The sequence below is a fragment of the Hemicordylus capensis genome, chromosome 2 (assembly GCF_027244095.1).
Source record: "Hemicordylus capensis ecotype Gifberg chromosome 2, rHemCap1.1.pri, whole genome shotgun sequence".
In the NCBI taxonomy this organism is placed as follows: domain Eukaryota; kingdom Metazoa; phylum Chordata; class Lepidosauria; order Squamata; family Cordylidae; genus Hemicordylus; species Hemicordylus capensis.
Genome location: NC_069658.1, coordinates 392,548,810 through 392,651,612, shown reverse-complemented (window position 1 = coordinate 392,651,612; position 102,803 = coordinate 392,548,810). Strand labels below are relative to the sequence as shown.

General features: G+C 44.2%; 2 protein-coding genes and 1 non-coding gene across 17 annotated transcripts; 1 reads left to right on the top strand and 2 right to left on the bottom strand.

The window, feature by feature from the left end:
- The first annotated feature begins 4,835 nt into the window (after window positions 1-4,835).
- CDK3 (cyclin dependent kinase 3) lies at window positions 4,836-28,043 on the top strand. Of its 6 annotated transcripts, none has more exons than XM_053301689.1 (8): window positions 4,836-4,989; window positions 10,258-10,406; window positions 15,004-15,081; window positions 16,656-16,776; window positions 18,163-18,333; window positions 21,207-21,308; window positions 24,377-24,580; window positions 26,866-28,043. In XM_053301689.1, exons 1-8 carry the CDS (start codon window positions 4,960-4,962, stop codon window positions 26,986-26,988), a joined length of 978 nt encoding a protein of 325 aa, XP_053157664.1. In that variant the 5' UTR covers window positions 4,836-4,959; the 3' UTR covers window positions 26,989-28,043. The 6 variants fall into 6 exon arrangements, with proteins under 6 accessions (XP_053157664.1, XP_053157670.1, XP_053157665.1 ...); XM_053301690.1 differs by having other exon boundaries at window positions 4,873-4,989; window positions 10,246-10,406; XM_053301691.1 differs by having other exon boundaries at window positions 4,875-4,989; window positions 10,262-10,406.
- TRNAR-UCG (transfer RNA arginine (anticodon UCG)) lies at window positions 20,579-20,651 on the bottom strand. The gene has a single exon. It is a non-coding gene; the product is annotated as a tRNA-Arg (tRNA).
- Window positions 28,044-28,509: 466 nt separating the features above from the next.
- EVPL (envoplakin) lies at window positions 28,510-101,549 on the bottom strand. 10 transcript variants are annotated; one of them, XM_053299353.1, is made up of 24 exons: window positions 101,382-101,519; window positions 100,559-100,641; window positions 95,963-96,041; window positions 63,409-63,511; window positions 61,654-61,808; window positions 60,974-61,097; window positions 58,852-58,977; window positions 55,793-55,831; window positions 54,298-54,459; window positions 49,067-49,174; window positions 46,011-46,106; window positions 44,371-44,496; window positions 42,816-42,962; window positions 41,318-41,472; window positions 38,474-38,571; window positions 37,992-38,173; window positions 37,135-37,313; window positions 36,789-36,927; window positions 35,699-35,892; window positions 34,952-35,102; window positions 34,473-34,556; window positions 34,268-34,378; window positions 33,429-33,521; window positions 28,510-32,321 (listed from the first exon to the last, which is right to left on the bottom strand). In XM_053299353.1, the coding sequence occupies exons 2-24, from the start codon at window positions 100,584-100,586 to the stop codon at window positions 28,875-28,877; spliced, it is 6,126 nt and encodes a 2,041-aa protein (XP_053155328.1). In that variant the 5' UTR covers window positions 100,587-100,641; window positions 101,382-101,519; the 3' UTR covers window positions 28,510-28,874. The 10 variants fall into 10 exon arrangements, with proteins under 10 accessions (XP_053155328.1, XP_053155326.1, XP_053155327.1 ...); XM_053299351.1 differs by lacking the exon at window positions 95,963-96,041 and adding an exon at window positions 89,490-89,661; XM_053299352.1 differs by lacking the exon at window positions 95,963-96,041 and having other exon boundaries at window positions 101,382-101,549.
- Between the last annotated feature and the right edge of the window lie 1,254 nt (window positions 101,550-102,803).

Genomic DNA, 102,803 nt, shown 5'->3' with positions numbered 1-102,803 from the left:
CTGGAAAAAACCTAGTCTTGGATTCACGTAAATACAGTATTAGTGCAAGAGCCCACTTGCACGAGTGCCAGCATCATTTTAGATGCCTGCAACAGCATGGGTAGTGCAGAACTGCATGGCATGTTGGCCTATATTTTGAAATGGGAAGCACTTTTTCATCTGTTAAGAGTCCATAAATTATTTATTATTTATTTGTTCAATTTCTATACCGCCGTTCCAAAAATGGCTCGGGGCGGTTTACACAGAGAAATAATAAATAAATAAGATGGATCCCTGTCCCCAAAGGACTCACAATCTAAAAAGAAACATAAGATAGACACCAGCAGCAGTAACTGGAGGTACTGTGCTGGGGTGGATAGGGTCAGTGACTCTCCCTCTGCTAAATAGAATCACCACATTAAAAGGTGCCTCTTTGCCAGATTAGCAGGGGTCAACTCGCTTTAAATATTTTGTGGATTTTAAAAATTATGATAAAACATTAACAGTGTAATTCAGACTTAAAATGCCCTTTGCGCTTCCTTTTTGTTTGTGAGAGAACCACAAAGCAGTCTTGATGTTCTTTCCTTGCCCTTTGTTCAGACATTCAGTGCTTCAGTCTTCTACCTGTGAGGTGGTCTGGGTACCTTTCTCCAGTTCCAGATGGCATGACAACTATGTTTGGAAAGGTTGACTAGTAGTATGCCAAGATTTTCTAGTCTTGATTTGGGCGTCTCCTCTTGTGGTGCATGGCATCATCCAAAGATGTTGGTACAATACTTTACGCATCATAAGCACTGTAGAAAGTGGGCAAGAGCAAATAGGTTCTAGGCAGGCATGGGCATCCACAGGACCTTTTTTGGTGGGATGGGGACAAAGCCAGCAATCCAATACCCTCCTTCTCTGGGATTATGCCCCATTGAATTCAATGGGAACTGGCTTAATTGGTGGGGCAGCTGCCCCCTTTTGCCCCCATCCGGATGCCCATGAAGGCAGGTTTTCCTCCCGCACTCGGGCATTAACTCAAATTAGTTTTAAGGGTACATAATCAAAACTACTTAGCATGGATTAGTTTTCCTTGGGCAGTGTACAATAGCTTTTCAGAAGCTTGGAGATAGTCTATAAAGGACACTGTCATTGTTCATTATACAGTACATCTCATGTTCTCTGGAACTCTTCACACTGGTTCTGCTCTTCAAACTGTGTACTATAGCAAAGAAAACTAGCCCCTAGAAATGTGAACAGTCCTACTGAAATAAAAGTGTACATTTCAGTATGGCTCTCAGAGGACACCTTTTGGATTGTATGCAATAGTTTCCAGTCCTCCAGGACTGGCCTGGACTCTTAATCTTCATGTGACTATTGAAAGCAATCCTGGAGATTTTAATCACTTGATACTATGAAAAGTTGGGGGCGGGGGGAATTGCTTCAGTCAGAGTCCTACTTCCCAGAGAAGTTCTGTAACTGTTGTAAAGGTGTTTGTAATTACTACCTTTCGTATGCAAAAGGATGCATGCTTATCCACATAAGCAGTTAAGCAGCTTTTAAAACAGAAAAAAATGGCACACAGCCCAGCATTTCAAGAACATTTTATGATTTTTAACTGGATAGCAGTCCATGTTCTCTGTCTCCAGCACTACAGTGAACCTCGTGGCTTGCACCACAGAAATAATAATTTATAATCATAATCACAGCCTTAACCCACAAAAGTAAGGTAGAGGAACCAGTGGTAAAAGGGTGAAACACCTTCTCCCCTGGTTTTAAATGCATGTTTATGTGTGGAATGATATGTCTAATCTGCATTCAGAATTATTAGTACAAAATTGAGGTGGTAGTTTCTCAGGAGTCCAAGTATGTGATTGTTTTATGGAACATACATGGGAGATCATATCAAACATGCACTTTAAGACACCATTTGTAACAACATGAGGTATACTGACCAAAATCCCTGTGGAAGTGTCTGACCTTATTGAATGTGTGTACCTAAGTTTAGAGACCAGGTATAGAATGGGACTTCTCTTGATGTACCGATCACCCCGCTGCCCAATGGAGTCTCTAATGGAGCTGATGGACTTGGTCTCGGGTTTGGCGTTATAGTCTCCCAGGCTTGTGGTGCTGGGGTTCTTCAATCTCCACTTTGTCCAATTTGTCTGGGGTGCCTCAGGAGTTCATAGTGGCCATGACAACTATGGGCCTATCCCAAGTGCACTCTCTTTCACTCTGATCAGGGTGGTGTTCCGTGGGTGGGGACTCCTGTGATTTCCTCATTGTCATGGACGGACCACCATCTGGTTAAGGTTGGACTCACAGTCACACCCCACCTTCACAGGGATGAGGGGCCCATTAGAATGTCCGCCCAAGAAGGTTATTGGATCTAATAGGGTTCCAAGAAGCCTTGGAAGGATTTAGTGTTGCCTCTGCCAGTGATCCTGTTGATGCCCTGGTGGAGAACTGGAAAAGCAAGCTCACCAGGGCAGTAGGCATGATCGCACCTAAGCGTCCTCTCCAACCTGCTTCAAAATTGGCCCCTTAGTATATGGAAGAACTACGGGGGCTGAAGTGGCAAGGTAGATGACTGGAGCGCAAGTGGAGGAAGACTCGACTTGAATCTTACAGATTACAACATAGAGAACATTTGAAGATCTATGCTCTGGCAATACAGGCAGCAAAGAAGCGATTCTTTTCGACCTGTATTGTGTCCGCAAGTTCGCGTCCAGCAGAGTTGTCCAGGGTTGTGAGAGGGCTAGTGAGTGCCCCTCCTCCCTTGAATCAGAATTTGGAACCATCTATTACCTGCTGTGATGTATTTAATGATTTTTGTGTGGATAAAATCTCTCGTATTTGGCCCAACTTGGATTTAGACACCACAATTACTGCAGTGTCTGAATCAGAGGTGTCCAGAGACTTCTCTTATGTGGTTAGGCTGAATCATTTTCAATTTGTGACTCGTGAGGATGTGGACAAGCTGCTTGGAAGGATGCAGCCCACCACCTGTTCTCTTGACCCTTGCCCGATGTGGCTAATACTATCCGGCAGGGAGGTTGTTGTAGAAGGCCTGGTAGAGATCATAAATGCTTCTCTGAGGGAGGGCAGGATGCCACCTTGTCTTAAGGAGGCAATTATTAGACCACTTCTGAAGAGTTAAGCAATTATAGGCCTGTTTCCAACCTTCCATGGCTGGGCAAGGTAATTGAGAGGGTGGTGGCTTCCCAACTCCGGGCAGTCTTGGATGAAACTGATTATCTAGACCCGTTTCAGACCGGCTTTCGGGTGGGCTATGGGGTGGAGACTGCCTTGGTTGGCCTGATGGATGATCTCCAATTGGGAATTGACAGAGGAAGTGTGACTCTGTTGGTCCTTTTGGACCTCTCGGCGGCTTTCAATACTATTGACCATAGTATCCTTCTGGAGTGTCTGAGGGGATTGGGGGTGGGAGGCACTACTTTGCAGTGGTTCCACTCTTACTTCTTGGGCAGATTCCAGATGGTGTCCCCCGGAGACTGTTGTCCTTCAAAAACTGAACATCGGTATGATGTCCCTCAGGGCTCTGTATTGACTCCTATGTTGTTTAACATCTACAAGAAAACGCTGGGAGAGATCATCAGGAGATTTGGTGCAGGGTGTTATCAGTATGCTGATGACACCCAGATCTATATCTCTATGTCAACATCATCAGAAGAAGGCATAACCTCCCTACATGCCTGCCTGGAGGCAGTGATGGGCTGGATGAGAGGTAACAAGCTGAGGCTGAATCCAGATAAGAAGGAGGTACTTACTGTACGGGGTCAGAACTCGGGAGATGATTTTGATCTGTCTGTTCTGGATGGGGTCACACCTCCCCAGAAGGAACAGGTACACAGTCTGAGGGTGCTTCTGGACACAAAACTCTCCCTGGTGTCCCAGGTTGAGGCAGTGGCCAGAAGTGCCTTCTATCAGCTTCAGCTGATACTCCAGCTGTGTCCGTTACTTGAGATTAATGACCTCCGAACAGTAGTACATCTGCTGGACACCTCCAGACTTGACTACTGCAGTGTGCTCTATGTGGGGCTGCCTTTGTACATAGTCCGGAAACCGCAGTTAGCCCAGAATGCGGCAGCCAAGTTGGTCTCTGGGTCTTCTCGGAGAGACCATATCACTCTTATCTTAAAAGATCTACACTGGCTGCTGATACATTTCCAGGCAAAGTACAAGGTTTTGGTTACAACCTATAAAGCCCTAAACAGCTTGGGCCCTGGGTATTTAATAGAACGTCTTTTTCACTTTGAACCACACCGCCCATTGAGATAATCTGGAGAGGTTCATCTGCAGTTGCCACTGGCTCATCTGGTGGCTACTCAGGGAGAGGCCTTCTCCATTGCTCCCTCAAGGCTCTGGAACACACTTCCTGCTGAAATAAGAGCCTCCCCATCTCTTACAACTTTTGAAAGGGCAGTTAGGATGCATTTGTTCACCCAGGCTTTTAATTAGATACTGTTTTAATTGTGTTTTAATTGTGTTTTAATAGTTTGAACTTTTTAAATTTTAATTGTTGAAATGATTTGATCTTTTTATTGGTTGTTTTTATTGTCCAGAGAACTTGCGTTTTGAGCGGTATAAAATATAATAAATAAATAAATAAATAAATAAATAAATATTCTCTATTTACTTCTGGATTAGTTGATAACACTATCATCAAAATTAGAAACATACCAGGACATTACATTATAAATACCTTTCTGAACAAAAGTTTGTATCTGCCTCCTAAAAGAATTTAAGGTCAGCAAGCTGTCTTAGAAAAGGGGTTTTACAACTGGATATTCAGAGAAAATGAGAAGTCAAAGAGAAAGCTGAAAATATAAATTTGGGTTGGTGTTTCTTTAATTTTTATTACCATATATGGTAACAATGTACATCTTAATGTGTACCTCTAGTGGTGGAAAAGCTAGGTTATGTGAGGTGATTTTTGGCCTCTTAGGAATGCTGTAGTTCATCAAGGAGGAGGATATGGAGGCAAATGGAAAACTGGATCAACAGGTGAGAGGTCTTCTGAGAAGCTGAGAGTTTAATTCTGCGTTCATAAGACTAGTTCAGTAACTGGTGGAATGTGGGTGACTCGGTGGCTAAAGTACTGAACTTCAGTGGTTGAGGTCTGGGCCTAAGGCCTTCTCAAATCTGGGGCCAGTAAGTCTTTCCCCTTTAAGAATTCCACATCTCCGAGGTTCTTATTCAGAATGTTCCCAGCTCTATTTTATTAATATAATTGCAGATATATTTAATTGCATGTGTGTGTGTTGATATATGTATATATGGTCTCCAGGAATCAGCACCAATCTTCAGATGACTTGCAAAACATTTTGGGGCAGGCAAAAAATCCTCCTGGAATAGTTTTAGTCAGAGCTGGCAACTGTGTATGGGAGGCAGCCATACTATTTCCTTAATGAAAAGTAACTTACATGCAGTCAAAGCATGATGTATGAAGCAGTCTGTAAATATTGGTTGTGTGGACGTGTAAAATAAAAATTTATAGTTAGTTTTGCCAGATTTATGGTTTGAAAAATGAAGATCATGATGCACTTGCCTGTTTGAAAACCTCCACCCCAACTGCCTTTCCTGTTATAAATTTTCTTATACCATGTACAGTAAAGGTATCTGGCAATTCTAATTTGAGGCTGTAGAGGAGTGCTTTTAAATTAATATCTCAAAAATTCTTTGCAACATTTCAAGGAAATATCAAAAACTCTAGATTTCCCACCCAAATTTGCACACTATATTTGAGGGGGATTGGAGCGCTGCAGCTGGCATGGCCTTTGAGGCCACCATGCAGTTGACATGCCTTTTGAGGAGACACACAATGTACACACAGCCCACTCCTTCCTTGCAAGTAAGTTTGCCAAGCCTCCACGAATGCCCTGAGGTCTCCATGATTCAGCACCAATCTTGATATGACTGTTGCATGCACTCTAATGCAGGCATAGACAACTTGGCTCGCCAGCCGGTTGTTGAACGACATTTCCCATCATCCTCAGCCACATAAATTGTGCCAGGGTGATGGGAGTTGTAGTTCAACAATAGCTGGAGAGCCAAGGTTGCCTACCTCTGTTCTGATAGCTTGATGTAACAAATACTGAGGGGGGAAATCTCCAGGTATAGCTTCAATAAGCTTGCTTGCAACCTTGCTTGCAAGACCAAAAGGGCCCCATTAAGATGAATTCAAATGTGTAAGTATACAACACTGTATTCAAATGATCAGAGCGATCAGATCACATTACTGGTGTTTTGTTGAATTATTAGAGAAAATGTATTTGATGAGAAGAATTTAAAATCTTTTACATTCAAGTTTATTTGGGAGAGGTGAGAGTTCACCTCTTTGCGTGAAGGTTCTTTGCTTCAAGTTTGTTGTGAATGATTCTGTTTTCTTAACATAATTTTTATCATGGGGCTCATTCTCACGAGCAAAATCAGGATAGGAGGAGTGTCCAGGCAAGCTTCAAGCCCTGTGTGCACTCCATGCATCGGCAAACACAGGTAGGAGAAGGGGGCGAACACTGAGGTAAGAGAAGTGATGGTTTGCTAGCCCCAATCTGAGAGGGCGGTGGTGGCCAACCGACCTTGTGTAGCCAGCCCTGTAGCGAGGGTGGAAAAGAATGCCCCGTGCCGTACTACCCAGTTTAGGGCTAGGAGGTCATTACTTACCCCTCTTCCTAGTGTGATGTTTGCCAGCACACAACTCTTTCCTATGAACGCACACAGGGCTTGAAGCTTGGCAGAACACTCCTACTCTGATTTTGTTTATGAATGAGAACCAGACCATGGATTCGGAATACCACTCCAGTGTTAGGTCATATCCTCAAGATCACTTAGGGCTACTAAGGGCTGTATGTGCAGCAGGGTGTACGGTGAGGGCTGTATGTTGCAAAGCATACTCAGTAAGCAAGAAGTACTTTCCAAATCCATGCACCTGTGACAGAACAAACTCTCCATTAACCACTCATTTGTGGCAAAATATATGTCTTATTTTTGATAGTGATATTAAACTTCATGTCAAGAAAAAAATGAACATCTGAAGTGGCATTGGTTAAGGCACAGCAAAAGGCTGAATGTTTTTACCAATCATTGTGTGTCTATTTGGTGAAGGAAGAGAGGCTCCATCAACCCCTATTTTTAACTCCACCACATACAGAAATGATAACCCCTGCTAACTTGACAAAGAGGCACCTTTTTACATGGTGATTCTCTTTACTGAGCAGGGGGAGAGTAACTGGCCCTATCCACCCCCAGCACAGTATGTCAAGTGACTGCTGCTGGTGTCTATCTGATGTTTCTTTTTAGATTGTGAGCCCTTTGGGGACAGGGAGCCATCTTATTTATTCGTTATTTCTCTGTGTAAGCCAGTTTTGTGTGAGCCAGTTTTGGAAGGGCGGTATAGAAATGAAATAAATAAATAAATAAAACAAGTGTCCAAGTGGCCCCTCTGTTCATCAGTGGCCAACATCCTGACTAATGCTGGGCTTTTTGAAGAATGTGGCACTTGTGGAAGGATGTTGTGCAGGCAGGTTCCGCTATGTTCTAGACTAGTGTTATGCTTATGCCAACATGTTTGTGCCTGCGCAACAGGTGTGCAACCTATGGCATGCCTCGTATATTTGTAAAGGGAGCTTTTGCACAATAGTGCAGTCCCCCAAATTCCCATGATTTAGCACTACTCTATGATCTTCTTGAACTCTGTTCATTGCACAAGGGTATCGTTAGGATGTCAGCCAGTGTATTTATCTGAATGCTGGGAGCCTTCTCTGTAGTTGCCCCAGGGCTGTGGAATGCACTTCCTGCTGAGATTTTTGCTGCTCCATCCCTGTTGGCTTGTATGAAACAAGCTGTTTTTAGTTAGTTGGCATGTTTTTATGGGTATTTTAATTTGATCTTTTATGGTTTAACTGTTAAATTACAACTTACAACCTTTAAAAAGGCAGTCAAGATGCATTTGTTCACCCAGGCTTTTAATTAGACATTGTTTTAATTGTGTTTTAATTGTGTTTTAATAGTTTTAACTTTTTAAATTTTAATTGTTGAAATGTGTTAATCATTTTATTGGTTGTTTTTATTGTCTTGTAAACCACCCAGAGAATTTACATTTTGGACGGTATAAAAATGTGATAGATAGATAGATAGATAGATAGATAGATTCTTGGTTTGTTTTACCCTGTAAACCACCTAGAGACTTCAGTAGAGAGTAGTATACAAATTTGTTAAATAAATAAATAAATAAATCGTTGATATTCGATCAGTGAGCCACCTAATGGCACAGTGGGGAAATAATTTGCCTAGCAAGCAAGAGGTTGCCAGTTCGAATCCCTGCTGGTACGTTCCCCAGACTATGGGAAACAGCTATATCAGGCAGCAGCGATATAGGAAGATGCTGAAAGGAATAATCTCATACTGTGTGGAAGGAGGCAATGGTAAACCCCTGCTTTATTCTACCAAAGACAATCACAGGGCTATGTGGTCGCCAGGAGTCGATACCGACTCAACGGCGCAACTTTACCTTTATTAAATCAGTGCTTAATTTGCAAAATGTGAGGAAAATGATACAGCAAGTCTCAGAGCCAGTGTAGTGTGGCTAGGGTTGAGCTGCAAGGAATCCATGACTGAGTCTTTGCTTGTCCTTGAGGCACACTCGGAGGTCCTGAAAAAGTCACAGCCTTTCCGCCTCACCTACCTCACAGGGTTGTTGTGAGGCTAAAATGCTGCTCTGAGTTCCTTGGAGGAAGGATGGCAGGCCAATAAAGTAGAGGCCAAAATAAGTGGTGGCTAGGAGTGATGGGGGATGGAGTTCAACAACTCCTGGAGGGCCAGGTTTGGCCACCCTTGCCCTAGGATTACCTAGGAGTCTTTAGGAATCAGCATTAGTCTTCAAGTGACGTTTGAAAGCAATCCTGCAAATTTTAATGGCTTCATATTGTGAAAAATATTTGGGGGAATCCTCCAATAATAGTTTCAATCAGTTGGCAACGCTAGGTGGCCCAGTAGGAAAGAGTTTGCCTAAATAAGTTCTTAAATAAGTAAGTTATTAAGTTAAGTACATTGTTAAGTAAGCGTTTCAGTCATGTCTGTGCAAACCCAGGAAGAAAGGTTATTACTTTCTAAGCAAGGTTGATCTGATTTAAATCATGATTTAAATCACTTCACTGGAGGACTCAATTTTAATGATTTAGATCATGATAAAGTACTACTTATATTTAATCATCATTTTCTATTAAAAGTACATTCATAATATAACATAACATAACATAATATATAACTTAATATAACCTTAATACATATTTAGAGATGTAGCTTTCATTTTTAGAAGCTAGGTACACACTATAATGGGTATACACTTCTCATAATGCTGTTTCATAAGGCAACCAGGCCTTGCATTTTGTTGTTGCACTGTTTGCCTTTTGCACGTATGCACTTCTTACCCACAGGTACAAGAACTTCATTAAAATATTCCCAAATGGGATCATATCGTATCAGATCCTATCATATCAGATCCTTGATATCATGACAGGGATCTGCTGTCATGATAGGTGTTTGGCCTGCTGTCATGATAGTTGTTTCCCTTCTACAACAGAGGATACACTCCAGAAAGTTTTTCTCAGGACTTTATGAATATGAATATGTTCTATTCACTTTTGGTTTCACTTTCTATTCCCCTCCCCTCCCCATCCTGTGCATTTATATCCAGACTCTTCCTCCTCCTTCCTCAGAGACCTACCCCATCTCCCCAAATCCTCTAGTCATTCATTGAGTTTCTTTGTCTTTGCACCTTTGAGAAGTGAATCAAGGGCTTGACTGTGTGGGTGTGCTGCATGTACACCACCTGCAGAGTAGGACTGATCAGGTCTGTTATCTCTCATCCCCATATTTATTTATTTATTATTTATTTTATTTCACATATTTTTATACTGCCCAAAACTTTTGTCTCTGGGTGTTTTACACCAAAGCAAAATAAATGACAACAGAAAAAATTAAAACAGTTCAAATAAACGATAGCAAAAAAGTTAAAACATTACAATTTAAACATTCATATACCGCTGTTAACATGTTCATAGAATATAATTAGAAGTTATGATTAATATCCATGATGTTATCTTTTGCCTAGGTTCTTTATGAAATTTTTTAAAATCTGATTTACATTTTAAAAATACGATTTAAAAAAAATTATAAAGGGAGTGGGAATGGGAAAAATGCTAGAATGCAGTGTTGTAGTATACAAAGATGGCAAAGCAGAATTATTTATAATATTTTGAGGAAATGTTATAGCAAGAAGTCAGACAGCAAAGAATGGACACTTTCCAGGACGTATTCCAGAAGGTGGAGAAGATTGGGGAAGGTACTTACGGAGTAGTATATAAGGCCAGGAACAAGCAAACAGGCCAGTTAGTTGCTCTGAAGAAGATCCGTCTGGATTCGTAAGTACTGTATCTGACCTCTGTATGTCTAGTTTACAATTTTTTCTCTCTGAATCTGGTACTCTTGAGATGTATGGAACAGATCTGAAGCGGCATATGTGCATTGAATTAAGAAATCTCCTTTTCTTGTATGTAGCATGTTTGGGGTGGGAAGCATTCAGAATTGCCTGTAGCTTCTTTATGAAAATATGGATTTTATTTTTTATTTTTTTACCATGCTGGAGAATCATGAGTAGAGTTTGTTCTCATAAAGTTGAGATGAAACTGGATCCTTGCAGTTCCGAAAGTTGGAACTCGATCCTAGCAGAGTCCAGTTCCAAATGTAAAAGGGTCTTTCATTGTAGAATTTCAAGCATGTTAGGAATGGGGACTAATGGTTGATTACAGAACAGCATTTCCACCATAAGGTGACTTGGATATTTATTTATTATATATATATGTATATTGTGCTGACTTCTGTGGAACTCAGGCTGGTGTGCTTAGGGTTCCTGTGTGGTCTCCCATCTGAACACTGCCAGATGCAAACCTGCTGAGCTTCAGCCTGGCTCCTGAGTCATGTACCTTCAGACTCTGTCTTGGGAGTTCCCAAGTTCATAATAGTAGGGTGTATTGTGAGTCCACTGGAAGAAAAAATTACTGGTCTGCTCCCTGGGTGGATGCATTCATTAATGATAATTGCTAACAAGTCTATACAAAGCTTTTTACCTCCCAAAGTGGTTTTTACTATCGGAAAATTGCCTGAGGCAGTGATCAAGAATGGCCAATAACCTGAACGTAATAAAATGTTATAAAGCTCTGAAACTGCCCCCGTTAAACTCCAAATCTTCCAGCTCTACACTCTTGCTCAGTCTTCCAGAACCCTTAATTACCCCATACCAGCTTCTCACATCCCAAAATGCCCCACCAGCTACTTTTACTATCCTGCACTCATATTCAAGAGTTCATAGCAACCATGACGACTGTGGGTCTATCCCAATTGGTCTCTGGACTGACACATGATGCTGGTCACACGCTCGATTTAGTCTTTTGCTCTGATCAGGGTGGTGCTCCATGTGTGGGGACTCCTGTCATCTCCCCTTTGTCATGGATGGATCACCATCTGGTTAAGGTAGTACTTACTGCCTTGGTCCACCTCTGTAGGGGTGAAGGACCTCTTAGGTTGGTCTGCCCGTGGAGGTTATTGGATCCAATAGGATTCCAAGAAGCCTTGGAAGGGTTTAGGATTGGCTCTGCTAGTGATTCTGTTGACGCTCTGGTGCAAACATGGGATAATGAGCTCTAGAACAGTAGACACAATCACTCCTAAGCGTCCTCTCCGACCTGCTTTAAAGACAGCCCCGTGGTATTTGGATGGGTTACGGGAGCTGAAGCGGCGAGGTAGACGATTAGAGCGCAAGTGGAGGAAGACTTGGCGCAAGTCTGATCGGGTACAACACAGAGCACATTTGAAGATCTATGCTCTGGCAGTGCGGGTGGCAAAGAAGCAGTTCTTTTCTGTCCACATTGCTTCCACAAACTCACGTCCAGCTGAGTTGTCTAGGGTTGTGAGGGGGCTAGTATGTACTCCCTCCCCCTTAAGTTTAAACTTGGAACCTTTGATTACTCGCTGTGACATATTTAACGACTTCTTTGCGGATAAAATTTCTTGTATTCGGGCCGAGCTGGATTCCACGGTTATTGCCGAGTCTACTGTGGAGGTGTCCAGCAACACCTCTTATGGGAATAGATTGGATCATTTCCAGTGACTCCTGAGGAAGTGGACAAACTGCTTCAGACTCTGCGTCCATCTGTTCTCTTGACCCTTGCCCAACTTGGCTTATTTCACCTGACAGTCATATTGTCACAGAGGGTCTGGTAAATACCATAAATGCTTCTCTGAGGGAGAGCAGGATGCCTCTTTGTCTTAAGGAGGCTATTAGACCACTTTTGAAGAAATCTGCACTGGCTCCTGTGGAATTAGCTAATTACATACCGTTTCTAACCTTCCATAGTTGAGCAAGGTGATTTTATTCATTCATTCATTCATTCATTCATTCAATTTTTATAACGCCCTTCCAGAAAGGCTCAGGGCAGTTTACATTAAAACAAAACTAGGGATGGGCCCGGACTGGTCCTAGGTGGTTTGGTTCGGGGTTGGGGGGTAGCTTTAAGAGCGGCGGGAGGGTTTACTTACCCCTCCCGCCGCTTTCCCGCTCTGGCGCCGCAAAGTTATGAGTAATTGGGGCGGCAGGATACCTCCCTGCCGCCCCTTCCCCGATCTTGTTCTAAAAAACCTCCCAGTAGTCCTTTGCGCGTGCGCACATCAGAGACGTGAAGCGCGCGCACGATGTGCGTGCTCACAGCGGACTACTGAGAGTTTTTTGAGAGCAAGATCGGGGAAGGGGCGGCAGGGAGGTATCCTGCCGCCCCATTTACTCGTAACTTTACGGCGCCAGAGCAGGAAAGCGGCGGGAGGGGTAAGTAAACCCTCCCACCACTCTTAAAGCTACCCCCCACCCCAGTGATGGACCGCAGTGTGGCGGTTCCGTGCACACCCCTAAACAAAACCATTAAACCATTAAAACAAAACCATTAAAATCAGTCACCAATTAAAATAGAAATTATAAAACAGTGTAAACAACAATAATTAACAATTAAAACAGTGTAAACAACAATTAAAACAATCAGAACAATTTAAAAACCCTGAAAACCAGGTTGGAACATTAAAACCCATTACAACAAAATTAAAAGCTTGGGTGAGCAGGTGTGTCTTTAAAGACTTCTTAAAAGCTGTCAGAGATGGGGAGGCTCTTATTTCACTAGGGAGCACATTCCAAAGCCTCGGGGCAGCAGTGGAGAAGGCCCGTCCCCGAGTAGCCACCAGATGAGTCGGTGGTAACTGCAGATGGACCTCTCCTAATGATCTCAATTGAGCAGGTGGTGGCCTCTCAGCCCCAGGCAGTTTTGGATGATGCAGATTATCTAGATCCATTTCAAACTGGCTTTCATGTGGGCGATGGGGTTGAGACTGCCTTGGTTGGCCTGATGGATGATCTCCAACTGGCTATCAACAAAGGGAGTGTGACTCTGCTGATCCTTTTGGATCTCTTTGCTGTTTTCAGTACCATCGACCATGGTATCCTTCTGGACCGCCTGAGAGAGGAGGGATTGGGTGGCACTGTTTTATAGTGGTTCCTTTCCTACCTTTCTGGTAGATTCCAGATGGTGTCACTTGGTGACTGTTGCTCTGCAAAGCGAGAACTGAAGTACGGAGTTCCACAAGGCTCCATATTGTCTCCAGTGCTCTTTAACATCTACATGAAATCACTGGGAGAGATCATCAGGAGGTTTGGTGCAGGGTGTTATCAAAATGCTGATGACACCCAGATTTACTTCTCCATGTCGACCTCATCAGGAAATGGCATATCTTCCCGAAATGCCTGCTTGGAGGTGGTAATGGGTTGGATAAGGGATAACAAACTGAAGTTGAATCCAAATAAGATGGAGGTACTGACTGTGGGGGGTCGGGAACTGAGAGATGGTTTAGATTTGCCTGTTCTGGATAAGGTTACACTCCCCCTGAAAGATCAGATATGTAGCTTGGGAGTGCTCCTGGACCCAAAGTTCTCCCTAGTTTCTCAGGTTGAGGTGGTGGCCAGGAGCGCTTTTTATGAGCTTCGGCTGATACGTCAGCTACGTCCATTTCTAGAGGTGAATGACCTTAAAACAGTGGTACAGATGCTGGTAACCTCCAGACTTGACTACTGTAATGTGTTCTATATGGGGCTGCCTTTGTATGTAGTCTGGAAACTATAATTGGTACAGAATGCAGCAGCCAGATTGGTCTCTGGGACAACACGAAGTGACCATATAATTCCAGTTTTGAAAGAACTGCACTGGGTTGCTGACATGTTTCCGGGTGAAATACAAAGTGCTGGTTATTACCTATAAAGCCCTTAACGGCTTGGGTCCAGGCTATTTAAGAGAGCGCCTCCTTTGTCATGAACACTCCTGCCTTTTACCATCTTCTGGAGAGGTCCGGTTGCAGTTGCCACCAGCTTGTCTGGTAGCGACTCAGGACTGGGCTTTCTCTATGGTTGACCTTGGGCTTTGGAATATGCTCCCTGCTTAAATAAGAGCAGCTCCTTTTCTGTTTGTTTTCAAGAACACCCTGAAGACCTTTCTATTCTTGCAAGCTTTTAATTAGAATTTTAATAATTTGTTTTATATTGCTTTTATCATGTTTTATGCATTTTAACCTGTGATTTTTAATGTTGGGATTTGTACACTGTCTAGAGATTTACATATCAGGTGGTATAAAAATATGATAAACAAATAAATAAAATATTCCATTGCTGCAAGATCCTTGCATAGCTCTCAGCCCATCCAGCTGTTGGTTTGATTGGATGAAGAACATAATTTCATATCTTCATTTGAGAAAGAGACAAGGTGGGGAGTGGCAATCGTTGAAAGTTTCTCTTGTGTTTCTGCAATTTCTGTTTTTGTGTTTCCTTACGTACTGAGATCTATTGAAGATCCCACAGAAAAGTTATGTACCTAGTAAAGCAGTCCTTAGGAAGAGTAGGATTGCTTGATGCCAGAACCTCTTTCCCTGCAGGGAGACAGAAGGTGTTCCCAGCACAGCAATTCGAGAAATCTCTCTTCTGAAAGAACTGAAACATGCAAACATAGTAAGGTAAGAAAAGCTTCAGGACTTTGCTAGTTGGGTTGGACCCTAGTTGTATAAAATGAGGAATCTTGTATATAGAAAATGTTAGCATTGCATAGACTGACGCATAGATGAAGGCTGTTTCTAGATTATATGGTTTTGGAACACATGTGCATTGGTCACCGAAGCAGCAATCCTTATTTCCAAGTAAGCGTGTTTAAGTTTGGGCTGCAGAGCTGCAATCCTCAAACTTGCATTCTCTAGACTGAGTGATCTCCCTGAAGTCTGAAAGTACACCAGAGTTAATGGTCTGAGCATTGCAAACTGTGCAATTTCATACCTAGAACTACCAACCACACTAGTCCTATCTGTACAATCACCAGAGTAAATACCAGCTGTTTTTTTTCCTGTGATATCCTGGATGCAGCTTTTACTCATGTTCTTTTCCAGCTAGGCCAGAGTTTGTGGGGTGCCAGGAAAGATATGGTAAGAACCAACCTAGAGCAGAAGGCAGCCAGCAGCACACAGTAGGGCATGGCTGGAAAGAGCTGAAAATGCTGGGCTTAAACATGATACCAAACATGGTTTTGTTTTTTAAAAACCCTTTACCAGTGCAGGGTTCCATACCCTTGGTCTCAAGTCTAATGGGTGCAAATTTCCTTGAAAGTACATACTTTTGATTTCTTTCTAATTGTTTTTTTGTTCCTTGCTTGAGCTGCTATTCTTCGCAGAGATGTCCACGACTATACAAAGAGCAGCACAGGATAGAATGAAGGACAAATCAAAACAAAACAGACTGCAATTGCAAGGCGGGAGGGGAGGCCTTTGAGTTTTGGTACAGACAGAGATACTGCAGATTATGTACGACTTACTTAGCATTATGATCAGCTTGGCCAATGCTCTTCATTATTTTTCAGAGAGGAGCCACTTTGGCAAAAACATTTCAGCATAAGAGCCATTTCTCACTGTTCTGACCTCTGCAAGTGCTCTGCTTTCCCCAGCACTGGGCAGGGAGGTTGCTTGAAGAGAAACAGAGCCCAGCGCCAAGCCCCAGTGCCGCCTTGGAAGGCTTACACGGAGCACTGGGAAGTGTAGCCTTTCCCGGTGCTTTCTCCATAGAGCGCGATGGAGAAAGTGCTGAGAAGGATTAAACTTCTCAGTGTGCCCTGTGCACCTTCCAGGATGCTGCTGGGGCTTGAGAGGGCTCCATTTCCCTTAAGGGAGCACCCCCCCCAACACACACACACCAGTGCCAGGGAAACTGTAGCACTGTGCAGTGGGTGTGGCTGCCTCTGCATCGTGCCAGGGCAGCTGTGCAGAGTATTTGCCTTGGACTGGAGCTTTCACAGGCCTAATAAACAGTCAGGGAGCTGCACTTTGGGTTGATGGGAGTCGCCACTGGCTCCTGGGCCTTGCAGTGAAGAACACAAAGCTGGGCTAAGGAGAAGCCAGGTGGTTCCCATTGGAGTGTGCAGTTATGTAAACGAGGCCTTTAACTCAAGTGGTTACATTCAGTTGGGATGAGTGCCTTTGTGTCATAGGGACAAGATTAGTTCTTCCACACCTAAACTTCCAGTCACTGAGTGTAATTTTTATTGCAGGCTCCTTGACGTGGTGCACAGTCAGAAGAAGCTCTATCTGGTCTTTGAATATCTATACCAGGACCTTAAAAAGTACATGGATTCATCCCGTACTGGGGAGCTGCCTTTAAGTTTAGTCAAGGTACAAAGTTGAACAGACACAAGCGTTATTCAGAAATTAATCTGTACACGCATACAGAGAGAGATAAATTTTATTACGATCATAGATCAGACAGGCGCATACAGAGGTCTTTTTAGATGTTCAGTTTGTGTGTGAAGGATTGTCCATGTGTTCACTTTCAAAATGAACCTGGGTACAGGCTCCCTCAAACGCAAGGTACAGATGGGAAGTGCACTGCTGTGAGTGTGCTGGACATAACGGGGATAACTATATATGCCTACAGATCTGTTCATGCGTGCACTGTGTACAGGTTGTACATGCATTGAATGTAATATGTGAATATTTGTATATGCATACAGATCTGCATGAAGTACACCTTAAACAGATTGTACGTACTTTGAACATAACTTGTGGATAGGGCTACACACATGTCCACAACCAAAAAAATATCCATTTGTGCATCTTTTTTCATCTGCTGAGAAGAGTACTGCAAAGCCATTAACATAGTGATCCTCTACTTTCTTCCATTAGGGCCTATTAACTGCAAGCAAACATGGTCAACTAAATCTCAATGTCCTCCCCTCACCACAGAGAACATCTGCTTTAGTAGGGGGGGAGGCAATTTGTAGTAGGTTGGGGGTTGCCACCCTACTTGTTGCTTCTCCCTGCCAAATCACACCACCCCACAAGCCATTTCACCACAACTCAAGTTCCAAACACATTTCCAACCCCATAAAGGGGAATGGGGGGCAATATGGAGTGGAGAAATGGTCGGTGGGGAATGGGTTAACATCCCTCTCCCATGCTGCTTCTCCTCTGCTCCAAGGAATCCCCACCTGAAATCCTTCCTTTTGGGGAGAAAAGAAAAGAGCACCCACCATGATTTTGTTGCATGTTGATGTCATGTTTAATTAGGCCCTAAGTGTCTCACCATTTTGTTTTTGCTTCAGAACCTACGTATTAGTTGGACAAACATTCAGTGTAAAATGGGTCAAAAGACCTGAGAAGGGAAAACCAAACAATTGTAGTCCTAGAAGATAAGGGCTTTAGACTGTTTTCCAGCCTGCGGTGCTCCAGTGCCTTTTAAAAGCTGCATGACCAGCCAAATTCTAGACGTTGGCAGAAACAGGCAAACTTAGCCTGCTGAAAGTCTCCCAGCTCTGTAGTTGTTAAAGACATAGGAGCACTGCCAGAAACAGCTGGCCATCCTAATTATATCATCTAGCAAGGAATGTGGAAAGCTTCTGTCTGGTTGTGTCCCTAATCTCAAAAAGGTAACAAATGTTGTATGGAACCCATTTACTTTGCAAGTAAGCAGAATTTGAGATGCATCTTCTTAAGCTGTGGAGAATTGCATGGTAGCCAGCCATGCTTCATGTTTCTTCTCTTCAACCTTTTTCTTCCTAGAGCTACCTTTACCAGCTGCTACAAGGTGTGAGCTTCTGTCATTCCCACAGAGTTATCCACAGAGACTTGAAGCCTCAGAATTTGCTCATAAATGAAATGGGAGCCATCAAACTAGCTGATTTTGGCCTTGCTAGAGCTTTTGGTGTTCCACTGCGCACTTACACTCATGAGGTAGTGTTTCTCTTTCGGTTCTATAGGTGAGCAGGTCAGCCCTTGGATAGCTTCTATACAGTGGAGAAACCCCAGCTGATGGAATTTTCCTGACTATGCAACTGTTAAAGGTGTGAGAGTTCTCCTCAGAGTGTAGAAATGGCAGTTCTCTTTGTTGAGGGGGAAGAAAAGAAACCATGGAAAGAATCATGATATCCAGCCTTTAGCAGATATAGTGGGGTTGGCATTAGGATTGCCAGGTTTTACGCTAGAGACTGTGCCTATGTCTTTAAAAACAACACAGAGTCATGTAGAACCTTCAGGACTTAGCGGCCGATATTCCCATTAACCATGTGGTTGCACACTAGGAAGAAATATCCCTGAAGTAAACTATTTCCTTTGTTCCACAAAGCTGATCGTGTGTGTGTGTGTGTGATTGTTGCTGATCTCTCCTTTGTTCAGTAGTGCCCTGTGTCACCCACAAATATGCACATGAGAGCTGCGTGACCCTCAGGAACATCTTTATGGGTGATGCAGGGCACTTCAAGGAGAAGGAAAAATCAGAGGGGACCCCCCCCGCCCCCCCCAACCTTGTATGATCTGCTCTGTGAAGCATAGGAAATAGTCCTCTATGGGGACACTTCTTCCCAGCATGCAGCCACATGGTTAGTGGGAATGCCAGCCAATAAATTGATTCTGTCATGAGCTTACTACATCAGAAGTTATTTGTTGTATTTATATAATATATCTATATAGTGCCTTTTAAAATAAAAAATTAACTAGGGCCTTTTGCACACAGCAAGCTTTACTGCGGGTTTACAGGGAGAATTTACTGCGAACTCAAAGTTGTCCCCCAAAATTGACACGAATAGTGGATTTTTTTTTACCCCAGATATAAATCGGGTTACACTCTAATGCACAGTGAAAAACCCAAATTGTGTGTGAACTGCTCCCCGATAACTTGCTTTGGGGTAAATCTGGCTGATATGTGAATGTACCCCCTCCATTCCGGAGGAGATGTGAGTTAAAGGGCTTTAAAAGCCTCGTGTGAAAAACTTCTAGGTGGTGTAGAAGCAAATAAAACAAGAACAAAAAATATAAAAGAAATATATAAAAATGAGGGCTAGCAGCAGAATAAAATCATAACACCAGCATAAAACCATCAACATCGTCACATTTATCAGTACAAGACTTGGCAAAATAAAAACACAGCTTATTTGAATGTAGCCTATATGAGTGCCTGACATCTCCCCAGGGAGTGAGTTCTGGAATTGGGGCACCACGACTGAAAAGACCCTGCCTCTGGGACTCACCAAGGGAATATGATGTGTCAGAGAGAAGGGCTTGTGAGGCAAATCTTAATGCCCATTTGAGGATACCATGGACAGCCATGAAAACAAACAAAAGGATCGTAGAACAAATCAATCCAGAATTTTCCTTCGAGGCACAAATGACCAGGCTCAAACTATCATACTTTGGACACATTATGCGAAGACGCAGCTCCCTTGAGAAGTCCATAAAGCTGGGAAAAGTTGAAGGAAAGAGAAGAGGGCAACCAGCAGCAAGGTGGATGGACTCGATTATGACAGCAAGGAATGTACCACTGAGAGACCTTAAAGGCCAAGTTGAAGACTGATCATCCTGCAGAGAATCTATCTATGTTTTCGCTAAGAGTCAACACCAACTTGATGGCACTTAATCAATCAAATAACCTGCAGTTTAAACTGGGGCCAGAAATGAATTGGCAACCAGTACAACTGGTACCAAGTAAGTGCAGTATGCACAGACTACATTTCACCCACCAATATTTTGGTCGCTGTGTTTTGCGTTACTTGAAGTTTCCAAGCCATCCAAATGTACAGTAATCTAACTCAGATGGGACCAGTGTGTGGGTAACTGCAGCTATCCACAGAAATAGGCTCTTGCCTATTAAATATCATGCCACAATAAACTTGTTAGGAACATAGGAAACTGCCATATACTGAGTCAGACCATTGGTCTATCTAGCTCAATATTGTCTTCACAGACTTCACAGACCTTCTCCAAGGTTGCAGGCAGGAATCTCTCTCAGCCCTATCTTGGAGAAGCCAGGGAGGGAACTTGAAACCTTCTGCTCTTCCCAGAGTGGCTTCATCCCCTGAGGGGAATATCTTGCAGTGCTCACACATCAAGTCTCCCATGCATATGCAACCAGGGCAGACCCTGCTTAGCTATGGGGACAAGTCATGCTTGCTACCACAAGACCAGCTCTCCTCTCCATACATATCGACCACGAAGGGACTCGAACCCTCAATCTTCTGATCCGAAGTCAGACGCCTTATCCATTAGGCCACGCGATCACTTGTTAGTCTTGAAGGAATGTTTGTATCATAACAGACTAACATGGTTACATTCCTGGAATTTATATTTTTAAATGCTCCAAGGCAGCAAGAGAAGCAGCCATCTTGCCTCTGACCCATTCCTCCATCAGGGTCTTTTGCCTACCCTCCTCTCCTGTGTGATGTAACAAGTCCGACTGTAGTCTTGTCCCACAGCACTCTCATGTGAGAGTGAATGAAGGGACAGGTGGAAGACAGCAATGACATCCACCTAGCCTGCTTTGGATTATCTGTACATTAGAGGCAGAACCTGGGATAAAAATGGGAACTAATGCCAGGATGGCTGTGGAATGGAACAGGCAGCAACACCCTCCTTTTGCAATGGCGATAAGATGCTGTGCTGGATTCCATTGGATCCTATTGAAATGAGAAATATTGCTTGCTATTGGCTGGATAGGCTTACATAGGGCTTTGTACCTTGAAACTTATAGATGCCTACATTCCTTAACTGAGGACTGGCACTGCAGATATAACAAACGTAAACTGGACTTCAGTTTTTACTGTGATTTCTTTCAGGTTGTAACCTTATGGTATCGAGCTCCTGAAATCTTGCTGGGTTGTAAATACTACTCAACAGCGGTGGATATCTGGAGCATTGGCTGCATATTTGCAGAAATGGTAACATTCTTTTTTCTTTTCTTCTTTTCCAGAAATCAGAGACACATTTTTAAGCACAATAAATTGTGTTTTTCCCCCTCTCATGACAAACTTGCCTGTGTTTTATCTGTGTTTTTATAGCCCTCTCTCCCCTGCCATGTACCACTTCTAGACTTAAAATGCCTTCTGTAGACAAAATCTGTCTGATCTCTGATTTTGTCAATTTTGACAATTTTGTGACCTGACCCCTGTTCTGGAAGTCAGTATTTAGTTCCCAAACCATTTGATTTGGACATTCAGTTCAGTATTTGCCTTTTGGAAAGAGAACGGTTTGATGCCTTATGTCTTTCAGATGACACAAAAATTTACTAATGTTGAATTGACATGCACTTTTGTATTGCAAATGTGCAATGATCATCTCCCCCTGAAATTGGTAGTATTTACCAATCAAGTGCACCCACCCCCGCTGCAATTCCCCTGTATTTTGTCCTGAAATCAAGGTATGCATTCAAAATACCATGTTAAGACTTCACCATTACATTTTGAAATTTCAAGACACTTCACCTCCGAAGTCTTGTTATTCCTTTGGCAAAGGCGGTTCAACTTTTTATGAGGACAGAAGTGTGTTGCGGAGACCCTTCACTCTACTGTGGTCTTCAGGTTCTCTGATTAGGTACCTGTTTGCTGATTGCAGGCAGAACAAAAAATGTATATTACATGGTGATGCTCATGTGACTTTCTCGGATTCTGTATGCGTGTTCTAGAGAGAGAGGCTATTGTCACGAGCAACCAAGTGCAGACTTAGGCAGCCAAGCAAATGCGCCTTTAACCCGGCTGCCAGGAATGGGTGTGCAGCTCGCGCTGACACAGAAACGGGTGCCTAGAGCACCGTTCCCACTGTGGGATACTTGGAGGATGGGATGAGTCCCGTCCTCTGTTGATCTGTGCTGTTCCCAGCAGCACGGGTCGTGGGGTCACACGACTTGCACACCACAGGGACCAAGAGCGATTGTCTGGGCGAAGGAGAGTTGAACTCTGCCTGCCCACATGGTCATGTGAAGAGCCCCAGACTGTTTTTCAGGGACTAAGATCAGAAGGGGCTGTGGTGGCTAGGCTAGATTTATTCACACTTGTATTGTCCTGCTTAGTATGGCTTCTGTTTAGCTTAGTTCATTTCTCTTAATTCCCTGAATATCTGGCTGAACTCTGGCGTTTCATGGAGATGGCTCTTTTCCTTTGCTTTCAGCCTCTCCTACATGGGGTTCCTTTTGGCTTGTCACTGATTAGGTCATCCTTTAAAAGCATGTTGATATGAGAAAGAGGTGCAGTGTGGCAGCAGCCACTAGAGGCTGCTGCTATATGAGGAAAGGGCAGTAAAGCCTGAGACAGAACTCATGCTTGTAATTAAAGTGGGTCTCTATCCTAATACTCCTGTCAAAATGGAAATATACAAAGATGATACATTTAGACTTCTCCTTCAGCCTCTTGGCCCCGTACTTAAAAGCCAGGCCCACTGATTCCCTAAAGGTGTTCAACCAATAATCTTAAGAAACTTCATACTGGCACATTTCCAGGTTAACGTGAGTGAATTCTGGGGGTGGAAAAAAGAAAGGGGCATGCCGAAGTGGGGGGAGGGGAAGCAGCCAGATGCTCACAACCTTCCTTCGTTTCTGCTTGCTGCTGTGTGTCGGTCTAAGGGCTGTGTTTGTGCAACTTCTTAGGAGGCCTCCAGCAGGCCTCTTAAGAACAGCCCTGCTGGGCCAGGCCTATGTTCCTATAAATAGATGGAAGTATTCCACACACACCCCACTTTCATGACTACACCTCTCTGAGCTCTTGGTAGAATAAAAATAGCCAAAGTTTTATTTCAGCTTTATTTCACAGCATTAACATAGAGTATATCTTTATTAGATATCATGTTATTTATTATAATCTTAAACCTCAGTTGAACTAAAACTTCAACCATGTCTTGTTATAATCACATATTAGTTACAAACCCACCAGATAGTGGAAATGCAATCCACAAAGTGCTAAATGTTGTTTTCTTAGTGCTTCCATGATATGTTAATTTATTCATTTGTAAATTTAGCTATAGATCTGTATAAATCAATTAACATGGAGTTGCTGCTCTCTTTTCCTCTCTGTTTCCCTTCAGGGAACTCCAGCTTAAACTCCTTCAGGATTTAACATCCTAAGGGGGAAAAACTGAACCCTCACAATTCTGTTACATAAGGTGGTTGTGCCATTAAGGAATACATATGGCTGCAATAATGCGATGAAGCATAGACTGCTACAGAAATCTAATGTTTCAAAAGAAAGAGGAATAAGGGGACATGTTACTCTGTCTATTTAAGGGCACATCCACACTACAAACATTTATTCACATTTTCATCTTGCCCTTTTCTCTAAGGAGTTCAGAGCCATGTAAATGTTTCCCACCCCTATTGTCCTCACAACAAGCCTTTGGAGGTAGGTTAGGCTGAGAAATAGATTGGCTCAAGGTAACTGCTGTGGCTTCTCCCAAAGAATCCTGGGAATAGTTGTTTGATAAGGATGCCGAACATTCTGTTAGAGATCCCTAGCTCTCCTCACACCATTGTGGTTCACGGGGGTAGGGAGTTATTGTCAAGCTAGTTTGAATCTGAGATGTGGATATTCTCTTAGTAGTCAGGGTATCCCCTTCCCCTTAGGTATTCTGTGCCTCTGTCTGTGCAGAGGGCTCCCTTGCTAGCTGTGGGAGGCAGGCCTTGCCCAGGGATTTATGTTTGTAGGCACCTGCTGGATCACTTTGCACAAACGTTGGGCAGTGGGGGTTATAGCCCAAGCTCCACTATTCATGACACTTTCTGCACTGTTTCAGGCTTGAATAGGACATGATGGTTTGTGATCTACATTATGCATTTCTGGGGATCTAGGTTCATGGGCAGTGAATTTGTCCTTCCCTCCATCAGGTGGTTCAGCAGTTAAATGGACACTCTCAGTGCTCCTCTCTGAGAATTTATTGGGGTAAAGATTAATATGATCCAGAAAGTGAAGTATAGTAATGAAAAGACAACCAGATACATGAATAATCCCTTTTCTCATTCTAGGTGACCAGAAAAGCCTTGTTTCCTGGAGACTCCGAAATTGACCAGCTCTTCCGGATTTTCCGCACTCTTGGAACACCTACTGAATCAGTGTGGCCTGGAGTGACTCAGCTTCCTGACTATAAAGGGAATTTCCCAAAATGGCCAAGGAAAGAGATGAAAGTGGTAATCCCAAACTTGGGCCGAGATGGACGAGACTTATTGGCGGTGAGTGAAGGGATGGTATGGTTTTTTGTTTTTTAAAAAAATTTATTCTAGTGGCAGGAATGTCCCAAACATTCAGTTACAGCTGCCAAACCAAACAGATTCATCTTCACTCCTCCAAGTGTGTTTGTGATTCATGCCGTATTTGATTATGTAAGACATCTCATTACCATTTGCATTTGCATGCAAAGCCTATAGTTAGCTAAATCAGGCTATGCTACCAATGGCAAAGTAATGGTTTTCCTATGGAGCTGCATTCTGTGCAATGCACAGTCCATGCAGCCGCCCCCTTCTTCTCAGGTAGGGATGCCATGACATCTGGAATTTCGGGCAGGTGGTCCCACCCCCCGGCTTCTGAAATCACCCATATTTTGCCCTGATTTCAAATGTGTCGTTGGGTTTGCCCGGATTTTACTGGCGGAGCAGAAAGTGGCCTGAGAAATCTCTGCCTAGCTGCTTCTGTGTGGCTTTCAGTACAGTAATCCCGAGGAATGTTGCCTTTTTTATTTTATTTTTTTAAATTTATTTTACATTTTATATCCCGCTCTTCCTCCAAGGAGCCCAGAGCAGTGTACTACAGACTTAGGTTTCTCCTCACAACAACCCTGTGAAGTAGGTTAGGCTGTGAGAGAAGTGACTGGCCCATAGACTGGCCCAGCTAGTTTCATGGCTGAATGGGGATTTGAACTCAGGTCTCCCCGGCTCTAGTCCAGCACTCTAACCACTATACCACGCTGGATCCTTATCAGGCAGATGTGGATAGATCACTGCCTACTTTTGAAGATGTGTATTGCCATGTTTAAGGACTGGCTTCTTTAAGGATTTTATGCATGCCTGCTTAGAAGCAAGCACTGTTTTCAGTCAGCTCTCTTCTCATATAAATGTGTATACAGAATTGCAAGCACTGTTGATTTTAATCAGATCTTCTTTCAAATAAGTGTGTAAAGAATTGCAGCCTTCATTAAAAACCTGTGCATTTTTTTGTTCTATTGCTGCTTTTAATATGTCAAGGAGAATAGTCAGGCAAGGATATTTTCCCCAACTATTGTTGGTAGATATCCAGAGCAAATACAAGTCAACTGAAAAATGCATTTGCTAATTTGCATAGTATGCAAATTATATGCAAGCCAATTTAAATATGCGAATTAGGGTACCCAGATTTGGAGAGCCAGAATATGGCAACCCTATTCTCAGGCAGCCTCTGAGCTTCCTGAAAAGTTTTTGCTGAAGCTCAAGAGATCCTCATCGCTACCGTGCACTGTGGCCTGGAGTACTGCTGGGGGAGGAGAGGAAGCCAGATGGAAACACCGGCTCTGCTAGTGGAGCTCCATCAAGTTTCTGGGTTCTCTTTCCTTCTCTTGCTGCTGTCTGCACTGCCGCTCATGGTATTGCCAAGCGGCCCTCAACTCTCTGCAGGGGTTTCCCAGGAGGCTGCTCAGGGAGAAGGCAGTGGTTATGCAGATCCTTCATTCTGCAAAAACATTGCTCTTTATGTCAGTCAAAATATTTTAAATAACCAAATACTGATTTTGCAAGCTGCCCCAAACCGTACTGTACTGGAAGGGCAGGGTATAAATGTTAAGTAAATAATGTCAAGGTTTCAGAGTAGTAGCTTGCTTAGACTGTTACTGAAATCTGGTATACCTGGGGCTATCAGGTTGCCCATTGAAATCAGTGGGAATTGTTTCCAAGTAAACATACATAGAATCGTGGAATAAGAATTCAAGCCTTTAATGAGAACTGGGAACAGCATCTGATGATGATTACATATGATACTGGAAGGCTTGAGTTCTTAACACATGATTCTATGAAGGTTTACTCAGAAATATACTCACTCACATGAAATTCCCAGACCAAACCACAAAACACAGAAACATGCCATTTTCACAGGTAGGTTCTAGAGATCTTGCCCAGACTAGCAAAATAATTCTAGAATCCTAGGGAAAAGTCATTAATGTCCTGGAAAATGCAGAAAAATTCTTCCATTTGAAAAGCAGACGTTTGGGTTAGAACAAGCATTGGCAGTTTTCTCTGGTACTTTTCAACACAAATTCCAGACTTCGTGGTACAGGAGGCATGCTTACAAACTGCAAGCTGTTTTACTAGTATATGTATGTTTATATTCTCTCTTATAATCATACTGTTTGTCACTCTGTGAGGGTTGTTGTTGTTTCAGTATCTCCTTGAATAACACTCAGTTTTCAATACAGGTGAGTTGCCATGAATGGCTGGGGTTTAACTACAGATCAAATTTGCACAGTTCTCATTTGTCTCTCTTTTAATTTCAGCATTTGCTACTGTATGATCCCAACAGGCGCATCTCGGCCAAAGCTGCTTTGACTCACCAGTATTTCTGGCAGGCGCCACGAGATACCAGAGAACAATGTGTGGTCGAGAGGTATGGGCCATGAGTGAAGGAAATGTTGGGTTGTGCTTCGCTGAGAAAAATCTAGCTGGATTGATCCCTTCCAATAACTGAGCAAGGGGGTAGCTTGCACTTGAAATGGCTACCAAACAACCTATTCATTCTGGTTTAGAGGCTGTCAGCCTTTTGCTGAGATTGGTATTATGTTTGTTTAGAGTGTTCTGAATGGTACTGTTCCTTATGTGCTTATTGCATGTCCTTTTCGTGAGGCAAACAAGTTTGGTGTTTGCAGCTGTGACTCTCCATCTTAGGATTGCTATCTATTTGAACAGATGGAACAGGGCAAAAGTATAGTTGGGCTGTTCTCCAGCAAGCATGCATTATTCAGTCTTGGCTGCAAAACTACAGAGTTGTGAATTTACATTGCAGAGCCCTTGGTGTCAGTTATACAGACACCGCCTGCAAAGGACAGAGTGCACAGGGGTACTGTATTTGTAGGTATCACCATGATTTTTGATTCTCATTTTTAAAATGGTAACTTCTTGCTGGCAGTCACAGCACCATTGACAACTAACCATTGCTCAACAGGAAACTATTGGGGAACCAGACATTATGAAAGCACCCAGAATGATACACAATGCATTTGTGCTTCTGTGTCTGCCATTATTATGCCTCATATGCTACATTAAGTTCCTTATATCAGGAAACCTTTTCCCTCCAAATAGGACAAGCAGAACTTGGGCTAAATGACCCAAACTCTATTATCCATTGAGGGTGAGGCTTCTTACTATTAGATTAGTCATTGGGCTTTTAAAGCATATTAGTGTTTTAATTTCTAGTTAAATAAGAATATGAAAGCTTCTGATCCAGAAGCCAAATAAGCTACATAATGCAGGTATTCAAAGGATGATACATACTTGACAAATCCCACTTACTGCTCTTGGCCTATGCCTCTGTTTAAGTTGTAGATTTACTTTAAATAATGCCCACTGGTGTTTGTTATAAGTTTTTTGTTAAAAACTTACTTGGTTAAAGTTACAGTGTTCTTGTAGCATTTTCTGTCTGCACTATATACAATAAACATGTGCTGTTTCAATAAGACTTGATTCTAAAGTTTCCTTATTGGCAAGGGCAGCTGTGGTGGAACAATCTCCTTGTACACCATGCTAATTTTCTTTATATTGAATGCATGGTGTACAGCAAGGACTCTGAAATCCCAGGGCATCTAGCTGTCAGGTTCAAAGCAAGGTTCTAGCCCTTACAGTTACAGAGAGGTGTGAAAATGAGGTTGTGGTGTTTCTTTCAGAGAGTTCTTGCTGGTCTTCTAGTACAGTTTTCCTTATTTTCTACTACTTTGGACTGACCATTAGACTTTGTTCATGAGCCTTTTTTGATCACAAGTCTTCATGGCACCTGTGGAACTGTTGCTTTGTTAGATCTCTGCAGTCTTATAGCATACATCCTTCGGTTCCCTGCTTTAGCTCAGCACCTTCATTCTACCCTGTCATGCTCTCATGAATGAAGAGAAACGCTCCCATTTTTAAAGACAACAAATGGAGTCTTTGAACATATTTTCATGTTTTTTATTGCATGCATAGCAATGATCTAGTTCAACGCACCTTGACACACATCCCTTCAGACTTGACAAGGACACAGAGTAAAAGCGTATTTGTTCAGTTTAAAAATCTCCTTTATTGCCCTACAGTCTACACCTGCACTAAGACCCTTCTCCCTTCAGCAGCACCATCTTTCCTTTGAAACAGATTACTACCTTGGTATAAGGAAGTAAGACTAGCTGTCTAGAATAGCACATAGACACTCATACGTGCCAGGCACCCTGTACACCTAGGGACAGTATCTGAGCTCTACTGAGGATTTAAAGCACCTGAAGCTATGGGAGGGCGGGGAGGATTGAAGACAATGGTGCTTGCCTCAGTGCCTGAACCGGGGTATGGTGGGTGAACGGTTTGCTGACTGGTATGACTGGTACCCATCAGAGCTGGCTTGGAGGAGGAGGAGCCCACTGAGAGGATCTTTCCTACAGCGAGCCATGGCCTCTTTGTAATGAATTTTCTCTTTGGTGATAGGGTCAACAAGATCTTGTTCATAGCTGGATTCATCTTCCAGCATCATAGCTAAATCACTGCTAAGCATGCCTGTCTGGGTAGCTTCTGACACAGGAATACGACCAGTTTTCTTGGGATCTATTAACCCTCCAGTCAGGTGTTGGACCTGTAGATAGGGAAAGGCATTGTCCTTGGTCATCCACCCTTTCTGGACTGCCTCTCCTACAGACAGCCTTCTCTTGGTAACAGGATCTTCAATCCCTGTGAACGCTTTCTGGGCATTCAGCAGCCTCTGCATGTAGGTGTTTTCAACCAGTCCTCTATCGATGGCTTTGTGGACAGAGTATCGATCTCGCGACAGAAGATCAACAATGCCTCCAGTAGCAGCCTGGGCTTCTAGAAGCTTCTGAGCTGTCAATGGGTCTACCAGCTTCTTGCCAAGAGCAGATTTGATATTGTATTTGTTGTCAGTTGTGGTGTCATACACACCAGCAATAGGAAAAGTATCGTCACAGAAGGCCATCTGTGGACCAGGAGGAAAGAAGCTCTGCTTTTGTTGGAACATAGGAGATGTAGCTGGAGATCTGGAGATGATTGAACCAATAGACAAGGATGACGTCTGCTTAATTTCTCCTGCTACCAGAAGAGCAAATTCAGAGATGGGGATCTTGCCTTCCTTGTAGAGCTGGTATTCTTCCTTTGTAATCCTCCTAAACCGCAGGGCATCATCTATGGAGTATTGCTTCCCACTCTTCTTGTCAAGGAGGACAGAAACTTCCCCTTTGGGTCCCAAGGTTGTGACTTCCTCCCAATCACACTCTAGTTCTTGCAGCTGGATATACTGGTTCCTGTCTATCATGCCTCTCCTGTAGGCCTCATAGGGTGACACATCCCTGCCAGTCTCTGGATCCAGAATGGAGATCTTTGTGGAGAGATTCGTCTCTCTCATCTGAGTTTCGTGATTTAGTTCTTCCTTGTTGACTCTGGATTGAAGTTCCCGGATATGCCTTTCCTTTTCATAAATCTGGTCTTTCTCTGTAAGTATGTCTGATTCAAGGCGAGAAAGCTCTTGACCAAGCTGCATTTTCTTTTGCCTGTCATTCTCTGTCCTTTGGCTCAGGAGCTTGGTCTGTTCCCTAAGGAAGATGATTTTCTGTTGTTTTTGCCTTTCCAGTTCCCTTAACTCATCCTCAAGATTGGCTTTTTCTTGCATTGTCACATTCTGAGTTTTCTGGAGGTCAACCTCTTCTCTGGACCAAGTCCTCTTCATGCCTTCTGCTCTCTCAATCTTTTCCTTCAGACGCCTAATATCTTCTTCTGCATTCTGCCGTGCAGTTCGCTCCCGGCTTAGCAGATCCCAGAGACGTGCTCGCTCATTTTCTAGTACTCTATCCTTTTCTACTCTGATTACCTCCTTGTAGATTGTCTTTTCCTGGGACTTGGTTTTTTGCAGAACGTCAATCTGGGATTGAAGGTTCTTGCACTCCCTCTGCACATTCAGCACTTGAGCCTTCTCATTATCCAGGTCCACCCGCAGGTTGGTGCTAGACTGCTCAAGAACTGGATCTCTCTCTAACTTGACCACTTCCTCCATTATTATTTTCTCTTGAACTGGGGCAGGGCTTTCCTCAATTTCCTTTATCCTCAAGGTGATCTGCCGCATTTCCTTTTCCAAAGCAAGCCTTTTGTTTCTGTCTTCTTGGAAGTTAAGCAACTTCTCTTTCTCTTCTACTACTGCCCGAAGCTGCTGGACTTCACGTTCGAGGCGCCGACGGTTGTTCACTTCATCATCCATGCTCTTACTCAGCCTGCTGTGCTCATCTCTGAGCTTTGGATCTTTCTGGGTAAGAACTACTTCTTGGACCACCACTTTTTCCTCAGGCTTTCTCCTCTCCAGAAGCATGTACTTATTTTGCAGATCATAGATAGCATCTTCAGCTGCTCTCCTCTTTTGTGATGCATTGCGTACTTCTTGGCGGAGGCGTTCAGCTTCTTTCTCTAAAAGAGGGTCATTCTCATATCGGACTACTTCCTTGTTAACCAGCTTGGTTTCGACCTTAGATCTTTCCCTCTTCCACCCATCCCGTTCTCCCTGAAGCCTGATCAGCTGTTCTTGGGACCTGCCATTGGTATTCACAAGATCATTCAACTGTTGTTTCAACCGGTCTATTTCTCTCAGAATCTCGGGGCTCTTTTCCATCTTCACCACCTCTTGGATGACTTCTTTAAACTCCACAGTGGGTGCTTGAGACTTGAGAACATTGAGCTCCATCAAGGCTGTTTCCACTTCCTGGTCAATTCTTGTCCTTTTTCTTGAAGCTTCTTGGAGCTCTCTCTTCAAACGTGCAATCTCCTCTTCTGTTTCTGGGTCAAGCCGGAATATCTCACTAACTCTTTCTTTAATCTCCACTTTAGGCTTTTGCTTCTCCACAACACCATATTTACTCTGCAGCTCTGTCAGTTCACTTGCTAGTGCCAAGTTTTTGTTCCTCTCCTCATCAGTAAGAGTCTGAAGTTTGGAAGCCTCCTTTAGAAGCTCTGGGTCTTGCTCCACTTGCTTTACTTCCTTCACAATGACTTTAGGTTCAGCTGTTTTAATCAGCTTTTCAAGCTCTTCAATTTTGATTTTCAGTTTCACTATTGTATTCACCACAGATTTCCTCTTGAAACTGTCATCATCAATTTGCATCTGCAATGTCCTGACTGCTTTTAGCATCTCTGGGTCCTTCTCTAGCTTGACCACCTCTTTGACCACCACTTTCTCTCGGATATTTGGCTGCATCTGCTCCAGCAAATGCAGCTCTTTCCTCAGCTGTTCAAGTTCAGAGGAGGAACTTGAATTATCCCGGAGATGCCTGATCTCTTCTTTCAGTCTAGCTGCTTGGGCATCTAAGCTTGAGTCTTTTTCTATCTTCGTAACCTCTTTAGTAAGCAACTGAGGTTTCACAACTTTCTTATCTTTCTCAATTTGGAGGACCTTATTGCTCATCATCTCAATTTCTGTCTGCAAGGCCTTTCTCTTCCTATGTTCTTCCTCAGTTTGTTGAGATATTTTAGACAGTTCAGTCTCCAGGGATGGATTTCTGTAGTACTTCACCACTTCTTTCTCCTCCACTCTTTCAATAGGCCGCTGGGTCTTTAACATCAGAAGTTTGCTTCTCTGTTCTTCCAGTTCTTGCTCAGCCCTCGTCTTCCGGCTTCTTTCCTCTTCCAGCTGAGATTTCAGGGCTTCTGATTCTCTCAGTGATTTGGCTGTGTTTTCAGACTGCTGAACCTGTTCATGTGTCACCTGCACTGCCTCATTTACTTCCTTCTGTAGAAAGCAAAAGCAAAAATGTTCATATGAAAATGACCTAGTTTTGTATTGCTGGCTGTTTAGATATGCAGTCACATTGTAGTTATCTAGTGAACCAGTTTAGCATAATGATTAAAATAATTTTGAGCTAGGACGTTCTCAGTTCAAATGTCCACAAGCCACTGTTTTAGCCTCCTGTTTGTAAAACAGGGATGACAGTACTGGGATAACAATTCAATACTACCTGACATGGCTGTTGTCAGTATTACTGAGATAATGTTCATGAAGTGCTCTGAATTCTTAAATACTATTTACATATCATCATAATTCCAAATGGCTTTGTGGGGTGGCATCCAACATATTTGGCTGGAGAACTAATTCCATAGTGTTATACCAATACAGGAAGGAGTGTGGTTAAGGCGATGGGTTTGTATATCAGGGCTCTGAAAAACTGCAAATTGGTGGTTGGGAGGTATGGGATGCTACTTTAGCTGCCACAGCACAAGTAGCCCAGCTTTGCAACTTATAAAAAACTAGATGCAGAACTGTGGGTTCTTCCCACTCTGGAAAGAGCTTTCAGAAGATGCCAGATGCTGCCTGTGGAACCTGACAGCAAAGACAGAAGCAGTTGAATGGAAGAAGAGATAATGGAGCAGAAGCAAATCAGCATTATCAACATGACAGAGAGTATAGAGAATATGGATCTAGGAGTAAATGAGTAACAGAAGATATAATTGAGGCAATTTGTTGCAAGGAGATAGGGATAGCATCTTCCACCTTCTTCTCTAGATGTTTTAGTATCCAACCACCACCACCACCACGCAAGCTTAAAGGCAAACTTAAAGTGGAACAAGGTAATTAATTATGGATATTATGGTAGGTCCACACAAAGGAGAATTCCAGGCATTCCTCCAGCCTGCTTTGGTAGATAATGGCTTCTATCTTTCTAAAAGCAATTTCCCAAGCCATTAGTGTGGTAATATGATAGTATTTCAAAGATTTTTGTGGCATATTTTGATGGGAGAGAAACCAAACCACCTTTCCCACCATCCTTCAGACTGGAATCAGAAGTTACCTGGAATCTATGGCTATTTATATATTTATTACATTGCATTCCACATATACCTTGTCCATAACTTTCTTGGCAAATTCCAGCCGGCTAAGCTGCTCTTTGTTCTCAGCAGCTGTCTCTGTGTAGAGCTTTGTCACATTATTTTCCTAAAGAGGATTGGCAAGAACATTATTTCAATATCACGGCACTTCTTTCTACCATTTCCCCTAAACTTGGGTTACCAAAATCTGTTAGACTACAGTATTGAACAAACAATTCTTTGTGGGCACAAGGGGAACACAGTTTGGTCTAAATCAGGAATGGAGACATCATCAGTGTGAGAATTATTGCTTGCTTTTAGCTAGCTAAGCATGTTTTGTCAGTCTTATTGCCTGTCCTCCTCCTTGCACTCAATCCAGTGCTCTTTGGGCCTCTGCTCAGGACATAACTATGGTGAAGGCGATACACACAAGTGTTAGAAAAATCCAGGCATAGAGGGTTTTGCACTACAGAAAAAGGTTGAACTAGATAACCACTAACTACTTCTTGCACAGCTCTTCACAGTGGTTAGCTCCCAGACAATAGCTTCTTGGAAACCTTGCCTGTTAATATCAGGTGTGAATGCATCCCTCTCCATGTGGCCAGTTCTCAGTCTCCCTCTGTGCATCTTATAGGGGTGGGGGGGAATCTTCCTGATTAGGAGGGCTTGCATCAGGATTATCTCATTTTATATTTGACTGCCTGAAGTTCTGTTGGATTTTGGTGTTTTATTGTATTTTAAAACTATTTTGAACAACATATTGCTTTAACATTTTGTAAGTTGCTTAAGAGCCTAAATTTGCTGAGTAGGTGATGTGGTGGACCTTTTATATAAGGAAATAATCAATCCAGACCCTGGGTCTTAAGTTCTTACCTGAGCCTGGATGCTCTCCTGAAGTGGGGTAACCCGGAGGCGTTTGGCAGATGAAGCAGTTAAAGAAGGGTCCAGAGAAGACCGATATTTTCCTGCCTGAAGTTCATAATCCTGTTTTTAAAATAATAATAATAATAACAGAGTCAAAGGAGGTGCTCATTCATCAGTTGGAAGCAAAAGTTGTGTAGAAACTCCACAAACATACATTGAGAACAGACTGCACATTCTGGGACAAGCTGATTACGGAATTCTTGTCAGATTCTTTGCTCTGGATTTCATCAGCCAGCCTCTGCAGGAAAAACAGAAACAAGCAGCTAGGGCAAAATCCAGGACTATTTATATTAATATTATATTACTTATAAAGTACCAACAGTATGCCTGATGCTTTACAAACATTATAACAAGTCCCTGCCCCAAAGGGGTTTCAATTTAGGTGTCACTCAGCAGTGGCTGTTTCACACATACATAGCATCACTTGACATTGCAGTCATTGAGTGAAGAACATGCATGTGTGAGCTCACTCTAGTAATTACTCTTCTAGGACTCCGATGTGTGTTTAATGTCCTGCATGACCCCAGGTTTTTTCTTTGCATATACTTGTCAATTCATTCCAATAAGTCCTGCATAGAAGCATGGCAACAGCCTTTATTCCTGTTCCTTGTCTGAAAAGGTTGTAATGCTCACCTTCTGGGCCTGGAGCTTATAGTTGATCTGACTTGGCCCATCTGTGGTCTTGACTTGGTACCTGGGCAGATTGTTGAGCCAGAACATCAGGTTCTCATTGGAATTCTGGAACTGTTGGTAGGTGAGGCTGGTGTTCCGGAGTGTCTTCTCCCTGCACAGAGAGTGGAGATCAAGGTTAAAGAAAGGAGGATTGCTTTCATGCTTTGGATGAGTTTTGCAAGAGACCTTACAGGGAATATCCCCCCAGTGGAAATCAGAAAAGTTAATGAAGCTCATATATGGAGAGGCTTTTTGTCCTTTACCGTAGTCCATTAGCAACACATGTTCTTTCACGGGCCACAGTATTACTGGGATTTTAAAGATGAGGAAGTTGGTATAAACTCTAAAGTTATCTCCCTCTTCTTCTTTCTGAACTGCATGTTCAGTTGGGTGTAGTGTGGTATTTCCAGAATTTTTCCCGTCTGCATAGTACAGCAAAATGACTGGCTAGGCAAAAAGGAATCCATTTTTTCCTTCTGTAGTCCCACCGTTCAGCAAGCCTTCTTGTTATATGAGGCAGCTCTGTTGCCCTTAAAAGCCCTGAACTACTTAGCAATGTCAAGCAAGCTCAGGTTATGCCGGCTGCTACAGGGAGTGACTGTGTAACTGATGGCCTCCACTCCTCTCTGTTGACAGGGCAAGACTTTGTTTATGGAAGATGGGTAAGAGAGAGAGAGAAAGAGAGTGTGTGTGTGTTGTACTTCTCACCGGTGATCCAGTTGATCAGCTACAGCATGATATCGGTCATTAAGGAGCTGGACCTCCTTCTTCTGCCTAGGCAGATCTGGGCAGTACTCTTGGAAGTTGTTCTGCACAGCACTGCAGCTGTGCTCTGCATCCTTGAGGCTACGGTTTAATTTCAGCAAGTTGTCCTCCTGTTTAACTAAATCTCGCTTCAGTTTCTACAAAGAGAAAAGACAGCTCAAAACTGCAATTTTATTTAAACCAGGGGGCGAGAGGGAAATAAATTGCCAGCATAATTGCAGTATTTTCCTGGATCATTTGGCCCTATAATTTCAAATGTGCCCCCTGGGACATGTACTAGCAGTATTGTTTGGAGCATTCCACCATTCTTGCCTCATTGTGTACTCGGTATATGAGTGAGGCAAAAGTCATAGATACAAGTTTTGCCATAATGACTACCAGCTAGATGATGTGTGTTTTTGTCAAAGATAATGTTCATGTTTTAACCTACTTCCAGCTATGTGCCCCATCAGTCACTGCTCTTGCCTGCCCCGACCACTTCAGCTCCATTTGACCTGACCCCATGGTCACAGCTCATGCCTATTGTGTTCTCCTACAACTCCAGCTTGTCCACAAGGCATCCAGCCACTCTGTGTTCATACTTGACAGCTGATGTTAACTCCAATTCCTTTGTTAGAACCTGGATCTCTGATATCTTAAATCTACTCATGCCTGAAGATAGTCACATTTGGCCTTTGAAAGGAGAAGAGTAATGGGACTGGAATGCAGAGTGATGCACGTAAGTTATTTTAGGCAGACAAACCAGGTAGATGAAGGCTGGAATACACTTTAAAGGGGATATCTATACAGAAACATAATTTCTCTGGTCCAAGACCATCAATGAGAGGACTAATCAATGAAGAGCTGCAGCTTTATTATTATTTTTAATTAGCTTGCAAAGGAGTTGTGGATTTGATATTTCCAGGAATAAATGAGAAAGCCTTCTTGCTGATCAACTTTCTCATGTATCCTGTTGGTATAAATTTATGAGGTTAAATACACCAGCTCCATCTCTCCCTATGTTTATGTTATCCTGAATTCAGAGGTGTCTCACCTGAAGTTCATTGGCACGGTTCTGCAGTGCATTGGGTGAGGCTGGGATAGTACCATCATGAGATAATTTGGCCTCAAAGGTGCTGATGATCTTGTCCATGTTTTCGATCTGATTCTCTAGATTGAGGCCTGCCTTGGCTCTGTAGAGGGGGAAACATTGTAAAACCAAAGGGCAACCTTTCACTTCAAGACTGTTTCCCCTCAATTCTACACAAAAGCAAGAAGCAGTTCCCTGTATCACACTCAAAACACTCAACGTTTCTTGGAAACATTTAGGAGGATGCTTCCACCTCCAACCATCAACATGGCTCTATTCTTTGCTAATCAATATTGCCAATGCCACTTACTTATCATCATAAAGCCTGGAGAGCACCTTCACATCATTGTATTTGTTCTTGATGTTGTTGAGAGTCACGGGGAGCTGAGAGGCAGAAGTGCCAGCAGGCTTCTTGGAAAGATAGGCTTCACACTCCTTCTGAGCAGCTTCTTTCTCTGCTCCTATGGCTTGGAATCTCCTTGTTGTTCCCTGGGTGGGGGGAAGCAATCCTAAACTTTGAAACCCTGAACAATGACAGACATCTACTGAAAGATCACAACTGTTCTCAGATGGGGACACATGTCTCCACAGCAAACAGTGGATTTGAAACCAGTTAAATGGGTGTGGCCACAGCATATTGGCTTGTGTGATTTAATGATGTGTACAGCATTTTTAACTTGCCCAGCTCAATAGGGTTATGTCCCCATTCCCATCTAGAGGCAGTTATTTTATGAGGGATGAACTGAATCTCTAGTCCAAACACCCACATGGATGTGGCCAAATGATGTAATTATTTATCTTCACATTAGAGAAAAGCAGTCAGAAGTCAAAAAAGCAAGAAAGACTCAATTCTACAAAATACTGTAGAGTAGAGGAGCGGGGGTTTAGGAATGTAATTTTAATCAAGTAGCTTCTAGTGTTAGAAGACAACTTTTCCTCCTCTAACAGAAACGTCAGTGGATTCATCCCAGTTAGTCTTACAATATAGAAACATATCAAGAGGTCCCTATCAAAGCAACACAACCATAGGGTCCTTTTCAGGAGCAGAAAACACTCTTTTCCCTTATGGAGGTGTTCATTCTCACAGAGCAGAAACAGCTGAGCTTTGGCCAATGTATGAGAGCAAACTATCATGGACAAATGAGCAATCAGAATCTCAGCACTTGCCTCTTGGTCTCTGATCCGACGAGTAAGGTCCTCTGTAGGGTCACTGTAATTTAGTGGTGACCTCATGCGGGTAAAAATTTCCTTCTTGACCTGGCCCAACTCATCATCAATTGTGTCCAGCTTATGGAGCAACTGGTCAGCTTGGGGGTCAGCCTCAGATATGGTGTCGCTTCTGACTGGAGCTGGAATGGCAACTAATGTTGACTAAAGCAAACGGAGCTTTCAGATTGCATACAGAGATTCACAACTGGCACCCACCTAAACTTCCCTCCACTCATCTGTCATATCTACTCTAAAAGTTAATCCTTTCCTAGAATGTCTGCTACAAACCTCTGTTCCTGAGGGATGCCTGCATAGGCAGTACAACGAACAGACCCGCAAACCTGAACCGCCTTGGGAATATGGCAGAGTGCCTTAACCAACCTGTCATTCTACATCCGCATGTAATTTCCAGACAGAAAACAGCTAGGATGCTGACATACCTTGATGGCTGGATTTAACTGGCTCCTTGTGGCTGCTTCTCAGCGTGTTCTGGACCGTAGCTCTCTTCTGCTTCACTGTGCTCAGCTCACCTTCCAACCTAAGGATTACAGGAGAAAGTCAGCATTGCGCACAGCACAGGACTTCCCTGCAGCATGTGTGGTCTACACAACATGGGCTTAGAAAGACTAAAGTTGTCTTGTGGGCTATTCATATAAGCACGTTTTAAAATTCCAGATTAAACCATACTCACAGTTTTTTCTCTAGCAAAAATTAGCGATTTATCATTCCTACTTTGCTGTGTTTATCCTGCCTTTTGTCCATGATTAAATTCAAGGTGGCATATATAGGGAATCAAGACTTGTTTAGCGTCTGCAAGTTTCCTGCATCATGTGCCTTCAGGCCATGGCTGGAATTGCTTATACCTTAAGTATATCGCTCATTAAGTACTACAAAGCCCCAATCCATACGTTTTGGGCAGTACAAGAACACTGCTCCAGGAACATATCTGTAGGAACCAATATTTGTGACTGCTAGCTGGCATGATAAGTAACCATATCAATTGCTTGACCTGGAAAACTGATTCCTAGAGACATTATCTGAGTGGTGAGGTAGAAACAGCCACAGAAGCAGCTCTCTGCTGCAGGTAACGTATGAATTGACCTTTAACCACCTTTTGGTCATAGAGTCAGTGTGGTTAATGCAGGAAAACAAAGTACATTTAATCCACTCTAATGCATATCTATGATGGTGTATATAAAATCATATATGTTAATCATTGCATATGTTAATCGTTTATTCTGAATGAATGACATTAATTCGGCTCTGGATTAGTTAACTGAGAATATTTTCTGAATCATGTGATTAGAATTAAAATTTCCACTATTTAAATTCTCTTTGGAAGAGCAGGGGGAAAGTCTTTTTATGACAGTTTAACCACCCTGGCTATGTAAACAAGAGAGTTTGCAAACAAGGGTGGGATATATAAGGGTGATTAATGTGTTACAGTGTTCCTATTCTTCATTATTTGGGGTAGCCAGTGATCCCTGGAGTTCCTCGGGGCCAAACTGCTTGGTTAAGATCAGTTCAAGAAGATATCTATCTCCTCTGAGCAAATTTTATTCAACAATCTGATTGTATCAGCATCACCCTCTTGTAATCTTACATGTTTGCCTGTAAAGCAATTTAGTCAATTCACTGGGCTGAATAGGGTTTGTGAAGCAATTTATGCATGCTTCTTGGTGCTTTATAGTGTTACATCTACCTTATGGCTGAGATCCTGTATTTATATTTCCTCTGCAGAAATTATCCAGATGTCTCCTCACTAAGGCCATTTTTGCCTGCATGTGGATTCTTAGAGCAATATATCAGAATGCTGTGGGCCAGACACCTGGATACTAAGAATTAGCTGGAGATAGTTACAGTATATATTGTGTCAGACCCATTGACATACAGTATGTGGTTGCTTGAAGAGTAGGAAATAGAAAGCATGATTTAAAACAGAAACTGGTGCCATTGTACATGCCATCAATTGTGCCATTGTACATGATGCCATCAACTGACAGGGTGCTGCAGAGGTATAAAATGTGGCGAAGGCCCATGGATTGTCCTCAATTTGCAACTTGTAAGGAGCTTTAAGGAGATAAGCTAATTAAAATTCCTGTTTCAGAGTATATGCTAGGCAACAAGCCACATGCATAGTGTTTTTTGTTTTTTTTAAGCATGGATCCAGAGAGGGAGGGAATACTGGTCATGCAGATAAGCCCTCCCTTAAGTATATCTCCAACAGCATAACTCATTATTATTCTTATATGAAGCACTGAGTTATTTTATTTTACTTATTTAACTAACATATTTTTATACTGACCCAAACTTGTGTTTCATTGAGTTGCCCGAAGGCTGGTTCACAGTGGTGGCTGGCAATAATAATAATATGTACAGGCTATGGATACATATCCTTGATCATCAAGGCTCCTACATGTTGGTTGATCAGGTGAAAACTTTATGATTGTCAAACTAATCTCAGATTACCAGTCTCAGCTTCATGTAGGTTTGGCACGGTGCCAATCTGAGATGCTTGGTAATGCCTGAGTTCACATAACACGCTCCACAGGAGCATGCACACCTTGGGAATCTCAGGTTCCTCCCTCCCCCTCTCTCATAGACTACCTCATACAAATGTCTCAGGGTGGTTTACATAATAAAACCAAACATTAAAACAGTTAACAGCAACTAGTTAAACAAAAACAACCAGCACCATAAAAAACAACTTACAGCTGATTGAAGGCTTGATGGAACAAAGGAGTACTCTTTTAAAACCTGCTAGAGATGGGGACGTGCTTACAGCAACAGGGAGTTCATTGCAAAGCCTCGGGGCAGCTATAGAAAAGGCCCGGCCCTGAATTGCCACCATATGAGCTGGGAGCAGCTGCCGGTGTACCAAATCTTAATAAGTGGTGGGGGTCCTGAAGCAGAAGGCGCTCTCTTAAATACCCTGGGCCCAAGCCGCTTAGGGCTTTATAAGTAATCACTCACACTTTGTGTTCTGCCTGGAAACATATGGGCAGCCAAATGTGAGATGGGCAGCCAAAATGTGTCTATACCCAATATAGACACATTTTCCAATAACCATGTTGCTATCCCTGTTTTACGAAGAAGGAACTGATCTGGAGTGACTGTGCTTCAGCCTCACAAGTCTTCCTATAAAGCCCATAACGATCAGTATAACATTACCTCCAAAGATTAGGCAGAACATGTATTTGCACCTATTTGTGTCCTAAAAAAACAAACAAACAAACAAACAAACAAAGCAGGGGGTGGGTGGGAGCCAACCACGCTGTACTTGCCTGTTAACTCTGTCTATGGCTTCTAGATCTGGAGGTGGGATAGAGAAACAAGCAGCAGGAGCTGCCTTAGTCTCCCTGCTGGTGTTCTGCACCACCCAGTTCTCCTGGTTGCTGTTGTCTTTCAAAGTGTACTTCTCACCTCTCTCAAGCTGCACCTGAAAGAAAGGAATCGGGGAAAGGTTTCCGTTTTAAGTGGATTTAAAATATGGGCAGTGTTTGCCAATAAAAGACCAACTCGCAATATTTTTGGATATCACTGCCCTTCACTGTTCAAATTCGGAGGTGTCCTGAGCTTATTTTGACTACACTTAGATCTTCTATGTCGCTGGGGTTATAACTGACTGCTGAGGAATATAAAAATACGTCCAACCTTCCCTCTTAAGCTATGCCACCATGTTTTCACCTAAAATAAAGAGGTAAATCATTGTATAATATTTCAAACTGTTCCCCCACCCTTGTACTGTTGTTTTTTTTTTAATTTAAGGTTTAATGAAAGTGAATGGAGAGGAAATAAAATGCCCATGTCTAAATGACTCATGGTGAAAACTCATCTAACACTACAATAGTTACTTTATAGTAATGCAGAAGGGAAGGTTAGCAATGCTACTGAATTTGAGTGGGCTGCACAGGGGAGGATTTGAAATATGAAGTATCTTCAACAGAGTGCCACCTTCCACTCCTGCTATGTCCACCTTGGATAATAATTTGAGCTGGAAAAGAACTCCATGGCCTTGTCCCACCACCTCTTCCCTGCTTACCTAGCCTTGTCTGCAGCAACTACAGCAGTGGGCAGGGAGGCCTGGAGGCTTTAAAAAAAAGCCTCCATCTCTATCTTCTCTTATTGGCAGCTGGAAAGTGAGCATCCCAGATATTAGGGACCCCTGGGAGATTTCATTTTCTCCATCTAGAAAATTATATCTCCTGGGGTCCCTGGTCCCTGAGATGTTAACATTTTAGTTACTTGGGTGAGGACAGAAGACCCCTCAGCCTCCAGATCTTCATTGCCACCATCATTGATTTATGTGCTACCAGCTAGGCTAGGCTAGTGAAGGAGACAGTTTTCTGAGGCTCAAGTGCAGGACATTTGGAAATCTCGCTGCACTCCTAATTATGTCAATGGAATGATTATGGGCCATCTGCATTATGTTTTTGAGGAGAGCGGTTATATGTGAAGCTCTTATCCACTCAGGGGAATCCACATAGCCACATTTTTTTTAAAAAGCTGATGCCACAATAGAAGAGCCAGATGCCATATAAATAATGTTTCAGGTCAAATCACACAGCTCCCATCTAGACCAAATGGCAGATGTAAGACTTTTTCAAATATGGCTCAAGGTACCACCCAGCCACTTTCCCTTCTGCTTGCTGTGATTTAACAGCAGTAGCAGCAAGGTGATGTAAGCAGACTTTCAGAAACCACTGTGAGATACACATTAGAAAAGGATGAACACTTCCACCAGATCAGCTTCCATAGCATATGACAATAGCATTTCCTCACATCACCCAAATCCCAGTCACAGATGGTATCCACAGTAATTGGCTGGGAGGTGTGGACTCTGCGTAGTTTCAAAGGACTGATCTCCTTGCTCCTCCTTTTCAGCTCAGCAATGTTCTTCTCAGCTTTTTTCACAGTCTTCTCATCATTCTAGATGGGGATGGGAAGCAGAGGATGAGAGCAGGTATATATCTGGGGCACACAGTATAGCCTAGGGCAGGCCTGCACAACTTGTTGCCTACTGGGCTGAACACAGCCCACCAATCATCTGTTGTGGCCTGCCAAGCCCTTGACTACCATCTTGTTTCCAGGCAGAAAGCAAAAATGGGGCTTATCGGACTTCGTAGGCCTGGCCTAAAGCCAGGAGACCCTCATTTGGAGAATTTTCATCGGATGGCTTTTGCCCTGTTTACATTAGTGGGTGAAGGCAGGTCAAAGCTGCACTCGTTGACCCCACTCCCAAGCTTCATGATAATACCCTAATCATCTGGATGTGTGTAGGTATGATCAAGACCACTAGGCATGATCTCATGTCCCTTTCCACTTGTTCACTGAGCACATGATGGTCATTTGAAAAGGGCTTTTGTGTGCCATCCGTTCTGAACTTCTATGGGACCTTCTGTGAGAGAATTCAGTCACAAGGCACAGGACAGGATGCCGTTTTATCCAGCTACTCATCTTTCCTCCTTTTAAGCAGTTTAGGAAGCTGCCATATACTGAGGCGAGTCTCATGATCAGTGTGACCCACCTTAAAAGGGTTTGTGGGGAGAGCAGACGATCCTCAGACAGCCCTGGGCGGGCGGATCAGCCGCCCACACGACTGCCGGCTCCGTCACGGAACCTGGGGGGCTGCAGGGATCGGGGGCTGCACAGCCCCCGGGAGTTCCAGGATGCTCCGTGTGAGTGTGCGGGGCATCCTGGAGAGACCCCCAGGGCCGGGAGGCTTGTTTCAGCCTCCCCAGCAGGGGTCTTCTCGTATGTTGCTGCAGCGCAGAGCGGCAGCACGGCAATAGACAATCAAATAGATGGGGTTCGTGGAGCGCTCGTTCCACTAACCTTGTCTAAGGGGAGGGGGAATTAGGAGGGTTTGCTGCCGGGAGCTGCACAGCTCCCGTGGCAGCAGATGATCGGGCAAAAGCAGGCTAGGCTCCCTTAGCCCGCTTTTGCCCGATCGTGAGGATCTCCTCACTGAGTCAGACCATTAGCCCATTTAGCTCAGCATTATCTACACTGAGTCTCCAGGATTTCAGACAGGGGTTATCTCCCGCCCTACCCGAAGATGCCTGGGATCAAACCTGGCACCTTCTGCATGCAAAGCAGACATTCTTCCACTGAACTACAGCCCTTTCTCTTAATGCTTGCTTGCCTTTACCCAAGTGAATGGTATGAATCAAGTCTTTTGTTCAGCTTATAACGTTCTGCACATAATTGAATTTTGGTGAAGCCCTAAATATGAGTAATTAGGTTTGGTTGTCACAGTTATCTAGGAAAGGCATGGTTGCTTGAAATCTGTCATCAAGACACGACAGTTCCCCACTCCCCACATTGTAGTTCTCACCTCCAGCTGACGGATTAAGTCAGACACCACTCCTGGGCTGTCCTTGTTGAACTTGCTGTATTTTGTATCAAGGTCATTGGTCAACTTGTTTAAAGACTGGCTCACAGAATCGACATCATCATAGAACTAATGGTGAAAGAGAAAACCCAAAAAGTGTCAGAAGATGCTTCTTTAGCCTGGAAGTTCAGGCAGTGTAGTCTCTGCTTAGCCACTGCACAGCACAGTGTGTTTACAGTGGTGCTTTTTCAGGGACTGGAGATATAATCATACTATATTCAGTCTGCACTAGCTTCAGGGCACAAGAGCTCATGTTGACCCCTACCAATTTTGCTTGTGCTACACAATTGGGTGACTGTTTAGGGTGACTGAGCACATTTAGCTCAGTACAGATTACCCCCCAGGAGTGATGTCAGTAAGGGATTATTTCATGCCATGCGGTCACTGTGTGGTGTGGGTAGGGGTGGATTCCTCCATGCTTTTTATTTGGTGCTAAAACACTAAACGGGCCAGGGATTAGAGATGTGCACAAAGCGTTTCGTGCACATCCTGGGGGGGGGGGGTAGAGAACAAGCCCTTTAAGAGGAGGAGGAACGCAGGTCTTACCTGCTCCTCCCAGGCCCACCCTGCCACTGCCCTAGCACGGCGCTATCAGGATTACATGCCCCGCCACTTGGCTGCAGGCCTGCTCCCAACAGCCAATGGGCAGGATCAGCACAGAAATGGTGTCCATGCACAAATGGATGCCATTTGAAGTGGTCAGCAATAGCATGTTGACCACTCAAGATGGCGCCTGTGCAGATGCCATTTCTGTGCTGACCCCACCCACGGGCTGTTGGGAGCAGCTCTGCAGCTTGGCATTTAATCCTGACAGTGCCATTATTATTATTATTATTATTATTATTATTATTAAATTTATATCCCGCTCTTCCTCCAAGGAGCCCAGAGCGGTGTACTACATACTTGAGTTTCTCTTACACAACAACCCTGTGAAGTAGGTTAGACTGAGAGAGAAGTGACTGGCCCAGAGTCACCCAGCTAGTTTCATGGCTGAATGGGGATTTGAACTTGGGTCTCCCCGGTCCTAGTCCAGCACTCTAACCACTACACCACGCTGGCTCTCTGGGTGGCTCTCATGCTGGGGTGGTGGGGTGCTTCTTTCCTCCTCTTAAAGTGCTTGCTTGCCCCCACCGAAACAATTCAGCGGGGGAAGCTTGAAGCGTTTTGGCACCTCGAAACAGGCGCCGAAATGCTTCGTGCACATCCCTACCAGCAATACGTCCTAGTTCTAACCACAACAGTCCAATTAACTGTGAACATTTAATTTCCCCCACAAAACCAAAGCTATGGCTCAAGAGGAATACGTGAGGCATCTGGGTTTCACGACATATAATGAAAGAGGGGGATAGAGAGAACGACAAGAGTACGAAGTCTAGAAGGCACACACTGACCACTATGCTTTATACAAAATTTCCTTGGCCCCTTAGGATTTAGTAAACTCTTCCAGCATATTTTAAATAATATCTACACACAATTATAGGAGTTGGAAACCTGATTTTAAATGAGAGAGAAAGATTTGGGTTCCTCAGCATCCTACATATTCCATCCTCTAGTCTCCTCCCTCCTCTGCCAGCCCAATTTACCTTTCTATAGTTCTCTATGTTCTTCAGATGATTCTCCTGGCAGATGCACAAGTTGAGAAAATTCTGCCACTCACTCTTCAGGGCTTCCTGATGAGCCTGCAGTAAGGGAGGAAAAAACTTCTTATGTGCTTCTGACCAGCTGTATCTTTTTCTGTCTTTGAGTTCTTTCTCTGTCATATCCCTTAGTCCCAGGACTGACAGTAGATAGTGCTGGCAGCTAAATCCATGCAACAAAGTATAGATATTACAGGACAGAAATAATATGTTTTATCCAAAATTTGATAGGAGAATATTTTATATTAAGTGAACACCAGATCCACCACAAATGCTAATGGAGCTAAAAAAAGAGTAGCATAGATATAAGTAGACTTCATATCAATATTGTCCTGCAGGGATAAAACATAGCTGCTAATAAATACAAGTATAACGTCATATGAACAGCATATGAACCTGCCAGGGCCCTCCGCTCAGCATCTCAGGCCCTGCTCATGGCCCTGCCACTAACAGAGATCTGGTTTGTGGGGACTAGAAACAGGGCCTTTTCGGCTGTGGCCCATCAGCTTTGGAAAGTCCCCCCCAAAAGAGCTTCGCCATGCTCCCTCAATGTTTTGTATTTTTAAAAAAATCAAACACATCTTTTTAAAGAGGCTTTTTAATGTTTTATCTGCTGCTTATATCTGGTAGGTTCTTTAGTTTTTATAGTTCTCAGTTTCTAGCTTTTGATTAACAACTTTTAATTTGAAATTTTTAAAAAACTGGTAATTTTAAACATGGTTTTAGCCTGGTCTTTTAACTTGTTTAACTTTATTAATCTTTTATTTTACATTTTATCTATTTTATTAATGCTGGGGGCCACCCCGGGCAGTAGTGTACTGGAGGGGTGGGATATGATTATTTTTAAATAAATAAATAATAATTAAAATAATGTCCACTGCAGACAACAGGGGGGGAAAGACAAAGCTACAAGAAACAGCCTGCCCCAACGTTTTGAAGTATATTTGTTATCATAAGACTGTTTACACAATGCAGTTAAATTCAATAACTGTCATGGCTTCCCCCAAGGAATCTAGGAATTTTAGTTCAGTGAGGCTCTCCAAGTTCCATTCCACCTTCTCAGCATTATAGTTCCCAGAGTTCCTTGGAAAGAGAGCAGTAGTGGCACCTGGAGCTTTCCCACACAAGACTTCCAGTTCTCGGAGTACCCGATGAGGGAAGCCACTTTGAATGAAATTCGCAGCATTAGGGAAGCCGCCCCTCCCCTCTCTACAGCGAGTTTTCTTTTGTGTAGGTGCACACACAGCTCGATTCTCTGTTTTCCACGTGGCCAATGGTTTTCTAGAGGAGGCGGGACACAACGCCTCCCTTTCCCCCAAGGGTTTAGTAATTAAAGCACCCTCTGTGATCTGAGACTATTGAAGTACACACATACACACGTGTACGTAAAAGACTGCATCTCCCCCCTCCAAAAACTTTCAAAGAGCAAAAAGCCTGAAAACTAGGTTTTCAACTCTATTCCTCATGGCAAAGGCAAGACAGCTTTGTTTTTATATTCCACTGATTCGCTCTTATCATGTAAATGTAAAGACTGATGTCAGCGTTTCGCATTGGATTTTCCAGGAAACTTCGCTGAAAATCATTTTAAAAATTTGGAAATAAACCGGGATGAGCTGAAATCCAGCAGGAAAAACCCGATTTCTGTGTGAGGTGAATGTGGCTGTAGTGAGAACACACAGCCTGCCTCCCAGAGGAGATTCGGAGTAAAGCCCCTGTGTGGGAAAGCTCCTGGGGGAGGGAACTGAGGGGGAGATTTCCCACACATAGCTTCCCTCTCTCGGGGTAAATGATGAGGGAAGCAGCCCCTCCCCTCTGCTCCTGGGTTTTCTTTTGGTGCAGGTTCACTTTGCATGCCTCCATGATTTCCTTCTAGTCAATGGGTGTGGGGTTGAAGAGAAAGAGAGCACTCCTTGGGTAGGAACACAATTTTGTCTTCAAAATCTCATATCCTAGAGTGGGAGCATTTGTATACACTAACAGATTTCTCCCCCGCCCCCCAACACACGTGTGGTGTTTTAACCCGCAAAAACCTTAAGCAAGCAGACTAATATTGTTCAAAAAAGCCAACTTGAGCAAACACAGAGGTTTTACTTTTGTTACTAGAACTTAAAGAGTTTGCTTCCTGCAGCTAGGCAAGCCAGCTTGATTTGCATTTTGAAAGAGCTATATCAGCATTCCTAAAGTGTGTTTCCCTCTTATCATGTTAATGATTCTGTCAGTGCCTCTCTCTCCCTATTTGCTCTGGAATTTTCAGAAAAACTCACTTAGAACCAGCATTTTAAAAACCCAGAAATATATCGAGATAAGCTAGAATTTGGAAGACAAAGCCCGATTTGTGTGTGGAGTGCTTCCAAGGATCTCGAGTGGACTTCAAGGTAAGTTTGGTCAGTGTGTGAACGCACACACTCTCTTCCGAAGGAGATTCCCTGTGTGGAAATGCTCAGGAAGGCACAGAAGGGGCAAAGTGTATTTATGGGTGGGGTGAGCTGTGTTTCACATATTAGATTTCTGAAACAGAATTGCGGGGGCAGGTGGGGGGAACTACTTGTCTGGGGTGGTGCTCACTGCCCTTGGAAGAAGGAATGACAGTGAAATGTTTTGTAACGTGGATATGCCTGATGAAGCACCAGATGCTACTCTGGTTCAAGTAGCAAGACTAAACCCTTCATCTAAAGTTGGCTGCAAGACTGTGAGAAAGTCAGGTGTGTTTCTTTATAGGGCAGAATAGGGTTGCCTGTTCTGAGCTCTTGGGGTGAGGTAGGCTGTGAAGCTCAGACAGTAATTCAGTAAAGCTCCTTTAGTTTGCTGATCGGGCAGTTCTAGTAAACAAACTGGAAAATCCCTTATAATAAACAGGTATTTATGCAGAGTTTGTAGTAAGAGAAGCATAGAGCAATTCTGTAATTAAAGGCAGGATTATAATCTCTGCGATGATATCTCCCTATATTTATTTCCCTGTTTCCTGAAATGTGGAGACAGACAATTTCAAATTCAGCACCTACCTGGATGGGCTCCACAGCTGGATGGTTCAGCTGAATCATCCTCTCCCCGTCATCCTGGAGTGTATTTACATACTCTTCCTGGTTAAGGAGCTCATTGCTCTTGAAGTCCTTCAGGGCAGAGAAAAGAGCCTGTAAACACTCTGAATGCTGAAAAGATCCAAGGCCTGATAATAGATAGTTTCATGTGGTAGGGCAGGGGGAGAGTCTTGTGGCACCTTAAAAACTCACAGATTTATTCGAATTGAGATTAAATCCAGACAAGATGGAGGTGCCGCTGGTCAGTAGAAAAGCCAATTGAGATAGGAGGATTCAACCAGCTCTGGATGGGGTTGTACTTCCCTTGAAAGAGCAAGTGCCCAACTTGGGGGCATTGCTGGGCCCGGCTCTGCTTTTAGATGCTCAGGTGCAGGCGGTGACCAGAGGTGCCTTTGGAGTTGTGCTCCAGCCAGCTAGTGCTTGAGAAGGCAGATCTGGCCATGGTTACCCATGCTATAGTCACATCACAGCTGGATTATTGCAATGTACTTTATGTGGGGCTGTTCTTGAATAATATTCGGAAACTTCAGTTGGTGCAGAATACAGCTGCCAGGGTTCTCTCTGGAACTCCTTGCTCAGAGCATATTACATCTATATTGAAAGAGCTCCACTGGCTGCAAATTTGTTTCCAGATCCAGTTCAAGGTGCTGGTTATTATATTTAAAGCCCTTAACGGTTTGGGTCCTGCATACCTGAAGGACTGCCTGCTCCTAATGGTTTCTGTGCACCCAACCTTTCAGAGGGCCTTTTCTCCATGTGCCAATGTTGAGAAAGGCTAAATTGTCATGCACGCAGGACAGGGCCTTCTCTGTTGTTGCCCCCAGGCTCTGGAATACTCTCCCAGAGACTGTCTGCTCTCTGACACCTGTGGATGCTTTTAAAAACAACTAAAGACCTTTTTAGCCTACTTTCCAGTAGGCTTATGAGATCACCCGACATTCTCTGTGTGTGTGTGTGTGCGCGTGTGTGTCCATCCGTGTGTGTGTGTGTCCCATCAACTTTGCAACTTCGGGACCAATATGAACCAAATTGGGTACCGTTGTAGGGACACCTCAATGATGTAGTTTGTGATGATGTCATCCACCCTGATCCAAGATGGCGGACGTGTAAACTCTTGAGGCTCAAGTGGGCTAACCTGTGAACCACCTAGCAGATTTGAACAAATTTGCTAGAGCTGTAGGGACACATAGGTATGTCCTAATGATGTGGTGTGTGATGATGATGTCATCCACTCCAATTCAAGATGGTAGCCGCATGAACATCTGAGGCCCAAGTGGGCTAATTTGTGGACTGTCTAACCAATTTAAACCAAATTAGGTACAGTTGCAGTGAGTGACACACAGGGACACCTCAACTGCGTAGTTTGTGATGATGTCATCCACACCGTTTCAAGATGGCAGACACGTAAACTTTTGAGGCACAAGTGGGCTAACTTGTGAACCACTTAACTGATCTGAACCAAAATAGCTGCAGCTGTAGGGACACATAGGGACACCTCAACTGCCTAGTTTGTGGTGATGTCATCCACCCCAATTCAAGATGGCAGACCTGTAAACTTTTGAGGTACCAGTGGGCTAACTTGTAAACCGCTTAACCAATTTGAACCAAATCTGGTACAGCGGTAGGGGCACTTCAGGGGCATAGTTTGTGATGATACCATCCACCCCAATCCAAGAAATTTGGGGAAGCTGCAGTGAGTGACACACAAGGACACCTCAATGGCATAGTTTATGATGATGTCATCCACATCAATTCAAGATGGCAGATGTGTAAACTTTTGAGGCACAAGTGCACTAACTTGAGGACTGTCTAACCGATTTGAACCAAATTTGGTACAGTTGTAGTGAGTGACTCACAGGGACACCTCAATGGTGTAGTTTGTAATGATGTCATCCACCCTGATCCAAGATGGCGGACGCATGAACATTTGAGGTGCAAGAGATCTAACTTATAGACCTTGATTTGAACCAAATTTAGTCCAGTTGCAGAGACAGTGAAAGGAAAGTAGGCTGATTAGTTCTTACTAGAACAACTTGTTATTTGTTCAGGCTTTGAGTCCTTAGAGGCTGCCGAGTCTCTCAGTTTCTCTGCTTCTCTTATATTTTAATGGTGGTTGTTATTGGTTTTTTGTTTTGGCGTTTTATATTTTTTTATTGTTTAAGTGATTTTAAAATTTTAAATGTGATTTTTATGGAGTTTTACTTTTGTAAACTGCCTTGGGATTCTTATGAAAGGCAGTATAAAAATTGAATACATACAGTGAGGGAAATAAGTATTTGATCCCCTGGCTGATTTTGTCCGTTTGCCCTCTGACACAGAAATGACCAGGCTATAATTGGAATGGTAGGTTTATTGTAGCTGTGAGAGACAGAATAACAACAAACAAACCCTCAAAAGCCCAGTGCCCAAAAGTCAGCGATGGATTTGCATTGTAGTGAGGGAAATAAGTATTCGATCCCCTATCAACCAGCAAGATTTCAGGATCCCAGGTGTCTTTTCACTATATGCAGGTAACGAGCTGAGATGAGGAACACCCTCTGTAAGGGAGTGCTCCTAATCCCAGCTTGTTACAGTACCTGTATAAAAGACACCTGTCCATAGAAGCAAGCAATCACTCAGCTTCCAAACTCACCACCATGCCCAAGACCAAAGAGCTGTCGAAGGATGTCGGGGACAAGGTTGTAGACCTGCACAAGGCTGGACTGGGCTACAAGACTGTCGCCAAGCAGCTTGGTGAGAAGGTGACTACAGTTGGCACGATAACTCGCAAATGGAAGAAACACAAAATAACTGTCAATCTCCCTCGGTCTGGGACTCCATGCAAGATCTCACCTCGTGGAGTTGCAGTGATCATGAGAACGGTGACAAAGCAGCCCAGAACTACACGGGGGGAACTTGTCAATGATCTCAGGGCAGCTGGAACCATAGTCACCAAGAAAACAATTGGTAACACACTACGCCGTGAAGGACTGAAATCTTGCAGTGCCCGCAAGGTCCCCCTGCTCAAGGCAGCACATGTACAGGCCCGTCTGCAGTTTGCCAATGCACATCTGAATGATCCAGAGGAGAACTGGGCGAAAGTGTTGTGGTCAGATGAGACCAAAATCGAGCTCTTTGGCATCAACTCAACTCGCCGTGTGTGGAGGAGGAGGAATGCTGCCTATGAGCCCAAGAACACCATCCCCACCATCAAACATGGAGGTGGACACATTATGCTTTGGGGGTGTTTTTCTGCTAAGGGGACAGGACACCTTCACCGCATCGAAGGGATGATGGACGGGACCACGTACCGTTGGCTCTTGGGTGAGCACCTCCTTCCCTCAGCCAGGGCATTGAGAATGGGTCGTGGATGGGTATTCCAGCATGACAATGACCCAAAACACACAGCCAAGGCAACAAAGGAGTGGCTCAAGAAGAAGCACATGAAGGTCCTGGAGTGGCCCAGCCAGTCTCCAGACCTTAATCCCACAGAAAATCTGTGGAGGGAGCTGAAGGTTCGGGTTGCCAAACATCAGCCTCGAAACCTTTCTGACTTGGAGAGGATCTGCAAAGAGAAGTGGGACAACATCCCTCCTGGGTTGTGTGCAAACCTGGTGGCCAACTACAAGAAACGTCTGACCTCTGTGATTGCCAACAAGGGTTTTTCCACCAAGTACTAAGACATCTTTTGTGAAGGGATTGAATACTTATTTCCCTCACTACAATGCAAATCCATCGCTGACTTTTGGGCACTGGGCTTTTGAGGGTTTGTTTGTTGTTATTCTGTCTCTCACAGCTACAATAAACCTACCATTCCAATTATAGACTGGTCATTTCTGTGTCAGAGGGCAAACGGACAAAATCAGCAGGGGATCAAATACTTATTTCCCTCACTGTACATAAATATAGCTTTTAATTTTGTCTTTAAAGTGCCAGAAAACTCACTGTTATTTTTGCTGCAACGGATTAACGTGACTTTCCCTCTGAATTCAATGGGGCGAAAGTACTAATCCAACTGGCCCTGGGAACTGCCAGGTCTACTGATAGTGACTGACATCCTGAGTAATTTACTCAACAGAAGTCCTACTGAAAGGAAGTAATCCTTTAGAGTAACTCCTGAATAGTACTACTAAAAATTTAGGCTGGATGTCAGTCAGTAAGTCTAGTAACTGGCTGACTTTTCTGAAGTCAGTGTGGCAGATAAAACTGCTGTTAGGGTTTTCATACGAAATTGCAAACATAGAGAAGATGTGTATAGCAACAAATAGGATTTAACTGAAGAATAAAAGATTGCTTACCCAGTCACAACTGGATAAATCTAAAGCGGATATGGGTTGACCATCCAACTCGTAAGACTTGAACGGAGATATTTTTTGCTTGCTAACCACCCATAATGCTTTCAGAAGCATTAGCTGTGGTGCTTTAAGTAAAATGAAAGGCATTATCAATCCCCAAATGAAAATGATTTGGTTCAGTCTTGCTCTGGTGATTAAGAATCAAATTTCAAAAATATGTACCCCAAGTTTTAAGGAAACCTAGGTGGAAAATTACTCAAATAAAGTTACTCAAAGTAGTCCCATTGAAATTAAAAAGACAAGTTAGACATTGCCATTTCATGTCAACCATTATTATTATTATTATTATTATTATTATTATTATTATTATTATTATTAAACGGTTTGAGCCCGGGATACCTGAGGGACCGCCTGCTCCCAAGGGTTGCTGCCCGCTTGACAAGGTCATCTGAGGGGGCTCTGCTCTGGGTGCCGACAATGAGTGAGGCTCGGTTGTCATGCACACAGGACAGGGCCTTCTCTGTTGCTGCCCCCAGATTCTGGAATGCTCTCCCAGTGGCTATTCGCTCCTTGGTCTCCATCACAGCTTTTAGGAAAAGTGTAAAATCTTGGCTTTTTGCCCAGGCATTTATTTGATTCTCTGCTGCTGCTCTTTATAGTCTTTATTGCTTTTATGCTTTAAAAAAAATTTTTTTTAAATCAGATTTGTTTAATATTTTTCCCCTACTTAATATTTTAATGTGTCTTTTTTACCGTTTTGTGTTAATTTTTTTTGCTGTAAACCACCTTGGGATTGCTTTAATGAAAGGCGGTATATAAATTTAACAATTAAAAAAAATAAAATAAAAATTAAGGACCCTTAATCAAAGGTATACACTACAGCTTTCATTCCATCCCACCAGGTTTTATGGCATCACTTACCTCATATTCACGCCGCACTGTCTGGGGATCAATCATTTGGTCACTCCATTCTTGCTTCAAGATCTTGTTCTGCTGCTCTGCAAGGTAGCCCAACTCCTTAGTGCAACCTTGGAGGTGTGTATAAAGGCTGTTCAAGCTCTGGCCTCGCCACATTGAAGATTTCTGGCAAATTGGAGAGAGGAAGACTTCAGGGCCCTGCCCACATTTTCTTTTTACCATTTCTATTGTCCTTCTCAGGGCACATGGCACTTTCTAATTTCTTCCTATTTAATTTTACCTCACGATAACCCAATGCACTAGTTTCAGATGGAAGTTAAAAACCACCATTGTGCTTTTATGGCTGTGAAGAGGGAGAGTGAACCTGGTTCTCCTACACCCAAACTTAGTATTCTATGTACTGGATCACAGACCACAACTCAAGGATCTTAAAGAATGGTTGGCTAGTATGGCAGTGGAAGATGGACAACAGACTGTTTGTTGTCCGTAAGTCACATGACTTAATAGATAGGGTGAAGAGGTTATCTATCTCACAGGCATGGGAACTCTAGAAACTAGGGGTGTGCATTTGATTAGCTGTCGAATGGATTTGGTTCAAATAAGAAATGATTTGCAAATTTAACCCCGAATCGAGTTACTCTCAAATTAGAGGGTCCAATTCAGGGTTGAGGAGAATCACCCCCAATGCAACCCAAATTGATTTGGGTGATTTGCATGCCATTTCAAGGCCCATTTTGCTGGAAAAACGGGCCTCAATACGGCACTTTCCCCCCAGGGACAGTGGGTCCACCAATTAGGATTGGCGGGTAGATGAGCCCTCTACTCTAGACTTAGCACATTGGCCCACCTCAGAGGACAGGTCTACCTGGGTAGACCTGTCCTCCGAGGTGGGCTGATGCACCAAGTTCAGAGCAGAGGACTGGTCTACCTGCTAACCCCAATTGGTAGACCGGCTCTCTGAGGGGCGGGGGTGGGGGAGAAGCACCACTTTGAGGCCCATTTCCCCAGCAAAATGGGCCTCAAAATGGTGTGCGAATCACTCAAATCAATTCTAATAGTTGCTGACATTCTGATATAAATCAGCCGAATCGAGGCTGATTCATTGAGGCAGCGGGCCAAGCCAGCTGCTTTCAACATATCAGTTCGAAGCTGTGTGATTCGATTTGATCTTGAATTGAATCGCAGATTTTGATTCATGCACACCACTACTAGAAACCACTTGCGTAAGCAGTGGGAAACATGGCATTTAATATTGCACCCAGGGCACACAAATGTTTAGCAACAACATTGCTTCTGTCATCACCTTTCCAGTGAGTTCATAAATGCTTCAGGAGTCCACCAATCAGCAGCACCCACTAAGCCGACCTAACTTTCATAATCACACCCTCTCCAAATCTGACAAGTATAACAAATATATATATATATATATATATATATATATATATATATATATATATATATGAAAAGCTAGTAATAAAATGCTGAAGAAGATCCTTACCAGCAAATCCTTATAGCGGCTTTTTATATCTGCTACATCCTAGTTGTTTTGAGAGATAAATATACAAAATATTATTATTATTACATTTATATCCTGCTCTTCCTCCGAGGAGCCCAGAGCGGTGTACTACATACTTGAGTTTCTCTTTCACAACAACCCTGTGATGTAGGTTAGGCTGAAATAGAAGTGACTGGCCCAGTGTCACCCAGCAAGTATCATGGCTGAATGGGGATTTGAACTCGGGTCTCCCCAGTTCTAGTCCAGCACTCTAACCACTACACCATGCAGGCTCAAAATAATTGGTTACATGTTTAAAATAAGAGTTTTCACTTACACTACAGAATAGGCTAAAAATAAAACAGTTATGTTATTCCAGGCAATATTCAGGGGCTGGTGCCTATACATTAGGAATGTACATGCAGATTTATTTCTCAGTTCCAATTTGCTAGGGTCTTCTAATTTTCCAAAGTATCTTTCCTTGAGCAAATTTTGATTCTCACTGATGAGACATTATTTTTTAAAAAAATGTTATTGTGTTGCTATGAATTTACTATCTGTCATTTTGATCTGAATCAATTTCAGAGCTATGATATTGGAAACATGAAATCTTTGATGTTTATGTGCCAAAAATATCTGGATTTTTCTCATCAATCTCATATTAAACTATGCAGAGATTTATATTAAAAGAAAGGCAGAAGGGAGCCACCTGAGTAAATCTGTTTTTGCTTTTAGGTGCCCATTATTCAACAACATCAATTAGCAATTTCACCCTGCAAAGCTTATTATGGCTTAGTCTGGTTTTGTAAGCTGCTATTATCCCACAATTGGTAACAGGGCAGCTCAGATGCACAGACAAGGACATGACCCATAATCATATAACAGTACAGTGCCTGAGCTGGGTCACAGATTCAATAGGCCTCTGGTCCTTGTAAGTATAGGCCAGCCACTGCCCAAGACGCTCAAGGAGAGGCAGGATCAGTGCTGGGTTAACCGTATAATAAGTACCATTTAACTTGGGCCCCAGAAAAAATTGTGGCCCTTATTTTGGTTTAATTACTCAGGCACTCAATTATGTGGGCAATTTTCTGGATCCAGCAGCTTCGGTGTGCCACACTAATGCTTTTAGGTGCACATAGAATTCAGCTTGAGTAAGAGTTGCCCCATTCTCTTCAAAGTCAGATAATTAACTGCTCATCTCTTTAGGGAGGCTCATTCAGAGCTTTTTCTGATGTAGAAGAAAATGGGATAGTTCCTGATTTTAGGGAGCTCTATGTACATTGAAGTGTTGGGGGTAATTACTTATATAGCAGAGTACTGCAGGAGCTAACTCACTCCCATTACAGCAGAAGTTAGCAGTCTCAGGGGCAACCACTTGTAAATGATAAGCATGCAGATTCATGTAAGGTTAAACTAATCTACTTTATTCAGAAGTCCATGATGATAGGAAAGACCTATATCTAACCACTGGCTACATGGTGGTCAGAGAGAGACCTATAGAAACATGGTGCTCAGAGAGAGTGAGAACGCTAGAAGCATTCTGGGAAGAAGGAGGAGGAGGAGGAGGAGGAGGAAGTCACGCCCAGGAAGTTCCTGAGTACATTCTATCCATAGAAGGGGTCATAGAGGCAGAGATAAACAGGAAAGAGAAGGAGACCCTAACTATCTATCACTGCTCCCAATGCCCCTAGTGATCACTAGGGTTACTGGTGCAAAAGGTCGATGCCATCTGGAGCTGGATCTCCAACATAAAGATGGTAGTAACTGAGTCTTCCCTTTCTGCCTCAACTCACTTCTTCAATATTTCCAGACTTCAAAATATAAGCAAACCCATAACATGATGATGGTCCACTCATTACATGATCAGAAAATTGTGGTTGTATTCCCAAAGTAGATCCAAGCTAAAGGTAGGAGTTACATTTCTGACATGACTGTTTATCTTCAGTCTTTATTTTGGCCTTTGACCAATATGAGAACACCTAAAACAATTGTACAATTGAACACATCCATATTAACATATCTGTAGGTTGGTTCTAACCATTAGTGAGCAGAGTAGATTGCACTTGTATTGCAGAACAGCAGAATTTCGCAACTGCATGTGTAACTGACGAATTAGTGTCTATTAGCAAATATTTAGCATAGAATTCATCCAGTCGTCCTGGCAAGTTTTGTTGAATTGGTTTAATTAGTCTTTGCCTGTGTAAAAGACACACCACAGGAGTGCATGCGTAACCAATTCGACCTCATAAGAGTTTCAGGGGCAATATCTCTGCTCAGTCAGAATTCTACTGTATCTACCAGCTAATAGCTCCGAAGGGAGGGCATTAATACACGCCCTCGAGAAAGCCCAACTATATTTATGGAAGGTACAGAAGAATAGATAATCTACTGGGCGAGTTCTCATTGCACCACTAAGCAGGTGAAATGCCCTAGATGTCCTTGACATTGATCTTTAAATAAGACTCTGGTTCACAAGACTGCACTTGTATATATATTTTAAACAACATGAGAAACATCTACCAAAAGAAACACTGAAAATAGGTTTAGAAATTAGTAAACAGTGCTTGTGTGAATGACATGTGCCCAAGTTATGGGAGAAAAGATGATAAAGAAATTCAAAAGCCCCACCCCCGATTTCTCCTATTTTAGCCATATCAAGGACCTTCCAAAACCAGGGGGCTGGGACAAAAAAAGGAAGTGGTACTGGAGTGCCACAAGAGAAAGAAGTTCAGATGCTCATATATCAGTACAGTTTGATTTATGAGGAATTTGGTACAAATTGATTTAACTGATCTTATGAATATAGCGACGCAGCAATATATTGAATATATCAATCGTAATTCACTACACTCCTGAAAGAGTCTTTAAGTTTGGCAAGTCACACTCTGGACATACATTTGCAAACCTGGTTTAGTTAGTGCCATTAAAAAAAATATCAAAAGCAAATCTGCACTGACCAATCTCTTAATAAGTTATCATTTTAATCATTCCTCCTTGTCCAGCAACACAGAGTTGTGAAGGCATATTCTGTGTGCCTGGAATTCAAAGGGAGAAAATCTTACCGGACTATGAAGATTCTTGATCTGGAGGCCATATGCTTCTATCTCCTTCTGGAGGATGTTGTGTTCTGCTATCTGCTTCTCCAGCTCCGGCATAGTAGGGCCATAGTTCCCAGCATTAATTTGTTTCTGTAACAAACTCAGTGTTAATGTACAATGCTATGCATTTTCAGTGCTACTCAGCTGTAGTAAAGGCCACTCCAGTTTCCTGATCTCCTTTCCCAACGAGGAAGGAGACCTGCCCATGGTTGCTTCCAGTCCTCCACTGCACGTGGTATCAGTTGAGCTGTCTCAGGAAGCTGAACATCAGAGAGACGTGCAGGAGGACTGGTGATGGGAGGGTGAGCTGAAGAGGTAGAGAAAGCTTCTGTGAGCTACCTTTGTGAAAGGGCAGGGAAAGGGGCTGAGTGGCTTGGCTACAATGACTGTCTGGTAACTACCTCTGGCAAGCTTCTTTCTAGACAAGCTTCTTTTTACCATGGAGCTCTTTAGGCAGAGGAGACCCTTTCGGGCCAGGATGGAAGATCCCAGAGGAAAAAGCTATAGAGCTACCCCATGACCGGGGGAAGGGTTCTTACACAGAGAAGAAACTGCAGAGAATTCCAAGGAAAAAAATGTCCCTTGCTCTCTCACCTCCCCCTGGCAATCACTACCTAGGCAATTCACTATTAGTGGAAGCATTCATGCACACTATTTCTAGGCACTGTTTAAAGCCCCTGGGAGAAGGTTGTGGAGAAGTGGAACTAAGAAAGGCAATCTATTCTTATCTGCGGTCACGAAGGAAGAAGGGAGTGGAGTTCATGACAAAAAGGGCCTCTATCTGAGCCAAACTACATGCTATATTAAACACTTGGGGTTCTCAGAAGGGTCTCCACAGTATCCCAGTGACTGAAGACCGTGCTACATGTCATGTTAAATGCATAGTTTGGCCCTTGCTTGCTTTCATACAAAAAATAGCAGTGGTGGTGCCGAATTGGGATCATAGTCTGAGGGGCTAATCCTTTCCCTCCACCATGATCTGGACCCTGATTGGCCCCCTACAGCCCTATATCCTCTGGGAAGGAAACTCCCATCAGCACTCGAAAAATTGCAGATGTGGGGAGTGACCTCCCCTGTTTTCTATTAGAAAAACAAGTGCGCTAGGGCAAACGATGCGTTTAACTTAACATGTAGTTTTGCCCTTAGTCCCTGGAGGGCAGAGAGGCCCAATGATGGGGCAACTGCACGTCTCCCTTCTAAGACTCCAAATATGAGGAAGACTGGAAGGACATTCTAGTGCCCTTAGCTGCAGGCACATCACTGACCTCTTTCATTCCTCAGGTTTGTGGCAAAAAGGGTGTTTTTCAGACATTACTGTTCAGTAGCCACTCCAGACAGGTTCTGATTCTTCTAGATTCTGAGCTTGAGGGGTTTACTTCAGAGGCATAATTTAAAACAATATTCTTTTGCACTTAAAATCTCCCTCAAGTTTGATGCAGAGATACTGCATTTAGCCCTGTGAACTCAACTTCTTCTGCTGAAGTTCCATTGATGGTGGTGGTGACAAAAAGGGCCCAAATGTGACGACTGGGTAGTGTAACCATCAAATTGCATGGTGTGCATTCTTGAACATTTCTGTCTGGTCTGCTGTAAATAGTAAAGCCAGAACTGTTTGTTTAGCAGATAAGAACCAAATCATCGTAGGGCTGTTTTAGCATGTCGGAGAGTGATATGCTAAAACAGCCCAATTAATTGTGGGCTGGCTCAATCCACACTGAAATTTTGCCTTCAGTGGTGAAGCAGACTGCCTCACCTGAAAGTCATAGATGCTTTGGTAACAGGCCCATATCAGAACATATTCTGCTGGCTGGGGGTCACTGTGGATCTTCTCCCCTTGCAGAAGCAGCCTCCTTCATAGTCCACCAAGCCATTCCTAAAACTTGGTGGAACTTTAGTAAATGTCTCTGAGAGATCATGAGGAGCTACTGCTGTGGGGGAAAGGACCTCATCTAATGTGCACACCTAATTGCTCCAAAATGCTTCTTTTAATCATGGCATTTGTTCTCCTTACTGGGATTAATATTTAACTTGACTAGCCAATGCACTTGCTAGAATCAAGGGTGATTATGTGATTAGTCACTTTTACCTGCTTTTGTTCTAGAATTTTTGCCCAGTCCACTTTGGATGTAGTTTCAGGAGCCGTAAACCTTTCATAGAGTTCTCGATATTCAGCACATTGCTGTGCCACTCGGTCATGGAGCTGCTTAATGCTTTGTAAGAGAGAAGAAAGAATATTTATCTGTTAGAAAATGGGACTCCAAAAGAAGACTCACCCAAGGGCCTGGACTGAAGCTCAGCGTCTTTCTTCTCAATCACCAAAATGTGTCTTCATGCACTTTATTAAAGATATCCCATTTTAGCTGGGCCTGGCCACAAGGGGTAACATCCAGACTAAAGAAGCACTGTTACTATATGAGAAGCAGCAGTGCTTCCATTGGCCTAAACTAATTTATCACTGACAATCACATGCGAAGAGGAGGAATTTTGATGACCTCGCCTTCCCCTAGAGGTGCTCTGTGCTAGATGAAAACAAATCCCTGAGGGTCATGCAGCCCTCAGGGACATATTTTCATCTGGTATAGAACACTTCTAGAGGAAGGCGAGGTCATCAAAACCCACCCCCCACCCCCCAATGTGACAAGTGCTGGTGCTGAATAAGTCAGTAAGTCATTGAGAGTACTGCTGCTTCTCACATAGCACTGTTGTTTCCTTGGTCTGGATGTTAGCCAGCAGGTGGTCTTAAACCGCTATAGATCCATTACTTACTCTTTTTCTATTTCCAAAGCCTGGGGATGCTTCAGGCGTTTGACTTTGTCCACATCCAAAAAGAGATCTTTCAGTAGTAACTCTGCTTCTTTCAGGTTTTTGGCATTCTCTTGCTGATACTCAAAAGACTGGCTTTGCCGGTGGTTACTGATGTCCTGGAATCAGATGGGTGTAGATGTGTCAGCACCATTCCCATCAGAGAGGGCAGGGTGTGGTTGCAAATAAAGAATGCTAATGCTGTGTTAAAATTAAATATATTAGCTTGTGCCAAAGTGTGTGGTTCTCAGTACCTATATCTCCACCAAACTCAGGAAGGGTGATTTAAAAAAAATGAGAAAAGGAAAATTAATATACAGAATTCACCACTAAAGGACACACTGACCATAAGCTCAAATAACTTTAAAGAAACGTCTCATCAGATTAATGAAAGAGAGGTCTATCTGTGGCTATACAGCTCAATGAAATCTCCATGTTCTGAGGAAGTTTAGTCCAGAGCACCAAATGCTGAGGGGAAAGTGGCAGATGAAGTTTCTCAGAGACATTGAGTTTGCTGTTGTTGGAGACAGATTGCTGAACTACATGGACCTTTGAGCGGATATAGCAAGCAATTTGTTTTGTTGCAAGTTCCCAACAGCATCCAGGGAACCCAGGAGTAGTCAAAAAGTCCTGGTCGGCTTCTGAGTCTACTCTCACACCACTTTGCTACCCTCCTATGCTGTTTGAATCAGGCTGGAAGAGAGAGGAAGGCTTGTCCCTCAAATGAGGGCGTTCTAAGATTTATTTTAATTTAAATTATTTATACCCCACCCCTCCAGTACACTACTGCTCGGAGATAAAATGAAGAGACAGCTCAGTAGCTAGTAACATATCCCAGGCCTAGACTTGTCCAGGTTTTTTCCCCTGGCAAGTCTCTTGTGACATTAACAGCTGAGCTGGAAAGAGGGAACTCGGCTGGCGCTCCTCCCCTCCCCACTCCTTACTGAAACCATTAGTAAAAGGCTGTTCTGGTAAATCTTTGCTGGAGATGCAGCTATTAAAGATACAGGGGGGGAAACTGGTGACCCTACTGAAACCTATGGTCAGGCAGAGAGATGCAAAGTAGAGGCTTGTTGATATTGTTGGTCGATACCAGAGGTTTATAAGAGGAGATTCTGATGGATAGATCAGATCTTGAGAATCCTGCTCTTGCTAAGAGGTTGAATGTATTGTGCTTGATGATAACCCAGTTCTTTAAGTCTATAATGTTCTTTGAGACCCCCAAGCTTTTTGTTTTTCTGACAAAATGTTGTCCCCCACCACACACACGATAAAGGCCATTGAGATTCACCTAGCTTTCCTTGTTTCCTAAGCAGGCTTGGAAAGAAAATCAGGCTGGAGTTAAAATCTTTTGTACCCCCTGGGCATATATATGGTCTATATGGAGTTGAAGTTTTAGGTTCTTGGTGCTCTAGTTTGAGCTTTCACCAATATCCCTTCATCTTCTGATTATTATTATTATTATTATTAGCATTTATATCCCGCTCTTCCTCCAAGGAGCCCAGAGCAGTGTACTACATACTTAGGTTTCTCCTCACAACAACCCTGTGAAGTAGGTTAGGCTGAGAGAGAAGTGACTGGCCCAGAGTCACCCAGCTAGTATCATGGCTGAATGGGGAGTGGAACTCAGGTCTCCCCAGTCCTAGTCCAGCACTCTAACCACTACACCACACTAGCTTCACATATGGTGAAGTCCTGGAATCAGCTTCCCAGATTTACCTGCTTAAGTTTAGTTTGTGTTCCAAGAATGTTCTTTTCTACCTGGTCAGCATTTTTTTGCATGCGAGAGATGAGCACAGCCAAGTCATTGCTGCTTGAGGATCTGAGGGCAAGAATAGAGAAATCAGGTGAATTAAAAATAAGCATGATTTGTTCAGAACTTTTTATTGGAGGCCAGGGACAGTTTAAATCATTATGCTTAAGTACATTACAGCATGAGAACCCCACTACTCCCTGTCCTGGGCTTTCTTAAACATTTGTTGTTGCCCAGAACATGATGGCCCTTATATGATCACAAAACAGGAAAGCAACGGTCTGGTTTTTGCTTATGTAGCAGAACAGTAATGTAATGCTCAGCACAGATGTTGATCCAAGTCTGGTGTGAGAAAGAATGCCCCTCTGTCTTTGCAATTGCTTTAATATACAAGTGCTCCAAAAGAGTTGTGTGGACATGAGACATATGCATCCCCAACACACTGAAACTGAAAAAAGAAAAACTGTATTTCAGTGTGCCCTCCATCCTGGAAGTGCTCCTGAAAATCTGAGGGGAAAGTCTGAGAGAGAAGGCTGAGTGCCCAAAGGCTCCACAAAATATTAGATAAAAGATAAACAGACTTTTTGTCCCCTTCTGGCAGCGTAGGCGGCAAAGAAGCAGTTCCTTTCTGCCCACATTGCTTCTGCAAATTCACATCCAGCTGAGTTATCTAGGGTTGTGAAGGGGCTAGTGTGTACTCCCTCCCCCTTGAATTTAAACTTGGAACCATTGGTCACTCACTGTGGTGTGTATTTAATGACTTTTTGTGGATAAAATCTCTCATATTCATGCCAAGCTGGATTCCACAGTTACTGCAGAGTCTACTGTGGAGGTGTCCAGCAACTCCTTTTATTGGATTAGATTGGATCCTTTTCAGTTTGTGACTTCTGAGGAAGTGGACAAACAGCTTTGGACCGTGCATCCTACAACCTGTTCTCTTGACCCTTGCCCATCTTTGCTTATCTCATCTGGTAATCATATTGTCAGAGAGGGTCAGCTAAATATCATAAATGCTTCTCTGAGGGAGGGCAGGATGCCTCCTTGTCTTAAAGAGGCTATCATTAAACCACTTTTGAAGAAATCTGCATTGGATCCCTGCATTGAAGTCTGAATTACAGACTTCTTTCTAATCTTCCATGGTTGGGCAAGGTGATTGAGTGGGTGGTGGCCTCTCAGCTCCAAACAGTTTTGCATGATGCAGATTATCTAGGCCCATTTCAAACTGGCTTCTGTGTGGGCTAAGGGGTTGAGACTGCCTTGGTTGGCCTGATGGATGATCTCCAACTGGCTATCAACAGAGGGGGTGTGACTTTGCTGATCCTTTTGGATCTCTCTGCGGCTTTCAATACCATCAACCATGGTATCCTTCTGGACCGCCTGGGGGAGATGGGACTGGGTGGCACTGTTTTACAGTGGTTCCTTTCCTACCTCTCTGGTAGATTCCAGATCGTGGCACTTGGAGAATGTTGTTCTGCAAAGTGAGAACTGAAGTGTGGATTTCCACAAGGCTCCATACTGTGTCCAATGCTCTTTAACAACTACATGAAACCGCTGGCAGAGATAATCAGGAAGGATATTTGGTACAGGGTGCTATCAACATGCTGATGACACCCAAGTCTATTTCTCTCTATCAATTTCATCAGGAAATGGCATAACTTCCCTAAATGCCTACCTCGAGGCAGTAATGGGCTGGATGAGGGATAATAAACTGAGTTTGAATCCAAATAAAACAGAGGTGCTGATGGGGCGGGCAGGTGTCAAGACCAGAGAGGTGGTTTAGATCTGCCTGTTCTGGATGGGGTTACACTCCTCCTGAAAGATCAGGTATGTAGCTTGGGGGTGCTCCTGGACCCAAAGCTCTCCCTAGTTTCTCAGGTTGAGGCAGTGGCCAGGAGAGCTTTTTATCAGTTTTGGCTGATATGACAGCTACGCCCATTTCTGGAGGTAAATGACCTTAAAACAGTGGTACATATGTTGGTAACTTCCAGGCTTAACTACTGTAATGCACTCTACATGGGGCTGCCTTTGTATGTAGTCCGGAAACTACAATTGGTACAGAATGTGGCAGTTTTTGGACTATACTGCCATAATCCCCAGCCACACTGACCAATAGCCAGGGATTATACGGGTTTTAGGCCAACACCTGCAGGAGGGCTGAAGTTGAGCAGCCCTGGTCTAATGTCTGACATGGGCCAGCCCTTTTCCAAAACCGACCCTTGAAAGTTTTTCAAAGTGGTGTGGCTGTGGGGGCTGGGGAGGAGAGAAGATTGCCAGCAACCCCTCCTTGGGCTTTTCGCAAGCTTTACAAGGAGGGTGAAGAGGGGAGGACAGCCCTCAGCAACCCCCTGATGCTGGGCCATGAAACTTGCTTGTTCATTTTCAGCCTCATTTCTGTCATGGTCAGTCAATCCTTTCGGCCTTTTGCAACAGGCTCACAGGAAGAGGAGGAGAAGGAGGAACAACAACAACAGAAGAAGCCATTGTCACACTGCTTCTGTTCCTCCTCTTCACGGCAGCAGAGGTGGACTGGCTAGTCTTATATCCTCTCCCTGTGACCACTTCCCTCAAACTGACATGGAAACATGCTGCTCCTTATCTTCTGCTTAGCCTTTGCAGTTTCTCTTTTTGTTCTCTCCCACTTACCCATCCTGCTCAGCCTCTATGGCTCCCTTTTCTAAGCTCCTTCTCATCTCACAGCATCATTGGCTGCTCCCCACCCCCACTAATCTCTTCATCCCACCTACCCTGTGCTCCATAACTCCCACTGGCCTCTCCCTGCCCCCTCAGCACGGTTTCACCTCCTTGTGATCATGTGGTTTTCTCTTTGCCCTCCACATCCCAAGCCAGCTTTACTGCAGTGGAGAGGAGGAAGGGTAGCAAATCTAGGATGGAGGTATGCCCAGCCAGCAGCTGCAGGAGGAGAAACAATAACCTGGAGCAGACCCTGCTAAATAGGCCACCCCTACTTTAGAGGAGTTGTTGACAAGATCAGCCTTTACCAGGTCCAGACAAGGGTGTTAACCTACCAGTAAGTCACAAAGGATATGTACAAAAGTTTAACATAAGAACATAAGAACAGCCCTGCTAGTTCAGGCCCAAGGCCCATCTAGTCCAGCATCCTGTTTTGCACAGTGGCCCGCCAGATGCCGCCAGAAGCCACAGGCAGGAGTTGAGGGACATGCCCTCTCTCCTGCTGTTACTCCCCTGCAACTGGTACTCAGAGGCATCCTGCCTTTGAGGCTCGAAGTGGCCCACAGCCCTCCGACATATACTCTTTTATTCAAGATTAATTAGAACCTGAATAACTACTGGAGCAACTGCTGCTCTTGAATCTGTAGCTGAACTCACTAATGTAAAATTCTCACACTACCTATAATCACACACTAAAAGAATGCAGAAAATATTAATCCTTTCCTATGATTGTGGAAGTTAACATATTTTGAAACAAATCTGCTTTTACTGCACTCCAGAAGTCCAGTTACCTGTTCTTGATAAACAACATATTTGTTGCTTTAAAAAAAAAGATTGAAATATACATTACTTCTGAGTTAAGGCTTTGAAATGACAGTGGCCAACAATCAGACTATGGGTTGCACATGGAGGGTGCTTCTCCTTGCACAGAGGGGAAAGGTGATTTTCAGTGACTGCCCCACCCCTCTTCCCCTTAGCGGCCATCTGGAAATATATCCCTGAGGGTTGGGGACCCTCAGGGGCATATTTTCAAGAGTGCAGAACCACTGCCTCCACGCAACCCTTAGTTTGGATGTAGGCCAGTATGTTCCATATTATAGCCGGGAGTCTGGGACAGAAGGAAGAAACTACCAAATTATAGCTATTTCTAAGATGAAGATTAGAAATTCAATGCATGGGCACCATTGATAGTGCAAATCTATGTTGGCTAGAGTCTTCCTTACAAAACATTTAATTAATTACCTATGTTACCAGCTGAAGCTCCAAGTGATTTCTATAAACTAGTTTGTTGCATATTAATGAACTAGATGCCCAAATGGGGCACTTGGGGCCAGCTCCAGGTTTCAAGGGGTCCTTGGAAAACTGTTCTGCATGAGCTCTCTCCTACCTGGATGGATCCTGAGGAAGTTGCTCCACCTCCTCCACACAAAGGCTATGGACATAGAAATGGTCTAAGTGATTGGAAGTGGGCCCTTCTCCAAGACCTCAATAGCTGCCCAACAATGCCAACCCCAGAAATGTGACTCATCAGGACACATTAAGTGCCTTTGTGTACTCAAAACACTTGGAGCCAAGAAGAACTGCAGATTATGTGGATTTCTAAGGAGAAAATGAAAGCAGTCTTGATCCAAACTTGACATTATGAGATGAAATATGGGTCCCACAGATCCATGTCCCTTCTTCTCCCCGTCTCCCTGGTAACGTGTAGAAGAAAAGTATGCATAACATGCTTTTTAACACATAAGCATTTCCCTACCCCCTGCATGTTGCAGCCAGTGAAGTTGATCAGGGTGAGGTAGAGGATGCTAATGCAATGATGTTAGGTTACATGTACTTTTCAACTGCTTGGATGCTACCTGGAAGGTGTGGGTTGATGGCACCAACACCTGTCCCATCACATGTGGCCCTTTCACCCAGAGAAAGTGGTGAAGCTAGAAGAGCAAGTATCAGGAAAGCACAAGCCAAACTGCAGAGGATGCTTTACAAAGACTAGGTGAACTGCAGTGGGTGAGGAGGGAAGCCAGTCATCTCTGGCTCAGGAACTGGGAGGGATCTGGCTTCTCTGGGGACATGAAAAAGGCTGGGCTAATTTCTTCCCAACCTTATAGTTTATGTAATGTTTCTGTGGAATGAGGATCTTGACAGAGAAGGGTACGGTGTTATGGAAGCTCCATAGTCCTTAGTTCCTAAATTAGCAGTTCTTAGTGCTGTAGATGGGATCCACACACAGAACTGTGTCTTGGTTGAGGGACAGAATCTTGAACTAACATCTAGGCTCATTATAAACTTGATAAGGATGAACAAACAAAAAGAATGAATCTATCTACTTAAGGTCTATTGTTTTATGGTCAGTAGACCACAATAAATTTGATTTGTAATACTTAAGATCTGGTAGGTCCATCCCTGACCCCAGAAATTTATTTATTTATTGAAACTTGTTATATACCACCTCCTCCAAAGACTCTAGGTGGTGAACAAAAGAAATACCAACAAACAATCAATCAATAAAAATTATTAAAGCGCAAACGCATGGCGAAACAGGTGGGTCTTAAGAAGGACCTTAAAAAACAACTAAGGAGGGGGCTGAACGAATCGGGGGGGGGAGAGTGTTCCAAAGAAGAGGGGCAGCCACAGAGAAGGCCCTTCTATGGACCCAGGCACCACGTACTACACCAGGGCCCGGGACACTAAGGAGGGCCAGCTGAGAAGACCTCACAGAACGGGATACAACTGGCCGAAAGAGGCAATCCTGGAGATATACAGGTGCTAAGCCCATAAGGGTTTTGTAAGTGAGAACCAGCACTTTGAATTGGACCCAGAAGCAAAAAGGCAACCAGTGCAGCGACCGTAAAAGAGGTGTGACACTATCAAATCTATGGACACCCATGAGGAGGTAGGCCGCTGCATTCTGGACTAGTTGAAGCTTCTGAATATTTTAAATAGGCAACCCTAGGTAAAGCACATTATAGTAATCCAAACAAGAGGTAACAAAGGCATAAGTTACTGTTGCCAGGGCCTGCTGGTTGAGGAAAATTACTGTACCTTCTCTAAACACTTCTGTAACCATTCTACTAGCAGCCTGGTAATTCTAACCACAATGTTCCTAGGAAACTGCTCACCTCATGTGACTACCTGAGAGTCACTCAGGGTGTGCTATATTCTGAATATTTGAATGAGCACAGCAATTCTTCTCTCCCCCCAGGAGAGGAGAAAAAACCCATAATCTTTACTGAGGGATATGACAAATTATGGTGTTATGGAAGTCAATCTAATAAAAACTAAAATCATTTATGCCGGAGAAGGGCTCTTGTAGTGTATCAAAATAATGTAACTTAATAAACTACAACTGTTCTTTAAAATATAAAACAAACATTAGTTAATGAACGTACACACCATCTTTTGTACTCACATAGTGAAAATGGATATTTACAAATATTTGACATTTGGCAAATTGGCATATTTCAACATTCACATTCTAAACTACCAATTTTAAATCAAAAATCTGTGTTTCTGCTTCTGCCCTACCTTTCTTCAGGTGTGTTCCATCTGTGGGGCTGACTCTGCTGCTTTAAAGCTCAGGCTGGGCCAGGGGCGTGAGCCTCTTGGCGTGAGCCGAAGGGCGAGAGCACAAGGGCTCTCGTCCGTGTGGCTCTCAGCCATGGGGTGAGCTGCCTGGGGCCCTGAAGATCCTTTCCTTCTGCCCTGAAGATCTGTCTTCCCACAATCAAGAAGCTAGCAGGAGATCACGCAAGTCTGGTCTTGGTTTTTTATTAAGCCAAGAAGCCGTGGTGGTTTATTCTGGGGAGATGTGCCTGGGGGAGCGAAAAAGTGGGTCTGGAGTGGGGGCGGCAATATCACGGGTAGCGGGCAGAGGGAGGTATGGCGGTGGGAGTTCGGCAGGCCATTACAGGGGAAATCGGTCCAGGCAATTGAGGCCTGTTCCTTTTTCCGGCCCTTCTCCCAACCCTCTGACCCTAGGGAGCTCTGGGAACACTCCTTCGAGGATTAGGGTGCTGCTGCTGAATGCCAGGTCAGTTAACACAAAAACATCTCTTATCCACGATCTGATTGTGGATGAGCATGCTGACCTGGTATGCGTGACGGAGACCTGGTTGGATCCGCTGGGCGGGGTTGGTCTCTCTCAGCTTTGTCCTCCAGGTTTCCAGATCGTGCAGCAGCCCCGCCTCGAGGGTCGGGGAGGAGGCGTTGCGGTCATCTTTCGTGAGACTCTTCCCGTTTCCAGGTGCCCGGTCAGGCAATCTCAGAATTTTGAGTGTTTGTCCTTGAGGGTGGGCCTCCGAGATAGGCTGGAGATTCTGCTGGTGTACCGACCACCCCGCTGCACTTCAGTCTCCCTACCTGAGCTGGCGGGGGTGGTCTCGGAGGTGGCTTTGGGTTCCCCCAGGCTTATTGTTTTGGGGGATTTCAATGTCCACGCTGAGGCTCCCCTAGTGGGTGCGGCTCAGGATTTCATGGCCTCCATGGCAACCATGGGCCTGTCTCAATTGGTATCAGGCCCTACCCATGTGGCGGGACACACTCTGGATCTGGTTTTTGCCGACCGGGAAATAAATGATCTGGAGGTGGGGGAATTTGAGACCACTCCCTTGTCATGGACAGATCATCACCTGGTGGGGTTTAGTTTGACTGCTCCGTCTACCCTCTGCAGGGGTGGTGGGCCGATTAAGATGGTCCGCCCCCGGAGGCTTATGGATCCGCTTGGATTTCAGACGGCCCTCGGGGAGTTTCCAGTGTCCAGAGCTGGTGACCCTGTCGAGGCCTTGGTTGATCTCTGGAATGGAGAGATGGCCCGGGCTGTTGACACGGTTGCCCCCAAGCGCCCTCTCCGGCTTGGTGGAGCCCGTTCGGCTCCTTGGTTTTCCTCGGAGCTTAGGGCGATGAAGCAACTCGGGCGACGGCTGGAGCGACGCTGGAGGAAGAGTCGTCACGAATCCGACCGAACACGGGCTAGAGCCCATTTTAGGGACTATGCCGTGGCGGTGGGGGCGGCGAAGAAATGCTTTTTCTCCGCCTCCATTGCGTCTGCTCAGTGCAGACAAACAGAGCTGTTTCGTGTGGTGAAAACCTTGCTCCACACATCCCCCCAGACAATGGGGGAGGAGCCATCTACAGCTCTTTGTGATCGGTTTGCCTGTCGCTTTGCAGATAAAGTCGCTTGCATCCGTGCTGACCTGGACTCCAGAGTTTTGGCAGTTCCGGCAGACGTGCCTTTGGTACCATCTGGTCCCGTTGTGTTGGATTCTTTTCAGTTGGTGCGGCCTGAGGATGTGGACAAGATCCTGGGCAGTGTGCGGGCAACTTCGTGCGCTCTTGACCCTTGCCCTTCATGGCTAATAAAAGCTGCCAGGGAGGGGACAGGTAGATGGCTGGAGGTGATCGTTAATGCTTCATTAAGGGAGGGCAGGATGCCATCGTGCCTTAAGGAGGCGGTGGTAAGACCTCTATTAAAAAAGCCCTCCCTTGATCCCTCCAGCCTGGACAACTATAGACCTGTGTCTAACCTCCCCTTTTTGGGCAAGGTGATGGAGCGTGTGGTGGCGTCCCAGCTGCAGAGGGTCTTGGATGATACGGATTATCTGGACCCTTTTCAATCTGGCTTCCGCCCCGGGTATGGGACTGAGACTGCCTTGGTCGCCCTAGTGGATGACCTACGCCGGGAACTAGACAGGGGGAGTGCGTCCCTGTTGGTTCTGCTGGACCTCTCGGCGGCGTTCGATACCATCGACCATGGTATCCTTCTGGGCCGCCTCTCGAGTATGGGAATCGGAGGCACTGCGTTGCAGTGGTTTCGGTCCTTTCTTGAGGGGAGGGTTCAGAAGGTGGTGCTGGGGGACTACTGCTCGGCCCCGTGGCCGTTGGCCTGTGGGGTCCCGCAGGGATCGGTCTTGTCCCCCATGCTGTTTAACATCTACATGAAGCCGCTGGGAGAGGTCATCCGGAGATTTGGACTGAGTTGTCAGCAATATGCGGATGACACTCAGCTCTATCTCTCCTTGTCATCTGATCCTAGGGAGGCGGTGGATGTCCTGAATCGGGGGCTGGAGGCCGTGATGGGTTGGATGTGGGCTAACAAACTGAAATTGAATCCGGATAAGACGGAGGTACTGTTGGTCAGTAGGAGAGCCAATCGGGATGAGGAGATTTTACCGGTTCTGGATGGGGTTGCACTCCCCTTGAAGGAGCAAGTACGCAGCTTGGGGGTACTACTGGACCCGGCTCTGCTTTTGGAAGCTCAGGTGGAGGCGGTGGCCAGGGGTGCCTTTGCACGGCTTCGGCTGGTGCGCCAGCTGCGTCCCTTTCTCGAGAAGGCAGATCTGGCCACGGTTACCCACGCCTTAGTCACGTCGCGGCTGGATTACTGTAACGCGCTCTACGTGGGGCTGCCCTTGAAGAATATCCGGAAACTGCAGCTAGTGCAAAACGCGGCAGCTAGGGTTTTATCCGGAGCTGCCCGTTGGGAACATACCACCCCCATTTTGAAAGAGCTGCACTGGCTGCCGGTTCGTTTCCGGGTCCAATTCAAGGTGCTGGTTTTGACCTTTAAAGCCCTAAACGGTTTGGGCCCGGGGTATCTGAGGGACCGCCTGCTCCCACGGGTTGCTGCCCGCTTGACAAGGACATCTGAGGGGGCCCTGCTCCAGGTGCCGACAATGAGGGAGGCCCGGCTGTCGTGCACTCGGGACAGGGCCTTCTCTGTTGCTGCCCCCAGACTCTGGAATGCTCTCCCAGTGGCCATTCGTTCCTCGGACTCCATCACGGCTTTTAGAAAGCTTTTAAAGACTTGGCTTTTTACCCAGGCTTTTACATGATCGTTTTCTACTGCAGCTTCTTTGTGTTTTTATTTGTTGTATTGTTTTTATGCTTGTTTTTATGTTTTTATATTTTTAACATGATATTTTTATTGTCTTTTTATTGTATGTTTTTAACTTTTGTAAACCGCCTTGGGGTTATCTTTTTAACGAAAGGCGGTATATAAATGCAAAAATAAATAAAATAAATAAATAAAAACCACATTCTGAATGTGAACTTGTTAACTCAAAATTCATAACTCAAATGTTTTAGATTTGTTGACATCTCTTGGTTGTTTTGATTTTGGTCAATTTCAAATACAAGCTTTTCTTAGTTGCTGACAAATATTGATTACTACTATTATCTACCAAATACTATTTAAATACTAAATATTATTTCAGGAGATCTTTGAAATGCTGAAAGGCGCGGGGGGGATCATGTATTTTACATGTAATTTATCAAAGCTTAATACTAAATATGCATGCCAGCCATCAGATAGGACATGCCAGTGGTTTTCAAACTCCTTACTGGGAAACCCTAGCTTCTTTGGAAGCTTATCAGGGTTATTCAATGAGAAAAAATAGCTCAAAGATAGCTTGCCCAGCACTGCTGAGCTTTCTTTGCAATGCACAGCCACAGGATAATGTTGGTTGTGTTCCTGGACACGCACAGATTATAGTGTGTGACAGGGAAGTCTAATACTATCCATTTGAACTGAAAGTACATCCAACAGCATGCAGTCTTCTCCAGCATGCAAGAACTGGGAGACACACACAGAAGTTCCTTGTCAGATGCAGAAAGTGCATCTGTAACAGCAGGAGAGAAGGCATGCCCTCAACTCCTGTCTGTGGGCTTCCAGCGACATCTGGTCCTTAAGATATAGGAAGTCTGAGCAGTGTACTATACCATTGCATATAAGCTGTCAAATACTACCTGCTATTGCTTGTCAACTGTCAAATACTGCTAAATATAAACTATAACTATATTTAAAATACAGATAACCAACATTCAGTGACTATTGGGAGAATATCTGAGCAATCAGTGAATATTTGGAGAATATTCAACACCAAAATCTGCAAAGGAGAACAGTGTTTTCCCAGCGATAGTATGTTGTGTCTGAGGGCTGGAAGACATTTGATATTTTGCAAATAGAAAAGTCTCCTTGAGGGAAGCCACCTGGGAGCTCTTCTAGAAGGCAATCAAATGCAGGATCTGCGAAGCTTTCACAAAAGTTCCAGGCACAGTACTCACCGTATGGACACTTCTGCAGGCTTTCATGTGCCTTTCCAGTACAATTTTACCTTTTATACACATGCCAATCAGTAACCTCACAGGAGTTTTGCCGTGCCATCTGCCTGCCAGCTCTTATATTCCAAGAAGTATTTCCACCTGCTAATGTTGTGGCAAATGGGGAATGGGACAGGTACTTCTTAGAATATAAGGGCTGGCCAGCAGGTGGAACTGAGAAGAGTGCACAAAGTTCCCGACTGGCATTTGTACAGAGAATAAGATCACACTGAGAAGGAGTGTGGAAGCCTGCAGGAACATTTTGTTGGAGATGAACTTCCAGTGCATCGAGCTTTTGCACCAACTGTCCTGATGACCACTAGGGGCATTGGGAGTAGAGACAGTGAGTCAGGGTCTCCCTATCTGTCCCTACTCTATGACCCCTGAACTGACTCTACAGCACTTCCTGTGCTGAGTCACAATCCTTCCTCCTTTCCTCCTAGAGAGCAGATGGAAACATCTCTCTCTCTCTCTCTCTCCTTACCTATCCATTATGTAGTGCTTTAATTAGATATAGGGCTTTCTTATCTAAGTGTATTTAACAAATAAATATTTAGTGTTTAGTCATACAAGGATCTCCATGTGTTTTCTCTAAATAGCTGCAATATCTAAACCATCCTCTGCTACCTACTCTGTAACTGAGTGCGTGCTCATTCCTTAGTGCTCTGCTGTTTTACCTATTGTGGGTAAAAATCAACAATCTCTGACACATCTGAACAGTGAACTAGGTCATGCTTAGAATGTGCATGACAGTTGTGCGGAGCCCACATTTTATTGCTGTTTCGAAGAGCCCTAGATCTGATACAATACAATAACTGTGCATTCATTGCACTAACAACTAATTTCCTGTAAAGGCAGATACCAGGGGCATAACAAGGCAGAGTTTGCCCTAAGACAAGAAATGAAGATGGGGTCCCTGTCCCCAGGCCCCCTGTCTTATTTTTCTGTCAGTCAGGCTGAGGGAGGGATAGGCTGAATCTGAGCACTAGCCAGCAAAGAAGAGGTGGGGAGGAATGCTGCTTGACATCCTATCCCACCCACCCCCAGAGGGCTACCTCCCTTGAAGACAAGATGAACTGCAGCAGCAATTGGGGAGGTGGGCAGGGAAAGAAAAACGTGAGTTTTCACCCAGCAAGAGCCCCCCCCCTTCCTCAGGAGAACAGAAATATTTGTGCCCTCTTGTTCAACTATAGCTACGCCCCTGCCAGATATACCCTTGTTACTCTTACAGTATTCACAGTGTTACTCTCTCATTCTACAAAGTACATGTATCAACATCTCTGCTTCCTGTGGTGGGGATCTCCTCTTCATTGCCCCATATTAATTCATTCTAGCACTTGATGCTACTCTAGGAAAGTCTGATTAACAAATAAAAGGATTTTAATTTGGCTGGCTAGTCAGCATTTTAGCTGAATTTCTGTGGATCTCTCTCTCTCTCTCTCTCCAATGCATCTCAAGTTTTTGTGCTCTAATTATTTGTCTCCATTGATTAGTGCTAGCAGTAATGATAGGGTGTGTCTGAACAGAAAACTTGAGTGAACTGAGTTTCTTTGATGGTGCATATGGATGCATGTCTGTCATTTATCTGCAAAAAAAAAAAAGATAGCGCTTTCTAATATGTGTTACAGATGTGTGCTACATTAACTCATTTGTATTACTAAGTAATAATTCCTGAATTTACACTATTTTATACTGGTTAATATGGAATAAACTAAATTTACCCAAGTTATCGTTTGCAATCATGAAGGAATTCTTAATAAATTATAGGTGGTCGGTTTTAAAAGCATATCCACATCACAAAGCCTTGACCAAACAGTCAGTTCTGGAGTGAATGTACAATAAAAACTGTAGGTCGGTATATTCATTTTTCAACACGTGTTGTGGTTTTTTAATACATGCACTGTGGGTACATGCTAAAAATTAACATTGCAACCTAATCCTCCACCTTAGATTGTGAAAAGAGCTGAACAACTTTGCTCTCCAGAATGCCCTCTCCACCTAGAAGGGCCATTGTGATTTGGAGTGCTGCTCCTTCAAATGTGGTTGCACCCATCCCAGAGAAAAAGATGGAGACCCCAACACAGGAGTGAAGAAAGAGGGAAAACCTCTAAAGGTTCACAAGGCATCTATTTATTTTGTTCAACACATTTTGATGCATGATCCATTTTACTTCTGAAGAGCAGAGTGCCATATTTCCACAGAGCCCTAATTAAGATTTTAAATCAAAGCATGCAGAGTAAACTGATACCTTGATGTATCTTAGAGATTTTTCTCCATCTTCATTCCTGCACACGTGTCAGAGCTGTCTGTTGGGACTTTTGACCCAATTCCCCAACCTTCCTGCATATGTGCATGAAATACTGTGATCCTAACACCAACGCAGAGAAGTGGCAGATAGCAGAAATATTAAGTGCCTCCTGCTTTTCCCTTCAGCTCTCTCAAGCTGCTTCCCCACCCAAGCAGACTTCCAGGACCCCAAGATTTTCACCACAAACATAGCAGGAGAAAAAGCAGCCTGGAGGGAGCCACAAGGGGAAAACAGATGAGAGAAGGGTTAAACACCCTTCCTCCCACCAGCCACTTCTCCCCTCCAAATCCCCTCCTCCCAATCCATTTGCGTGGAGAAATGACAGCCAGGCCTTTGAGTTTACAAGTTTGCTGGTAACAAATTTGCTGGTTTCCAGTTCTAGACTCCATTTCTGCCATTACTTAGGAATCTCATACCCAATTTGTACATGACATTAAAAAGAAGAAGATAAAAAGCAGGGCAAGCTGAATTAAATCATTGGTCCATCTAACCCAGTATGTATCTTCTCCAGGGTGGCTCTCCAGGGTCTCAAGCAGAGGCTCATTCACCATCACCTGGGACTTTTACACAAAGCAGGCTTTACCGCGGGTTTACTGGGAGGCTTTACTGTGAACTTGAAGCTGTCCAAAAAAACGATGCAAAAAGGGGATTTTTGAGTGTAGCCCAGATATAAACTGGGCTACACTCTAACATGCAGTGAAAAACCCGAATTGTGTGTGAACTGCTCCCCGATAACTCGCAGGGATTTGGGGGTGAATCTGGCCGATATGTGAACGTAAACCCTCCGTTCTGGAGGAGATGCGAGTTAAAGGGCTTTAAAAGCTCCATGTGTAAAACTTCCTGCTATCTCTGATTCTTTCTTTTACACTGGAGAGGCCAGGGATTGAACCTGGGACTTTTTGCATGCGGAATATATGCTCTGCCACTTGAACTGTGCCTCCTCCCTAGGAAGATGACAACACATGCCTGCCCAACTTTGGCCCCCCACCAGCTGTTTTTGGACTACAACTCCCATAATCCCCAGCCACAGTGGCCAATAACCAGGGTTTCTGGGAGTTGTAGGCCAACAGCTGCAGGAGGGCTGAAGTTGAGCAGCCCTGATACATGCTTTCCTAGCTTCAGATACGATCTGCATAATGGGAAATCACAACTCTTCCACCTACACTGATAGAAGGAGTGATTCCAGTGATTCCTGAAGTTTACTCTATTCCAATGATTCCTACTACAACAAATATTTATATATCACTTTTCAACAAAAGTTCAACAAAAGCAACAGTCACTGGAGGGATATTCTGCTGGGGGTGGATAGTGCCAGTTGCTCTCCCCCTGCTAAATAAAGAGAATCACAACTTTTTAAAAGGTGCCTTTTTTGCCCAGTTAGTAGGGGCAATGAAGCTTACTCTGTTCAAACAACAGAAACAAGCTGACTTGTCTGTTCTTTTCCCCACTTTTACAGACAGCTCTATATTTATTGTAAATTAGAAATGAGACCTCTGTAACCAGGAAAACTGCATTCTACATCCTATATGAATAGTTCATGTGTCTGATTCTATTATTCTCCAGCCCTGCCCAGTGAGATTGGTCATGACTTTTTTATGTGACAGGGAGAGGGCATGCATGCATGCAGGCCCTTGTTTTCCTCACAGTTCAATGGCCATACCAGTCTGGAGACAGAAACTGGTTTGTCATTTCTCAGTCAGTTGCACAAGCCAACACCCCACTGGCTCCCCCTCCCTGGAATGAGGAGAAGTAATGACAGCAAATATTTCAGCACCACCCAGAATTTCAGCTGTTGCTTTCTACCAAGGGACAAAGAACATTAGTAATGAGCACATTGCCTCCCAGACATGTTGAGACAGCCCTACAAAGGCATTTGCTTTTCTGAGTTATCTTCTGCATCTTTGAAAAGCGACACAGCCAAAGCAGAGTCATCACAAAGAACTCCTTTTGGAGTGCTTTGTGAGTGTCAACAAGTGTGTGGATCAAGGTGATCCAGTTGACATAGCATACCTGGACTTCCAAAAAGCTTTTGACAAAGTTCCTCATCAAAGTATCCTGAGAAAACTTAAGTCATGGGATAAGGGGACAAGTAGATGTGTGGATTGCTAACTGGTTGAAAGACAGGAAACAGAGGGTAGGGATAAATTTTCACAACGGAGGGAAATAAGAAGTGGGGTCTCCCAGAGACCTGTACTGGGACCAGTGCTTTTAAATTTATTCATAAATTATCTAGAAGTAGGGGTAAGCAGCGAGGTGGCCAAATTTGCAGATGATACCAAACTCTTTCAGGTAGTGAAATCCAAAATGGATTGTGAGGAGCTCCAAAAGGATCTCTCCAAACTGGGGGACTGGGCAACAAAATGGCAAATGCAGTTTAATGTTGGCAAGTGTGAAGTGATGCACACTGGGATGAAAAATCCCAACTTCAAGTATATGCTGATAGGATCTGAGTTGTCGGTGACTGACCAGGAGAGGGATCTTGGGGTGGTGGTGGACAGCTCGCTGAAAGTGTTGACTCAATGTGCAGCAGCTGTGAAAAAGGCCAGTTCCATGCTACGGATCATTAGGAAGGGGATTGAAAATAAAAACTATGGTGTGGCCACACCTGGAGTACTGTGTACAATTCTGGTCACCGTATCTAAAAAAGGACATTGTAGAACTGGAAAAGGTGCAGAAGAGAGCAACCAAGATGATCAGGGGCCTAGAGCACCTTTCTTATGAGGCAAGGCTACAACACCTGGGGCTATTTAGTTTAGAAAAAAAGACGACTGCAGGGAGACATGATAGAGGGAGACACTATAGAGGTCTATAAAATCATGCATGGTGTGGAGAAAGTGGATAGAGATAAATTCTTTTCCCTCTCACATAACACTAGAACCAGGAGTCATCTCATGAAATAGATTGTTGGGAAATTTAGGACCAGCAAATGGAAGTATTTTTTCACACAACGCATAATCAACTTGTGGAATTCTTTGCCACAAGATGTGGTGACAGCCAACAACCTGGATGGCTTTAAGAGGGGTTTGGATAACTATATGGAGGAGAGATCTATCATCTGCTACTAGTTGGAGGGCTATAGGCCAACTCGAGCCTCAAAGGCAGGATGCCTCTGAGTACCAGTTGCAGGGGAGTAACAGCAGGAGAGAAGGCATGCCCTCAACTCCTGCCTGTAGGCTTCCAGCAGCACCTGGTGGACCACTGTGTGAAACAGGATGCTGGACTAGATGGGCCTTGGGCCTGATCCAGCAGGGCTGTTCTTATGTTCATATCACATTGAAAGACATGAGGTATAGAACATATGGCTAGAACTCACAAAGCATTATAACACAGGTATCAGGTTAACCCACCTTTTCCGTAAAACAAACCAGCCAAAGAACGGAATACCATCTAGAATGAACAAGCTATGGCTCATAGAAATTTCTCTCAGGCCCAGCTTCAGGTTCCCAGGGGCCATTGGGCCAAACTGCCCTTCAGGGACCCCTCTACCTGGATGCCCCCCTTAAGGTGTATAGTGGGGTTTGCATTTCCAGCTAGGATATGGGAGAAAGGAGGTGACAGCCAAGGTGACTCTCCTGGTCGATAGAGTCACTCTGCCATGCCACCACAGCACAAGGACTATGGGCACAGAGATCAGCAGTAGGCCCTTCTGATGATCCTGGCCTTTCAGCAGCTACCCAGCTATTTACTCCCTGGTGCCAGCCTTGTCTGTTATTTCTCCCTGATTTCTCCCTGATTTGGACAGAGCCCAGGCTTTTTTACTGAAGCCTACTTTAGATTTGGGTTCTTTTGTTTTCTATGCCAAACAGTGCTTGCTATTCTGATGTATTAATCATCACTCTCTTGTTTTAGTTTCACATCCTACATTTCTGTTTCATTAAAAAAATGGAACATAGCTCACAAAGAAATATGAAGTACAAAGGGTGAAATCAGATCAGTGGAAAGGGCCTTGTTCTCCCCGACTCCCTCCCTCTCCTGCAAAGTGTCTGGTTGCTGAGGAATCCATGGAAGGAGGGAGTGGAGGGCAGTGTGATTACCATCAGATTATCCACTTCTCTCTGTGAACCACTGGATGGGTAGGTGAACAGAAGACAGTAAAATCCCTGGGATGAGGAGTGATACAGACTCAGGCTCCCTGTATGAATACAGCTCCCTGTATTCATGACTTATGTATGTAAACAAGTGACCTCAAGTCTGAGGCAAACAGAAAAAGAACTCCAAACAATCAGGTCAATGTAATTAACAGAAGAGCCCTGCTGGGTCAGACCAAGTAGTAGGGTAGTACCAAGTTGCTGGAAGCTGTGAGGCAAAGCTTTGCAATGAGCCCTCCATGGCACCCTGCTCCACCCACTGCCCCTGCCCCCATCTCCTCATGGTACTCCCCAGAAGGCCGCTTCTGCCTTACTTGAATGGAGAGGAGTGCATTGCCAGCAACTCTTCCTCTTTTCATTCTCAGGAAGTGAGAGAAAGAGCTGCCACTGCTGTAACGCCCCCTTTTGCCAAGTGGGAGGGGAAGAAGCCACTGCCAAGTCTTTCAGTGGCAGCTTCTCTTTCTTCCCTCCCCCTTGGTGAATGGGCCTTCCTCCCCCAGAGATGTTTCCTTTCTGGATGGGGAAGCAAGCAGGTGGGAGAAGGTAGCAGTGGCGCAAGAGACTTGCAACACCACTGCCTCCTCCTGGCATTCCCAGACTGACCTTGGGGATTGGATGCTTTTTGGTCATCCAAATACTTAAAATGTCTACCAGATCACCTGCCTTGAGACTACGGGTGCACTAGTGCAGCATCCTGTCCTCAACAGTGGTCAACCAGGTGCCTCCAGGAAGCCCACAAGCCAGGCTTGAGCACACACCCCCAACCCCATGTTGCTGCCCCCAGGAAACGGTAATCAGCATACTGTTCTGAAGATGGAGTCCATTTAGCCACCAAGCATTATGTGAAGAACTTGATCTTATTCATCCTGAATCTACTGCCAGTTTCACTGGGTGGCCCCCAAGTTCTAACATTAGAAGAGGGGAAGAAAGCAATTCTCTTTCTCTATATCATGCATAAATTTATAAACCTTTATGATGAGCATCCTTAGTTGTCTTTTTAGCCTACTTTCTGCATGGAAAGTACCCTTACGAGATTACCTTACTGTCTTTGTGTCTGTGGGTGTTTCCTGCTAACAACTTTGCAACGCCTGCCTCCATTTCCACCATTTGGTACAGATGTTGTGCCACATACAGTAGGGACACCTGAATGGCGTGGTTTGTGATGATGTCATGCTCCCCAACCCAAGATAGTGGCCGCTGCATAGAAAGTAGGCGTATTAGTTCGTACCTAAACTGCTTGTTTCTAAATGAAAAAGCCCCAAACACTTTAGCTTTTCTTCATAGGGGAAGTGTTCCTGCCCTTTGATCAGTCTAGTTGGCTAGGCTAATCAGATAATCCCTATAACCCTCCAGCAATCCTTTCATCCCTTTGTCATCTTGTGATCCAATTCCCCCCCCAATTGGATCCTGCTTCTGATAAATTTGTTTGTTTGTGTTTGTTTGTTTATTTACATGTACACGGTTATGCTTATCCTTACAACAGCCCTGTGAGGTAGGTTAGGCTGAAAAATACATGACTGGCCCAAAGTCACCCAGTGAGCTTCATGGCTGAATCGGATTTGAATTCGGGTCTCCCTGCTCCTAGTCCAACACTCTAACCACTACACCATGTGTATCAGGCAGTTCTCAGGGTCACCGTAACACAGGAATAGTTGCTGACTGCATCTATGATGGGATGGTTCAGAGCTCATTAAGATGGCTTGCACTGACCAAAAAGAGTGAATTGATCCAGAAATAGTTGACACCTGGATATAAAAAAGGACCCCCTTTCTTTGGTGAGTTTTTTTTTAAAAAGATATTTCCTCATCAGGACAGAAGAACCACCACCACTACTCAGCAGCAGCCCTGCCCACTCCAAGGCATCTGTACCATCTTTGTTCCTACATTCAGGGGCGTATCTAGGGTGGGGCAGGCAGGGCACGTGCCCCGGGCGCCACTTGAACGGGGGCACCATTTTTAAAATAATTTTTTTTTAAAAAAATGGCCACCAAAAACAAAATGGCCACCTTGCATGCTCAAATGGTCTCTGTGAGTCCCTAGGCCATGCCAGGCCTTGTAGAGGCCATTTGAGCATGCATGGAGGCCATTTTGTTTTCAGCCATTTAAAATTTTTTTTTTAAAAAAAAATTGGCCACGGCACATGCTCAAATGGTCCCCGCGAGGCCCTAGAGGCCAGAGGGGGAAAGTCAAATTCTCCATTTATTTTTAAAACTTATGTAATAGTGATGCTACAGTGCATAGTAGAGAATTAGACAGGCACTTCTGTTTAGTTTTCCAAGTATACCTCCACATAGTATTTGGGTATTTCATGAGCTCCAGCATACTGAAATTTGTAGTTTTCCAGCATTTTTTGGTCTGGCTATGTCCACTGCCATATAGTTTTTGAAATATTAAAAGATTAACGAGCTTGACTTGTATTTTTGAGCTGATATTATGGTAAAGGTATCTGAAAGATGGGTGTCAGATGTTTGGACAGGGGGCGCAATTTCAGTGCTTGCCCTAGGCGCTATTTTCCTTAGATACGCCTCTGCCTACATTTTAAACTATATTTATTTTCACTTCATCTCAGAGCCCTTTTAGCCATTACAAGCAAGTGCCTCTGCAGCAGCTGTTTGCACAAGCTGTTTGCACTATATACAGCTGGGTTCTTGTTTGCAATGTCCAACAAAAGAAATTATATAGGGAAGTTGCACAGGCTAAAGTTGAGAAAACAGCCATGGGAACAGTCCTACACAAGATCTTCCTTGAACATTACCAATAAGAACAACTAAGTGAGTGTGGAAGTGACTGCTCCAGGGGTGGAGCTACCAGTGTTCCATGGTGTCCTCAGAACACTGGCCGCCCCTCCCTCCACCAGCTGGCTGCTTTTGCTGCCCTGCTGGCCAGCAGCTTTTACTGTTGCGGCTGCTGCACCTCCCTGCCACTGCTACTTGCGACCTCAGCTGAGAATGGAGGACACAGCACGGGCAGCAAGAGCAGCAGTGGCAGCAGCCAATGGTGAGTACAGAAGGTGCTTTGTGCGCCACCAAACACAGACCCCACACTGTCCTAGCTACTCTAATGGCTTGAAGCATCTAATAGTCATATTGTATTAGTCTCCTCATTCCATTCCTGGGAGCTCCAGAGGTGTTTATGAGAGGCTTAAAGATCAAGAAGTTCAGGAGCAGAAGTCAGGACCCACCACTGTGGTTCAACTTGTTACCTAATCTGTGAAACAGGGATACAGCTGAATTTAACACAGCTGATCTCTCATCTTTCAAAAGTAACCATTCCATAACGTACTTCTGTATACATAGGAAAAAAGTAGGCCTATCTAATCCAGCATAAGAAAAGGTCATGGCCCATCTAGTCCAGTATCCTATTTCCCATAGTGACCACCCAGAATGCCTCTGGAGAAGTCCACAAGCAGGAGGTGAAGCATGTCCATACTACCTTTGCATCGAGACATAGCAAATCACCATCAAGTCTAGTGGTGTCTGAAAGTCTGACCTGGCAGCTAACAGACTTATTTTAGTTAATATTTATGAGGCATTTAGAAGGTACAAGCAGTATTACTGTGGGAGAATAAGCAATAGCATCCAGAATATGTGAACTGGCTTGACACAAAAACTTTAGCTGTTAGCAACATATATATCCAGCCCTTCTGTATCAAGATACACTCAGGTGGCTCCTAAATCACACGCCAGAGTATCTCTGTTCTCATTATATACTAGATACTATACATTTCAAGAGACATCCAGAGCTCAGGAAATCCACTAGTCTACTAGTCTGTGACAAGTAAAAAAATGATGCCTGCTGAATGAAAAATATCCTGATGAGTAATGTACCAACATAACTCGAGGAACCATCTTACGAATAAAATATTTTTGTCTGACGGGTGAAGTGAGCCAACATTTCTTGACCCTTGGGGACATCCTTTATTTTTAAATGGCTTTCGTTTGTTCTGGAGCATCACAGCTCTATTTTACATATCTAATCTTCCATCTTTCAAAAGTCACAGTTCCAGAACGTTCCTTTCTGTCTGGACGTTTGATTTGGCAGCATAAGTGCGAATTGTACTATACACCTTTTGCTCCTACCATTGCCACCTTCTTCTCCAACACACCTTTAACTTCAGTTAACAATGTAATTTTCAGGGAAGACAATTTAAAATGTGTTCTCAATTGGTGGAATAAGCATCAGAGAGGAAAGACTGAAGAGAATAAGAAAGTCACAGGGGCAGCAGCAGCTAGGTAAAACACACCCTTTTAGAAACACTCTGACAATATGATCAGTTTTGTCCACTAGAATTCTTCCAGCAACAAGGCAAAGCTCTTTCGTACTGAGATAATTCATAGAACCACGCGATTCATAGAACCATTTAGGGTTGCCAACCCTCCAGGATTGGCCAGGAGCCTCCAGGAATCAATCTCACTCTCCAGCAGACTATTGAAAACAGTCCTGGACATGTTAATGGCTTGATAATGTGAACATCATTGGGCAGCGGGGAGGGAGAGCTCTCTCAAAGCAGCTTCGGTCAGAGTTTGTTGGCAGCTCTAGGTACATCACTAGACATTCTCCACCCCCATGCTGGAATGCATTCCCCATGTGGCAAACTGCAGGTGGTTATAATATTTAAACCCCAACTTTCCTCCAAGAAACTCAAGGCAGAATATGTGTTTCTTCCCCCCCTTTATCCCTCAAGAGTCCTTTGAGGTACGTTATATGGTGAGAGTGAGTGACTAGTCACCTAGTGAGTTTCATAACATAACAAAGCTATTCTACTCACAGGAATCATCCATTCCATGGGATTGAAGCTCACACTACTGGTGCCACACTATGGTTAGCAGCACAAGTATAACACTAACATTCAGTTTTCAGAATCTAGAAAGGTTTTCAGACAGACATAGGACACTGAACTGAAAGGGCAATTGGTTTTAACATGTTAGCCTCCTCTTGTATTTTTAAGGCTTTGCAATCTTCAACGGAGTCCTGACTAGCTAGACATTTGTAAGACTTCCTTCTTGGTCTTTATGTTAGCTGAGCAGTGAAACTTTATTGCTAGATGGAATTCATGGATCTGAAAACTCTTCTTCACCAACATTTTTCTTTCTTTCTTTTTATTTATTTATTTAAACATATGTATACACCGCCCAAAACCTATGTCTCTGTGTGGTATACAGCAAAAACAATACAAATTACAACATTGAAATTATTTAAAACCCAACATTAAAAGTATTAAAACTATAAATCTAATTAAAAGCTTGGGTGAACAAATATGTCTTCAGTGATTTTTTTTTAAGTTGCCAGAGATGAGGAGGCTCTTAGTTCAACTGGAAGCGCATTCCAAAACTCAGGGGCAGCAATAGAGAAGACCTGTCCCTGAGACATAGATGAACAGATGATCTCAACAGGTGATGGGGCTCATGGAGAAGAAGTAATTCTCTTCAGTACCCAGGGCCTAAGCTGTGTAGGGCTTTACAGGTAATAACCAGCACCTTGTATTTTGCCCAGAAACTTATTAGCACCAGTGTAGCTTTTTCAACACAGGAGTAATATGGTCTCTCTGAGATGACCCAGAGACCAACTTGGCTGCCGCATTCTGGACCAACTGCAGTTTGTGGACTATGTACAAAAGCAGCCCCACATAGAGTGCATTGCAGTAATCCAGCCTAGAGGTTACCAGCATATGTATCACTGCTCTGAGGTCGTTCATCTCAAGAAATGGATGTAGCTGGCATATCAGCCAAAGCTAATAGAAAATACCTCTGGCCACTGCCGCAACCTGGGACACCAGGGAAAGCTGTGGATCCAGAAGCACTCCCAGACTGCTGATCTGTTCCTTTTGGGGAAGTGTGACCCCATCCAGAGTGGGCAGATAAAAATTGTCTCCCGAGTTCTGACCCACACAATAAGTTTCTCTGTCTTATCTGGATTCAGCCTCAGCTTGTTATCCCTCATCCAGCCCATCACTGCTTCCAGGCAGGCATTTAGGGAGCTTATGCCTTCTCATGATGAGGTTGACATGGAGAAATAGATTTGGGTGTCATCAGCATATTGTTATCAATAAATAAATATGCTGATGACACCCAAATCTATTTCGCCATGTCAACCACATCAGGAGAAGGCATAACCTCCCTAAATCTCCTGATGATCTCTCCCAGCAGCTTCATGTAGATGTTAAACAAAATGGAGCCTTGAGGGACACCATACAAAAGTTCAGATTTTGAAGAACAGTCTCCCAGGGACACGATCTGGAATCTGCCCGTGAAGTAGAAGTGGAACCACCACAAGGCAGTGCCTCCCACTCCCAATCCCCTCAGATGTTCCAGAAGGATACTATGGTTGATAGTATCGAAGGCTGCCAAGAGATCCAAAAGGACCAAGGGAGTAACACTCCCTGTCAATTCCCAGTTGGAGATAATCCATCAGGCTGACCAAGGCAATCTCCACCTCACAGCCTGCCCGAAAGCCAGTCTGAAATGGGTCTAGGTAATCAGTTTTATCCAAGACTGTCTGGAGCTGGGAGGCCACCACCCTCTCAATCACCTTGCCCAGCCATGGAAGGTTGGAGACAGGCCTGTAGTTGCTTAACTCTGAGGGATCCAAGGCAGGCTTCTTCAAAAATGGTCTAATGATTGCCTCCTTAAGACAAGGAGGCATCCTGCCTTCCCTCAGAGAAGCATTTATAATCTCTACCAGGCCCTCTATAACAGCCTCCCTGCCCGATAGTATAAGCCATGTCAGGCAAGGCTCAAGACAGCAGGTGGTAGGCCACACTATTCCAAGCAATGTGTCTACATCCTCAGGAGTCAAACAAACAAACTGACCTAGGGTCACCACATAAGAGGAGCTGCTGCACACCTTGGCATCAGACACTGTGACAATTGTGGAGTTTGAATCTAAGTCGGCCCAAATAGAAGAGATTTTGTCCACACTCATTTAAAACGTCACAAGAAGTAATTGTTGGTTCCAAGTACTGATTCAAGGGGGGAGGGGCATGCACTACCCTCTTCAAAAGCCTGAGCAACTCTGCTGGACATGAACCTGTGGACATGGTATGGGCAGCAAATAATTGCTTCTTTGCCACACATATTGCCTGAGCATAGATCTTCAAATGTGCTCTATGTAATAATCTGTTGGATTCGAATTGGGTTTTTCTCCACTTGTGCTCTAGTTGTGTACTTGCTGCTTCAGCCCCCATAGTTCTTCTGTATACCAAGGGGCCAATTCTTGACACTAATATCTGCCAACTAGTTCATTCATTCATTCAATTTGATATCCTGCCTTTCAAACCAAAATCTCAGTTTAATATATATAGATCTCTTCCATTCTGGACAGTTGTTTCGCTAACTTGAACACGGCCTCACCTGCATTATGCACACAAGAGGAATCACACACTTCTCTAAGGTATTCTATTAAAGGGCCAGGGAGAAGAGAAACATGGCACTGAGTAATGAAGGCAATGAGATAGTTGGCTGAGATTCTCCTACACTTCAGGGGGTCAGGTGTACCTGGTTCTTTGTACTAAAAAAACTGCAGCCAGAAAACTTCTAACTGAACTAAAATAAATTGTGCAAAACTGGGAGCTGGTCTTGTGGTAGCAAGCATGACTTGTTCCCTTAGCTAAGCAGGGTTCACCTGGCTGCATATGAATGGGAGACTACATGTGTGAGCACTGTCAGATATGCCCCTTAAGGGATGGAGCCGCTCTGGGAAGAGCATCTAGATTCCAAGTTCCCTCCCTGGAAGCATCTCTAAGATAGGGCTGAGAGAGATTCCTGCCTGCAACCTACCTTGGAGAAGCCGCTGCCAGTCTTGTGAAGACAATACTGAGCTAGATAGACCAATGGTCTGACTCGGTATATGGCAGCTTCCTATGTTCCTAAACCTGTTGTACAGATTGCCTTTATTTTCCTAATACATTACTAATGCAGTATTTGTGCATATTGTTGGTGGGACTATGGAGATGAAAGGCAGAGATTGCACTCTGAATGTTCTCCAATAACCCTATAGATTATTTGTTCTCCAGTAACCCTTTTGTCAACAGATGCTGTCTACAGATTTACAAACACCTCTCCCAACCAAGTGGACTAGAGCCTTTTTAAAACATGAAAGCAACATTTCTTTGTGGGCTTCATCTATCACTGGATTCAACGACAGACAATCACAAGACTCTTCCTCTAGACCAGTGGTTCCCCACCAGGGTTCCTCCAGATGTTGCTGAACTACAACTCCCATCAGCCCCAGCCACAATAAATTGTAGCTGGGAATGAGGGGAGTTGTAGTTCAGCATCATCTGGAGGAACCCTGGTGGGGAACCACTGCTTATGTGGAACAATCACATTTAAATAATTTTTCCAAGACTCTTTTGCTTTTAGCTATCAAGATCCCCTTTATTGCTGCTGCTGCTGCAGCATGCAAGCACTTAACAATTTCCATATCACTGCAAGGAAGAAAGATCTCATAGGGTAACTGAAAGACAGAGGTTTCTCAAAGGACTCTGGGCACTTGTGTTGAGTCAGAGTTTAGCTGTCATGTTATGCTCTCAAACCAGATCACACTTTCAACAGCCAGAGACTTTCATCATTTCACTTGCATTCAGAGAGGTTTGGCATACTGAGCAGAAGGAAGAGGAGCTGCTTTTATTACACAGGAACAGGAAGACTGCTACAAAGAAGAACAGCTAGCACAGATTCCTCTAGCACCTTCTGTCCACAAAGGCCACTTATGCTTCCCTTGGAATGGAACTTCCATGGGCAGTCCAAGTTCTCCCTTGATGCTGGTACTTCCTGCTTAGAGATGCCTGCCACACACCCACACTTCCCCTAGTCCTCCAATTCTGCAAATTCTAAAGGCAGACTCTCTTCAAAAGTTGACTTACTTGGCTTGCTTGGCTGGGGATCCTTTGCTTGGGGAGCTTCTGCTTGGCGAGCTTTTGCCCACCCCTTTGAACATGATCTCTGATGGACTTGAAGCTCCCCTCTCTTGGCGTCCAGAAGCCTCCTGAAGGAAGGGGTGGGTGAGAGGTTTCAGCTGCCTCTGCCTGCTGTAGTCTGTTGAGATGGTATGATAAGCAAAAGGTTGAGAATGTCTGCAGATTGCTAAAAGCAGAACCTGGATGGCTCCTCCCCAAGCTGCAGGTGATCAAGAGTGGAGAGGGAAACTGGTCTTGTGGGGGGGAAAATGACTAGAAAAACCAGTTTAGATTGAATGAGTAAAGGCCTAGAGGGAGAGTGGAAGACCCACCCTGGTACTCTGAAGAATGTGTCTGGACAAGCAGAGACATACTCAGCTATACTGACTTGGTTTCTGACAACCATTTCATATGTTACCATTTCATACCCAAAGATAATCCCTGTGTTGGAAATAATGTATATATTGTAATGTGGTTTGCATGGACAGCAGCAGCCCTTGAATTCCTGGTAGAAAAACAATTGTTTTGCATTTCATTCCTTTATTTCTTTATTTGAAGCATTTAATATACCACCCACTCTAAAGACTCTGGGTGGTGTACAATGACATGTAAATAAGGTAACATTAAAAATTATAATCAAAATTACATTAAAAATAGCAAACTAAAATAGATAATGGAAAGGGGGGGGAAGTAAACTACAGGGCAAATGCCCGGTGGGAAAGAAAGGTCTCCAGTAAGGATTTAAAGATTATTATCATCATCATTATCAGAGCGGGAGGAGTGGGGCGTGTGAGATATTTCCTACATGGAGTTATCTTCACAGAGAAAAGGAACCCATAAAGCCATCCTGACAAATATAAGAAATAAGTATCAGCACCTCAGTGAATGGATGAGACATACAGAAAAATCAGCGTATTAACTGATAGGTAAAGTATGCCGTCGAGTCAGTGGCAATTCCTGGCGCCCACAGAGCCCTGTGGTTTTCCTTTGGTAGAATACAGGAGGGGTTTCCCATTGCCTCCTCCCGCGCAGTATGAGGTGATGCCTTTCAGCACCTTCCTAAATTACTGCTGCCTGATATAGGTGTTCCCCACAGTCTGGGAAACATACCAATGGGGAAGTGATACTTGCTGGTATATTAGAAAGTTTGTGGCTGGGGTCCAAAGAACTCCTTCAGATAGCTGGTCTTGTGGTAGCAAGCATGACTTGTCCCCTTAGCTAAGCCAGGTCTATGGGTGGGAGACTAGAAGTGTGAGCACTGCAGGATATTCCCCTCAGGGGATGGAGCCGCCACTCTGGGAAGAGCAGAAGGTTCCAAGTTCCCTCCCTGGCAGCATCTCCAAGATAGGGCTGAGAGAGATTCCTGCCTGCAACCTCAGAGAAGCCGCTGCTGCCAGTCTATTTTTCTTTGACCAGCAGACCCCTGCCTCAATGCAATCATAGACTGCTTTTCAACAGCCATTTGCTATTTGGTATTTGAAAAACACAAATTCAGAGCCAACTCAGACACACAGAACTACTAGCTGATCAGCTCTGACCTGTATTTCCTTCACAATTTAGAATGAGTATTGATTGATTTTAAAAGGAGGAGCTTTTCAATTATAACTAGCCAACCCCGCACAGAGCATCTGTGTGCTCTTTGGGGCCGGCGGTTACCTCTCCCCCCCCCTTCTGCCCCAGTCTCCACTTCCAGGCCCAGCCGCCTCTCCTCCCCACTGCCACTTCTGCCCCACCCCACCCCCCACTTTCTCCTCCACCCCAGGCCTTGCCTCTGCAGCTGGGCTGGGCCCGCCGCTGCCTCTGGCCTCTGCGGCCAGGCCTGCCGCAGCGACCAATCCTCCTGGGTGTGCCTCAGCCAATCAGGCCTGTCCGCCGCCCAGCCAATCAGCTGGGTGCTGGGATGCACATTCCAAGGCACACCTAGGAGAAATATATATATGAGAAACTATGAGTGGGCTTGTCAGCCCTTGCACTAGCATTCATGCAGGAAGCTCTTGAGCCCCAATAAACAGTAATCTCAAGACATGCAGAACCTTTTCAATACTTTCCATAGTTTCTGTGCATCCAGAGGTTGGTTCTCCTCCTGTTGCTTTGGCCTTCACCACTGACCCCCAAAGCTCATTAACCTCTCCCCCACAACATCTATGCATCGGCAATTGGGAGCAGCTGTTTCCATGCTGACTCTCTGTACCAGCAAGACCCATCTTTAGCAGCAGTATAGCTGTGAATACCAGGAGGCTTTACACACAGGGCTTCTACCCCAAATCTACTTCAGAGGAGAGTGTGTGCATCCACACACTGGCCAAACATACCCCGAAGTCCCTTCAAGATTCTTGGACTCACTCCACACACAAATTGGGCTTTGAGATAAGTTAATTCTAGCTTATCTCGATGTATTTCCGGATTTTTGAAATTCTGGTTTTAAGCTACTTTTTCTGAAAACGCGGGAGCAAATAGGGAGAGGCACTGACTAGAATCATTAGTATGATAAGAGGGATGTTCTCTTTAGAAATGCGTATATCGCTCTTTAGGAAGCTCTCTCTCCCGCTCCTTTCCACCCCCATTGGCTAGAAAGAAAACACGGACGCCTGCCATGTGAACTTTTTGAAACAAAATCTGAGAGCAGATGGGAGGGGTTGCTTCCCTCAATGCCACGAGTGTAGTTTGAAGTGGCTTCACTCAACATTTACCCCGCAGCATGAAGCCATGTGTGAATAACTCCCAGGAGCTTTCCCATACAGCAGGCTTTACCGTGGGTTTTCTGTGAGGCTTTACTGCGAGTTTGAAGTTGCTCTCCCCCAAAAAATCAGTGCAAAAAGTGGATTACTAACCCCGGATATAAATCAGGCTACATTCTAATGCATGATGAAAAACCTGAACTGTGTGTGAAGTGCTCCTTGATAGCTCGCAGGGACTTCAGAGTAAATTTGGCCATTATGTGAACACACACTTCCATTCTGGAGGAGATGTGAACTAAAAGCCGGGTGTGGAAAATTTTCAAGTGCTGGCCACAGGGGAGGGTTTTTGCTGCCTTCAAGCCCTGCTTGTGAGCCCCACAGAGGCATCTGGCTTAAAACAATCTTTTCCTTTGGAGTTCCTTTCCTTTGTTGCCCTAGTTTTAAGTTTTGTCATAATACCCTTCATTGGATTCTAGGCTCAGGTTATCACAATTTTTAAAACGGAGAAGCTGCAGAACTGCACCATGCACCAAATTATTTTTATCCCAAAAAAGGAGGCAAGGAAGAGGGGATGGACAATGCTCAGATTTCAGGGGGCTCTACCTTTTGTGACAGCTTCCTTAGCTACTGCTTTGAGAAGGCTATAAGGGACCATTATTTGTCAAAAATTGGTGGTGTTGCTGGGTTATGGATTTCATTACCTCAACCTTGTCCCCAGCAGTTCAAGCACTGGGGAGGGAGTGCTTCTCCAGGACTGCAAAGTAATTTGCTGCAAATAGCTATGGGGCGGCGCATTTCCAGGAGGGAAATGGGCAAGGGAAAGTGCTAAACCTTCCTTTCTTCTTCCCCATGTGCCAGGAGCCCAACTTGCAGCTGCTTTTTGACCAAAAGAGAGAGAGTTCTGATCTGATCTCCTCCCCACTGCCCGTTCTCCCTCAGCAGCCAGGCTGCTGCCCTGGTGGTGGTCACTTCCCCTGCACAGCTGCCAGCCGGCCTGGTGGCAGCTGCAGTGAGGAAGCAGCCTCCATCAGGCTGGCCAGTGGCCGTAGAGGGGAAGCCGGCAAGCAGAAGCAGCCTGGCTGCCGAGGGAGAACGGGCAAAGGAGAGAGAAATGAAGATGAGGAGGAGAGACAGGGAGAACTAGGGGCGCAGATGCTCTGTGCCAGGTCAGCTAGTTTATTCTGATTTACCAAGAGCTGTGCCTCTTTTTTATCCATGCTCCAGAGGGTCAAGGTGTAGCCTGCCCTAAACACCCAATTTAAAAGCCACCCATTGCCAATGAAAGGTTCCTCCATGTCCTTTGTGGTGCTGCTGGATGGCTTCAATTATTTTTGTTGATATATAAAATCAAAGATACTTGAAAATCCACGGGGACTGGAAGGCCAGACATTCTAGCAGCATTCTGTTCACACTTCAGATTCAGAGAAGGTCCCCAACATGATTTTTGGAAGCTTGTTATTGGAACGATAAGCTCGACTTGAATTGCAAGCGGGAGTCTTGCTCAAGCAGTCACATAACCCCTTCAGCACAAGCACAGAACTCTGTACAGTTAGAGCAGGGCTGCGGCAGGGTGGGCTCTGTGGGTGCACTATTTTGAGCAGTGGCAGAATGGGGAGCAGGAAATCCCCCCCCCCATTTTCTGCCTTGCTGCTCTCGTGTGCTGCAAAGCAACATGCCAGAAGAAGCATTGGCAGTGCAGGACCTGGGAGAGTTTTTTCTTCTTAGATTTTTACTGCCATTGCAATAGTGATGGAAAGGCTACAGAACCTAAAGGGTCGCGGCTAAGGAGCAGCACACTGGGACACAAAGGAAGAGGAGACAGAAAAAAGCCACCCAGACTCTGTGCCACATGCTTCTTTGGCATATTGCTTTGCATTGCACCAGGGGAATGAGGGAAGGAAAGAAGAAGAAAAATTGCCCCACTCCATTGCTGCCACCACTGGTCCCTTTGCTGAGTCCGATAGAAGTGACAAGAGTTGATGTTCTAAAATTCAAGACTAAAACTACGCCAGGACCAGACGGCAACCATCCAAGATTCCTTAAAGAACTCAAATGTGAAATTGCCAACCTCTTTGCAAAAATATACAACTTTCCCCTACAATCAGGCTCTAGAGGACTGGAAAGTAGCAAATGTAACACCAATTTTCAAAAAGGGATCCAGGGGTGATCCGGGAAATTACAGGCTGGTTAGCTTAACGTTTGCTCCAGGCAAATTGATGGAAAGCATCCTCAAGGATAAAATTGTAAAGCACATAGAAGAACAGGCCCTGCTGGGAGTGAGCCACCATGGCTTCTGCGAAGGTAAATCTTGCCTCACCAACCTTTTGGAGTTCTTTGAGAGTGTCAGCAAGTGTGTGGATCAAAGTGATCCAGCTGACATAGTATACCCGGACTTCCAAAAAGCTTTTGACAAAGTTCCTCATCAAAGACTCCTGAGGAAACTTAGCAGACATGGGATAAAGGGACAAGTACATGTGTGGATTGCTAACTGGTTGAAAGACAGGAAACAGAGGGTAGGTATAAATGGAGAGTTTTCACAATGGAGGAAAGTAAGAAGTGGGGTCCCCCCGGGATCTGTACTGGGACTGGTGCTTTTTAATTTATTCATAAATGATCTAGAAGTAGGGGGAAGCAGTGAAGTGGTCAGATTTGCAGGTGATACCAATCTCTTTCGGGTAGTGAAATCCACAACAGATTGTGAGGAACTCCAAAAGGATCTCTCCAAATTGGGGGACTGGGCAACAAAATGGCAAATGTGGTTCAGTGTTGGCAAGTGTAAAATGATGCACATTGGGATGAAAACCCCCAGCTTCCAAGTATATACTGAGTTGTCGGTGACTGACCAGGAGAGGGATCTTGGGGTCGTGGTGGACAGCTCGTTGAAAGTGTCCACTCATTGTGCAGCAGCTGTGAAAAAGGCCAGTTCCATGCTAGGGATTTTTAGAAAGGAGGTTGAAAATAAAACTGCTAATATTATAATGCCCTTATACAAAAAAATGGTACGACCACACTTGGAGTTCTGCATACAATTCTGGTCACCTCATCTAAAGAAGGACATTGTAGAACTGGGAAAGGTACAGAAGAAGGCAACCAAGATGATCAGTGGCCTAGAGCACCTTCCTTATAAGGCAAGGCTACAACACCTGGGACTATTTAGTTTAGAAAAAAGATGACTGCTGGGAGAGATGATAGAGGTCTATAAGAAATTTTTCTCCCTCTCGCATACCACTAGAATCAGGGGTCATCCCATGAAATTGATTGCCGGGAAATTTAGGACCAACAAACGGAAGTACTTTTTCATAGAATGCATCATCAGCTTGTGGAATTCTCTGCCACAAGATGTGGTGACAGCCAACAGCCTGGATGGCTTTAAGAGGGGTTTGGATAACTTCATGGTGGAGAGGTCTATCAATGGCTACTAGTTGGAGGGCTATAGGCCACCTCTAGCCTCAAAGGCAGGATGCCTCTGAGTACCAGTTGCAGGGGAGTAACAGCAGGAGAGAGGGCATGCCCTCAACTCCTGCCTGTAGGCTCCCAATGGTATCTGGTGGGCCACTAGGTGAAACAGGATGCTGTACTAGGTGGGCTATGGGCCTGATCCAGCAGCGCTGTTTTTATGCTGCAGAGACCAGTAACATAAAGGGAAAGGGGTTATTGTGCTGGAGTTAGGTGTTAGTGGGGAGGGTGCTTGAGGGTGGCCAGCTGGCAGGAACAGGGAAGAGATCCACATAGAGAATAATTTCATGGGTTTGAAGAACTCACCTCATTTTTGATATTGATTTTTCAAATTTCTGAAATTCTTTTCCAAGCCCAAACTTGAAGGAGCTCACCAGCATTCCTACTGCGAGTACAGTAGGGAGTGTAAAGAAGGCAAAGGTGGTAACATAAGAAGACAAAAATGGTACTGTAAGAATGCTTTTATTTAGGGAAGGTGTTTCTTTTAAATGAGAAAAAGCCTTTGAATTTTTAAAATAACTGTTCTTACCCAAGCCAGAGATCTCCGACACTAACAATTCATAGACACTTGCATTAGACCCATCATGAATAGGTGGGCTGTAAACCCAGAAATGGACTCGGAATAGTCCTTTTATCTGCAAAAACATTCTAACCTGGGGGATGTAGCATCCCGCAAGGGGAGGGGAAACTTCCTCCATGCCATTTTCATGCTGAAAATCCCCCCTCCAGAAGCAGCTATTTGCAGCACATGTAGCTATTTTTATATAAATAGCTATTTGCAGCACATTTTCCAAACCTACACCTTCACACCAAAGCAAACATCTGCATGACACTTCATGCATGATGCTGCATGTATGGAAGCAGCTTTATTTAAAGTTCCTCTTCACAAGCTATGTAAGCAAACCTCAATGGCCATTTCCTCTTACTATCTGGATCAAATCCAGCCAATATCAGCACAAACATTCTCCTAAGCACCTTTTGGATTTGGCAGTCAAACGTGCCTGTGATATGGCTGATGTGGGTGTGCAGGAAAAATGCACCTAATCTCAAACCTGAATTCAAAACATGCCAAGCACTTGAGTCAAAAGGTGTGCCGCTCAGCAGAAAAATATGAGGGTGTGTCTTTCATTGAAAGGCAACCAATGTGGAATTCAAATGGTTTCTTTGTGAAGTTACAACAAGGTTTTTTTGGGCAAGACTACAGAGCTGAGAATAGGATGAAAAAAAATAGAGGGTGCCAGCTTTGATCTAGGTGCCAATCACTCAAGATACCTATGGGAATTTAAAAGCAACACCTTTTCTGTATTGTTCGGAGAAGGATATTTTAGCATCTTGCAAAATGCTGATTGCAAACAAGAATCTCAGAGATGAATCCTGTATTATTTTAGTTACAGACTCTCTGTGCTTGGAACTAATCCAGAAGAGGGAGTTCATGCTGGACTGCTCTGGGTGTTTCCTTGTATTAGGTGTTTGCACAAGGAGCAAAAAGAGATCCCTATACCATTCTGCTACTAATTCTCTTCCTCAGGCACTGACCTCTCAGACTTTTTGCTTCGGTGCAGCCTCACAAGTTAAGAGAAGCTCTCAGCCAAGATGCTGAGGACATAGATCTGGATTTTCCAAAGTGTTTCCTTGCTGGGAGGGAGCAACAAGGTAGAGAATACTGGGTCATGCGCTCGTCTCGGAATCATCTGGAGCTGGCCAGAGTTGCAGATAGGCTTTTGGATTGCTTGTATCAACAGATTATGTTATCCTCATTATTCTAGTCCTCACATCATCATGGGATGTACAGACTGAGCACTGACTAAGATCAGATGAAGAGTTGGTTTGAAATGTACCATAAGAATGCCATGTTTGGACAACATAACTGGCCTTCCACTATAAAAGATGGGGTACATGATCACCCTCAGAACAGCTGATGCCAACAAAAGCATGAAAAAGAATCCTCTCTCAGTTCTTCCTGGGCTGATTCACACATGCACATACACTTCTTGAGGTCTCATTACTTGATCACTCAGGACTCAATAGATTGTAGCTGAATGTGTAAGCTAAAACTGTTGTATTAAACAGGTTGATATGAAAGGGCCCTTTGTGATGTTAGAACTCTAATGGCTATTACATTCATGCAGATCATCAGCTGGTGCTGCAGTAACTGAGTGACAGCATATATGTCTGAACTAGGGATGTGCAAACAGGTGTTCAAAGTTGAACCTGTTTGGTTCAACTGTTTGAGGTCAAACCGAACCATCCCCTGTTCGGTCTGATCCCGGACTGAACACCCCGCAACTGTTGGGTGTGTATGGTTGTTTTTTTTAAACTTACCCCCTTCAGGGGAGTTGTTGGAGGTGGCGGCATTGGGGGGGTCCACGGAGGATCATGCTGCCACCGGCCGTTCGGCTGGCTCTTCGGCCCGTTTGTGCTTTTCCCCTCTGGCGCAGTGGCCATTTTGGAGGCTGCTGTGCTTGCATAATTGGCCTCTGCATGACCCAGGCCATGCAGAGGCAAATTGCACAGGTGTGGCGGCCTCCAAAATGGCTGCCATGCCGGAGGGGGAAGGCCTGAACGGGCTGAAGAGCTGCCCAAACAGCCAGTGGCAGCATGAAGATAGGCCGGCTGGGGGAGGGGAAACCTCCATGGACACATACACCCCGCCGTCTCCAACAACTCCCCCAAAGGGGTTAAGTAAAACAATTTTTTAAAAATTGTTTCCAACCCCCCTGGTCTGAACTGAACTGGGGCGGCGGGATTAGGGGGAGTGCTGGACCAAACTGGCCCGGTCCAGGTCTGGTCCGTACTCAGACTGAACTGGACCAGCTGGTTCCGTGCACACCCCTAGTCTGAACTGGTCTTAGATTTGCTAAGCACTCAATGCAGAGACAGAAAAGGTAGGAAGCGTTCTACATTCTTTTCCATACTACCCAAAGACCAACAATTCTACAGCCACCCAATAGCCTTTTTCCGCTGGAGGCTAAAATGCTTCCAGAAAAGTGTACAAGCAGCATGATAGCTATGAAATGCTTGGCTCATTCCCTTTCTCTCACTGCATTCTGGGACTGAGAAAGTACTTGCCACATTGCGTGCTCTTTCCAAAAGCAAGACAGGTAGCTGAAAGATGCGGTTAGAGCAACCAGCTGAACTAGCTCAGCAGCAATGTCAGTAATTTTCTATGCACACTGGGCAGAAACCGTTGTAGACTGTACTGGTTTAGCAGGACCCAAGCCAAAATAACTCAGGGTGGTGCAAATATGCCCTCTGGGGTGTTGAGGGGTGTGAGGAGAAACATAATTCTCACACAGCAGAGTATGATCTGGTAGCAAAGACGTTTAGTCCAAGAGATTATATGAAGACAGCAGTTAAACAAATAAAGATTTATTAAGAAACTAAACATCACATACTGAGGGAGATATAGAACAACATAGCCAAACAGGCAACAACTGAACAGTTCTGACTCTTAGCTGACCAAGAGAGACCTATTAACATAACTCCTCATGCCTCTAGTGGCCAAAAGATGTTACTGCAGTGCTAAGAGCAATCCTTTAGAACTAGCTGGGCAGGGCACAGAGCATCTGTGTCTTTTGTTCTCCGCCACCGCTTTCTCCCCCCACCCTGCGCCCGCTTTTTTGTCCCCTCCCCCCACTGGCCATCTTCTTCCCCTCCCACTGCCCCTTCTTCCCGGCCCACCCCCCGGTACCACCACCACCTTCTTCCCTCCCACCCGCTGCTGGTTTCTTTGGTTGACTGACACCATTCACTGCCACTTTCTCCCCCGGTTCTGTTGCTATCTGGGCAGCTACTTGCTAACTGTTGCGAGAGCTGCCACACAGGTACACCTAAGAGATATATACTCTGTGTGTGTGTGTGTGTGTGTGTGTGTGTGTGTGTGTGTGTGTATAAATAAGAGCCAGCGTGGTGTAGTGGTTAGAGTGCTGGACTAGGACCGGGGAGACCCGAGTTCAAATCCCCATTCAGCCATGATACTTGTTGGGTGACTCTGGGCCAGTCACTTCTCTCTCAGCCTAACCTACTTCACAGGGTTGTTGTGAGGATAAACTTAAGTATATGTGGTACACTGCTCTGGGATCCTTGGAGGAAGAGCGCAATATAAAATGTAAAAATAAATAAATAAATATTTCCTCACTACTAACATGGGGAACCCACTGAGCACAAGTACAAAATGTTGTGCATAAAAGGAACAGCTCAGAGAATCCCAAAGTTATAGTAACTCACAGCATGTCTTATTTCCCTCCTGCAAGGCTCAAGAACCATTGCTGAGATACCTAGGACAGTAGAGAGGTCTCATGATGGCTAGAAAATTGATATGGTGAAATACAGTGTGGTAAGAGCAGGCTCACAGTAAATGAAAACAAGTAAAATTTTCTGGTAGAGACTTTGATTGCACGGATTATGAAACTTCAGCAGTGGGGCTTCAAATGTCATGAATAATAAGCTAGCAGTAAAGAACATCAGCAGATGCACGGCTAAAAAAAAATCTGGGGCTTAGGTCCACAGCCCCACTTTTTGATCATGCCCTCAATCATGCCCCTCACCCCGAATAATTACATGACTTCTCCTCAGAAAAAAACTGGATGAGATAAGTGCTGTATTAGGGGCTAAAAGCATCTGTTTCATCCCCAGCACAGCACCTTTTAGAGAGGAGAGAGGTGAGAAATGATCACTGCTGCTCAAACAGGTGATTGCCTGCCCCCCAGCTGAGAATGAGGTTTCTGATGAGATTTGGGACTCTAAGCCATTCATTGGAGGGCTCAAGCCCCATGGGCCACCCCCTAATGACATCCCTGAGCATCAATGATGTCATATTTCTTTGCAAAAGTGGTTGGAATATTTATTCCAAGTTTGGGCTAATTAAGCATCTTTTGCCATCAAGAACCTTTATGCTCATACCTGTTCTCTCCTGGAGTGCATTGTACATTCTGTCCAGAAATCGGAGAAGATGGTAGGTCTTGTACTATGAACACTGGAAGGCTCTGAAATGAGGATTGTGAAAGAAGATGTTCATACATCATCATGATTCATGAACTAACTCTGGCTATCATAGGGAAGAAGGAAATTTAACGAAGACGATATGGGAAATAGCACCATATAAACAAGGGCACGGAGATCTGCAGAGATATCACATTTGCCTTCTGGTCAGTAGGCAGGAGCCCAGTGGGGAGGATAGTGGACAATAAAACTTCTAGGCTGAAACTAAGGAGAGTAATTGGCATCACAATCTATTAAAGGCCAATAAAACACTTCTCTATGTTGTTAGCTGAGACTAATCAGCTTAGAAGCAGTCAAGTTAAAAGTACAGCAGAACACAGCTAGTTCTGTTGAAAAGGAAAATGTCACTTTTAATCATGGAAGCTTTGTAACTGTCTTAATCAGAGTTGGAAAATGCTTATAAACTAGCATTTTGGTCTGCCTGCTCGTGTTGGACTCCAAATCTCATCATGCTCTGCTGTGATGAATGATAGGGTGATGGATACTGAAGTCCAGTCACAGCCAGCAAGCTTCAGGATGGCCATCACACCCCTGACCTGGAGTGTGGCTGGACAACTTTGGCCCGCCTGCAGTTACTGGACTCCAGCTCCCATCATGCCCTGCATAGGTGTTTGTATAGAGGAAACTTGCAGGAGGGGGAAGGAGAAAACTCCATGTCAGAGACGAGAAGAGAACAATTCCAAGACAAAAATATGTCAGTAAGACAAACATTGAAGGACATTACCTTTTTTCTCCAGTGATCAGTAGTCTTCTGGGTTGGAAATAATATCATTTCTGCAATATTACATAATGGCTTTAGGAAGTTTTTCTTCTTTTTTCTAGCTTCAATGTTTCCATAAATATTTACACTCTCTTATCTGCTTTGTTCTTTGTGTCAGGCAACTCAAAGAAGATGTACTTCCTATTGATTGTGGACCCTATTATCACACAGCCTATTTATGTGTTGTTTTCAGCAGCCAACAATGTATCATTCACGTCACATGGGGACCAAAAGTTCATTTTCCCATCAGAGCAATTTAGTATGTAATCAAACATACCCTTCAGTTTAGCAACCATAAAAAGCTTCCTTGCTGAACATAGTAGGGGAAGAATTAAATAAAAAATTGAGGGTGAATCAGCTAGAATAATAACAACAAATATTTATATACTGCTCTTCAACCAATGTTCTCAAAGCAGTTTACATAGATAAAAATAAATACATAAATAAGATGGCACTGACATACATGGGCACAACCCATCCAAAGTTAATGGATTTATTTCAGTAGGGAAGATTTAAGCATATTCCTAGTGGCGCTTAGCTCCTGCCCATTACCAGAGGTTCAGGGTAGGACCTCTTTTTCCAAGCTCTACAAATGTATAACCCATACTAGATTTTGCCAGGCTGGGTTAGTATTTTTCATGGCATCAATCATTTATCCACACTGCATCCCCAGTTAGTTGTGTGTGTTTTTTTCTTCTTCTTAAGGGTGCTGACAAATGGTGGTACATTGGAGCTTCTGCTGCCAGTTCTGGCAGTGAAAACTAGTTTAAAGTAAGAGCAGTACCCACAGTTTTTACCAGCTGATGTTCCACTTAATTCAGTTGTGATCAGGACAAAAATTGAGGAGGAACTGCAATTCCTATGAATACACACATAAAATGTGAGATGGGGGCAGAGCAGAGGTATTGACTAGGGATGTGCACAGAACCTGCGGTAGCCAGTCTGATGGTGGTGGGGAGTACCTTTAAAGAGCAGGAAGGGTGCTCTTACCTCCCCCTACCACGTTTCCCCCACCAGCACTGTGTTTGTTCTTATTTATTTATTTATTAAAACATTTTTATACTGCCCAAAACTTTTGTCTCTGGGCAGTTTACAACAGAATAAAAGCAAAGTAAAACATTAGTTAAAGACAAAAATGGGAGGAACACACACATGACAACAATTTAAAAATTTTAAAATAATATTTTAAAACAGCATGAAAACCATTAAAACCTTAATTAAAAGCGTGGGTGAAGAAATGTGTTTTTAAAGACTTTTTAAAAGCTGTCAGAGATGGGGTGGCTCTTATTTCACTAGGGATCGCATTCCAAAGCCTCGGGGCAGCAGCGGAGAAGGCCCGTCCCTGAGTGGCCACCAGACGAACTGGTGGCAGCTGCAGACGGACCT

What these genes read in the sequence shown, in the direction of transcription:
- CDK3 (XM_053301689.1), top strand. Translation starts at nt 4,960, where the DNA reads ATGGAGGCAAATGGAAAACTGGATCAACAG. An exon ending in ATGGAAAACTGGATCAACAG is followed by an intron (nt 4,990 to 10,257) that starts GTGAGAGGTCTT and finishes GAAATGTTATAG; the next exon opens with CAAGAAGTCAGACAGCAAAG. An exon ending in AAGAAGATCCGTCTGGATTC is followed by an intron (nt 10,407 to 15,003) that starts GTAAGTACTGTA and finishes CTTTCCCTGCAG; the next exon opens with GGAGACAGAAGGTGTTCCCA.
- EVPL (XM_053299351.1), bottom strand. Translation starts at nt 100,586, where the DNA reads ATGTACAATGCACTCCAGGAGAGAACAG. An exon ending in GTCGGATCAGAGACCAAGAG is followed by an intron (nt 37,314 to 37,991) that starts GCAAGTGCTGAG and finishes CCCCCCACCCAG; the next exon opens with GGAACAACAAGGAGATTCCA. An exon ending in ATGTGCAGTCTGTTCTCAAT is followed by an intron (nt 34,379 to 34,472) that starts GTATGTTTGTGG and finishes TTTTAAAAACAG; the next exon opens with GATTATGAACTTCAGGCAGG.